Below are 144,179 nucleotides of genomic sequence, written 5' to 3' on the forward strand. Positions count from 1 at the left end.
GGACAGGTTCAGGGAGGGTACACATGCTCCTTGGGGACCTGGGTATGGAAACAGAACCATCAGCACCTGAAGGCCTCACCACTGTGGTGGCTTCTGTGACAATCTAATAAAAGCCAGCAGTACAACATTCTCTAACAGAGGGAAATGTTCTAAGGTGTAAACTTTAAAATGTATGATGTTCTGAGCTTAAACAGGCCGAGCACTTTGCCTTGTGTAGCACAGGATCATAAGTGTGAGGCTAAAAACGGAATACAAAGCTCAATAGTGGCCTCCTACAATAGATAGGGCAACTTTGCATGCCAGTTATCTATTGCTGCTGTGGTCTACAGCAAGATTTTGTTTTCTCTCACAGTTTTGTGAGTTGCCAGACTCAACTGGTCGTTTCTCCTCTGAATCTCTCGCATGCCTGTAAAAAATTACAGCACAGAGTCACCTGAAGGCTCAGCCAGCCTGGTCACTCAGATGGTGTGCTCACATGGTTGCATAATATTGATCATTAGCTTGGAGCTCCTATAGGGCCAGCTGCTCAAGGGCCAACAAGTTTCTCTATGTGGCTGAGTTTTAGCAGACCATAAGAAGCAGCAATCAGTCCCCAATATCCTGGGAACAGTTAATGCGCAAATACCACCCCCTCTGTATTCTGATCAAAACTGCCATACAGTGTGCCACAAATTCAAGGAGTAAAGACATGTCAAAAGGTCCCTGTATTAAAGGATTGGTCAACAGGGCAGCATTACCAGAGGTATGACCAGTAATTTGGTCTACAAGAGATCCTTAGATCACCAGAGCATGCACTCAAAAAGTAGTTCCCAGGAGCCTGAGTTTTGCGCCCTGACTCCATCTCTCTCTGCTTCCTGGCACACCCCTGTGATCCTTCCTCCACTCATACTCATACACCACAGGGCTTGTGCCAGAACCAAAGCCTGGATCATGTCATTTGATTTTGAAGCTCCTAAGCTATGAGGTACAAGAAAACTGTTCTCTTTGTAAGTTAGCTGCGTCAGATGCTTCATTGTAATAATGAAAGGTTAACTGAAGCACCTTCTTTAATTTTAATTCTCTGGAACTTGTGAATAGATTTGTCTTTCTTAGTCTCAACTCTGTGTCTTTGAACTCGAAACAAGTATTTTTTTTTTCCCAAAGTGCACTGGCAGCAATTCCCATGGCCAACAGGAAAGAACGATTGCTAATATTCTTCACTACAGATGCCTTACTGACATATGTGAGTTGTTGCTTTCCAGTAGTTGGGAAAATCTTACACTAAGCATCTCTTCTTCTTGTCCAGTCAATCCTCTTGGAAACCACAAGTGTCTATCTGCAAAGACCAGTGACCAGGACCAACACAATAGTCAGGCCCATAGCCCCTCACAGCCACATTAGAATTTTTCCACAAACTGTGGTTGTTGGGATTCTGCCAACATCAGCCCCACCATCCATAATGATCCAGTACCCAACAGCCTCTGCATCGCTAAATGTTTGTGGGGCTTGGAAATCAATATCTAATCACACTTAGCCAGGGCCCAATATTCTGTGCACTCAGCAGTGTATATTTCTGGTTTCGGGGTTTGTAAAAGTTAACATGAGCAGCACAACATTCGCTGGAATGAGCTGCATTAACAATATTACCACTGTGGTGCAAATCACTGTTAATGTCATTTATCGAGTCCTGGTTTTGTGAGGGACCCACTCTATGAGGAATTTTAAGGTGTTAAGGAAATAGAAGACACCCTTTTTATTATTAACCTAAGAAGCAATTACAACTCTTATTTCTCTCCTTTTTTCCCCTCATCCCATCACCAAGAATGTAACAGTTAGATTGCTTTTCAAAATCACCTTGTCAGCTTTAAAACCTTGTTCAGAATAATGGGTTATCAGCTACATCTAATATACTAGTAGGCAGTTGAGTTTCTTTGAGGAAAGAGAATATTGAGAATCCAAGCAAGCCCTTTGAAGTTGTTACAGAGATTGTTATAGAAACTGTTACAAGTGTGGTCAAGTCTCTACTGTCCTTTCTAAACCTCTGGACTGCTCAATCCACGCTGACTTCCCACCCACATCCCTGATGAAATGTTACAGAGACAGAAGTAACATTCCTTCCCTTTTTCATAAATCGGTGCTCATACCACTTTGGAAATAGCTTTGCTTAACAGTTCCTACAGGAGAGCTTCTCAAACATTATACTGCACACAGATCACCCAGGGATCCTGTTGAAAAGGTAGATTCCAATTTAGTAAGTCTCAGGTAGGTAACGCTAACACTGCTAATGCCTGGAACTACACTTTGATTGCAAAAATAAAGGTTGTGGGGGCTGGTGCTTAAACTGCCAACAGTGATGCCAGCATTCCATACAAACACCAGTTCTAGTGCTGACTACTCCACTTTCAATCCAGTTCCTCGCTAATGCACCTAGGAAGGCACATGCTTGGTCTCCTGCCACTCATACAGGAGACCTGGATAGAATTCCTGATGCCTGACTTCATCCTGGCCCAGGCCCTGGTGTTTGGGCCATTTGACTGAACCAGAGATGGAAGTGCTCGCTTTCTCTCTCTCTCACAAACACACACACACCCTTTTCCCACTTCAAATAAATAAATCTTAGAAAAATAATACGATAGATGTTATGGTTGGCTATGTTTTAAAACCTTCCCCCACACAATTTTCAAAGAAAGAAAACCAAAACCGTTAGCCCCAGATCCTTTCCGTATTCCTCTTCCCACTCACTGAGGCACTAGACGATACATGCCAATCAAGCTTCAGGAAAGCCTTGACAACCTCAGCATTCCCCCTCTGAACTTCAACTGTGACCTAAGGCTCTAAAACAGCAGCCCAGGTTACAAACACAGACAGACAGAAAGCTGAAAAGAACCACTTTGAAATTCATCACTGTTTCTGACATTAAAAAAAAAAAAAGATGATACTTGCTTCCTTATAGGAATCAAGAAATATTAAGGCACAGTTAGAACTAACCATTTTTCTAAATCACCTACATATTAGAAGCAATGAGACTTTTTGTTTGAATTATCTACATATATGCCCTAACTTTTCACATTATGGTTATATAGTTACTACTTTGTATTTTTCCTAGTCTTGCATATTCTTTACCCACATTCCATTTAGGTTATCCTGTCCCTTAAGATTTATGAAATTGGGCTTGGCGGCGTGGCCTAGTGGCTAAAGTCCTCGCCCTGAACACCCCAGGATCCCATATGGCCACCGGTTCTAATCCCGGCAGCTCCGCTTCCCATCCAGCTCCCTGCTTGTGGCCTGGGAAAGCAGTTGAGGATGGTCCAATGCTTTGGGACCCTGCACCCATGTGGGAGACCCGGAAGAGGTTCCTGGTTCCTGGCTTTGGATTGGCACAGCACCAGCCGTTGCGCTCGCTTAGGGAGTGAATCATCGGATGGAAGATCTTCCTCTCTGTCTCTCCTTTCTGTATATCTGACTTTATAATAAAAATAAATAAATCTTTCAAAAAAAAACCTTTATGAAATTGGCTTAACCTCCCGTTCCTTTCTCCATGGAAGGCCTGCACAACATCCTCATGTTCCTGCGGGAACTTCAGTTCTTACGGTCATTTCTATTTCGAGTGTACTGCCTCTACTGAGTTTTTATTGTGCTTCTCACTTGGAAGATGTTTGTATTTTCCTCCCAGATTCTCCCCAACCAAGTCTCATCCCCACCTTCATCTCAAACAAAGTGAAAGTAAACGTCATGTTTTAAAAGGCTTTCTGTGAAGGTACTAAGTATAGAATCACACAAACGTCAACTGCTTATTCCTATTCATCCATTTGAGAAGCAGAGACACAGAGAGAGGGAGAGTTCTCATCACTTAGTTCACTCCCTAAATGCCAGCAAAAGCCATGGCTGGGCCAGGCTGAAACCACAAGGCAAGAACTTAAGCTGAAGTCTCCCACATGGGTGATGGGACCTAACTATCTGAGTCATTGTGGCTGCCTCATGGGGTCCACATTAACAGGAAAAGAGCCAGAATTTGAAACCAGGCACTCAAAAGTAGAATGCTGGCTCCATACATGGTATCTGCATTGCCTCACACAACACCTAGTCTTACATCGCTATTCTTAAAAAGTCTGACAGAATCTTTTGCCATCTTCCAAGAACAGGAAAGGAAGACTGAGCCCAGAAAGATGAAGACAATTCACTCTTCCTCCGTCTCCTCTACCTTTTTCATCAGGGCTCCCAGCTGACTGGATGATGATGATGTGACCATGCACATTGAGGGAGGGTCTTTTTCACTTAGGCTATTGACTCACGCAACCAATCTCCTATGGACACCTCACGGTACACCTAGCCCAGCCCAAACATTCTAGTCTCAAGTAACATCACCTATTAAGCAGGAGAGGGACAGGCTCAACCCCTAAAGAAGCACTGGGACTAGATCACTGCTCTTCCAATCGTATGGGTTATCCCTTAATTCAGCTCAGCTGGAACCCACAAGCAACCATCACAACCAGGATTATAGTCTATGACCACTTTCTTCTGGATTGCCATTTTGCAAAGGCATGGTAACCTCACAACTGCAGTGACACAATCCTGGAGAGTCTTTGTCCAACTGTCTGGGCGTTGGAACCCAGCTTTACCCCTGAAGAAGTTGATACTCTCTCCAGCCCAAGCTGACCTTCTTCACATACTGTCTGAACATGACATGCTATGAAATATCTTTATACTCAAAGACATCCGCATTTTTTTTTCATTTTGAGTACACAAATATCATCCAGACTATCATTTGCAGATCCACAGCATTTTAAAATGCCACCTATTTTTGGCTTTTTTTTCCAGTGAATTAAGTATTTAAATTGTTTTGAAACGAGACAGAGAAGCAGTGGAGCCACCTGGACAGAGCAGTTCCTATTGTGTCAAGACCCACAGGAAATGAGCCTAAAATAAACAGGTCTGTACCTGGATCAGGCTCACACCAGTTTAGAATTTAAAGGCTAAACTAGATTGACCTACATAGTTCATTATATTTTCTTTATGGAACATCAGCATACTAAAGGACACACTCACAAGCCACCAGGCCTGGCTATATCAAACTATGTAAAAGAGTGTAAAAAGGAAGTGGTTACATTCAGGAAAATCTCCATTTATTTCCCAGAGGAACCAGAATATTCCCTCTTAACAGAATCCACCTACCTTTTCACTGAATGACCCTTATTATGTTGAATATGACTCAGAGACAAGGCCACTCCCCTCCCAGTGTGCATCTTTGCTTTCTTAACAGAACACTGACTGCCACGCTATTCTATATTCTCTAAATTGTACCTGAATTCCTTCCTAAAGCAAAGCCACATGGCTGCGTTCCATGCAGTCCTCACTATTCAGGAGCAGTTTCTCGTCTAACTGGCATTTGCCTCTATTTCCTTTTTCTTACCATTTTTACTTTCCTAATGAACAATGTTTTGATGCACTAAGGAATCAAAAGTACCACCGTAGAGAAATTACAACAGAAGGAGGTAGGATGAAATAGTGGAGAAAACTGTCTCCCAGTCATAAACCAGGAACTCACCTGTGGAAGATGACTTCATACAGCCACTGTACCTCCTTAGACTTCAGCTTCCTTCTCCATAAAATGAGGTCAAAATGCGGACTAAACTTTCAAAATAAGACTGTCACCAAATGTTCCTTGCCCACTCTAATGTTTTCATGTCTCTAAAACTGAGGAGCCCCATTCCTCTAAGAGCTCATTACCACTTGAGACCCCAAGTTCACTCTCCTTGGCTTCCAACCTAATCTATGTTCTCCTTTCTTGCCTGTTAAATTCTTCTTTTTTTACCAAAAGCCCAATGCTCAATTCTCTCTCAAAAATCAGAAGCAATAGACCTTCTATGGCTTCTATCTCCATAGTTCAGTTGGTCTCTTTCCCAGTGGCTCTATATTGCTTCATTTACAATGAAAGCAGCCCAGTGTTCAACTGACTTGGAAAACATAAATCAGATTCAGATAGCTCAGCACAGTTACAAGGAACCATTGTTTTTAGAGAAACACATGTTGGAAATGGATTGTTACCACAGCAGCATTACCAGATATAGTAATCAATATATAATTATACTTACCAGCTTGTCTGAAGCAGACTATATTTCTGTTTTTCCATGAAGTTAGAAGCCTTAATGGAAATCTTCTTAGAGTACATGATTTGCACAAATGTAACTTTTTATTTAGTTGACACATTAGCAAATAACTCAGTTTTTTTCACCAATTTCTTTGCCTTTGCCTATTATTCAATTAACTTGTGTTTGTTAACTAGAAATTATCTAAGAAGGTAGCTCTCCCCTTAACAGGGCTGAACTGAACCAAAAAGCCATGTGCTGATAAAAACCGGATTTTGCAGCTTGCATACACAAAGAGTTTTGGTGACCTTTATAGGCAAACTTCAGGTTTGTTTTCTCTGCTTCCACACTGACCAAGTCTAAACCTACCCATGACAAGTCTCAGGTCTGCCAAAACGACATTATTAGGACTGACCACAGCTGTAGCATCTTTCAAACTGCACTCAATAAATACTCTCATTTTATCTGCATCATTCCAGGAACTCTGAGCAGCCAGATTAACAGTTCTCTTTATTTTCTTTGCAGTCTCCTAGTGTCACATAAAAGAGAATCTTCCTCATGTTCATTCTGGGCATATACTCCAAAAACATTCCTTGAGCATTGACTGCATAGGAGGTCTTCAGAAAGTTTGTGGAATATGTGCATTATGAAAAGGCTTTGTGTGGGTTTCCAATTTGATGTACTGAAACAAATTTTCAATTCTAGTTTCCATAAACTTTCCAAAGTGCCCTCCTATGAAAAATGATTGTTCAAGGGTATTGTTCAAATGTGGTCTAGAGACCAACCTCACCAGTAGCATTGAGAAACTTGTTACAAATACGCATTTTCAGCTCTAACCCATGTGCACACAACCAGAAAACTCTAAGAGACCAGGCCCCTCCATTTGCTTGAACAAGGCTTCCAGGTGATTCAGACACATGCTAATGCTTGACCTTCACACAGGCCTTGGCCTCCACAGGTCCTGTGGGTCAGTGCAGCATCATGAGCTACGTAAACACTAATAAAAAAAAAAGAGCAAAAGCCAAGTGAGCCAACCAGTAGCACTCAAGGAAGGCCTCTGACTTAAAGCACAGCATTGTGAAAAGAAGACAAAACAAGCAAGGTTGGAACAGCCAAGCGCTCTAGCAGACACAGGGGTAGTATCCAGCACCCCTCTTGCCTCTCTAGGGAGTAGGGTACCTAGCAAGAGAATGACAACATTACAGTGGCCGCACCTAGTTCTTCTTCAGATCAAGTCAAGGCCCCTTCCATGTCTATGGCTCCCCACTCCCCATTCCTCAAGGAGATGACAACCAAGCCTAAAGTCAAACACTAAGAAAACCTTCAGGAATGTTTGAAGAACCTGACGCTGTTCTCTTTCCTTGAGGAAAAGTAGTGGTCAATGCATGTGTGTGGAAACTGAGAACTGCAAACGCTCTTTGCTTTGCTCAACAAGGCCCTTACAACATTAACATTTTACAGAGGAAAAAAAAATGCCATGAACATTTTCATCATTGTTTTACTTTGCTTTCAATTTCTTCAAAAAAAAAAAACACAACTTATTTACTAACATGAACTATACAGTTTCCTCCCTCCAACCAAAATTTTAACAACCAGGATCCAACATTTTCCAATTGCTCTCCCCCTATCCTTTCCACCCTTTTGTAATCAGTATTTCAATTCAGACTATTTTTTAAAAATTTTTCACGTATAAGAGAGAACATGTGCTATCTGCCTTTCTATGTCAAGCATATTTAACACAATGATTTCCAGTTTTATCTATTTTGCTACAAATGTCAAGATTTTATTTTTTTAGCCAAATAATATTTCTTTGTGTATATATCAAATTTTCTTCCTACATTTACCCATTGACAAACACTTAGTTTGATTCCATACCTTGAACCAACTATGAACGACACCTCAATGAAAATGGGAGTGCGGGTATCTTCCATACAATTTTATTTCCTTCAAATAAACACCCCCAGGAGCAGGATATCAAGGACGTACGGTAGATCTGCCTTAAGCTTTTTGAGGAACAGACATACTCTTCTCCATAATGACTGAACTAATTTGCTTTCCTACCAATAGTATGTAAGTATTATTTTTTCCTTTTGCTAATTGTCATTCTAACTGTAGTGAACTGATAGCTCGCTGAGATTTGCATTTGTCTCTCCCTAATGGCTAGTGATACTGGGCATTTTTTTTATTTGAATTTATTTTGAAAAATGTTGATTTTTCTTAATTCCTTACGAATTCTGCATGTTAACCCTTTGTCGAATGCATAAGTAGAAAATACTTTTGCCCATTCTGTTGGTTGTTCACTCTTTTTTGTTGGGCAAAAGCTTCTTATTTTGACATAATCCCATTTGTCTATTTTCACTTTTGTTGTTTGCACTTTTACAGTTATACAAAAAATCATTGCTTCAGTTAATTTCTTGAAGTGTTTTCCTGTTTTATTCTAGTAGTTTCATAGTTTCTGGTCTTAAATTTAGATCATTGATCCATTTTATAATGTTCATTTCTTTCATTTATTTGATATTCAGAGAGAGGAGAAGAGAGAGAAATTCTTAGTCACTGATTCACTCCCCAAATACCCACAGCAACTATAGCTGGACTATGTTGAATCCAGGAGCCAGGAACTCAGAATCTGAGACTCCCAAGTGGGTAACAAGGAGTCAATTATAAGCCATCATTTGCTACTGCACTGTGCTCTTGCAGGACACTGGGAATCAAAAACTGAGCCAGGACTCACATACAGGCCTTTCTACACAGGACATAGGTATTCAAGCAGCATCTTGACTGTTAGGCCAAATTCCTGACTCTTTGATGCATTTGAGTTGATTTTCAAAAAATGAGAGGTTTGGGGCAGGGAGAGGAGTTACATATCTTGTTTGAAACTTCTGAAAATGGATATCCAATTTTTGCAACATTATTATAGAGGCTGTTCTTACTCCAATGTATGCTTTTAGAACCTTTTTCAAAGGTCAATTGACTGTATACATGTGGATTTGTTGGGGTCCGTGCAGTGAATGTGCAGGACAGGAAGGTGTGAAGAGTATTGTTCCATTGCAGGCAGGGCCACAAGGAACTTCCCGCTGTATGGCAGGGCCCAGTGGATGTCTCTACAACCACCTGAATGCAGCTCCACCTTCCTTTGCATGGATACTGGACCACTTTGTGGAGGAATCCTAATCCATTCAGGCATTGTTTGCTGCTGTGGAGTTGGCCTTTTACTCAATGTGAGCTTGGAGGTTAATGTCAATAATAATGTCTTGCAAAAGGGCCTTCTATTATTTGTACTGTCTTAGCTGTCCCCATTGACTTAATGCTAATCAAGGGACCTATATTTGGGGTTTCATTCTTTCCTTGATCTTTAGGTTCTCCTTTTCTTTGTGATACATTTCTCCCCTTATGCTAATCAAAGGACCTGTATTTAGGGTTTCATTCTTTCCTTGATCTTTAGGTTCTCCTTTTCTTTGTGATACAAGATTAACTTATAGAATAAGAATTGTAGCAGGAAACTTCTATTGTTTTTAGGTGAAACAAGTGGCAGAATTATCCTTAGAAATACCCACTTGACGATGCTGTAAAAAGTCTGAGCCAGAGTTTGACTGTTTCTGTATAAATAAAGCGGACAGCTTTCCCGCATTGTCCATTATGATCATGAAATTGTAGTGGTCGATTTCTTTCCTCTTTACACCTCATCCACGCACCCTTCTCAAGTTCCGAACTCAACTGGAGCTGGACTCCAGCATGGATTTATTTCTGAGATCTCAATTCTATTCCCTTAGCCTATGAGTTTCGTTTTTATGCCTGTATCCTACTGTTTTCATTGCAAGAGCTCTGTAGTGTGTCTTGAAAGCTGGTGTAGCAATGCCTCTGGTTTTATTTGCTTTCTTCAATATTGCTTTAGTATTTAGGATCTGTGCTGCTTTGATATGAGTTAGGATTGTTTTGTCTAGTCACTGGAATTCTGATAAGGATTGCATTGAATCTGCAAATTGCTTTGGATAATATGGATTTTTATCTTCATTTTCTTTGAAAGTAGATTTACAGAGAGAAGAGACACAAAGAGAGAGAGATCTTCCGTCCACTAGTTCACTCCCCAAATGGCCACAACAGCTGGAACTAAGTTGATACAAATGTCAGGAGCTTCTTCCAGGTCTCCCACATGGGTGCAAAGGCCCAAGCACTTGGCCATCCTCTGCTGCTTTCCCAGTCCATAATCAGGGAGCTTAATGGAAACTATAGCAGCTGGGACACAAACTGGCACCCATATGGGATGCTGGAACTGCAAGCAGAGGATTAGCTTGATACGACACTTGTGCCAGCCTCTGGATAATATGGACATTTTAATATGTTAGTTCTTTCAATTCATAAACACGGGTGGTCTTCCCATTTTCGGCATGCCTTCCTCAACTATTTTTTCATTAGTAAATTTCACTGTAGAGGTCTTTCTTATCCTTAGTTAAATTTACTGTAAAGTGCTTTTAAGGCATTTAGAATGGAACTGCTCTGGTAATTTCTTTCTCAATGAATTAATTATTAGTATGTAAACGTGCTGCTGATTTTGCATGCTGTGATTTTATCTACTTTATTGGTTCTAACAGTCTCTTTGTGAAGTCTAAAGTCTAAATAGACTTATGTCATGTGTATACAGGGATAACTTGACTTCCTCTTTTCCTATCTATATGCCTTTTAGGACTTTATCTGGAGTAATGACTCTAACTGAAACTTCCAGTATATTGAGTAAGAACAGTGACAGCAGGCGTCCTTGTCTGGTTCCAGGTCTTAGAAGAAATGCATTCAGTTTTTCCCCATTCAACATGATGCTGATTATGAGTTTGCTATGCATAGCCTTTACCATACTGAAGGACGATACTTCTTTTATTCAATGGGTGCTGAGCTAAAATTTTCTTTTTTTTAAAGATTTATTTATTTTCATTGGAAAGTCAGATCTACAGATAAGGAGAGAAAGAGAAAAAGATCTTCCATCTGCTAGTTTATTCCACAGGTGATCACAACAACCAGAACTGAGCCAATCCGAACCCAGAGCCAGGAGCTTCTTCTGGCTCTCATAAATGGGTGCAGGGTCCCAAGGCCTTGGACCATCCCCTACTGCTAGAAGGCAAGTAGAGCAGCTAGGACAAGAACCAGAACCCATATGGGATCCTGACGCAGGCAAGGCAAAGACTTTAGCCAGTAGGCTACCGTGCCAGGCCCAGTTTTCTTATTTTGCTGGGTCCTTGTCTGGTTTTGGAGTTGAGGCAATACTAATCCTGCAGGACAAATTTGGAATGGTTCTCTCCTTTTCAATTTTTCTGAATAGTTTGAGTAACATTGGTGTTAGTCTTTCTTTAAATACTAGATAAAATTCAGAATGGGAGCCATTTGATCCTGGGATTTTCCTTCATTATGGATTAAACTTCAATGCCTATGTTTGTTAGATTCAGACTTTTCTGTCTTCCTGATGCAATTCTGATAAGTTGTATGTGTGTAAAACAACTTATTTTTTCCTAGGTTTTCTAATTTGTTGACATGTAGCTGTTTATATTAGCTTCTAGTGACTCTTTATATTCTGTAACATCAGTAGCAGTATCTTTTTAGTCTAATGAAAAGTATTGATTTTGCTTATCTTTTCAAAAATTCACTCCTTTACTTCACATTTTTTAATTTTCTATTTTATTTCGTTCTGCTCTGAATTTATTGTTTTTTTTTTTTTCTTCTACACACTTTGCATTTGGCTTTTCCTTGTTTTTCTAGGACCTAAAAAGTACTGGCAGATTGATTATTTGCTAACTTTGATGCAGGTATTTATTGCCATAAATTTCCCTCACAGTATTGTTTTTGCCATGTTCCATGTTAGTAATGCTGTGTTTCCATATTCATTAGATTCAAAGAATTTTTTAAATTTCCCTTTTTATTTCTTCAATGACTCACTGTTCGTTCAGGATCATGTCCTTTAACCACCATGTATAGGAATACTTCCTAGAGTTTGTTTTATCACTGATTCCTAGTTTTACTCTATTGTGGTTAGAAAAGATGTTGATGGTTTTTGATTTGTTGAGACTTGTTTGTGACCTAATCTACTGTCTATCCTAGAGAATGTCCCATGTTTTGATGAAAAAGGTATGTACTGTGCAGCTGTTAGATGGAGTATTCTACATGTTAAGTTGGTTTGGTCTACAGTATAATAGAGCTATAATTTCATTGTTGATTTTTTTTTTTACTAAATCTTCTGTTGATGATCACGGGGTACTGATGTTTCCCTCTCCCTTCAGATCTATTTTTTTTTATTTGATGCAAAAGCAGTAGATGCACGTACATTTACAGTCATCTTGCTGAACTGATCTAGTTCACTATATGTATATAGCAACCTTCTTTGTCTCTTTTTCAGTATTTGTCTTAAAGTCTGTTTTGATAGAAGCACAACTATCCCTTCTCACTTTTAGCTTGCATTTGAATGGCATACCCTTTCACACTTTTTGTCCAGGAGTGTTTCTTGTAGCAAATCCAAGGGTCTTTTTTCTTTTTATCCATCAAGCAAATCTGTATCATTTTTTTTAAGACTTATTTATTTATTTATTTATTTATTTATTTATTTATTTATTTGAAAGGAAGAGTGGCAGAGATAGAAGGAGTAACTTAAGGAGAGATTGTTCATTCAGTATTTTGCAAACTCAGGTTGGGTTAGGCCAAAGCCAGGAGCCCAGAATTCCTTCTTGGAAACTAGCAATCTGGTATGGGATGCCAGGATTTGAACCGGCCACTTAACTTGCTGTGCCACCAATGTCAGTCTTGGTCTGTATTATTTCATTGCAAGTTTTAATTTGTTCATATTCAGTTACAAAGATAAGTAATGTTTTGTTCTATAATTTTTTTAAAAATATCTTCTGTTTATTTTAAACATTCTTATTTTTCTAAAGGGTTGAGTTTTACATATTTTCATGATGACAGTTACTTTATTTCTATAAATAAAGCACCAGCAAGTGTCTTTTTGTGACCTGTTGGTGATGAATTCCTTCAGTTTTTGTGTGTCTTGGAAAGTCTTAATTTCATCACATTGGACGAAGTGTTCTTGGTTGGAAGTTTTTGTTTTGTTTTGTTTTTTACTATTTTAGATTAGAACTTGGGATATAACATTGCATTCCCTCTTGGCATAAAGTTTCTGCGGAAAAAGCTTTTGTTAATCTAACGTGGTTCCCTTCAAAGTAGCCTGGCATGTTTCTCTTACAAATTTTAGAATTCCCTCTTTGCACTGTACTTCTCTGAGTTGGACACTGATGTGTCATGGTTAGGATCTTTTCTGGCTTTCTCTATTTGAGGCCTTATCAGCCTTCTATACTTGGAGATCCATAGCTTTCCACAGATTGGGTTGCTTGTCAGCTATAATTTTATTGAATAGGTTTTCTATGCCTCTATTCCTCTCCTCTCTCTCAGGAAAGCTCAGAATTCAAATGTTTGTTCAATTAGTGGTGTATTAGTCAGGTTTTGCTTTGTTTTGTTTTGTTGTTTGATACTACAACTCAAACACCAGGAACTAATTTATGAAGGAAAATGTATTTTCACTCACAGTTTTAGAGGTTCATAGCCCAGGGCCAGGTGGTCTCACTGATCTGGCATCTGATGATGGTTGAGGTGGGACTTGGCAGTGCATACACAGAGAAGCAACTACGTGTTGAAGGAAGAAAAGAGAACAACAAACAAATAAAATTCAGCTTCAGGAACCAATAATCCAACAAGAACTTCTGAGGCTAAGCCCTCATGTTACCCAAGGTGTCCCTTTCAGGCCCACCTCCAAGACACCATATCTGGATCAAGCCCCTTCCCCTAATCCATCAGCTATTCACATCAATCATTATCTAATGCAAGTCTTTGTCTTACTAATGTAAGACTTTGCAGCTTAAACATCTGCATGAGTTTAAAAACAAATTAGGTTCAAATTACAGTAAATAGTGTCACAAAGGCCTCAGGATCTGTCTTCATTCTTTTTTTCTTTTTTTTGTCTGCTTATAATATTTCAAAAGGCCTATATTTAAGTTCAGATATTCTTTCTTCTGCTCAGTCTAGTCTGTTGTTAAAGCTATTTTTATTTGATTGATGGCCTTCATTTTTGAGGCTTATGTTTTATTATTTTTCCTTTTCTCTCTTGGTTGGATTTCACATTCATATCACATATCTATTTCCTAGTTTTCCTAACTATCTCTGGATTCCTCACCTCTTTGATCATCCTCACAGTCTCTGCCCTGTGGTTCTAAGGTGACAGCATATGGGCTCCTCCTCTGACTCAGTGACAATGAGTTCTCCTAGCAGCTCTTGGTACTAGACTCCAAGTCCAGGATGACTATGGATTCCTCCAGTAGCTGAGGCATCCTGTTTGCACTCTCCCGTGCTATAGGGATTCACCCTGGCCATAAAGAATGGGACTCACCTGCCAGGGGTCTTGGTTCCTCTTTCTAGGCTGCTGTCCCAGGTCTTTATGCCCTACCAAGTCACCATTATGCCCATGAATACTGAATTACTGTTTTCATAGCCTAGGCACACATCTCAAAAGGCAGTTACCCGCTGGCTGTGCTGGTTTTTCTCTTTTCAACCATCCTGGAAACCTCCCCAGCTGCACTTTCCTGTGACACAAGGAAAGGAGCATTGAAGACCTTTCAGAGGTGGTTCTCCATGCAGACACCTTGAGGGGATGCCCCACATAGATGCAACACATCACTCCTGAACAAAATCTACACCTCGGGAGTACTTTTCTATTCAGAATGTCACTCACCTTATGTTTGTCAACAATCCTTTGACCAAAATATCTTTCATTTCTTACTAAGAAAAACTCCAAAAGCCCCCAAGGGAGTGGCATGATGGGCTGAATAATGCCTTCTCCCACCAAATTCATCTGATAAAATTCTAACTCTCAGTGCCTTAGCTTGGGATCCTGTTTGGAGATAGACTGGCTGCAGAAGTAATCTATTGAGATGAAGTCTTACTTGAGTATGACTGGTGTCCTTGACAAGGGGATACAGAGCATACAGACTGATGGCTACCCAGGGCACTGGAGGCGAAGGGCTGGATCTGCTCCAGACACGGCATGTCCCCCAGGATTCAGCCCCGAACAGGAGGGGCCACAGGATCCAGTTATGTCACCGGCCTGGTGGGATTCTAGCCGACCAATGATATACCTGAACGGACATTCCTTATCTAATTAGGGCATAGACAGCCCCTGTGCCAGCCCATGTGTCTAGACGAGTATAAAACTCCTTAACACATATTTCAACCACCCCTTTTCGCTTCCTCCTTCCCTCCGCACTGCGCGAAGGGGGCCCAGGAGTAGATTTTCCAATAAAGCTTCCGTTACAACTATGAACAACTTGCTGATATTATTACACCAGCGTGCAGGCGGTCGGCGTTCATCATCTAAAACAGACATGAAACAGGAGCAATGCTCTGTGAAGATAAGGCAGACACTGGGGTGATGCTTCATTTCTTTTTAAGATTTACTTCTTTATTTTTTTGTGTTACAATTGCAGAATTGCAGGAGAAGAGATCGATAATATCCCATCTGCTGGTTCACTCCCCAAATGGCCACAAGGCTGCTCCAGGCTTAAGCCAGGAGACTAGAGTTTTTTAACTTGCTCTGCCACAATGCCAGCCACACTGGGTGATGTTTCTGCAACTCAAATAGCCCCTAAGGTTTCTGGGAACACCAGGAGGAACTACATGAAGAGGATGGAGCACATTCTCCCACACAGCCCTCAAGGAACCAAATTCCCTGACACTTTCTCTTTGTTCTCACAGCCTACAGTACTGTGACACAACACATCTCTGTTACTTCAGCCACCAGTTTAGAGTTCTGGGTGACCACAAGCTTAGCAAATGAATACACTCAGATACAAGTCAGCAGCAAGGACACCAAAAAGGGTCAGTGCCCCCCAGCTCTGCCACAGTGTCTCATGGGCTTCCTTTCACTAGCAGTGGTGCCCGGGATTGAACCCAAAGAAAACAGTAGAGCTAGCCAGCACATAGGGGTGAAATGTGCACCCCAGAATGAGGTGCATCTGAGTAGAAGAAAAGAGTGAAAGCTAAGGCTGCCACATGTCTGGAAAGACAAGTGAGAACCCCTTATTTCATGGGACTCCCACAAACACATCAGGGCTATTACCTAGTAGGAGGCACAATTCCCCCATCAACAAGAAAAGCAAAAGTCAATGAAACAACAAGTTTAATCTGAGCAAAATTTTCATTAAGAAAATGACCCATATACTTGGAGCTCTCTGCTGGGATTTTTGTGTTCATTTTGGGACTAGCGATCTGCTCTCACTTCCCATATCATTAAGGCAGAGTTGTCAACTGGAATCGCTTTGCGTCTGGAGGACACGGCTGTTTGGCAGGATTGCAGGGAGGATGGGAGGAAATGGGTTCTGAAAACATTAACAAGTGCAGTCAGCTATTTTGACCACCAGTCAAGTATAGCATATACAACTACTTCAAGATGAAAAATGAGAAGTCAAATGAGGAAAGGAAGAAACAGAGACAATAAAACTAAACGGTGATGTAAAAATATTGAGCCAGTCACATCTAATTTTCTGTTGACCTTAAATAATTGTATATTTCTGTGGATTCTGTTTTATATTGCAAGATCTTGTGATTTTAAGGAGTCTTTCAGAGCAGAAGCATGCAAAGGAGTACCAGAGACATACAGAGAGAAACAACACATTGGATGCAATAATTATATTGTCTATTATCTATATATATTTGCACATACATGCACAATTTATAGCTCCCCAAATCAACCTGTGATCATAGAGTGTTACGAAGACCCTAAGTATGTTATCTACAAAGAGGATAGAGATCCTGGCGGCTTCCAAGAAGATACCGTCAACAAATATTATGAAATATACAACATTTCTAGGTGCATATTAATTACATGGTTTTAAGGGCATTTTAAAGTATATTGGCATAATTACATATTTAATTTAACTAATTTAGAAATAAATATTGCAGGCATTTTTTTACAACCCAGAATAGACAATGCTTCATAGTAAATTCGGAATAACAGAAAAAAAAAGTTACGTCATTTTCTATGCTATTTTTTTAAAATCTCAATTTTTTTGGTATAAATTTCCTATCTTCTTATCCAACATCCAATCTAACAGTGGACATGACCATTTATAAGCATCTTGAGTTAGAGCAAACATTTTCTCCTTTCTGAACTTCATTCTCGTCCATACAATAACTCAAGCTTGTGATGAGAGTTAGGTGTGTAACAGATAATGGGAAGCATTCACAAAACACTGACAGCTCTTACTGCTTCACCACCTCCTTACTGCCTGTGATGTACAGTCATCCAGCCCTACCAGAAACATTTTTTTCTAAATTTTATAAGTGATGATGCTTACATAGTTAATTAGGGTGGGAGGGGTCAACAAGGATCGGGGGATAGTGGGTGAGACCCTTGCTTACACAGTTTCTTCTTCTTCCCATATATGGGGGAGAGAGGGATACAAGAGGAGAAACCACACTCAGCCTCCCAACCACTGCATTACCCTGGAGACTGGGGGACTGTCACCTGATGTCATCCCAAGTTCCCCATTGTGGAGCATTTTCTGAGGGTTCTGTTCTTGTGTTTTCAATGGTTCTGAGATACTGCTGATATCGCCAGTCCACAGATAAGGAGATCTTTCCAAGGTCTGTTGGCTGTCATAATCCACCTCTGAGTTTCCTTTGGCCCAGAAATCTGCTGTCAAGTTTCACTGGGGTAGTTGATCAATTTGTTCTGCTCTCCATCCTCAGCAAACCAATGGGTGCTTTGGCCCAGCCCAGCCCTGCCCAACACATGCTTGGCCCTCACATACCGTGGGGGAGCTGCAGCCCAGTCAGAGCAATCCCCAGTAACCCCCACTGGACCAGCTCCCCAGCTCTGGTATCCAGGAACATTTTGAACATGGACAAGGAAATCCCAATTCTTTGTCCAATTGGCTCCATTTTTTAAAATTCTTCATTGTTAGAAGGTCCACAAAAATTGTCTCCCTGTAGCCACCACCAAGTGTTCCCATTTGAGGCAGTATAGTCCTTCCACTAAGCATTCTCTGAGCCTTTAAAGTCTACTAAGAAGGAGCAAAGATTTGGTCTAGGAGAGAAGAGGCTTGTATCTTACATCCAAATGCCTACGTCAATACTCATTTCTACTCCTGACTCGGCCTTCCTGCCAGTGCAGAGCCTGAGAGGTGGTGGGGAGGGCTCAGGTGATTGCTGTTCTTGCCACCCATGGGGCAGATCTGGATTTGGTCTCCAGCTCCTGGTTTTGCTCCCTAGCCTGGAGCCACCGTGGGCATTTTTTGGAAGCCAAGCAACAGATGGAATCTCCACCTATCTTTCTGTATGTCTCTTCTCAAATCAGTTTGGATGAAAACCTTCCATTCCCTGATACCTGCCCTCATCTCCATAGCTTCTCTTTTCCAGGTTAGAGGTTTCAACTTCTTCATTATCCTGGCTAATGTCTGATTTTAAGATTCTGAACTGTGGTCTTCAGTTCCCTGCAAGCACACCTCCACTACTGGCCTTCATCTCCTTTCAGTGCAGTATTTGAAACTCATTATGAAATTAGAGTCTCCCCCAAATGCCCTGGCCTCCCTTTAGATGTGAATGAGCAAACATAAAGGGTCAAGAGAATAAATACCTTCTGATTTACTAGTCACACATGTTCTGTGTGATTTCAAAACTCCGCCATTGTATTACAAAAGCAGCTACAAACAACACATGGTTGAATGGGTGCACTGAACACCAACAAGACTTTTTCCCAAAAACAGAGGATAAGCTATATCTGGCCAACAGGTCATAATTTTCTGACCTCTGTTTTAGATTATATTTTCCTCCTAAAGGCAGTCTCCCAGATCCAGCGTTGCGGCATCTTGCATAAGGCTGCCACCTACAACACCAGCATCCCATGTTGGCACTGGTTCAAGACCTGGCTGCTCCACTTCCCATCCTGCTCCCTGTTAATGTGCCTAGGAAAGCAATGAAAGATGGTCTAAGTGTTTGAGCTCCTGCACACTCCTGGAAGATCCAGAAGAAACTCCAGACTCCTGGCTTCAGCCTGGTCCTACACCAATGATTGTGGCCATTTAGGAGGTGAACCAGAGGATAAAGGATCTGTTTCTTTGTCTCTTCCTCTATCTGGGTAACTTACTTTCACATTTACAAAATCTGGGCTCGGTGTGGTAGCCTAGTGGCTAAAGTCCTGGCCTTGTACTCACCAGGATCCCATATGGGAGCCGATTCAAATCCCAGTGGCCGAATGTTGCAGCTGCTTGGGAGTGAATCAGCGAATGGGAGATGTTCCTCTATGTCTCTCCTCTTCTCTGTATATTAGATTTTCCAATAAAAATAAATCTTTAAAACAGTTTTTACAAAATCTTGGTGGGGATGTGGGGGAGGCTCATCTCCTATTAGCTTTTTTTCAAGTCTTACACTGCTGTGTCCTTTGTCAGACTTACCACTAACATCTTAACTAAGACATCAGTGATCTGAGTGCTTCTCTGGACACAGAGGAACACAGAAGACAAGGCTAGCCACCTTCACTCTTGGGCTGTGCAGCGGACAGAAGAGGCTAGCATAACTGAGCTAGACACAGACAGATGTTGGTAAAAGTTTGGTCCAGATAAGCTGCACATCTGAACATCCCAAATTGTGAACTTCACCAAATGGTAAAGTTGGCCTTCCTGTATGTTACAAATCATTTTGATAGATTCAGCTCACCTTTATCTAATGAGCACAGTATGTCTACTCTTTGCCTTGTTTATAAATTATTTTCACCTTATTCATATGATGCTTGCTTCATCAGAGTATTTGCATGGGAGCAATTAATTAGCTGCTAATGAGACACAAAATGTCATGCAATTCCTTTCAACAGTAGTTCATAATTCCATCCTGTGTTTTTCTTTTATTTAGGTTCAGGAATGCCCTTAATTAAGATTTGCTATCAAATTCCGCCTTGATGACTCAGGCTTTATAACACCACCATCCCTTATCTTAGCATATGAGTGAAAACAACATGAGATTGTGAGTCAAAATGCAAATATTAGTCTCATTTCCGTTACTTCTTAATTTGAGAGCTTAAATAAGCTAATTAAGTTATCTCTGCTTCTGCCACTTCATGCATAAAATAGACGATACTTTCTCTGCTTCTCTCACAGGGTTAAGTGTTAGATATGGACATAGATTTGAGGTGTTTTCTCTCTATATAGCTAATTGCTCATTATATAGAAAGATATTCAAAATATTCCATTAACAAAAAAACTAGGTAGCCTGACAGCATTACCATTTAATCTCAGTTTTTCTGGAAGGAACCACCCCTAAGTCATCACCTCTGTGTGACAGAACTATGAATGAAATTTATTTTGTTCTTTTCTGCATATTTCTAATTTCTGCTTTCCACAATGAGTATTTATTTTATAACAATAAAATACATAATTTTAAAATAATTGCTTTTTAGATTACAAAATAACATGCTAATTCTATAACATGTGAAAAGCATGAAAGAGGGTTTTTAAAATCATGTTATTAGCATGCATAAACTGGGGCATTATTACAACCCATAAAAGGCAAGAGCTGCAGTGAGCTATCTCAAAGATTGGTTTCTTACATTCATGGCTTTGGTATTTGGTGAGTTTCCTAAAAATCAGATGAATGCATGAAGCAATGTTTGAAATCTAAATCTCCTTGGCAATTTAAATAAGGCATTGAAATCATCAGGATCATATAATTGGAGATGTGTGATGAAGTTCTATGCTGACTGACTCCTTAAAACGAACAGCAAAGGTACTAGGTTTTTAGAGGAGGAGTTAAGTTTAAGTGATTTGAAGCAAATACATTTAAATATTTAAAGAATCTAGTAAAAACCAGAGTAAATGAAACTTTTGAATCCTTTAGAGGAGAGGAAAGTAAATTAAGGGCCGACTTTGGAAAAGTCAGATCTGACACTCTGCACTGGAATTCACTCAGACGTCTTTCAGATTGTAGCTATTCCATCAGCGTCACTCTAAATCCACTCATAAACATTAAATATGGGCCAAAACACTAGGGCTAGTAGGACAGAATGTTAGGAACTCATGGACAGTGAAAACACGTTTTCTCCCCTTTATGTATTGCCAGGATGGGAAACAGCATGAAATTTATGATTGATTTTTTTTATGTAGCAAGTGCATTTGTCCCTAACCCTAAACCCACATATAAAAAGTCCCCAGACAGAATAACGTTAGTCACTAAAATAGACGGCATCCAGAATATTTTTAAGTGTCTTGTTAACAATATGTACTATTTGTAGGGCTTCTAAAAAATGTGTTTACTCATCTGAAACTCGACGTAACAGAGAGAAAAAAAGAGGCAAAGACCAAGAGAGACAGAGATTTGCCACCTGGTGGTCCACTCCCCAGATGCCTATAACAGCCATGGATAGGCCAACAGGCAGTCAGGAGCCAGGAACTCCATGCAGGTCTTCCATGTAGGTGGTAGGAACTCACGTCCTTGAGCCATCTTCTGCTGCTTCTCAAGTGCATGAGCTGGAAGCGGGCAGCTGAAGCTCAAAATAGCATTTGATGTGAGATGAGGTGTTCAAGCAGCAGCTTAGCCCATTGCATTACAATGCTGGCCTGTTTACTTACATATGTTTATTTATATTTGAAAAGTGGAGGGTAGCAGAGAAAGATAGGGGAGAGGAAAAGAGAGAGAGGATGAAAGAAAGGAAGCAAAGTATCTCCCATGCACTTGTTCATTCTTTAAATGCCAGCAATAACTGGAACTGGGCCAGCTCAAAGGCAGGATCCAAGAGCTCTGAGTCTACCATGTGAACGGCAGGGACCTAAATACTTGAGTCAGCACGTGCTATTCTCACGCACATTTGCAGGAAGTTGGATTAGAAACAGAGGTGAACTTTAAGTGCAAGAATTCTGATACAGAATATGTGCATCCCAGGTGGCAGCTGAACCTGTGGCACAACAACACTTTTTCCCTATTTTTAATTATTTTCAGTGCCAAAGGCTGTGAGACTAAAATAATTACCTAGGGGAAAATAGTTGCCAGTTGTGTGTCTGATAACAAACCTGTGTACACAGTGTGTAAACACTTGTAACTCAATAACAAACAGTTCAATTTTTAAGTTGGCAAAAGATCGGAATAACCATTTCTCTAAAGAGTAAAGACAAATCGTAGTAAGCACATGAAAAGATGCTTTCGTTGGTCAAAAAGTAAAGTATAAATCAAAGCAAGAATAAAACACCACTTCACACCCATTAGGATGGCTATTAGCAAGGCCATGGAAAATAAGATATTAGCAAAGTTATGGAAATGTTGGAACTACATTCTTAGCTGGTCAGAATGTATAGCTGTACACACTTTGGAAACCAGGCTGACAGTGCATCAAAAGGTTAAAACACAGTATTACCATACAACCTAGCAAGTCCACTCCTAGGTATATGCCTTACAGAAACAAAAGCATGGAAACAGCACTGTGACACAGCAGGTAAAGCCACCCTCTGCAGCACTGGCATATCATATGAAAAACAGTTCAAGTTCCAGTTGCTTCGCTTATGATCCAGCTCCATGTTGATACACCTGGTAAAGCTGCAGAAAATGGCCCTAGTGGTTGGGCTCCTGCCACCCACAGGGAAGACCTGGATGCAGCTCCTGGCTCCTGGCTTCAGCCTAGCCCAGCCCCTGCCACTGTTGTTACCATTTGGAGAGTGAATCAGCAGATGAAAGATCTCTCTCTCTCTCTCTCTCTCTCTGACTCTGACTCTCAACTAATAACTTTTAAAAATAAATAAACTCTAAAACTGAAAGAGTGTGTTCACACAAAAATTTGTACACCAAATTTATAGCATCATTACTATAACAGCCAAAAATATAAACAAGCCAAACATGCATCAAGTAATGAATAAATAAGATGTACAGCTAGTGATTTCCCATCAATGCTCTTACAAAATGAGCAGAATGAGCAGGTCATGGTGGGGAAGGACTCTCTGATGAAGCTTCTCTATGTGTTTTTCTGCTAAAGCTTAGGCTAGGTTTTTTTTTTTTCCTTTCACAACAGTCTCCTAATAAGCAGATATGATCATTGTCTGGCCCTCCAGGAAATAAACAAGCAAAATGCTTGTAGCACCCTGGCGAGCTGCTGTCCGCTTTTGCTCTCACCTGTCCGCTTAACTGGTCCACTTCCACCTCTCCATAGCCCCTGCTTTGATCATGTTTTGTCTTCAGGATGATACTGGTAAAGCCTCATCTCTCCCCCAAGCACAGTTCTTTGAAGAAATGCTCTGGGATCTTGATCCCACTGGTTTCAAGTTTCCATTGAAAGTTCTCCTCTTGTCCACACAATAGTTTTACCATCTCCCAAGAAGAAATTTTGTCCCATTCTAGTCTTTCAGTCAGAATTGGGTTAACTGCATTAAGGGAGCCGTCTGTGGTTTTGGCTATTTTTCTTGTGTTAATCACTGGTCATCTTCAACTAGGACATGAAGAGGATACATCTCCCTCTTCCCCCACAGATCAGTATGATTAGCCTTCTGTTTCTGAAGGTTTCAGCTCCAACATTATGTCATCCATTTTTTTAAATGACTCATCTGTTTTTAAATTTGCTGGATTTTTTATTTTTTTCACCCAAGCTACACCATAAATTTGATGTTTGTTCTTAAATTTTAGCAGCATTCATTTCGCTCTCAGAGGGGCTGTTCTACAAACTGACATCTTCCCAGTGTTTACACATGAGTGAAAATCAGTAGGAATTAATGGTGCAAAAACGCTGAAACTCATGTACAGTTTTTTCGTAATACATATTTTCCATGAACCTGTTGAAAATCCTTTGTGTCTTCTGCATTATTACTAACCTAACATTCCTTCAGCCTGCTTTAATGGCTTCCCCACATATCACAGCAGCCAAATCTACAGCCAGGCATTTATTAAAGTCCCTGCCATTTTCTGATTTATCTGTATGGATTTTAAATCTATTCCCTGACTTCCACACTCACCTGGACTGCCCTATTCAAGCGCTCATCATCCCAGGCCTAAAACAACACTATAGTGGCTTCTTCATATGTCTTCCTGATCCAATCTCACCCCTTTCCAGCAATGCTTCCATCAGGGCCCAAGGAGATCTTCCTAAAATTCAAAATAAATCACAATGGCTCCCACATAAGATCCTTTTATTTCCCCCCTTTTCCTTTGGATAAGATATAACTACTTAATATCATTTCAAAGACTTTGCAGGACAGGGTGTCTGCCTAACACCCCAGAGTTCTATTCTACTGCTGCCCCTCTGTTTCCTGACCTACATGCTATGCTCTCCTTATTGTCCTCAAACCCACCATGACACCTCAAACCTGCATCCTCCAACATGGCTCCTTCTTGGGATACACCTGCTGGAACATGGTCTTTTCATGGAAATACACTTTACACTTCCTCCATGTTGCCTTCTACTGATTTCTTCTTCAATATGTGAGAATCCATTCAAGGACTCACCCACTGAAACCTCACCCCGCTCTACCCCACTCTACAATATTGTGTCCTCTGAGCTCCTTTTTTCATGTTCTAGAGGCAACTGGGAGCAGATTTCCCACTTCTTGTTCCTCTGACCTTTGATTGGGCTGAGAGAGCCTTTAACGCAAGGGTGGGTTCTAATTCATTGTTACAAAGATCCTTACACTCAAATGCTTGTGAGTAAATGAAGCGGTGAGTGAACGAGTGAACTCTAATGAGGTCCCAATGTGAGAAACAGCACATACTGGTCAGTCTGGAAAAAGTATCTTGCTTGTAGCCTTGGTGGTGTTGAAAGATGGGAAAGGCAGTCCTTCTCTTAGGCTATTAAATGTTTTACACCAGAGCTTTTCTTCAGTGTTAAAAGCTAAATCAATTTCCAGGAAAATATTACTGCTCATGTGAAATACGTCACATGGGGAACAGTCCCCCTAATACTTTCCACACACAGGAAGGGGGAGATTGTACCCACCACACATGTGTGATGCTGTCATCTGGAACCCCATGTTCTCATGTCTCCCTAGGCCCACAATTTGGCCATGGATCAGTCCCTGCATAAAGTTGGCATGCTGTTTGCAGTTTAATGAGTCATCAACCTTTCATTACCTGATCAGGGCCAGCCCTGAGGCACAGCAGACGAGAAGGGACCTAGAGGGACCAGACCAGTCTGACCAGACTTGAAGGATGGTGCTCCATCTCCACAAGCGATCACCACTAGAAAAAGGACAAAGAGCTGAGACTACTCAGAAGATGGACAGCAGATCCTGGGAGCACCCATCATTAACGCCAAAAAGTGTCACTTAAGGAATGAGTGTGGAGAAATAATGAGATGGACACAGTGTCCTATGCTGGATCCCACAGGAGGACAAACGCAGAAGAGGTCAAGGTGCAGTCTCAAACCAGACCCAAAGGGTCATCCAAGAAAACTACAACCTCAGTTTCCTTGAGAAACAAAGCCCACAGGATAGCAATCATGTAGTGTTGATCCCATAACAGTAACAGCGGTGATCCTGATAGTAACAGGTAGAAGGTGTGCTGGGCTTAGGTTCCCTTAGAACCCCTTCCACATCTACTCCTGGTAAACAGATGCTGTTTTTCCTGTGCAAAGTCTCTTCCTATAGCTTGAGTAGAACTAACTTCATCCACCCCTGACTCCAGGGTAGGCACATGACCCACACCTGACTTCCCAAAGCTGTCTCAGTCTCCAAGGAAGTGAATTGTATGTTCTCTGTATGTGTGCCTGTCTGAAGAACGAGCCATACTTGATCCCTGACTCGTGAGGGCCCCCCAACATCCCTTTTAAAAGATGTCTGAATAGGGCTTCTGTCACCTGCAACTGAAGGGTCCCCCTTCACAGTAATCAATGTACATGCTCCTGTGAGCAGAAAGTACCTGGCAGATGCCTGAGGCTGGGCTGACAGTGTGGTAGGCATCTTCTCTGCACACTTTGCAATTCTCTATGTCATCAGCAAAGTACATGTTGAGACAGATTTTTGCTTCCAAAACAAAGTCCACATTTTCAGTCTCGGCTGTTCTCTCACTTTCTACTCCTTTTTGTTTTTTCATTTTTTTCATATCCACACTCATCTTTATGGAGAAGGGGAGAGGAGGGACTGGCTGGATGGCAATATTAAGACCCCTTGAAGACACCTGTACCCAGGATAATCCAAACTATTCCCTGCATGCCTCAGGTCTCCTGGACCAGAATTGCCTATAATCTAAGAACCCAACATAGGCCTGCTTCTCCCTTGGGATTCAGCTTCTCCCCTGAAATTAAAGCTGAAAATAGAGTTCTACTTGGCTCCACTCCCAGGAGAATCCTCACCACCCTGGCGGATTAGCATGGGGACATCCCCTGCTGTTTATTTGCCATGACAAAAAAAAAAGGCATGGAAAGCATTAGAAAGAAGAGTAGTTATTTAGCGGTAAATAGCACAGGAAGGTAGGAAATGTATGTTTTCATATATAGATGTGGCCTCTGTGTTCCCTAAGGAATCCTTTACCTTTGGTTTACTTATTTCCAAAAATGCACTGACATCTGAAGGTGAGGAACAAAGGACAATAAAATTAGGTGCTAAAACAAACAAGTCTCTCAGGAGATGCACTCAAATAAGAGAAAGCCGAAACCTGGGTGCCGCAGCTAGTTGCAAAAATCAGACTTTCCCTATTAAGGTCAATTAACAGAGAGAGGGAATCTCGAAGTTTGAGTCAAAACTTTTGATTTGCAGTTAAGTGATCACATCAACTTTTGAAGAAGATTCCAGACATCCCAGCATTTCTTCATTACAAAACCACGCACAAGGTCCGTGTTCCGGGCAGTTTTGAATCGCTTTTCTGCAAGGTACAAATGAACAGCCCGGACAAGGACTGTCAGAGATGTCATTTACAAACACAAGGAAAGTCAAGGAGGTGGTGGCCGAACTGGAGAGCATGTTTGATCCTCTCCCAATTTTCCACTACTGCAAAGCAGAGACCGACAGTAAATCCTTCTTTTTCTATTCCCCTGTTTCTTAAGAACTAGAAATCATATTTGGAATACATTCCTTTTTTTTCCTCCCTATTCCCTCCAAGGGCTGCATAACTTCGACATGCAGCTTGCGAAATGGAAGGAGAGAACAAGGGAAACCACATCCAGAAATAATCATCTCCCAGTCACTGTAATGGATTATAAATGTTAAAGGGGCCGCCAACTGAATTAGTGAGATGGTGTTTCATAAAAAGCATGTGTATCTAAGGGGCACTAACACTCTTCTCATTACACACAGGGACAGATGCAGAGATGGGCTCCCAGATTCAGCTGCATAACAGTACTTTTGCTTCATTTCTTCTTGAGCCACCAAACTTCACAATGTGAATAAAACTGTCGCCTTGTATTACTCACATAAACCAAGTTTTATTGCTAACTGGAGCACCACTGGAAACCAAGACACAAATGGAGCCAAACTTTCCACAATTGTTCAATCAATTTGTGAACTCTTTATTCTTTAAGTTTTTTTTTTTTTAACCAGAGTTGCCTATTTCTCAGGCAATAGGAAAAAAAAGAAGTCCCTAGGAGTACTTTGAAATTTGAAAATGGAATTCTTTATCTCACAGAAAGCATTCTTATGTTGCATAGATTCTGGTTTTAATTGGCTATATGGAAAGTGTATCTCAGTAACACGCTGGAGTTCACTTGCTCTGAGGGTTCAAAAAAGGATGGGCAAATTCTAGCAGGAAGAAAGCAGCCTAGGCATGGGGACCCTCTTGGCAGGGGTAATAATGCTTAACAACATGGAGGAGGGGTGGTGAGAATGGCTCCCCTTCAGCATCTTATTTCAGACTTCCCTCTGTTGTCCCTCTGGGAATGTTTACATTGATGGCTTGTAAGCACCACAGAACTCATGGCAGTCTTTTGATTGTTTTCAATCATTCTCCAAATTAAAATATTCCTTTAGCACAAAGGCTCAAAGTTTGTGATTTTTAAGAAACTGTTACATACATTCCCATACCCTGTACTACCTTCTACTGAACTTATAACAGCTACAAAGATGGAGAATGTGCTGGAAGACACTGGGTGTTTTTCACCCTTTGGAACATTTTAAAACAAGCACGCTTATATAACATGTATGCAATAACTCAGTAACAAAGAATATATACAAGAAAGAGTCAAGCATAAAAACTCGATGGTTCTACACTTTAAATATTGAGTGAGATAGATAGTATCTGTTAAAACTGTCATTTGATTCTCCACGCAATGTGAAAACCTAAGTTTCAGCCAGATTGACTTTTTGTCTCTTTACCTATGCACCTAGGCACTGTGTCCAGAGATGGGCCTCTAGAGCAAAGGCCCACAGAGTGAGTGACCCAGTCAGTCTTCCTGAATTCCCTACACACCAAGAGGAATGATCCCTTGACCCTGGAGCCTTCACAGGCTGCTGCCTTGTTTGTGAGCAGAGCGTGCCATCAAGTGGTGACAGTGAGAATTGGCCTTGACATCCCAGCACACCTTCCTCTGCTGCCCACTTTTGGCGGCTTTCGCAGCAGCCAAGGACCCTCTAAAAGCACCAACCCTTCCCTTGAAGTACTTGTTCCTGCTTCTCTTTTCTCTGTCCCACTCTCCCCTTTGATTTTTCTACTTTCTTTTGTATTAAATCTTTTCTTTCCCTCTCCTCCTTGCCTTCCAGAGCCTTCCATGGTAGTACTTAGTGGCTGTGAGAGCAGGATATGCCTCAGACATCCATCCCCGTACCCCCAAGCTTGAAGAGAGGATCTAGGCTCTGATTCAAGGAATTCAAATGATACAGTTTCAACAGTCTAGTCACCTTTAGTGACCAATACCACGGCAAAGAGCCTGGGAGGTAATAATGAACCAGAAGCCAAGAGACCCAGGCTCCACTGGCTTTGGCTCTGTCCCCTGATGCAGAGAAAAAAATTCGGACACAATCATGGCTCCACGAGAATCAAGAGGCAAGAAGACAAAGAGGACTCCTAGACCTCCTCAAAAAGCAGATGGCTTTCCTGCTCCTCGCCAAGATCCCCCCAAATCACATGATCCAAGACATAAAAACAATCCTCTCTGTGCAAATACAAGCTGGACACCCTGAACACTGTTTCATCCTGTCATGTCCCTATTCGGAACTCCTATTATGATTTTTTAAACATTCTTCAAAGGTATACTGCCTTCAAAATTCAAAAAGCTTTAAACTGATTCTCTCTCTTCCCCCCCACCCCACACGTCTCAATCTAATCAAGAGTCTCTACTCCAGCCTCCTGGGGCATCCCTCAACAAAACCATCTTTTTCTTGCCTCATGTGCTCTTGCATTTGCTGTTTCCAAGCCCAGAGTAAGACTGAGCCAAAGTCCTTAGCCTTTATGCCAGTCTGGGTGCCTGACCGTTCTTATTTTTTGTGAAACTGAAACTCTACAAAGCAAAGCACCTGGGGAGACATACATGGAGGGCACTTTCATATCCATATAATACATATATGTTAATACAACTGTGATTTACAGAGCTATTAATCTTCCTAGGCAGGGATGGGGTGAGGGTAGAGAAGGTGAAGTGTTCATAAACCACCAGGGAAGAAGTCAAGTGGCTTGTGCTGCTGCCAGAATGCAGAGATGGAATTACGGCCTCATAAGTCAACATTTGCCAGCTCTTTCCATTCTCTGATGGATACATTGGAGACTTCACTTCTTGCCCCAGTTCCCTCTATACCCAGTTGCAAGGAAAAGCCCCCTATCTCCTGACCTCTCCTGACAAACTTATCTGAGCTGTGTCACTTTAGACAGATGCAAGGGTTCTCCATAGTCCTCCAGTCCACTTTTGCATTGTGGCAGAAAAAGCTCTCCTCCACAGCAGCAGCTAGAGGCCAGAAAGCACCCACTGGCAGGTCTGACGATGCTGCACACTCCCAGGAGCAATAACATGTCATGCTCAGAGTGTCCACAGATAAGGAGACAATCAGATACCACTCAAGTAATTGCACAGATTGAATGCCCACTGTTGATCTTTGTGTTAAAAATCTAGAACAGCATAGCTCTAAGTGTCACCCATAAATCTACCACAGCAGGAGCATTTAAAGATGTGGATTCCTAGGCTACGTTCTGTGCCTGTACAAAAAGAATCCTGTCAACAGAGCCTTGGCACATGGATGGCTAATAAGTAATTGAAGACATTCTTCTCCATTTCACATTTCAAAATTTCTCTTCTATGTGTTCATTATATTTTCCCACATTGTGATAAATACAGTTTGTATTTCAGATAGGGTCTATGTTGTACAAAATGATGGAAGAGTTATATGTGTCAAAGGCTCTGATTCATGCATCCTCCTCTACCCTCATACCTGCTACCCCAAATCTTTAACCTACACTCTTATGGCTACATGGTGTATTAGGGCACTCCACTTCTGCCTCCTGGGACTCACTCCAATATCTCAGTTGGGCTTATTTTGTCATGTGAGCTCAGAGACCTTCTAGACCTTTCCCTCCAGGCTCCTGTCCAAGAAAATATATCTGATCTGGATTTTGCAATTTCTCAGGATTTTACAATATATTAGGTGACAACTGACCAATTTGATATACTGCCTAGTCCTTGCTTAAGGATAAATGTAGGTTTCTTCTCTCTTTTTTAAAAAGATTTATTTATTTTTATTGGAAAGTTACACTTGCAGAGAAGGAAAGACAGAGAAAAAGATCTTCCATCTGCTGGTTCACTCTCCAAGTGACCACAATGGCCAAACTGAGCTGAACCCAAGCCAGGAGCCAGGAGCTTCTTCAGGCTTTCCCACATGGGTTCAAGGTCCCAAGGCTTTGGGTCATCCTCCACTGCTTTCCCAGGCCACAGCAAGTAGCTGGATAGAAGGTGGAGTAGCCAGGACCTGAACCACTGCCCACTGCCCAGCGCATGTAAGGCAAGGACTTTAGACACTAGGTTACCATGCCAGGTCTTCTTCTTCCTCTTTAGCAAAGTTAAGAGACATATTCTGGGACAGACTTGGTCCCTGATTCTACATGATTTTGTTTTAAATGGGTTAACGATCTCTCAGTCATCTCCAAAGAGGAGAGTTTAAAGACACTCTGGAAACAAAAATGTAGCAGATAAAACAAACACTTTGTTAGTATTATGCATCATCTCAAGACCAACCCGGATTCATGGGAAATACAGTATTACTGGTTTTCGTCCTCCTGGAAGCAAATGAAAAAAGTCAGATTAAGGTGCTTGCAGCCAAGTGCACATGGTGAAACTGGCCAGGGCTCCCAAGACTGCGTTCTGTATCCTGCAGCATTCTCATGGCTCTGTCCAGCCACAGCACATGGACACCACCTATTGAGCACAATTTGGAGACTCCTCAAATTATAGAAAGTAAGCAGCTCCAAAGAAGTGACAGGGGTACAAGGCAGCAATGGAGCCAGACCTTCAGCTTCTGACTCTCCTTCCAGGATATAACAGGCCCTTGTGTTCGCTGTGTCCCAATTTAGTGTAAGGTGTCTCTTGCAAGGGTCTTTATGGCCCTCTGGGAATACCCCCTTGTCTGCCTTCATGCCTTGATGTCTGCTATTCTCCTTATCTGTGCCTATAACCTGGATAGCTATCACCAGGAGCCTACTTCTTTAGTCTATAAAAAATATCCCATATTCATAGATATTCCAGGAGTAAAATCCACATCGGATGCTATCCTGGCTCTCATTCATGTTTAACGGGGCTTTATGTCATGTTGAATTTTGGCTGCCTGTGCTCTGATGAAACTTACATAAATGGATATCTAGTCCAACTAGAACGGAGTCTCCTTCCCGCTAAGCTAGGTTCTCGTGTGGATGATAGGAGGATGGCAAGAGAGCTTAAAAGTCACAACCAACTCCTCCAGGTTGGTGGATAAGAATCCCAAGAAGCCATGTCATCATGTATTCAACGAGCTTTCCTGAAGACTCACATTTCAAAAAGATTGAGTTCAAGCCTCTGTCTTTTAGACTCCATGAGAACACTGAAGTGGGCCCTATGAATGACCCTTGTACATGAACTCCTGGCATATGATTCTTTTCAAGCCTTAGATTCCCTTGAATTTGGGGGAAATAAAGCTAATTGAAACACAGTGCATATGTCCCTCAGCCTGAGCCAGTGAAACGCCTCTAAGGGCTAGGCAATGCTGTCAAGTAAAATGATGCACAATAACAACAGTGGCCATGTGCAACTGGCCTAATGAATTTGAAAACCAAATCTGAGAACATTTGGTGGCTTGATTAATTTGCTTTGCCTATCAGCCATCTGTTGTTGTCTCCAGGAGCCCTGGAAGGGGAGCCCTTTTCACTTCTGCTGACTTAGGCCAGCTGTAAACTGCTTCTATAGGGAGTAAAGAGTGGGGTCTGCCATAGAACAAAGGTCCCTGATCCTCTGATACCACCAAGTGGCTGGGAAAGCAAGTTTTATATGATCAGCCCCGTCCCTTAGGCTTCCAAACTAGTCTTCATTCTCTGCTTCTGCTTAAAACTCCTGTAAAATTCACAGGCCTTTCTTGTTTGATATCTTCCCATGCTGGTGACAGCAAAGAAGAGTGAGGTCACCTGGTGACAAGCAGGCAGTTATTTCTTTGCAGCTGAAAAATACCTTACACCACATTGCTGTGCAGGATGCCAGGTGAGTTTGGGATTGCTCTCTGACCCACGTAGAAGAAATACTCCTCATCTTGGCCTTGTCTGGTTGCCCCCAATCCACACAGTTCACTTGTCTCATTCATTCTGTGATGAAAACGTAAGGGGAGTTTAGCATTTGATGGGAAGTGTGCTAATAATTAAAAATTCAGAATGTAAACGAACTTAGGAGTTTGTAGGCTAGAGGGGAGAAAGAAATAATTAAAACAGTGGTGCAAGTATTAGGATAAATATTTATATGGTTAAAGAGTAGAACAGAGTACTTGTGACAAAGCGTTGTAGGTGTCCACCAAATCCATTACAGCCTTCTTCCCTAACAATCAAACTTCAGTTGGGCAAATTGCTAGCTTCACTCCACATCCACTCCCTGACCACAAACTCCCTCCCTGTGGTCATGCAATGAAATTCTTTGTATTGGGAACACAAATGAGGGGGTCCTTACAAGTCTCAGCCTGACAACCTTGCACACATCCTCCACCACTCTCTGACCCCTACTAAGGAGCTGGATCATGAAACCCTGAAAACTACACTTCAACTGTATCAAAGAAGCCAGTGTCCTAAGAGGTACAGGGAAGCAAGGCAGAGGAGGCAGAGCATGGGGCCCACAGCCCAGTCTGGACTGTTTGGAGATTGAAGATAAAGGTTTGTGTTTCCTGAGCCACTGCATTGTCAGATCTCTATGTTAGGCAGTTCAGCTTTCACTCCAACAAATATAACACAGTGTGATACACTTGCAGTGCCGAAGCACTGTGCAATGTGAATATACCCATATACACATATGCCCTTGGCTAAGTCAATTTTCCACTTTCCCCATTTTGTTTCATTTTGTCTGCTTATAAATATACTAGTGTGAGTGTTTTCCATGAACTCTTAGTGAGAAAGTTAACAAGCATAAATACATGAGTATGTGTTTCCATTAAAAAAGAACATGCTCTTCAATATCCTTGGTACAGTTATTAAAATCTGGACAAGTAATATTGACGCCCAGCTACTATGTGATCTAAAGGTCTTATTCAATTTCCACAAGTTGCTCTCCTGATACCTTTTTTAGCAAAAGCAGAAAAGAGATATCTATAAGACAATATATCTACAATATAATTCCTCAAGAATACAACCAAAACTGAAATGCCTTCTTGTCTCTCTCTTTATCTGGAACAATTCCTTAGGTTTCCTCTTTGTCTTATTCAACCTTACCATCTGAGGGAATGCAATCCAGTTGTTATTGCTTGTATCTCAACTTAGCTTTGTGTTACAGTTCTCAACATGAGAGATTTTTGACAGACATCTCAAAAGCAGTGCTGTCTTCTCACTGTTTCTTATCTCGTAGCACACAATTTCCATCAGTCCATGATTACGTGGTCAAGGTGCCAGAGCTCTTCTCTATAGTTTTCCTGCATAATAAAAAGGGTCCCACGAAGAGAAAATGAAAGGAGGAAGAAGCCATGGCTTCCAAGCACCTATGGATACCGCGGGGTTAGGAGATTGGCAAATCCCAGCCACCTTGAAGGCCTAAATGAGAGTAGTTCTCCACGTCTGTGGTGCTGCCCTTGGAGTCAACCTTCCTTTTCCATGAAGGGTTTTATATACTTGCAACTAAACTGTCCATGAGCCCACTTCTTGCCTGAAAGTTTGAGGATTTCTATACATTTCCTTTTCTCATTCTGTCTCTTGCCCTTCTCAGGGCAAGCCACCAGCATTTTTGCTCATATAACATTCTCAAAAACATCGTAAATCTCCCCGGTCCATTACAGCTATCCACTTCATGAAACAGGAGGGTCTTGATTGGCTCTTTCTTGGATAACCTCACCTCTGTACCTGGTTTCTGCTTACTTGGCTTTGAGAGAGTAATTTTCTTTTTTTAAAGATTTATTTTTATTTTTATTACAAAGTCAGATATACTGAGAGGAGGAGAGACAGAGAGGAAGTGGAGCTACCGGGATTAGAACCAGCAGCCATATGGGATCAAGGCGAGGACCTTAGCCACTAGGCCACGCTGCCGAGCCCCCATTGCTTACTTGGCTTTGGACAGGGATCCCTAGATTACATCCTAGAGCCAAGAGTTCCCTGAATGATTTACAGATCCTTCTGAGGCACCAGCAATCTTCTGTGCAGCCACAGTCTGAGTTTTTTCTTCAGATAAACTTTCTTGGCAAGAATTCTCCCAATATTACTGGCTTTTGCTATATAAGAATACTTCAAAACGTTTGTGGGAAATGAAATTAAAAGATAAAATTTTAGTTCAGAAAAAAACTGAAATTTGTTCTTATTTTCTTCATAACTTGCATTCTGCACAACTTTTTAAAAATTATTTGAGATGCAAAAAGAGAGACAGAGAGATCATTCCTACTTGCTAGCTCACACCCCCCCAACTGGCCATAATGGCACCTGGCTGAAGTCAAAGCTATGAGTCCCGAACTCAATTCAGATCCCCCACGAGGGTAGCAGGAATGCAATTAGTTGACCCATCACTGCTGCCTCCTAGAATTCGCACGAAGAAGCAGAAATCAGAAGCAGAGCCAGGTATCAAAGCTACTTGAACTAGTGAATGAGAATAATCTCTCTCTTTCTCTCTTCCTCTCAAATAAGTAAACAAAAATTTAGACAAACAAAAGTAAACAATTCAGGACCAATCATGCCCTAGGTCCCTTTTGTCCAAGTTGCCACCTGGAAATTGCACTCAGTAAAGTTGGCTTAGGTATACTATTAAAGGAAAGACTATCACATCAATGAAGAGCCAGGATGGATACAAAGTGGGTGTATGTAACTCTGTGATCATTTGTCCTGATCATTCCCTGGGGACCAACAGGAGTGAACTCTTTCCTGACACAGACACATAAAGCAACAAAACTGTCTGACTAAAATGCATGAGCCAGGAAAAAAGAACAAGGCAAAGCCAGAAATCTTTTGAGCCAATATTTGACACTGTCATTTCAGCACTCGGCAAACTGCAGATGGTGGTGAGGAGGCACATGTGCTGCATGTTAAAGTCTGTGACTCTTACCACAGTTTTTGGATTGTCCCTGTAAATCATCCAGAAAGTCTCACACATAACAAAGATCTGTTTTAAAGGCCACAGGGGTGTGGCTAAAAATTTCTAATTGGACTGAAACAGCAAAACCATCACCTGAGAAAATGTCAAAATAGCGAGGCAATTACAGTAGTCTCGGGGGGGGGGGGCAGTCAGAGAGGCCATATTATCAACTTGCCAGGAACAGACAGAGGTAATGTCCCGTGCAGTGGGGTCTGCCTCACCACAGACCAGCCAACTCTGGCAAAAACTGCACGTCTGGTGTGCAATGGAAGCTTCTACATCAGAAACACACCATGCACAGTCAGCGAGGCTGGATGCACTACCATTTCTGCAGAAATGATGAAGCAAGGTGGCAACAGCAGCTTGGAAAATGCAGCTTTCAGGAACAGAATCTATTCCAGCTGATCTGATCACAGAACAGGCTCTTTGTGATGGACATGAATGACCCAACTATCTGATGGGTGGACACAACTGGATTATTCAGTTTGCAGCTCCAGAAAGGGATGGCTTTAGTGTGTCAGCCTCAGTCTCCCATGTGGCAGATCACAGGGCAACCCTCTGAAGCCAGGGTGGTGGCTTCCGATTCAGTCCCTTTTGCTGCAGCTTGGTCTCCCAAGATTGTCCCTGGGGCTGGGTGGCAGCTCTTAGCCAGTAGACACCATCAGCTGTTAACATAGCTGAATCATCTGTGAAGCAGGCCAGGGTGAGAGGCAAACTTCAGTGAATCAGGGATTCCACTGCTCCAGGCAATGACATGGAGGATTAGGAGATAACAGCTCGTGCTTTGTGAAAAACTCTGCACTCTTTAAGTATATCACTTCCAATGGACAAGAGCACCTTGCCAGATAGAACCACTCATTTTGTTTTGTTGAGTCCAAGTTGACCCATGCCAAACTGAGTTTATCCACTCCAAGAGTCACAGCACCCATTGGTATAAATTTAGCCTCAACAAGAGTTTACAGCAGGATATATATATATATATATATATATATATATATATATATATATATATAAAAGAGTTCTTGATGTCCGAGCTTTGGAGCTATCATATTGAGAAATGAACCCTCCTTGTACTTAAGTCATCATTATGTCCTTGGTGAAAGCTGAGACTTCCCTTTTTCCCTCTGGACTTATATTATGTTTCTCTTGGACCTGCTGGACAGTACATGTGTTAGCCCGTGAACAGAAAAAAGTCCCCCTGACATTTCAGGGCAATCGCAGCACAGGCATATCAAACACCATGGCCAATTAACACTTTCTGCAGTGGAAACTACAGCAGAAGTAAATTGGACTGGCCCAGAAGCCCCACTCAGCAGGTCATGCCGGTTTCTCTTTCCCTACTTCCAACTGAGTCCCAGTTGAAACAGACAGGGGTTAAATGCTAACAAAGGAGACTAGGCTGTGGTGTGTTGGCTGGAGTGGTAGGAAGGAAGTTTAACCCTCAGCTTTTTTGTTTCAAGCACCAGCACTACTTCCTTGTGTGTATACTTTCTGGTGTCCACTGAGCACCAGGGCTCAAGGGCCTCCTTTTTTCCTGCCCTTGTGCTGACACATCACTGCTCCACAGGGCCTTTAGGGGTCCCTGGACCTAATGCTTGCTCCCTTGCTCACCACACTGAGCTGAGGCAGAGACCAAGCCATGACTGCAGTTTCTGCGTTACCGGGCAAGGCTGTGCACTCACCTTTCCTTCAGGGCAGCCTCCAGCTCATGACTTTACCAACGTTGTCAGTTCATCTAAAACCAATGTTTTTGCTTCATCTGAAGCTCTAAATAAGTATCAAGAATCTTAGTGTGGACACCTAAGTGTGTGATATTGGGGACTCCTGGCTCAGAAGACAAAGCTGTGTGGCCTTCCCACTGGGGCTGTGGAGGTACAGGCCCATTGTCATGACAACATCCTATCCCCTGCTCATCAGGAAGCAAGAATGAACAATTACACGCTGTTCAGGTGCCTCATTTGGTTCTACTTTGTGCAGCTCCACCTGAAAGTGGCAGATCGACTCATGTGTTAACAAGTAGGATAGTCGAAACTCAGCCTCCATCCCCACCTTCCATTCTGTCTACTGGGACAAGAACATTCCCTCCTACAGCTCCAGGAGTTCTTTCATCACTCTGAATCTCGCCTGTAGAATCCCATCCTTCTGGGCCTTGCACAGTAGCCTAGCAGCTAAAGTCCTCACCTTGTACACGCTGGGATCCCATATGGGCACCAGTTTGTGTCCTGGTGGTCCCACTTCCCATCCAGCTCCCTGCTTGTGGCCTGGGAAAGCAGTCAAGGATGGCACAAGGCCTTGGGACCCTGTGCCCACGTGGGAGACCCGGAAGAGACTCTGGGCTCCTGGCTTCAGATCGGCTCAGCTCCAGCCATTGCAGACACTTGGGAAGTGAATCAGTGGATGGAAGATCTTCCTCTCTGTCTCTCCTCCTCTCTGTATAGCTGACTTTCCAATTAAAAAAAAATATATAATAAATTAAAAAAAAAAAAAAAAGAATTCCATCCTTCTTCCACAAAACCATGGCTCCATCAGCATCCCATCCCTGTTACCAAAACTGTTGGGGCTCCAGCTGGATTTTACACTGCTGTTAGGAGCTATTAATTTAAGTCTATTATGGTTTTCGGAGTGCTTTCAGAAAGCACAAGACTCTTGGAGCAAAGGAAAGATACTCCATTGCTCATAGCACATAGCATGGAAACCTGTGTATGCAAGGGTATTGCATTCCAGGAGCAAAACAATGATTCTCAAGAACCTGTTGCTTCCATAACAAGCAGTAAGCAAGCTGCTCTGTCTCAGCAGGAGACATCCCCTTGTCCTTCAAAGCTGCTCATCGCAAACACAACCCAGAGAAAAACCCCAGCTAAAGGGAAATCACAACACATTCTTGGCCTGACCAGCGAGACACACAGAAGCATAAGAAATCTATGGAGAAATTTTCCCCAACTACAACCAACCCTCCAGCAGTGGAAAAGTAATTTTATAAGACCTGCACGACAGTACTTTCTGACCTTCAATAAAACATTAAACCCTTGTTTATATATTGTCTGAGTGTGTGGTCATTTTCTACAAAAAAAAAATCTGTTTTTAATTTTTTCCTAATATTTGTCACCCTTTTAAATTTCCTGGATTGGCTCTTGAGCTTTTTAACTAGCCTCAAATCCTCAAATCCTTTAGGGTGCAGAAATGGCCTCAAGTCCTTTAGGGTGCAGCAAAGAGATTTTTGTCTGAGTTGCTCACCACTGTAATGCCAGCACTTAGAACAGTGTCTAGCACATGGAAGACACTCAATAAACACAGAACAGATGGACGGATTCTGATTTCCGATTCAGTACAGATCCCACAGAACCCGGCTCATTCTGTTGCCTTGGCATTCACCTGCTTTGTGGACAGTGGGCACAGCACCTGCCAGCCAACATGACAAACATAATCTCTAAATTTTGTCTCCTGAAATTAAAACTCAATTGAGGTTTGTATGTCTGATATTCCATGCTGCCACTTACTCCCTCTGTGAAATCCAGGAGGCTGTTAAAGCACTCGGTGCCTCAGTCACCCCAAACCCCTGTCATCTGAAATGCTCAGAATTCCCTAGAAAAATGGCACCCATCTCCCTTGCTGTCCCTGGGATCATACAACATTAGATATATACCAAGAGCATTTCCAGTCTCATAATAGCATTCCTTCTGGAGAGAAGTTGGAGAGTGGAGAAGAACTGCTGGGGTCTCGCCTTTTTTTGTGGAGAAATTCTGAAGATTCCCTCTGCAAATTCTTTGCAGTATCTCAGCTTCTCATTAATGAAAAATGAAAACATTACTTTGACCATTTTCCCAAACTCACCACTCATCCAGGGAAATGCTGCTAACATTACATACACAGCATACTTGTGGTGATGATTCAACAGCCTACACGGTTAATTCTCAAAGTGGAGGTTCCTGAACCCGAACCTACTGAAGTACAGAGTTAGGTTATCCTTCCCCATCTATGTTGCACCTGACACTTGGTTAGCTCACAAACCTTTATGTTTCACTTAACCATTCCAGGCTCATTCCTCTCCTGAACTACCCCAGCTAAGCTGAAGAATCCTCTGTCCTTGCTGGTGGGTGGGAGTAGATCCCGATCCAAAACCCAACTGTGAGTGCTGTCTTTAACCACTGTTCTCCAGGAAGTGTGCAGTTTGACTAAACGCTACCCCCATGTTTGTTTGTTTTTTCTGTCCTCCATCTTTTGTCAAGACAGTCTTCTCAATTGCTCCTCTGATGTGTAGGTAATTTGTGTATGTGATTTGCTAGTTGGTGGTGGGCACAAAGTCTAAAAAGATACGAAACACTGGAGGTTATTTGATTTTGATCAGCTTTGGGCTCACATCATCCGGGTAGCACTCCACAAGTTAGTTTTGAAGGAGCCCATGTTTTCAAAGGGAACATGAAGTTAACTGAAACAAAACCTCCAGGTACTGAGTGTATCCAGGATGTCAGGCACTACATTATGTATTTTACATGCATTATCTTTTGATTTTTTTATCTTTTAAGTAAATACTCCTGATTTGTTCCACATGATTTTGCAACATGCAAGGCCCATTGTATCTTTCTCTTTGGAATCAAATAACAGCAAAGACATTTTATAAAAAACAGAACTTAATAACTAACTTTTCAGCAAACTCAGAATGCCTCAGTTCCAATCAAGTGAATGACGCAAGTTGTGGGAAAACAGGGTTAATTTCACTGCAGGTTTAAAGAACGTGGAAATAAACTTTTAAATAGTGGTCTATCTGTGCTTGGAGAAAGAAAGGGTCTTGGTTCATACCTAACTGAACAGGCTCACTGATGAATTCTGAAACTCCTAGACAAGTTTTTAAAGTAATTTAACGTAGCATTTTATGGTTGCTTTTGTAGTTTCAATTTCGCGATGGATATCGAGGGATGCATATGCCTTCTGATCCCTTAGATTTAATCAGACTTCTCGCTGGCTTGCTTAATGGTTTATGGTACCTTTGATGATTTGCAGCCAACCTAGCACTTTTAATAATTTACTGTAAAAGCATTTAATTTTTAATGGACAAGAATGGTTTAGAGGTAACTTTCGCATTGATAAGTGTTCTCCTAAAGGGTGGGAAAAAGAAACAGTATATTTAAATTCCAAACATTTATTGAAAAGCATGTGTCTTTTATTACCAAAATCAAATGCATAATTAAAGAACATACCTAATCCAAAATTATTGTTCATGCTTTATTTAACCATAAGATAGCACAGCTTTCATGATGCTATCATAAGAATATTTTTGCAAGTTCTCCTTTTTTCTTTTCTTCTATACTGTTTTCAATTCTTTATCACTATAAAAAGCATATCTGCCCCTATTGTCTTACATCCTGCTCATCTAGAAAAGCCCACCAAAAGAATGATCCTGTAATATCTGGTACATAAAAGAGCTATAATTTTATATTTGTTTTCCTTCAAAGTTTTTTCTAAGAGCTACGCACAATGTGCATACCTAGGAAAGATTTCACAACCAGTCTTAAAAATATCAAAGTTTCCATGTGTGAAGAAAAATGGGAAGATGCCAGGATAAATGTTTTTTTAAGACTTGATGGAGGACAAAACATGCCTTGCCTTCAGAGGCACATAAAAAAAAGTGCTGCAATTGCCAAATAATCCCTTTTTCAGATACACCATATGTAAAAATAAGAATGCTTCATTGAACTGCTTTCTCAGGAATCCACTAACCATCTCCAGCCCTGGAAACTTATCTCCTCAGCTCACATTCCATGGCCGACTGTCCCCAGGCTTACCCTGAAATGGACTTCAGGGAGCAGTAGTGCGGTCAAGGGGCCAGGCCTGTGCGCTCTGTTTCTGGAACACCTTTGGAATTCAGACGTCAGAGTTGTTGCTTGAGAATGTGAAACTTGCTCTCTCTGTTTTGGCTTTCAGGGAGTCTTGATTCTCAACCGTGCTGCAGAGATTTGGCTCCCACCATCCCTGGGACTTAGCAGAGAAGCCTGTACCCTGTCAAGATGGGGTCATGTCAAGATGAAAGCCGGAGGATACACTCTTCTTTCCCAGGCTTGGTTTTCTGGAGGGGGGTGGGAGGGAGCATGCAGGTGCAAGACTTCCCTGATTAACAAGGACTTTATCTGCTGCTCACCATCTTTTGGCTTCCTGGCAGGGTTACATTTAAAAATTCTTTTCTCTACTAACCAGATTCTCATCTCCACCCCAACTCACGCACAGAAACGTGTCAGCTTAGGCAGCTGTCCACTGAGTTTAGGAAGCTGGGGCTGCTCCTTAGCAGACAAGTTCCAGAGCACATGCACTGAGTGACCCTCACTAATCCCATCTATACATGTCTCTTTGTCTTCTCCATCTCTATATCTCACATCTCCAATATTGACTTCTGGAGGAAGATAACCCATAGAGATTAACCAGCAATTCACAGATTTTTTTTTCCTTCTTTTACTTGAAGAAACTTCTAGCTAGATAATTTGTCCAAGGTTACACAGAAGCTTAGAATTAGAAATCAAACAGCCCCTCGCCCCCACTCCCCAATTAAGTCAAGTGCTTTCCCTCTTGGAGTATATAGCCACATCACCTTCATCCCTCTGGCTTCATCTTCTTCCACAACCACTACACCACCCCTTTTGCTTTAGCTTCATACCTTCCTATGGTGCCAAGGGTACTTAATGTGTGTCTCCAACTCTTGTGATAGCTTTCATGGTTAAGAAAACCATGTTCCACATCCAAATGATGAATTTGAAACCAGGCTCTACTCCTAACTCTAGCATCCTGCTGGTGCAGACTCAGGGAGGAAGCAGTGATGGTTCAAGTAACTGGGCGGGCCTCCCACCACCTCTGTGCAACGATAGCTAGAGTTCCCAGTTCTCAGTTTGAGCCCTAGCTGGGAATCCATGCAGGCATTTCTGGAATGAACCAGCAGATAAGGACTTCAACCTAAATAAATAAATAAATAAATAAATAAATAAATAAATAAAGGTGGGGACTAGAAAAGGGAGGGAAAAATAATGTGTATTCCTGATTGCAAACTAACCACCATTGTGCCTCAACTCTTCAGTTCTTTCTGCTCTTTCAGCCAAGTCAACTGGAATCTTCTTCATATTCTGGTAATACTACAGCAAGGGCTGGCCTACTGTCCTACCAGACAGTCCAGTCTCTAAAAGAGAAACAAATTAAGTTTCTGAAACATAATAATTCCTCATCATATCCTTAGAAGGTTGCAGCTTTTGTGGGCCATCTTCAAAAGAGAAATGGGGAATGTACAAACAGATGTGATAAATGCTGCTTTCTAGCTAAGGACCCCACCTTGGCCTGTGTCCTCTAGTTTATGCCAATGAAACACACACACAAATGATTTATAATGTTTAAAAAATTTAAGCATAATCACAAAAACTTTCAGTGTCATAAAGATGCCAGAAATATAACACAGTCAAACTGCAATCCTATACATTTATAATGCTACATTTTGAATGAAAAGTAAAAAGCTCTATAAATTCCATTTCCCCTAGCCACTGCAAAAACGAAAAACTATGAGTTGTGGACTGATGGTGAAAAAAAAGATAAGACAATGTCTTTGTTATATATGGCTGCTAGGATATTTCATACGTACCAGTTAGTTATGTCCTATCAGGAGCGAAAAGGCCAAACAATAGTCAACCCTGTGTTTTTTTTAATTGCGTAAATTTTATTTTTGATAATTTTTACATGTTTTATTAGAGTGATAAGATTCAATGGCTAGAGGAAAGTGGGTGAGACCACTGTTTTCACATTCTCTTTTTTCCTTCCTGTATCTGGGGGAGGGGATAAGCCACACCCAGCCTCCAAACCATTCCAGGGTCCCCACAGAGCTTGTGGAGCAAACTCTGAGGGTCCTGCTCAAGTGGTTTTGATACTTCAACAGTTCTGAACTACTGCTGATCTTGCCACTCCAAGCACAATGAAATCTCTCCAGACACCACTGGCTGACACAGTCCACCTTAGAGTCTCTGTTTCCCCAGGTATTCACTGCCAACTCTTTGCTGGGGTAGTTGATTGATTTGTTCTGTCCTCCATCCTGTTACAGTATCAGGTGTCCTCTGCAGGCTCAGTGTACTGCCATATCCTCCATGTGCACCTGAATATGCTCTGTCTAAGCCAATGAGGAGGCCCAGCTCAGACACATGCGTTCCACGGTCAGAACATGAAACCTGCAGTTTTTTTCATGGTTGGAATTCTTAGTCCAGCAATTCAGTTGGGGGGATTCCCAAAGAAACCTCATCTAAGGTGATCCCAGACCTGATTGTTGTGTGTGTGCATGCCAATACAGGGTCTGGTGTAGTCTGTCACCCAGATCAGCCTACATACACAATGTTAGTTGCAGTTGCTGAGTCAGTTGTCTCCAGCCCTGTCGTCTACGCAAAATAATGGGTATTGCAGTCCAGCCCTATCATGCCCACTGCACACTAGGCCCCCATGCAAACCAGTGGGAGTTGTAGCCTAGTCGGAGCAACCCGCAATAACCACCACCAGGCCCGCCCCCTACCCTGGTTCCTGTGCTTGCCAATAAGTACAGCAGACTGGTCCTGTCTGTCCCACATCCCATTCAGCCCTCAAACATGTCAATGAGCCATTGAAGCCTAGTTTAAACCAACCAGCCCCACTATACAGCCTCTAGTTGGTGGGTGACACTGGTGGGTGACACTCTCTGTCTAGCCTTGCCTGTTCCAGTCCTGGTTCTCATGTTCACCAGTTGGAATGGCAACCCAAGAGGGAGGTACCCATTGTTTCCTTAGTGGGCTCACTCTCACTCCTGGATCTTGCACTTTCCAGGTAGTTTAGTTCAACAGAGTTTTCCCCCTGTGCCTGCATCTGCTAGCAACCAACTCTCACCCTCTCTGGCTTATGCATGTACCAGTAGGACAATCAGCCCAGCCTGGGGGATGGGGCAGGCCATGCCAGGTAAGTGCCAAGCACCCAATGGCATGTGTGAGATCTGGGTCTTGGAGTGGCTTGAATGGGGTAACCTGGGAAACTCTCCTATTGGGTCATAGCTCCCACTGATGAACACGTGGCCCAGGCCTGGGTGCTGGGCAGGCTGGACAGGGTAACTCCATTCATTGGCAAGTATGTGAATTGGTTTTGGAAAGGGGCAGACCAGACAGGGACAAGCAAACCCCGCTCACAAGTGCAGAAACCAGGATGGAGTGTAGGTCATGACAGGCTAGGCTGTCATATCTACTGGTTTCCATGAGGTAGGAATGAGGGCAGACTAAGCAGGGCCAGGTTGCAGCACCCACCAGCTACAGTTAGGACTGGGGGCCATCTGGGACAGGCCAGGCTACAGCATTCAAAGGCAAGGCCAAAGACAGGGGAGGAATTATGCCGAGCTAGATCAGAGCAACCACTGGCACATATGAGATCTGTGGCTGGGATCAGGCCTGGTTGAGGAGCAAAGGCTACCCTGGCTAGGTAGTAAGTCCCATTGGTGAGCACAGGGGCTGGAGTGGAGGGCTGTGATCTGATCTGAAAATAGCTGCAGTCTCCCTCAGCACAGGTGTGGACTGGGTCTGGGGTGTGCCAGACTGGGCTAGACTCCAACACCCACTAGTGATCATGAAAACCAGGCTGGGCTAGGTCTCTGCCCATGCTGAGCCATGCGTGAGCTGTATCTGGGTGTGGACTATTCTTGGCTGGACTGAGGTACCCAACAGTAAGAACCAGAATGGGTCAGGGCCAATCAGGAAAGATTACCATTCCTGCTAGGACAGGAGGTGGACTAAGTAGGGCAGGCCCATGGACTCACCAGTGTACACAAGATCTGTCATCTGTTCTGACGGAGGAGCTTGGGGAACTCCTCTGTCGGGACACAGTCCCTACAGGTGAGCACAAGAAGCAAGAAAGGGAGCAGCCCAGACCAGGCCAGGTAATGGTATCCACAGGCTCACCTTTGGCTCTGGTCTGGAGCGAGCCAGGCTGGGCTAGTTTATATCACCCACTAGCAAATCTGAGAGCCAGAAATGGTGTGTGGGTAATGCCGGATCGGGCTGCAATACCAGCCAATGCACATTAGGGTCAGGACTGGGGGCCGGCTGGGATGGCTAGGCTGTAGTCCCCAACAGCGTGAGCTGAAACTGGGGGCAAGCCAGGCTGGGCCAAGCTACAGCAATCACTAGCAAATGACAAGGTGAGGCAGGCCATGCCAGACTGGGCCACAGTGCCCAACCAGCACACGTGAGATGGGGTGGGAGGGAGCAGCCAAACCCAGTCGGAGGGCTGCAGGGAGCTCCCCTGCTGGGCCACTATTCCCACTGGTGAGAATGAGAGCTGGGATGGGGGCAGACCAGGCCGGGCAGGGTTATATCACCTGTTGGCCTGCATGTAAGCTGGATCAGAACCTTGTATTGTTGACAGCCTAAATGATTAACCATTTCCCATGAAAGTGCATCTCAATCCAATTACAAACATGGAAATTAGTCACTACAGGAGGGAAAGTCCTTCACTCAAAAGAGGTCATTCATTAATTACATACCAACACACTAGAAAGATAATCTTTTCTGCTTAATCTCTCAGGCTTTATTCCTTCCTTCCTTCCTTCAACAGGTATTTGTTGAAACCCTACAAGGAGCCGGGGAAAACTGGTAAGGCCCTGATCATAAAAACACATTCTTGAAAGTAACAGAGATGGAAGATTAGATGGGGGAAATGGGAAAGTTAATAAGCAAGTTCATGCTCTGAACATTAACATACTTGTATACCCCCGCCCCAATAAATGAATAAATAAATGAGAGGGGGATACGAGGCAACAGGACAAAGTTGCACCTGCATTCTGAGGCAGTGAAGAAACCCTCACAGAACCAGCAGCAGAGCAGGGCTTGAAGTGTGAATAGGCAGGAGTCCACACAAGGCTTCCAAAGAAAACCACAGCTAGAGGTCTGGCGCCATGGCTCCTCTGGTTAATTCTCCCCTTCCACACACCGGGATCCCATATGGGCACCCATTCATGTCCTGGCTGTTCCACTTCCCATCCAGATCCCTGCTTGTGGCCAGGTAACAGGTGGAGGATGGCCCAAACCCTTGAAACCCTGCTCCCACGTGGGAAACCTGGAAGAAGCTCCTGGCTCCTGGCTTCGAATTGGCTCAGCTCTAGCCATTGCAGGTATTTGAGGAGTGAACCACTGGACAGAAGAACTTTCTGTCTGTGTCTCCTTCTCTCTGTAAATCTGTGTTTCCAATAAAAACAAATAAACCTTCAAAAAGGAAGGAAGGAAGGCTCTGGCTTGGAAGCACAAAAAGAGAGGTCCACTTTCTGAATAGCTCCATTAGGCCAGCATTTCCAGGTGTATTTATAGACAAAACACTGGACTCTACAAAGTGAAACAGTTTTCTTTACAGCACAGCTTTTATACTTCACAACATTGATGCCAACCAAATACATGAAACAATCCCTGCAAGGTTCATGATCCTGGCTCTTCTGGAGACACAGACTTGAGCGGAACCAGTGCATGTTCTAAATCAGGAAAACAAGACACACAACACAGCCAACACTTTACTTCAGGAAGGCCCATCTTTTCTTGAGCAGCTGAGGTCTAATTCTCCACGTATGTGTCTTACGGTTGCATTTGTGGCCCATATTCGTATACCTCACATTTGGTTTAGACAAAGTTAAGAAAAGTTGAGAAGAGATAACCACACACTCCACTGGAACTCCACTGGAGTCCCTCCTGAGAAAATACAGCAGGCAAATCTTCACATGTATTGTCATCTTTAAAAAAGATTCATTTATGGATTTGAAAGGCAGAGTTGCAGAAAAGAAGTGGGGTGAGAGACAGAGAGAGAGATTTTACCTCTGATGGTTCACTGCCCAAATGACTGCAAAGCGAAAAAGGGGAGCCTGGAACTCCATCGGGTATCCCTCACAGGTGGCAAGGGTCCAAGTACCTGGGCCATCTTTTACTGCTTTCCCAAAAGCATTAGCAGGAAGCTTGACAGGAAGTGAAATGGCCAGGACTTGCCCTGGCACCAATATGGGATGCTGGCATCACATGCTGTGGCTTAACCCTCTACACAACACATGTGTGATTATTAGCATCAATCCTACAGTCATTTGCATGCCACTAAGACTGCTATTGTCTTACAGGAATCAGGCAAGCACATGCCACCCTTTGGCTTGGCTTGGTTTTCAGTGCAGTGAGACCAGAAAACCCGGAGGGAGATGCTCTTTGTATAATGATCAGTAAAGAGACAGATCATCAGTGCTGTACTTCACACCCACTTAATTTTAGTGAAATGAGAAGTGCTGAATTGGGCCTGTTCTCTTTTTTGTGGAAAAAAAAAGTATAATCGAAGTATATTGTAAAGAGCAGTAAATATTAATAAAAGGTAAAGGGGTGCAGGGAAGCAGGTCCTTAGTAATACAAGATGAATAACCCTATCAGTCCCTATTCCTGGGGGACAGAACTTCAGAAGCTCCAGCTAAAAAGGACCCAGACCTACTCTGTGACACCATTTAAGCCATGAACTACATGAGTGATAGGGCGGGAAAGATCTATTCCATTGATGGGGGGAGATGTATATCTATGGCTTCCATTGTGGGGATGAATCCCATTTTAATAAAGGAAGTTTCCCTAAAGGGTTTTTAACAAGTACCTGGGGGATAGGGAGCTGAACAGCCCAAATTTCTGCTGATAACTTTCCCTCCGTTCCAGCACAAACTTAGCCCTTTTTCTACTTCAAGAAAATACAAGTGGCTCCCTCTCCAGATGCCCGTGTTTGCACCATGCTCACAAAGCTTCTCCCTTTTGTTTGCTGATAGTAAAATTAGCAGCAGCGAGAAGTCTGTTCTCAGAGTTCGGGAAACTTGGCTGCAGCTGTAAGCACAAGCAGTCGGTGCTGGCCAACTCCCATTTTGTGGGCCATAAAATGTTGGATGCCGTAGCTCCGGTTCTTTGGTCAGTGGCCATCATCTGCACATGTCACCCACCCACAAAATCACCTCAGCCAGGGTTGTTCAGAGGCACACCCAAGTGAGGGGGGCTCAGGGAGCAGTGGAGGGAAGGGAGGTGATGTAATAGGATCACAAGATCACAGGGACAGGAGTTGGTCCCTTGGGACCAGTTTGCTTCGGTGAAGTAAGAACAACATACATTCTCGAGTGTGACAATAATCTGGGAATTTCCAAACTCCAGATCTGATTGGATTTGGGTTAGGTTGGGGTGGGTGGGGATGAGCGAAGCAATTCCAAACTCAGGGCTGCTCAGCAGGCCTGCTGCTCCCTTCAGTGCCAGAAAGAAAGGCGAGATGGGTGAAGCCCATTTTCTCCAGCATTCCGAGCCGTGCTCTCCTCCCTCGCAGCTGCATCCACTTTCTCCCCCTCCCACCCACAGGCACGTACTCTCACTAACTCTAGAAGATCACAGCAATAATAACCAGGGCTGAGGTCACTGCCAGGCTCTCTCACTCAGCCAGCCAGCCCTGTTGAGCATTTACCCAAACTGTCTCCAGGGGCAGAAGTGGCCAACTGGTGAGGTGCCACCTGGGCATCCCATATCAGAGAGCCTGAGTACAAATTCCAGCTCCACTCCCAATTCCAGCTTCCTGCTAATGCATATCCTGGCGTGCCATAATAGTAGTGTTGGCTCAAGTGCTTGGGTCTCTGCCACCACACAGGAGACCTGGATTGAGTTCACTGCTTCTAGTTTTTGCCTGCCTCAGCCTCAGCTGTTGCCAGGCATTTAGTGGTGTGAACCAGTGGATAGGAAATTGATCTGTCTCTTGCTCCCTCCTCATTTCCCTCTCTTTTTCCATGTATCCTCTGCCTTTTAAGTACATAAAATTTAAAACAACTTTTAAAATAATTAAGAAAAAGAAAACTTCTCCAAATGACCCATTCAGAAACTGGGCCACAAATCAGCAAGGACACAGCACTGCATACCTGCCCTGCACCACACACATTTATGTGTCCGATATCACCCGGCATCACCCCCTTCTACTCCAGCTCCTTTCATAATTCGCTCCTCAAGAGGCTTCCCAGCACAATGGCCTGTGTCCTCTGTTTGGATATTTCTCAATGGCAAGGGGTCACATGACACAGAGCACCTGGGACTTTCTTTGCTAGGATATAGTTAGAAGTGTTTCAGAACAACCCCGACTTCTCAGTTAGCAAAAGTTTCCTTCTTGTAATTCAAGGGAGATATCACATGACAGATTTTACATTCAAAAAAACTTTATAAATTTTTAAATCTCAGTCTTTCAAAATGAGCCATAAATGGGTCAAATGATCCCGAATAGTGCGATGAATGTGATATGAATTCTTTATACTTATGGAAATGGCAGCTTCCTTATTGGTCACATGAGTCATGTAACATGTAATTCCCCATCTCAGGTTATTAATAATAGATATGCAGTTATCAAATTGTCCTAATGAACACTTCTAAAATACTTTCTGTCACTGGAAGCAAATATTTTATGACAGACGGATATGCTTGTAGGACTGAACTAGGAATGTCCCATTATTGCTACTTCTAATTTAGTGTAAATACTGTCAAAAACTGGCAGAGAGCAATGAAGCTAATTACCAAAATAATCTATGCTTAAATTTGGAATGATGCACCAGAGTCTTATTTTTAGTAGCTCCAAAATAAATACTCCTGACCGATCTCTATATGGTTCATTATACAAAGAGGATATTTTGGATTGTGTTCCCAAGAAAGATGACCCTAGTATCATGCAGAGAAGAGCAAATCTGCCAACTCAATAGGAAAAAAAAAGGAACTTTTCTGCTCCAAAGGCAACGAATCACTCTACACTGGGCCAAGGGACTGACTCACTCTTAGTGCTGCAGGAAGAAATGAGGTGAGCCAGTGTCCCCACAGAAAAATAAAAGGTGTGAAGTCTTTAGGAAAGAAGCCCAGGTCGAAAGGAGGTTAAGATCCTTTAGGGACCAAGCCATCTGGTCTTTAAATTCTCGGGACGGTGCTTTGTATCTGCTGTGAGCCTAACACTGGAAACAGGAGCACCTCCAAGTGCCAAAGAGAAGCTTTCACCTGCCAGGGGAGAAGGGGACTCTTACAGCTCCCCAAGTTGGCACTGCTTGTGATGGATACATGGAAAATAGCTGGGAATTGTGCCTTCAGCTGCCTCTGGGGAAGAAAGATCTAGAATGTGTTTTGTTTTGTTTTACCATCAAAGCTCCCACATAAGCCACGTACAGAAAAAATATCACACAAGAGCACCTGCTTGCAAAAACACAAAGACTCAGATGGCATCGCTCAAAGTGCTGTCTCGCAGCATCACCAGGTCCCCCTTGGCATTTTTAGAGAGAGACAGAAAGGCTTGACCAACACAGAAGACCTAAATCACCCTCTGGTCTCAGGCCAGAACTTAAATTTTTTTATGAGCAAGGGAATTAATTCTCCTTTGCGTCATAATTGGGGTTGGGAAAGGAAGAGTCCAGATTCACCCTTATGTTCCATCTATCTGGCTGCACTGGCCATCTCAGATTTCTGGCACTCCTTGTGCTCAGATACACTTAGTCACACGGTAACCAGTGAAGTTCACATTGAGGGAAGCTTGAGGCAATGATGTAAACACAGCAGCCTGAAGTTTATGAAAACCTGTTACTGGTCTCCATCAGGGTCTGGAGGATGAGGCATGGCCGGAAGTGGTACACACTGCACAGTGCATTGCTCTCCGGGTTGGAAGCTTTTAATTGATAGGACTCTTCCTATCAATGAATCAAAGAGAAAGTTCTGCTAAATCCCATCATCCGAGACCCACCATCCTGCTCTAACAGATTGTTGTCCCAAGAGCAGGTAGGCCTGTTCTCACACTCATCACCTTTATCTATCTTCTTTTTATTGCAGGTCCTCCTGACCTCTTATATGCACCAATTTATAACATAGATATTTGATGAGGATCACTTATGAACACTCATTTAGGTTGTTTAACCTCAATTAGGACAGAAACCTTTAGTCAAGATGAGTCTCCCTACAGAATCAAGAGATTGCCAGAAAACTTCTTTAATTAAATTTATACCCGAAGTCAATATAGGTTTTAGAAGTGCCCCTCCAAAGACAATAGTAACAATTGCTTTTGGACAACCTTAGGAAATAGAAACACATCTCTTCTAGGCTGGATTCCTGGCTGAATTGTGGATACATCCTTTTGTGATCCCATGAGATCAGTGTTGAGGGGAGGTAAGCCCCTCCTCCATGCTGTGGTTCAGTCACTACAGTCAAGGTGATGGAGATGCCCCCTGGGTGTGAGGCACTCACAGGGGCAGGAAGGTAGATGGTCCTGCCAGTGACGAGGTGCCCGTGGGTTAAGGCGGGGATGGTCTGAATGAGGCGAAGATGCAGCTGTTGCAGACATAGAGTTCTTAACAACAGTGCCTAGAACCACAGCAGCATGGCCCCTGGCCAAGAAGAAAGAAACCCACACTAGCAAGTCACTCACAAGCATGCTTCAGAGTATCCATCTTTCTGTGGATATGAAATGAGTAGGTTTCACGTTCTTCCTTGATATAAGTGTAGAAGCTCCTCCTTTCCTCTCCCTCTCCTCCTTCCATATCTCTCCACCAACTATTTTTCCCAAAAATTATTACTACTGCAAATTCATTTTCTTCACAGTTACAAACTTTACAGTCCAATACAGGATGATATCATGACATAGAGAATAAAGGAAAACGGAAAGCCGACTATTATTCAGGAGTAGACACAGGCTGTAAACAGTAGTTCCCACTTACGGTGTTAATCTCACTTTAAGAGATTACTTTTTTGTGTTCTGTGTATTGTCACAGATTAGAGAGAACATAGATTTGTCTTTTTTGGAACTGGCTTATTTCACTAAGCAAAATCATTTCTAGATAGATCCATTTAGCCGCAAAATACAGGAATTTGTTCTTTTTTATGACTGAATAGTATTCCCTAATATATATGTGCTACCTTTTCTCAATCCAGTCATCAATGCATGGAAAGCCAGGTTGGTTCGATTTCTTAGGTATTGTAAATTCCACTGCTATAAACATGGGAAAGCAGAAAATGTTCTCCTTTGCAGACTTCATTTTCCTGGGCTATGTTCCCAGAGTTGGATGACTGAATCATAATAATAAGTACTCACTTTATAGACATGGAAGAGTCTCTGAGAGGAGGTTCACACTAGTGATGATATTCATTCTTTTTGTGTATTTTAATTGTGCTTACTCAGCAAGTGATGAACAAATATGATTAATCAGCATTTCTATCTCACTCAGTATTTGTTTTAAAAATGTCCTTCAAAGGAAATGGCATTAAGACACCACCTACAATGCCAGCAACCCATATGAATTCAAATCAGGGCTGTTCTACTTCAAATCCAGCAACCTGCTAATGTGTCTGCAGAAGCAGCAGAAGACAGTACTAGTGTGCACTTGCCATGCACATGGCAGTCTGAGATGGAGTTTGAGGTTTCAGGCTTCAACCTATCCTAGGCCTGACCACTGTAGCCATTTGGGAATTGAATCAACAGATGGGAGAATTCTTTCTCTCCTCCTCTCTCCATAACTCTACTTTTTGCATGAAAAATGTTTTTAAAAAATGATTTGCATGTCTCATATTCAAGTTCCTGGTTTCAATCCATAACTCTAGTCCCTGACCTCAGCCTTCCTCCAAAGCAGACTTGGAGAGGCAGTAGTGCTGGCTCAAGCAATTGGGTTCCTGCCATGTACATGGGGACCTGGGTTGAGTTCCCTGGCACAGCCTCAGTCGTTGTGGAACCTCAGGGGACGAACCAGTAGATGAGAGTTCACTTACTCTCTCTGTCTCTCCTTCCCTTGCTCTCTCTCTTTCCCACTATGCCTCATTCCCTACCAAATAAGGAAATATTCTGTAGAGAATATTTAGATAATATAGAGAAGATAAACTATATTAATTCAATTTCGAAAGTTTCCTTGTTAAAAAATAAATTCCCTTGCTCAGATCAGAAGGACAAGATGGCTGCTTGCTTACTTTAAAACTAGCAAAAGCAAGATTGATTAAAAAGAGAGAGAGAAAGATCCTAGAAAAGGTCTTGGTTTCTATTACCTATGTTTGTGTAAAAGCTATGTGCAGTTTTAACTAAACATCTGGTCTTTGTTCCTCAAGTACAAAATTCTGAGTTTTCTTGACTCTTTGGCAAGAGGCACCAAAACCCCCTGCCAGGACAGTAAAAATCACACATTTTTCCTGCAAAGGGGAAAAATGTCAATAAAATGAACCATTAAAAACCATAAAAGTTCAAGTTGGAAAGCTGTGCGCTGCAGTCAGCTTCCTAGTCAACCTTGCACAGTTGCTTTAAAGTTTCTAGAAAACACCATCACGGCTTATTGTTGGACAAAACTAATAGTGATGGCAAGTTCCCTGCCCACCCCACTCTAGTTCTCTAAACATACCCCTTAGATAAAGGGCCTTACCAGTTAGACAGCTTCTGGAATAAATCATGTGAGTTAAATTTTATAAATATTTAATGTTTATTCTTGTGTCGTACAAGTTGATTCTTTTAGTTACTTCAAGTGAAATGGAATTTCAACTACTTTTACTACGTTGATCTTTTTTCCCATTGACCCAAGTGTCTTTTGAGGGCCTTGCACACTAATCTTTCATAGTTAAAAAGCAGAGAAGTAACAATGGCCCTACTATCCAATCAGGACAAGCTCATTATAACAAGCCTAGCATAACTCTTGAAACAATGACACTCCCATACATTTTTAAATAACAATTTTATCCAATTTGCATATGATGTTTTCTTTCTCTTTCCCATGCTTTATGCAGAAATGAATACAGAGTAATACCACCCTCTACCTCTAAAGAAGGCTTAAATGAGTCAACAAATGGTTGCAAAATGCTTTGCAAACATGAAATGCAAAACAAGAAGCTAGTGCCCATAACTTATTCTATATAACACAACAACTGGATTATGCTCAGATGGAAAAGAAGAAATAAACATTGCAAGAAGGCAAGGAGCCTAGAAGTAAACTTCAAGCTTGAGTGTTTGGGGTTGGGCTCAACAACCAGGCCCTCTGAATACCAAAATTCAGCCCCTCTTTAGCTCCCCCTTCTACGTGAAGGTGTAACTAGAATTTTGCAGCTCCTGGCCCCAATACAGCCATGTTTAAAATATTTTATTGTAAGTACAATTTTACTGTAGAGAGACTACAGCCTTAAAAAGTCCTAAACCAAACCTCAAGCCAGCTCAGATTGGTGGGAATTATTTGTCAACCATGCTAATGACTGGCCAGAAGCGAGGGTGCAGCTACTACACACAGAAGAATAATAAGCAATCAGAGAGCCCTTTTCTACTGAGGTCGGCCTGGGAGGAGACTCTGAAGCATCGTCAGGAAGCTGTGCTCTTCCTTCTCACACCCTCCCTGGTGTCTAGACACTACTGATGTCCATCAACACAAAGACTTCCTGTGAATTTATCAACTGAATTTTATCAACCCACATGTTCAACTACAACAGAATAAACCTAAACTCACACCCAGATTACTTATACCTGCGTCTCAAACTGGGAAAGCCTTAAACATGAGTCACCAACAGGACAATGTCGACTGGATTGCAGAGCTATTCACAAAGTTAAGCTCTAACGACAAGTCAATGTTAGTGAAAAGGAAACTCTGGACAACGGTCACAACAAGGAAAAATAAGAAATAATTTGAATTGTAAGTGAAACTCCCAACACTCATGAAAAGTTTATCCCTTTGTTTAGAAATGAAACTTCTGGGCATCGGTGTGAAAATCACTATGATATGCCCATGCAAGATCTTGCCCTCCTAGAGTTTGCAGAGCAGGGGAGGGAAAAGACCAAGCCAGAGTGACAAGAAGTGGGCTTAGCAGAGAAGAGTTGTCTGCCTATCGGGGTGGGAGTCAGCTCCTCACAACACATGAAACTCCACGGAGGCCCAACCATGACAAGCACAAAAGAGAGAGGCAAGTGAATGAGTTCAGCCAGTGCAGGGGGAAAACCACGGGCACGGGGCTGGGGGCAAGACAAAGTCCACCCATTCAAAGGAGCAGAAAGAAGTCAGTCAAAAATCAGAGTGCTGATCGGGATTATTGAGGGTTAACACCAGAACAATGAGCAGAACAGGTCACAAGGAGTGGGGCTGAAAGATGCTGGAAAATGGGGGACCACTGAAAGGCGACAGAGGCAAGTTCTACATGTATTTGCATTTTATAAAACTTCCCCTGAGTGTGCTGTGGAGAAGGAATTGGGTAGGACCAAGAAAATGGTCTATGCAAGAGAAATTGAATTAGAGTATCAGCAATGGAGATGGAGAGACGTTAACAGATTTAAGAGCTACTTAGGAGTGAAGAGATCAAGCTTGATAGTAACTAAGCTCTTAGGTTAAAATTCTGGTTCTGCCACATATGGATAAAGTAACTTAATTTTCCTTTCTGCATCCTACCTTCCCTTTTTGTAGAGTAGAAACATTAGTACACCAGCTTCCTGGATTTGCAGGAGAGACCCGTGGGGCTAATTTACAAAGTGCTAGGAACAGTTCCCATTACTTCCCAATTATGATTGAGTATTAAACTAGAAACAACCCAAATCACCACAGAATAGGATGCGGAAGAAAAGAGAAGAAAATAGTCAAGGATCTTCTGAAGGATTAGGTAAGCGGATGGATGATAGTAGCCATTCCAGTTATAGTTACTGACTGAGCTTCAAATTCGGTGAGTTTGTGGAAAAAGGTGCGTAAGCATTTCTGCTTTACTGGAGACGCAATTTTAGGCTTTGTTTGTAGGAGGTCTTGGAGGGGCCTCTCCTCCTCCATGGTCAAGTGCACTTCCCCTTGCCTCTTTCTGATCCTGTGCTCCGCTGCCAGCAGTGGCTAAGGGGGGGCTTCAATGGTGTTCAGTGGTGTTCACCACTGTTGAGTTTTAGTGGGAAGTCCACAGCATAAATATCCAAGAAATCAACCACACAGCTTTGCACTGGCAGTTCCTTGAACGCTTCAGGGTGAATTCATACTATGTGTATCAAGAATGTTCTTTATCTGTGAGTGTCTGTACTAATAAGGTAGCTCCAGCTACACTCAAAACTTTGGAAACCTAACTAGAGGAGGTGGAGGGGCCATCAGTCACATCGGCTATTCAAGATGCCCACCAGAATCAGAACTCTGACTGGCACGCCCACACCCCAAACAGCCACACTGGAAACCTGTGAACTGCTGAAGTCTTCTATTATTTGAAAGTGACAACTAGACACAAAGCTAGACACTCTAGGAGTCCATGGCTAATGCCTTCTGCTTTTTTTCTGGAGTGTGAACTTGGCCAACAAAACTTGCCCCTCTTCTCGATTTCTCAAAAGTTGGGATCTACTGACCACAAAACAAAGGAAATTCCATCAGCAGTTTGCAACAGAACAATTTGGAAGAGAAATGCATTCGATCCTTAGGGAAATTAAACCTAAATAATCCAATAATAGCAATATAAAATTAATGCTGGACTATGAATTGAATTCATTGCCTCCTGCTATGGGGATTCTTGGCTACCACAAATCAAGGCAAATAAAGTTGATGAAGTTAAAGCCCTCAGCAGAGGCCCAGTGTGATGAGCAGGCACCACCAGAATTTATCCACTGTTGGCTTTCAATATTTTGCTTCTGCCTTCTCACACCAGGGCACTTCAAAGGGCAGGCATTTGGCACAGTGGTTAAGACACCACTTGGGGTTTCCACATCTATAAAAGGGCCCCCTGCTACTTTGCTGCTGATCAAGCTTCCTACTAATACTCTCTCTGAGAGGCAGCTGAGAGGCTCAAGTGCAAGGACCCTACCTCTTAAAGTGAGCGAATCAGATGCAGTTCTCGGCTCTTGGCTTCTGCCTGGTCAAGCTCAGGCTATTGTGGGTATTTGGGAGATTGGATATAATGATGGGAGGCCCATATCTATCTGTGTGTGTGTGTGTGTATTGGGGAAGGAGAAGGGAGGGAAGGACTACCTTCCAGTCTCCCATTGCCCTATTTCTCTGCTTTCCAAATAAATAAAGGAAAATTAAGTATTCTCTTCATGTAGATGTTGGAAATTTTAAAACCAAACAAACAAAAAAAAACAGAGTTAAAAAGAAACTTGTGAGAAATGAACGTAAAGATGTTTATTTTGATGCAAAAAATTCTTATTGAAATCCATACATATAGATCCAAAAGGTTCATGGAAATGCACATTGTGGGGAGAAAAATTATACATGAATTTCAAAAAAACTACACCAAAATAAACTTTTTAAATTCCATTTTCCATGAGCTTTTTGAAGTACTCTAGTATTATGCACAGTAAGCTGATGAGAGTGGCATGATGCCAGATACAAAGGTAAAATTTTCTCATTTGTTTTTTAAAAATTCACCGCTAAGTACCTGCTCAGTGGAAGTTGGGATGTTGGCAAGCCATAGAAGACCTTTTTCCCTCGAGGAGACTGAAGGGAACTAGTCATGATGGCTGCAACCTGGACAGACCAGTGCAAATGCAGGCCTTTAAGAAAACAAGAGGGAGGGCCTGGCACTGTGGCCTAGCGGCTGAAGTCCTTGCCTTGAAAGTGCCCAGATCCCATAACAAGGGAGAGAACGAAAGGTACATGAAAAGTGTTTATTATTTAAAAACTATGCATGAACATCAAACCTTCACAGCAAAATAAATTGATCTCTTAACTGCATTTTCCAGACTTTCTGAAGTATCCACATACCCTTTAGTTATTTTTAAAGATACTTGTTTTAGCATTTCAACAAATAATGTATTTATTTCTGTCAATTCTTTTTTTTTAAACTGCTTTAATGTTGGTAGGCCTGTGGCAATGTGAGTTTATCTCAATAATATGGATCCTGGGAGCACCAAAAGAGCAAGTGTGTGAGTTATCAAGCCTCTGTGAGGGTTCTTGAGGACACTGAGGAGTTGATAGGACGCCTGGTCAATTAGAGTGCAGATTTTGCCAAATTAAGACCCAAGGGCCAAATACGAAAGACCTTGATTGCCTGCAGTCTCTCTGGAGAGGGCCAGTTTGTCAAAGTGTCTGTGGGCTATTCAGCGTTCTGCCTGTCCTTCACATTCCAGCTGACATTGACTCCTAAAACACTCTAATGACCAAGCAGCATTTGACCAAAAAAACCTTAATGCATGGCATTTTATTGGGGTGTTACGTGATGTATAATGCTTTTCACATTCTTAATTTTGTTTGACATTTTGAAAATACTATGCCTAACTCTTTTGTGTGAATTTAAAAAAAAATAGCGTGAACTCTGTCTCACTTCCTTCAAAAACTGACACAGATGTCAAAAACAAAATACATTTGTTGAAGCTCAAAGAAATGAGGCATCCTGTTTGTTTGGAATCTTAATTACTGTCACCCGAACTTCCCTAATTAGAAGCTCTTTCATGGTGAGGAAAATTATTTTCATCATTTATGAATTTGCAAACAAAAACATTTCCACCTTTCCGGAATGAATAGCTTGCATTCCTCGTATGTATTCTTTAGTTACACACTCTAATTAATAGTCATACTTAAAACCTGAATGAGTGATTTCACTGGTAAAGGAAACGTTGTTTTGATTTTAGATAGTATAAAAACCCAAGTTCCCTACCCGTAGGCATTGGGCACATAAACTTAATTTCAAGCTGGACAACATGAAAATTATTTCATCAAAACAATTCATTTTATTGATTTTAGCCATTTCAGGTTTGTTGACCTCAAATATCTTTTGCACAGATGAACTCAGAGAAAACTACAGCAAATATTCCAGGGTAAGTTTTTTTAAATCTACTGAACACAGTTAGCATTGGTTCTATTTGTCCTAAGTCTGATTTTATTTTATTTTATTTTATTTTTTGTAAAAAGAGAAAAGTATGTTAGTCTGTGCTTCACCTGTGAATGCCAGCCTTTGTACAACAGCGTATTGATGTTAACTTGTATTGGTTGGCACAAAAGCTGAGAGCCTGGCCTCGCCAGAAACAGTTCATAGACGCTATGACCCATTCAATTATGATGCCTGGCAAGCATAAGGTGCAATGATGATTTTCTTTTACGCAGAACTCATACTCCTAGTTACAGAAGCAAGATCTGGATGCATTTAGCTGGACATAGGAGGCCTCTCAAACTACAAACAAAAAAATACCTTCACAATTTGTAACTAGTAATTCTAAGCTGGGAAATTTGTGGCAAATTCACATCCAAGTAAAATGTTAAGCTCCAGAGGATGGAATTGCAAGTTAGTTTTACTTTATTCTTTATGCGTGTATGTATTTCCAAATTGGCTGAAATTAGTGTGTATTACTCATTCTACTCAAGTTACAAAGGGAGAGAAATAATTTAAAAATCTTTCTATACAGACTTTCATGATAAAACTAAATCTAATTAAATATTCACTGCTTATATTTTCCATGGCTCCTATAAAGTTGATATATTTGTGCTGCAGCAACCCAAAAACGAATTGGTTCTTTACTAAACATGTAGTTTATATTCTAATAAAAATACAATTGGTTTCTTGAGGAATGCTTTTGGAATGTGAAAGGGTGAAAAAGAAATTCAATGGGGATTCCTCCAACCCCAGCACCTACCTAGCTGGCATCTGTTTGCGTACCTCATTTCCATGTGCACTTTGGAGAGTAAATAGGAATGAAACAACAGACATGGAATAGGAGTGAATGCTTTCTTTAAAATCAAAATGTAAAAATATATAAAATATTGTATAACAACATGAATCAAAAAAACTGAAAGGGAATAACTGCAGTAAACCAAACTTTTTTTTGCCTCATTTCAATACTTCATTATGTTCCTGCTGCTCAAACATATTGCTCTATTCACTATATATATTTTATTAATATTTCATAGTTGTCTTGCAATAGTCTAGGGACAGAGAAACTAGATTGCTTTAAGAAACTTAATACAAATTATTTATTAAAAAAATTGCACATAAGAACACAAACTTTTGTTTATGGCTGTAACAATTCTATGAGATTAAAGTCTGAAGTCAAATTCATCTGGGGCTTAAATCTATCGCTTATCGCAAGAATAAATTATCTTAATGGTCAATTCTAATTATAGCCTAGGGAATGCCTGAGAGGGGTAAAGGAAAGAAACCTCCATCTGGAAGAGCTAAAAGATCGGGGGCCAAAAGATGCCATCAAGATGAACAGTCCCACAGTCAACAAAATGCCACATGGAGCAGCCAACTTGCCTTTGAGATTCGGAAGAACCATGCATGAAGAAAGGCGGCCTGGGTCAGTGGCCAGTCTGCCTCTGAGATTTGGGAGAAACATGGAGGCGAGCAGCTGGAGACGAGTCCCCAACCTGCCCCAGAGGTTTGGGAGAATGACTGCAGCTGGAAGCAGCCCCCAGAGGGCTCTGCTTCAACAGTCCAGGCAGTCCCCATCTGCCCAGGAGGTGCTTCACTCCATGACCGGCCAGCACCAAGAGGCCCAGGAACCCCACACACCCAAGGTACCAACACCTAAACACCAGGCAGGGTACACGGGCAATTCTAGAGAGCTCTGCCGGAAAATGGACTGCATTTTCTTAGAAGGAGAAAGACAAAGACACAGGGAAATAAAAGCTTGTTGACAGAGAGTTACAGGGGTCCAGGTTTAAACAACCTGGCTACCTAATGGGATGGCTTCCCCTAAGCCATCATTGGGCATCAATCCCATGACCCTACCAACCATATACCAGGCCCAGAAATGGCAGGACTGGATATTTAAGCCCACGACATGTTGTCTGGTATTAAGCCTCTCTAACAAGCCCTCAAGGACAAAGAACTTGGGTTTCAAACGCAATTTTCTTCATCAGCTTTCAGTCAAAGTTGTTTTTCTTTTTCATAAATCAATCCTTTTAGAATCACCCTTGGTCTTCATTTTAGTACTATTAATTACCATGTACAAATCAGAGTGCAGGTGACTACAGGAGATTTTAAAGTTAATAAGCCATTTTCTGAGAGTACAGATGTGTATGTATTAACCTTTTGTGATCTAAAGTGAAATATGATGAAGCAAGAATGGTGGCAGCTTTATCACCTCATAGGAGAGGCCTTCTCAGAACATTCTGGGTACTTACTCCCATCTAACTGGCTGTATATATCGGCCTAATTCCTTTATTAGAACTTCATTTTTACAAAACCTCATCATTTTTGTTGACTGCCACGGAGTAAGCCTTCAGCAGTGGCCAGAATGAACGAACTGACGGGAGAGGCACTGGCACAGCCTTACTGAGGATCCCTGTGTGAGAACTGTGATGCACGATGCACTGGGTGTTGGAAGGCAGCTCTACTTTGAACGTTCAGAGGGGCGGGAGGAAAGAGGTCACTTTTTAGGCAAAGGAGGGTGGGGTGGGGCAATACAAGCAAACATAAGCCAGAGACAACTGAGGTCCAGTGTACAAGGACACAAAGTCTGGGAAGACAGGAGGAGGGAAAGCTGGAAGGTGGAGGAAGCACAGATATCCATAGCCCGAGATCAGGACTGAGGCCCCCTGATACTTCCACTGAAGTCCCTCCATAGTACACAGAGTTAGCTTCTGGCTATGAATTTTGGATGTTGGGAGACAGGGAGAGGTGAGGGAGACAGGACAGTCAGCAGTAAGTTCTCAAGCCTGAATGTCCATCCAGAGTTCAGCATCCCACCCCCACCCTGCTCATTTCCAGTGCAATACTGTTCATCTGATTTATAAACAGAAAAACCACTTCCCATGAATGGTGGCTGAGTCGGATTTAAGGGCTTTAGCGGACTACTATTCTGATGAGTGAGCATGTGTTTTGCTGCTTACATTTTAGGAGACTGGAATTCAAGAAAACATAGGATGCTGAGCTGCAGGAAGGAAAAAAAATCTGAAACCTGTCCCTGAAGATAATAAGAAATGGTGACCTGTGCCCTACCAACAGCTCTGCAGCGATAGCACCGAGGAGGACAGAGGCTCCTGTTCGACGGGCTGTGCATCGCTGAGAGCAATCTTTTCTTGAGTAGCACTAGCATCTTCAGAGTTATTAAAAACAGCCTGGGAAACATGTGTAATGCATAATTGAAGTCATTTTTATCTTAATAAAAAGAACATTGCAAATACTTTAAAAGGCTCTAATAACAGCAAGGGGGAGATAGAAATCACATCATTACCTTATGTAAAAATCATGGGCACAGTTACACTTACAAAAAAAATACTAAGAGATCATTAGTATTTCATATAATATGATGAAAATTAAATGAGCACAATAATAACATGGGTTGACAGGTGAACCAGGATAACCAATCATTTGGTAAACAGCTTTTTTACTTAGACTTTCACTGTTAATGGATTTATGATGGATTGGAACTTAAAACCTAACAATCTTTCTGTTTAATATTATAAAATAGGAGAAATGCTTGGATTTCTGGGAGGTAAAAGTAAAAGAAGAAGGAGATCATTAGTTACCTCTTTGAGTGTCTCCTCTGCCTGTGTCCACATCTCTTCTCCTCACTTAACATACATTTCAAGTTTCAGGTTTTCAAGAGAAATTGGGCCACGAACAATGTATAGACTCAGGACACCAAAACACCAGTGCATAGTGAACCGACTTAAGTGCTAAGAATATGAAGTCCTTCATCAATGAGAAAATAACAGTGACTGGTCCAAGTGCTTGGGCTCCTGTCACCCACATGGGATATCAGGATGGAGTTCTGGGGCTCCTGGCTTCAGCCCTGTCTTGCCTTGGCCTTAAGACCATTTGGGAATTGAACCATCAGATGGAAAATTTCTCTCTCTCTCTCTCTCCTCCTCCTCCTCCTCCTCCATCCCTCTGTCTCTCTCCCTCCTTTTCACCCTTTCTAACTCCTTCTCTCTCAATTAGACTTAAAAATTACATTTAATGGTTTGGGAAAGGATGAAAAGAAATCTTCCCCAAACCCTGGTAGAAATGTGACCAGATGCCATGAATTTCACTTTGGTCACAGGTAATGTCAGATCTTTGTCCTCTTAAGTCAAAACACACATCATGTCTACTCCATTGTAATCAACACTGCAACTACATTCTCCATTCACTCTTCTCCCACTTCTCCCACATTTTCTGTACCTGAGTTAGGATGCTACCTGCTCTCTGCCATCTACACTCACCTCATCTGAGCTCCTTGTGGACAGGAATGAAGATTCATTGCCACCACCTGCTCCTGCCTCACTTACCTGCCTCCTCTCAACCCGGTTGCTGTTTTTTAGATGTCCCTGGGTTGGAAAGGATTTGGGGTGACAGCTCAGGTGTAGGACAGTTCTCACCATATTGGATGAACTCACTTTCAAGACCCAGACAAGGGCAGCACCCACCATGACCAGGCCCTCTCCCTGTGATCTCCCATGTCATTGTCCACTCCCAGGCTGGCTTTGACCCTCAGCCCTGAGCCATGATCACCCACATACCCAGCTCTCTTCCAGGGTTCCCTTGAGCAGGACGTGAAGCAGATCTGGCAGATGTCATTCCCTAGCAGCCTATACTCCACCCTCCATGCCAGGGTACCATCCTAATCCAGCTCCTCTATCCTGCTGCCTGCCTTTTTCCCTGAGCCCCCATTGCCCAACCCTGTCCTCTTTTGCTTTGGCCCTTGTTTCTCCAGACCACATGGAATACCTTTCCCAGGTGAGGAGACTCAGTGACCCTGACACCTGAATGTGGAGAGAGGCAGTTACAGCAGCATAATGCCTCTCCCCAAAGAAGTTCTCCACAGACCCAAATCCCGCCCTTTTATCATTTCTAAGGGACCAGCAGAGCCAGTTTCTAGCCACTTCCTTCAAAACACCAGCAAGTAATGGTCTGGCTTTGAAATTTTACGCCAATCAGACATGGGGGTTCTGGTTAAAGCTTTCTTTTGAACACCTTTGATACAAAGATGGATCTTGCCCTGTGAGCAACAGTCATAGCTGCTAAAGCGCATCTCTGAACACAACACTTCGGTACATTCCTCTGGAGACAATCCTTCTTGAAGGACTGTGCAATCCCAGGAAGCGAATCAAGAGCAAAGATTATTCCCAAAATCATTTCAAGTTAATGTCTGACTCAATGTAGAGGTGACTGCATTTCTCTGATTGGCCACTGAAGGGATGAGATCATAATGTTCAAACAATAGGGATCACTCAGAATGACAGAGCCTGCACCTCCTCCAAACCCTGGCTTTTTAGGACAAAGTGGTGACCGTCCTGCCCACGGTGCTTTCTAGCAGCAGATCCCCCTCAAATACACCACACTCCACCTCTTCCCCCGTCTCCCAGCACTTCCCTTCCCCCAAGGAAGTTTTCTGGTTCTGACCCAGATTCCAGCCAGGCCTTGAAGAAGAGCACAGTGTGTGTTTTCAAGGGAAAGACTGGGATCCAAATCAACTTGTACTGCAACGTTTACGCAAAAGGCAACATCACATCACCCTAGGTCCACATTTCCTAAACTGCTCTGTGACAGTGAGCCTTGAGAAATACAGAAAGGACCAAAAGATGGACTAATTTCTCAGAGCAAAGTCGAAAGGTCAGTATTCAAGTAACTGACCAACAAAATGAAACAGGCATGAAAGGGGAGAGCAGAGGCCTCCACGTTGTGTGTCCATATTGCTTTTTTTCCCCCCTAAGGAGTTCCTGGGGAATGTTATACCACCTCTTCCTTTGGAAGTCATCATACTATTGGTGGAAAACACCAAACTTCATGTATTTCAGAAAACACAGCTTTCATACTTCTCCACCTCTGCTTATGTTAATTCATTCAGTCTAAAAGCCTCTTTTCTACCAACTAAAATCCCTTGTTCAACCAACCCAAAGTCCTTCAAAGACATGGGTAAAATTTGGATGCAACTGTATCTAACAGAAACCCTTAATAATATTGTTTTTATCAAGAGAGAAATTGTTTAACCGCCCATAAAAACATCTGGCAGGAGCAGTTGTAAGCAGGTGTGGGAGTTCCCACTGTTCCTCCATCTGACCACCTTGCACCCAAGTCCCCTTCCAGGCCATCACAGCCTTCTCCAGGCAAATAGCAAGGGGGCTTTTGTAAAGGAGCCCCTTTAAAAGAGCATCATCTAGGGGCCCGGCGCTGTGGCCTGGCGGCTAAAGTCCTCGCCTTGAACGTGCCAGGATCCCATATGGGCACCAGTTCTAATCCCGGCAGCTCTACTTCCCATCCAGCTCCCTGCTTGTGGCCTGGGAAAGCAGTCGAGGACAGCCCAAAGCCTTGGGACCCTGCACCTGCGTGGGAGACCTGGAAGAAGTCCCTGGCTCCTGGCTTTGGATCGACACAGCACCAGTCGTTGCAGTCACTTGAGGAGTGAATCATTGGACGGAAGATCTGTTCTTCTCTCTGTATAATATCTGACTTTGCAATAAAAATTTTAAAAAATCTTAAAAAAAGAAAGAGCACCATCTAGCTACCCTCTTCTCTTTCATACAAGTGGCTGCCACATTCTGCAAATGAGCCCTTCCATGGGGACATTGCTGCAAACACCACTGCTATGAAAAACAGAGCATGCACGTTGGGTGAACAGCCAGAAGGTCTGCCCAGTCACAAGTCACTTTCCTGTCACATAAATTATGTAACACATTGGAATTGTTTTATTTTTCCTTAAAACTTTTTTTTTCCTTGAAAAGTAGACTGACAAAAAAAAAAAGACAAATATCTTCTGCCAAGCTGGGCCCGATCAAAGCTAGCATCTGGGAACTCCATTTGGGTCACCCATGTGAGTTCAGAGACCCAAGTCTTTTTTTTTTTTTTTTTTTAAAGATTTATTCATTTTATTACAGCCAGATATACACAGAGGAGAGACAGAGAGGAAGATCTTCCGTCCGATGATTCACTCCCCAAGTGAGCCGCAACGGGCCGATGCGCGCCGATCCGAAGCCGGGAACCTGGAACCTCTTCCGGGTATCCCACGCGGGTGCAGGGTCCCAATGCATTGGGCCGTCCTCAACTGCTTTCCCAGGCCACAAGCAGGGAGCTGGATGGGAAGTGGAGCTGCCGGGATTAGAACCGGCGCCCATATGGGATCCCGGGGCTTTCAAGGCGAGGACTTTAGCCGCTAGGCCACGCCGCCGGGCCCAGAGACCCAAGTCTTATACCACCTACTGCTTCTTTCCCTCAGAAGTTAGCAGAGAGCTAGGCCAGAGGTGGGGCAGCCAGCACTAGAGCAGGTGCTCTAAGATGCCACAATTTGTAAGCAGTGGCTTACTATGCAGTATCACGATGCCCACCCCTAAATCCTCCATATATGAAAATTTTGCATAGAGTTACATTTTTTTGTTTGTGTGTGTGTGTGTGTGTGTTTTAGGAACAAGGGACAGAAGGAAGGGAGGGTGGGAAGTCGGGGGAGGAAGCATAGCAGAGTGGAAGGGGAGGGGAGTGGGGAAGAAAACAACAAATTGTTGAGAGCTTGAATTTGGCTGGTCCTTACGTTCCATTTAATTCATCAGGAGATGCCGACCTTATCAGCAATGAGTACCTATAATGGGTAAGTGTATCACAGAACAAAAGCAGAACCAAAAGTCGTTGACTTTCTCCCCTGTAGCAAAGCACCAGTGTTGATGAAATGCACCTGTCCATGTCTTCGTCAAGGGCAGAGCATCACTGGCCCTGGGAGGCTATGAAAGGCCCTGGAATCCACAGTCAAAGGCGGTCCATGGGTAAATTTCTGCCTGGATACAGTGATACTGCACTCCAAGGGTAAATCATAGCCTGTTACAGAGCTCATTCAGGACAGAGTACAGAGCAGCAGAAGAATAAAAGTAAATCAGAAGTGAGATGCGCCTGGCCACTGGCAGGGGTCCTGTCCCTCCCATCAGACAGGTGAGTGTGGCTAAATGCAGTCACCTTGTCTTGTGGAGTCAGGTTTGAGTGATAGCAGCAGTATCTGGTAGGCACTTGCCTCTCTTTGTTAGAGCCAGTGTTTCTTTGTACTGATGAAGCACCTCTGAAATCCTGACCTGTTTGTCACATGCCTTGTGTTTCATTCCCTGTGAAGGGCGTTAAAATGAGGGGAGGATTGATTGAATTTGAACTGTAATGCTGCATCAAGGTGGAGGAATCCACCAGGGGGGAGGGGAGGGGGAGGGGGAGGGGGATTCCCAGAGCCTATGAAACTGTCATATAATGCTAAATATTAATTAAAAATAAAAAAAAATAAAAAAAATAAAAAAAAAATGAGGGGAGGAGACAGGCGTTTGGCACGGTGGTTCGGACGCCTGCATCCCATGTCAGAGTGTCCTGGTTCAAGTCCTGGCTCTTCCCCTGATCCTAGCTGCGTGCTGACACACACTCTCAGAGGTAACAGGCAATGACTCTACTCCTTGGGTCACCTGCTGCTAATGTGAGACACCTAGATTGAGTTCCTGACTCTTGGCTTCAACGTGGCCCAGTCCTCAACTGTTGTGGTCATTTGGGGAGTGGATGAGTGAATATCTTTCTCTGCCTTCTTGAATATTGTTTTCAAAAATACATTTTAAACATTGGGGAGATTTCCCTTTCCTTTTTTCATAGTTTTATTGTGCCAAAATACACATAACAAATTTTGCCATCTTAGTCATTTTTTTTCTCAAAGATTTCTTTATTTTACTTGAAATTCAGAGTTACAGAGAGAGATCTTCTACCCATTGAATTATTCCCCAAATGACGACCACTGGAGCTGAGCTGTTCCAAAGCCAGGAGCTTCCTCCAGGCCTCCCACGTGGCTGCAGGAGCCCAAAGCCTTGGACTACCTGTCCTTCGCTGCTTTCCCTGGTTATCATCAGGGGACTAGATCAGAAAGTAAAGCAGTTGGGCGCGAACTGGCACCTGTATGGAATGCCAGTGCTACAGGCAGAGGATTAGCCTAATAAGCCATTGTACCAGCCCCCATTTTGACTATCTTTAAGTGTACAATTCAATGGTATTAAGTACATGTAACTTACCTTTGTACATGCCCTAGCACTGTGCACTAATTATACTCACACTATTACTATGTGCATAACCACAGAAAGCTTTAGCATGGTTTGTGGCCACCAAAAATAACAAACCTTGGGAACAATAACAGTGATGGGGTTTGGAGGTACTCTGTATCTTACCAACTGATCCTGTTCAGAAATGGCATATTCTTACCACAACAATACACTTTTCCTACATTTTCCTGAAGCTTCTTTGAAATGGGGCAATTATTCCTGACTTTTTCTTCCTGCACTCTTGTCCATCTCAATGGCTAATGGCCTACCGCATTCACTTGAGCCAGACATAGGGCTTCTTAGGAAATAACTTGTGAGCAGTCAGATCTGGGGGACACTGATTTCACTACAGTTACAGAAATGATGGTTTAATTGTCCTGGAACATGGAGCGTGGTCAGCAGTTGTCCCTACACTATCCTGTAGCACCTTGCTTTGAATGTCACAACCCCATGACATTCTTCTTAATCGCCCATCTTTGCTGTGATTTTCATCTGCTTCCCTGGTCACTCTGTAGTACAATCAACAAAATGAGATGTCTTATAATGGATACAAAGAGTAACTAGTCAAACAGAGGCCCAAGGAGAAGATAACAATGTAACTTGTGGGACTGGCACTGCGGTGCCACCCATGATACCAGCATCCCATATTAGAACAACTGCTCAAGTCCCAGCTGTTCCATTTCCAATCCAGCTCCCTGCTAATGTGCCTGGGAAGGCACCAGAAAATGATTTAAATACTTGGGCCCTGCCACTCAGGTGGGAGACCTGCCTGGAGTTCCAGGCCCCTAGTGCTGGCCTAGCCCAGCCCCCTGCCCTTGTGGTCATTGGAGGAGTATACTAGCAGATGAAAGATCCCTTTCTCTCTGTCCCTCTGTCTCTTGTCATTCTGCCTTTCAAATAAAACAAACCTTTAAAAGAAAATAGTGACTTGTAAAATAGATCATGACATTTTCCTCTCTTAATATAATACTTAGGAAATTGTAAGCTTTATATCCCATTAGTCCCTTCCTAAAATCAGGAACTAAAGTATGAAAGGAACCAAACAGGAAAACCATTATTAGAATCAGGAGTGGAATTAAATTATAACTAGATTAATGTCAAATTAATATTCTCTATGAAGAAGTAAAAAACATATTAGTTTAATCCTGAAGAAAAAAATATCTCAACATTTATTTATATCTTGCAAGATTTCTAGGCACTGGGAGATTGTTGTTAATAAAACATAAAACCATTTTTTTCTCTTTCTTAAAATATGCACCAATGGTAATTAACTACAGCTATGCACCAGCATAATTTGTAAGCCAGTTTTAAAATGTCATGCAGCTTCCCCCTAATAATTTAAAGCTCAGAATTATAATCAACTTTGCAAAATTACTTTTCACCACTAGAGGGCAAAAAATGCTCCACATTTGTACAGATTGAATTTTTAAACCCTTAGCTATACACAATAGCCTTCACCAACCACTCCCACACCTAAAAGTTTTCAAGATCTTGTTTTCTTCTGTATAACAAAGAATAGCCCTTAAGACTTAGTTAATAACTTTAAAAACTCATTTTAAATTTTAAACTAATGTACAATCTCAATGTGACATTTAAGAGAGGGCAATAATAGACTTAGGTCTAGCCTGAGCTAAAGGTCACCTATTAGCATTAGACTCAATAAGTTATCAAGGAAAGGCAGGATACATAAAACAGCGCCCAACTGCTTACAGGAAAATATCTACAATGAAATGCAAAAGTCGTATTTATTATAGAATCAAAGCAAGACACTGAAGCCACAAGGCTGTCACATCTACAGAATTTGCATTTGAATCTTCCCTTTGTATATGTTCTGCTTGCTTTTACAACACAAACCCACAGTGGGTCTAATAGTGGGGAAAATGGTCTTAGTTTCTTCTTAATGTATCTTTGTGACCTAATTAACTTTCACTTCTGTCCAATGAAGCCATTCTCATTTCAGTAACTAAAGCATTACTTTCTGTGATTAGAAACCACAACCTCTTCACTTTTCCACTCTTGTTAATTAAAACACATCATGGCAAATTACACCCGTTTAGATTTCAGTCGAAGGAGGTGACATTTTAACTACTGCCCCTTCGACCTTCTCCTTCTGCCAATCTCAGCCATGCCCTATATCACACGACAGCAAAGGGAGGTGGCGGTCGGCTGATGGAGCACTGGAGCCGGCAGGTGGCCAGGGGCTATCCATCACCACAAGCAGATGCCGTCTCTGAGGCATGAGGCTCTCACCTGCTGATCAAACCTGATCTAGTTTGTACACGTAGGGTGCTGACTTAACCCCCCATGCTCCATCACAGATGAAGTCCTGTTTAACTTAAGCAAATCTCTCCTGACTTCTCAGTGCTGAGTGGGCACTGCTCACTCAGAAATGTGGGGCAAGGGCACAGGAAGCTGGAGGGGGGAGACAATCGAGGGGTACCACTTCCTGTGGATTAGTGAAAACAGGGCACTGTTTTTAATAAGCAAGACTAGTCACAGGTGGACGTTTTTATTATTACCTACCAGTGGAAGGTGCAAACTGGTGAATTTGAAAAGACGCATCTATAGTTACCCAGGAGCAGATCTGACTAACATCACCCAGAGTCAGGTATGCAAGGATAGTCTATGCAAGACAGATATCCAGACACTTCTGCAGAGAATGTGAACTTTTACAATTGAGTTCTAAAGCCTTCTAATTCTTTGTCTATCAAAGAAAAATGCATACAAAGCTCTAAATACAGCCATAGACTGAGTTTGGTGCATGCACATAAATAAAGCTCTCGCTCTTGCTCTTTTATGTCATAGTACAAGTATCACACCATTATGACCTCTTTTAGGCTTAAATACTTCCTGAAAAACTTGTGTGTTAGGGCTTCAACCTATGAAATTGCTGTGCATATCAGCAGAGGACGTAGTTCAGTTCACAGCACAGTTTTATGCCCTTTCTCCCAGTGTAGATACTGACAGAGACCCTTTTCACTCTCAGAAGTGTCCCAGTTCCATGAGTTATCAGCTCAAGTCCCAAACTTATCCACACCTAATTGTGATTCCTCAGAAGCTTGGTTCAGCTTGTTTAGGATCCCTTCCATTTGCTTCTAAGCATCTACCAAATGTAGTTACATGACTTGTGTCAGTTACAAATGGTCTTTGAATGCCAATTTATTTAGAGGCCAGGGAGAAATAACTGACTTAAAAATGGGTACCAGAAGGGAAACTGTGCAGAGATTAGTCATCCACCCCCATGTCTATTGTAGCTTAATTAACAAAAGCTAAGATAAGGAATCAATCCAGATGTCCACCAGCTGAGGATCGGGTAAAGAAAATGTGGTATACAAATGCTACTAGATACATCACAAGTCATAAGTCATAAGTCATAAGAATTAAATCCTGGGCCCAGCGGCGTGGCCTAGCGGCTAAAGTCCTCGCCTTGAACGCCCCAGGATCCCATATGGGCGCCGGTTCTAATCCCGGCAGCTCCACTTCCCATCCAGCTCCCTGCTTGTGGCCTGGGAAAGCAGTTGAGGATGGCCCAAAGCATTGGGACCTGCACCGCGTGGAAGACCTGGAAGAGGTTCCAGGTTCCCGGCATCGGATCGGCGTGCACGGGCCCGTTACGGCTCACTTGGGGAGTGAATCATCGGATGGAAGATCTTCCTCTCTGTCTCCTCCTCTCTGTATATCCGGCTTTCCAATAATAATAAAATCTTAAAAAAAAAAAAGAATTAAATCCTGTATTTTGCAACAAAATTGATGCAATTGGAGACCATTTTGTTTAGCGAAATAACCCAGTCCGAAAAAAGTAAACATCACGTTTTCTCTGATATGTAGTGGTTAATATACAGAAGACAAAAATATATACAAAAACAAAATGAACATCGTTATTTCTAAGATTTATTGATTTTTGCTTAAAAGAGTTACAGAAAGAGAGAGTGAAGAAGACACAGAGGGATCTTCCATCTACTGGTTCACTTCCCAAATGGTCACAATGGCCAGAGCTGTGCTGGTCTGAAGCTGGGGGCCAGAGGCTTGCTCTGGTCTTCTATGTGAGTGTAGGGGCTCAAGGAGCCCAAGGTATTAGGCCAAGGTCCTATTGCTTCCCCAGGCCATTGGCACGAAGCTAGATTGGAACTGAAGCAGCCAGGACTAGACCCAGCATCCATACGGAATGTCAGCACCACAGGCAGAGTATTAGCTTACTATGCTACCATGCCAGCTCCCAGAATGGACATTCTTGAGTAGTGCATTAAATATGTGATTACAGAGTGGAGTAAAATTACGTATCTGTAAAAATTAAAGAGAAAAGAAAGAAATGGGGGAAAGAAGGAGGAAACACATTACAGATATCTTCTTAGATTTGTACCTATGAAATAAATGAGATCTATTTATATTAACAAAAATGTTTAAAAAAGATTTATTATCTAGCATTAATTTTCCAACATATAAACTTGGTTGGAATTCTTAGCAATGCAGAGGGATGGAGAAATCCTGTTCCAGTTGTGATACAACTTCCAGGTCCTTTCCAAGTGAGGTTTGCCACGCGGGCCATCAGCTGCTGTGCAGACTGCCTCAGCCGTGAAGAGCGGCCTACCCCATCTGGCATGACTTCCCACTGCAACAGTGTTAAGGGCAACTAGACCCACCTGGGATCACTGGGGTCAGAGGATCAGCCCAGGCCTTGTGAAGTTCTCAACACAGAGCTCTGCTCCCTCTGCTGGGGCACTGCTTCCCTTCCTTGCCTTCCATGGGTGCTGACTGCTATAAAACCACCTTGCATTCCGAACTCTGTCTCCTCATCTGCTTCCAGGAACCCAACCTGCAGCAAACAGGCAGAGCAGTTCAGACTCAGATGTTACCAAAAGAACATGATGAAACATCACTCTCCTTCCACTCAATATCAGTTGCCAAGCCCAAAGTTAAACCATGTGGCCAGGTTCATGTGCATATGTCCAAAAATTACATGTGCGTGATTTATAAGAAAAAGACAATTTTCTTCCCTTTGTTACCCAAATGGTAGCATCACCTGATAGCTGTTCTGTAGATTGATTACTTTTCCTGTAAGAAATATCCTGGAGGTTTCAAGTTACTACATTAAAAAGTAACATAAATGCCAACATTTATGGGATGTAGTCAAAGCAGTTCTAAGAGGGCAGTGCAGAGCAATAAATGTCTATATTAAAAATGAACAAAGACCCCACAACAGTTTAAAATCATTCATCAAGGATTACAAAAAGGAGAACAAAATAAATTCGGAGAAAGTCCTGGTGGCTGATCTAGCTAATCCTCCACCTGCTAGCAGTGAGATACCATATGGTTCACGTCCCAGCTGCTTCACTTTCCATCCCACTTTGTTTACGGGCTGGGAAAACAGCAGAGGATAGTTCAAGTCCCTGGAAATCTGTGCCCACTTAGGAGTCGTGGAAGAAGCTTCTGGCTCCTGGCTCCTGGCTTCAATTGGCTCAGCTCCTGCTGTTGCGCAGTCCAGTGCAGTAGGTACAGAGGCCACCATGGTGAGGTAAGATGAGGCGAGGTCTTTGAGGGCCGGGCAGGTGCAGGTCCAGCTGTCCACCTGTCTCATGCGTATGGAGGAGCAGAGCCGCGATGGGGTGCTACCCCGGAATCCCACAACCCCAGCATGGCGCAGGCCACCACTCATCTTCCTTGGTGCTGGTGAGAGACTGGGGACGTCGGCACTTCAAAAAGGTCAGTCACCCCAGCCACCTTTCCCCCCACCCCATGACCTGCGCTCTGCCGCCGCCCAGTACTACAGCCCCAACCTTCCTTCAACCCATCACGGCCGCCAGAGCGTGCCCTGGCCGCGCGCCTAAGCAGAAGGTGGAGCCGGGGTGGGGAAAAGACCACTTCCTCTTCCGATTGGGCTTTCTCTCCCGTTCTTGGCTTCCGCTGCGAGGCTATTCGTCCCAGTCCCGTACTGTTGAGCTTCCCGTCTTCGCAGACCCCCACCCCAGATCTTCTCTCGCCGCTCCCCGCCTACCACCCGCCCCCCCCCGCCCACACACACAGAAGGATGCATGACCCAGTGCCATGGTCACAGTCACCGTCACAGGCACCCAACACCTCACCCCGCGGCCTGTCCGCGGTGCCTCTCTCTTTCTCTCCCTTTCCCGCACCTGCCCGCACGCTCCCGGGGGCCGCAGGTGCGGACGACGGTGAAATTCCACGCCCCGCGGAGACCCGCCAGCTCTGGGGAAGGGACAGGGAGGCGCGGTCCGGTGGCTGCGCTCCCAGGCTAATGACCCAGGTGCGTCGGGATCCACGGGAGGCGCGGCACCAGCTCCAGGGACCTGCAGTCCAAGCCTTCTGCACTTCTTGGGATTCCCGCTGGGCCAGGGGAGCAAGGCCCGGCCAGGGGTTGCAGTGTTCCCTAACCAGGCTGCCCCCGCCCCCGCCCCCGTCCCCGGCTCTGCCTGCACCCCGGAGCCTCCAGGTTGAGGAAGAGTTCTTGTCCAGGGTTCCCTGGAGCCTTAGATGCTCCAAGTTTCACAGCAACCAGAGGCTTCAAATGGACTTGGGTTTTTACGTTTTGTTATTTCTCTCTCTCTCTCTCTCTCTCTCTCAATAAAAGTCTTGAATTTCAACCGAGGAGCCCACCTGAAGGGACCCCAGGCTGCCCTCATGGCGCTCATACTCAAACACCTACCACCTGGTGGACCTGTCTCCTTCGAAACTGATGCCTTGAAGTTAAACTGTTGCAAGGGTGGGCAACGTGAGGATACCCCTGCCACCTCCAAACCTTGTCCCGTCCTTTTCCAGGTTACGCCTTTTTAGCCACAAAGCATGGAGGTGGCTCACGGCGGGCCCTGCTGCTGCAGGGAGCTCGAGGGAGCAGACCTACTGTCAGACACCTTTTATTCAAACCAAGTGCACACGCCGCTTCGAAGGCTTACCCGCGCCACAGCCTCTGATGACAGGTAAGGAGGTTTCCACACAGGAGTGTGTTTTCATTGTTCTGGGGCTGTTCTGCTGATCCCAGCATAGGGCCCTTAACGTGTTGGCAACCTGAGAATTCAGGTCCTGGGTATCTGAAAGGGCAATGTCAGATTTGCTGCATTCTGGAAATTACTATTTTAATCAAATACGGTTTGTTTTAGAGTTTGTATCATCCTCTAATACGCTCAGGTCAAAAGGCCTCCCACTCTGGCTCATAACTGCTCTCTAAGCTGACTGATGCATGAACGTTGGTTACACAGCAGGATCGCGACCGCCTCCTACGTGCAGAGTAACTGGAGTCATCTGCCCTGCTCCAGGTGCTTTTGGGGCAGTAACTGTTTTAATCCTCACGCACATACTGTTATCCCATTCGTTTGTAAATATGAAGGCATGAACACATTCAGGAACTTGCCAAGATCTTGGGTCCAGCTTTTTTCTGTACTGTACCTATCTGAATTCAGGGACTTGGGGTGCTCAGCAGAAGCGGATGGGGAGAGTCTCAAGCCATCTGGACAGTGGGAAAATTACCTGTGGTTTTTAATTTCACTTGTTCAACTTTCTCTTCTTAAGAGTTCTTTAGGAAACTGAACAGACTAGGCAGGCATGCAGCACCAGTTTAAACATTAGAGATGGTACATCACCACTACATAGGCCTGCTACTCCCTTTTTTTAAATATACCTGATTGATACACAGTTTATCAGAAATTTTTTTCCCTCCTAGTAATGTCTTCCTGTTAACTCTGTTTCTTCCCTCACACACCGGACAAAATAATAACTCACCACCACCCTGCAAGCAGCGCTTCAAACACTGGGAGATTCTTTTGGCCCACGAGTTCTCTTAGCCAAACCAACCACTGGTTCTCCCAGACGCTGCTCTTCTTTCTTCTTACACGGAGGCATGTATCATCGTTGTAGATGTCTGTGATTCTACTCCAGCTTATAAACATCCTCTCCATATTGAAAAAGAAAGAAAGAGGCGTGACCATTTGGTACAGCAGTTAAGATGTTGCTTGAGACCCTGTATCCCAGTACAACCTGTATTCAAACTTCCTTTTTTTTTTTTTTTGCTTATGCACATCCTGGGAGTCATGGGTTAGGGTTCAAGTCCTTGGGTCCCTTCCACTCATATGGGAAACCTGGATTGAGTTTTCAGCTCCTGGTTTGGACAAAGCTCAGCCTTAACTGTTGCAAGGTATTTGGGGAGTGAACTAGCAGATGGAAGATGTCTCTCTCTCTCTCTCTTTCTTTCTGCTTTTCAAATAAATAAAGCAAATTTTAAAAATTTTCTCCATAATTATGGAACATACATCCTTTACACAGAACTCAGAAACCCATAAAGACAAACTCCATTTTTCCAAACAGAAAAACAAATGTGAAATTAAAGAATAAAGTAGAAAAGTTCTGTACTTCATTTATACAGCAGTTATAACCATGACATTAACATCTCAGTGCAGGGCCTGGCGGCGTGGCCTAGCGGCTAAAGTCCTCGCCTTGAAAGCCCCGGGATCCCATATGGGCGCCGGTTCTAATCCCGGCAGCTCCACTTCCCATCCAGCTCCCTGCTTGTGGCCTGGGAAAGCAGTTGAGGACGGCCCAATGCATTGGGACACTGCACCCGCGTGGGAGACCCGGAAGAGGTTCCAGGTTCCCGGCATCGGATCGGCGCACATCGGCCCGTTGCGGCTCACTTGGGGAGTGAAACATCGGATGGAAGATCTTCCTCTCTGTCTCTCCTCCTCTCTGTATATCTGGCTGTAATAAAATGAATAAATCTTTAAAAAAAAAAATCTCAGTGCATACCCTGTTTATTTTTATTTGAAAGGTACAGAAAGTTCCCATCTGCTGGTTCCTTCCTTAGATGCCAACAGTAAGCAGACTTGGACCAGGCCACTCCAGGAACTCAAACCAGTTCTCTCGTGCAGTTGGGAGGCATTCAGCCACTTGAGCCACCACCTGTTGCTTCCTAAGATGTGCATGAGCAGGAAGCTGGGCTTGGGAACAGAACCAGAACTCGAACCCATGTACTTCCGCATGGGACACAGGGATCCGAACTAGCAGCTCAACTACTTGCCAAATACCTGTCCTTCATAAAAAAGGCATATTGGGGGAAAAGGACTCAAATTTTTTAGACGTCTAAGTCATTCTTCACTGCTGCTACTCCAGATTCAAAGAGACCTGAGTAAGGGTTTAAGACTGCCAGATCTGAGTGGATGCACCGTGCTTCCGGAAAACACTCATCATAGGCTGAAAAGCAGGCCCCTATGGAGTAGTTAGTAAACAGCTCTGAAGTCCTTTTACTGGCATAACATTGAAGACAAACACCTTTAATAACTGCTTTGCATTAACTGACCATAAAATTAAATTCAACGGTTGGTCCTTTATAAGAAGGTATTGTCTAGACCAGTATCTGGGCACACCCATTTTCCTGGTTCCTATGAACTGAACTGCTTCCCTTTCATAGTCTGCAGACTGAGAAGGCCAGGAGGATCCTGTGTGCTCAGAACCCTTCCTCCTGGAGGCCTCCTCTGAAAGGATCCTGGCAGCTTCAAGAAAGCTTTCTTCTGAGCTGCTGGGGAAAGTAGCCTCAGGACCACGCAGGTGCCTCCGCCCTGTTGTGGCTGAGGCTGACCTCTTCCGGTCACATTCAGGGTCCTGGCTCCCAACTTGAACCACAAGATGTCTCAGAAACAAACAAAATGAAAAGCCCCTGAATTTTAGGGATTACCCTTGGTAATGGTAAGGATGGGCATAAATCCTAGCATACACTAACTGTCAGCAGTAAACACAGATGCCCTTATGTTGCTGTCCCGCAGTGATGGACTTGGTGCACAGAGCCTATAATAACATGCGTGGACTCTGACTTTATACAAGAGGGTCATATGGGATAAGGGAGGAAATATTGAGCTTATCAACCAAACCCATCAACTGTTTCTATACTTTTGTTTGGAACTTCCTTTTGTTTTGTATATCCCACCAAGTGTTCTTCACATGCTGTCCACTCAACTGTTCTCATACAAATGACATCCATTTAATTATACAAATGCTACACACTCAGCTGTACTCAAATGTCATTCAATCAGTTATACAAAAGGTAACCATTCAGTTGTTCTCATACAAAGGATATCCAGTCAGTCACACAAATGGCATCCATCCAGTTGTTATCATATAAATATTTTCCAATCAATTGTAATCCTGTGCTTGCTGACCTTCTAGGGTCCCTTACAGGGATACCCTTCTAAAAGTGATGATGGATCTTGAACTAAGTGATTTTTTTTTCCAAAAGATTTATTTACCTATTTGAAAGACAGAGTTACACAGAGGGAGAGATTTGAGAGCTAGAGCTCTTCCATCCACTGGTTCACTCCCCAGATGACCACAATGAGCCCAGGGCTTCTTCCAGGTTTCCCATGTGGGTAGCAAGGGTCTAAGTACTGGGGCCATCTTCCACTTCTTTTCCCAGGACATTAGCAGGGAGCTGCCCTGGAAATCAGCACCCAAATGGGATGCCTGCATTGCAGGCAGCAGTTTTTATACGCTAGGACACAGTGCCAGCTCCAACTTAGTGATTTTTAACTAATGCAAAATTATTTCCTCACATCAGCCTACTTCTTTTCGGGGAGGGGGGTGGATTCGCAACAGGTGATATGGTCTAGCTCCATGTTGACCCAGGATCAGCCTGGAGACAGGACACATCAAAATCACTGTGACTGCCTTTAACGATGTTCTAGCCCTCTGTGTCTGAGGTGGAGTAAAAGGAAGAGTATTGTTTTAGAAGTTTTTCATCTTCTTTTGAGAACTCCTGGGCCAGTGGAAATCACTGAAAACAGTAAGAAAGCCAGGATTACAGTTCTGGTTTACCTACTAAGAAGGAGCTAATTTTATATTTTAATTATTTATTTCCCTACATTCTGGAGCAAATATAATAGCCACTATTTCAAAGATGCCTACTTGATCTCCTTTGAAAATGTTAAGGCAAACAGGCAATGCGACTTCATATTTTCTTCCACTGAAAATGTCCCAGGAGCCAGGACCACTGTGCAAAGCCTCCCAACTCCTATCCCCTTTCTGCACTGGCGGACTTCTTACCTCTGGCCATCTGCAGCCCATCAGACAGCCACATGAATCAAGGAAGGAAGCAGCTACAGAACTGTGTGAGATTCCACTGAGGTTCCGATTCAGTTTCTGCAATCACTTGTACAGCCCTCTTGCTCTTGAACGTTTTGCTTTCAATATTAGTTCTCTGCACAGTAGGAAGTGAGGATTATGTCTGTTCTGAACTTTCTTTAATCATAGCTTACTGTAATTACTGGCCAGATTTAGCCCCCACATGTGGGGTTGGATGCACAAAATTCTGTGTAATGACTACAAAATGAAGCATTGGAGCATCCAAAGGGCATGTATCTTTCTCAAAAACAAGTAAACTCTTAACTGTCTAAGGCCACAAACTGTAGCACTTAGATTTCATTGTTAACCACCTTGCTATGTAGGTATGCTTTTTTAAGCTTTAAAAATGTTGCATCCTAGAACTTGTATTTTTATTTTAACTGGTTGCTCTACCATGCCAGGAGTATTGAAGCAGAGGGATGGGGTGAGGAGAAACGAGATCCTAAAATCAAAGAGAAGCAAGATGTATTGATGCACTGCCTTTTATTTTAAATGGTTTCTCATGACTTCTCGGCCTTAGGTGGGTGCCAGCCCAAATGATTGATGAGCGTTTTCTACTGGCTCATCATCTGGGACAATGTAATATGTGGGGTCAGATGTGGAGAAATTGACTCATTTATGATTTAAATGTAACTTTTACACATTTAAATATTAAAGCTTAGGTCATCATTAATCAAATGAATTTAAATATTTTTAATTTGTCATGTCCCTCAAACTATGTCTGTTGATCATAATCATAGAGCTGTTGATGACCTAGAGGCCTGAGGGCTGAGGACAGCCCCCCTGACCTAGCACCCCCCAATCATTAGTGCAGATGCCAGCAGAAGAAGACAGCGGAGGCTAACTGGTCTCTGCCACCCTATCCAGCTCCACTGTCACACAGGGGCGAAGCAACCACAGACTAGAGATGGCTGCTGTGTTGATATCCAGGGCTACATTTCAATAGAATTTGATTTACCAAAAACAGGTGGTAGGCTGGATCCAGCCAATGGACCGCAGTTTGCCTACCTTCAGTCTAGTGACTTCATGAGATAATCCATTATATTTCTAAGATAGTCCCAAGTATTACTTCCCCATTCTTTCCATTCAGCAGTCATTGCAGGGGGCTTACGTTAAGCCAAGCTTGGTACAAAGAAAACAGTGCTTCTACAATTCCTGCCTCCTCTTTCTCCATATTCCTGGCTAGCTCCCCTGTTTGCACCATGGGGTGCCAATGACTGACAAGGTCCCTGCTTGCCTCATGCTTCACGTCCTACCAGAGTTCTTGTCTACTGAGCCCCCAAGTCCCAGCCTCCATGCAGACTCCGCTGGTACAGGCCTGCATTCAGCTCTGCCTCACAGCCGTGAAGATCTAAGTTCCACTCCAATCTTTACTCCAGGCTTTATGTAAACTCCCCAGTTTCATCTACTTTCTCAGTTTGAGGACAGATGTGGCACTTTAAAGTGTTGACATGTCCTCTCCTGTCCCCCCAGTGTGCCTTCTTACACTTGAATGAATGCCTACTCATCCTTTAGAACTCCTGTTGTAGTTCCCTCAAAAATTCTTTCTCCCAAAGCAATTCCTGTGCCTTGTGCAAAGTGCTTCTTTGGCATACTGCCAATCCAGGACTCCTTAAGTCCAAGGTCAGGTTTTGAGTGGATTCAAATGTGAAAGGAGGACCTCAGAGAGCTGGATTACTTCTGATTCACCTGTAATATGATAGGGTCAGCTTTTGAGGGTCCCTGATATTCTCCTAGATTCTTTCCCAGCTAGTTTCTGTATCCCTCACCCTTGAAGCAAAAATATAAATTTGCCAGAACTGGTACCTCCCTAAGGGCAAAATCTGTGCTTGTTTCTCTCACTGGCTTATCAACAACTTTTTTTTTCTTCCAGCAGTTGAAAACTTGATCCAAACAACTGGACAGTGGAAGTCATAAAATCCTGCCTATTGAGGAGGCTGTTCTTTTGCTAAATATCTTCTTAAGTGTGTGCAAGTGTGTGTGTGCACCCTTACACAGATTCCATTCCTGTATCCTGGAAGCAGATCCATCTCTTTGGCCTTGTTCATTCACTCATGCACACATTCATTCAGTGGACACTCATGGAGCAATTTCTGGCAGGGCAGTATAGTACAACAGTGAACACGACAGAACCCCAGGCCTACGTTGGGAAGCAGCAGAGCTCGTCATCTCTGCATTCAGTTTCCCACACGAAGCCTGCTCCAGAACACTCTGGCACTGTTGTCGGGGATAGGTAACTGTTGAATAGGACATGTATCTTAAACCTTAGCATGCGTGAGTCACACGCAGTCACCTTGTGGAACAGGTGACTGGGCTCCATCCCCCAGCGCCGTTGTGCAGTAGGTTCTGGGGTGGAGTCTGAGAATGTGAATTTCCAAAAAGCACTCTGGAGATGCTTATTCTCCTAAGATGGGGACCACATTTAAGAATCGTTCATATAAGAGTTCTGGATAGACCTTAGGAATAAGAGTCCCATTACAATATTAGTTCCACTGCTTTACCATACTCTCCAATTTTGAAAATCAAAAGACAGTCTGTATCCATTTAACTTAAAGTGTGCAGCTCAGCGGCCTAAGCCTGGAGGTAAGGGATGATGGTACCAGAGTATACGGTTTCTTTTTGAGATGATAAAAATGGTCTCCAGTTGACCAGAGTGATGGCTGCACAAAACATAAAAGCCACTGAATTGCACACTTTAAATGGATGAATTAAGTAATAAGTGGCTTATATCTCAATAAAGCTGTTTTTGTAAATACAACTATTTAAAAAAAAAAGGAAGAAAGAAGATGCATTGGTCCCAGAGTTTAGCCTCATTCCTTCAGCAGGCCCATGCAGCCTAACTAATCAGTACGTAGTACGGTCTACCCAACACAGAGAACTCAACATCCTTAACATGTGACCCACAGGTACTCAGGAAACCACCCAAGTTGTTAATTGTTGCTGAGGCTGTTTCACGGTCTTTCCTCTTTCCCAGGTATCAGGAATTAAGGGAATCACTGCCACAGTGCCGGCTGCCATGGGGCGCGGAGAGGGAGTATGGCGGCATAATGCCCATCTCACTCCCCGAGGAGCACAGGCCAAAGTGTGAACCTCCCTGTTTCATGGGCAAAGGACATCAGCACTACGGGTTCGGTGGAGGAACCTGGTCACGGTAACTGAGATGTCTTTATTACTTTATTTCTTCTGTCAATCTTTTATTCCTTTAAATCTGCTTCCAGACTTAATCAGTGCATAATTTATAAAAAGAAACAGAAAAACCCCAGCTATATAATTTCTAATTATGAAATCAGTAAAAAAAATTATGAAATTTTTATCACAAATTTTGATTGATTCCTACTAAATGGAAATATTCCTTAGGGTATGCTGGGGGACTGGGTGAGGTGAGAGAGCCGTTAGGATGTTTCTGTCCCAAGGAAAGGGTTGGGCTAATTGGGATCAGCATCGTGTCACAACAAAATATCTAAGACAAGCTCCTTATGAAGCAGAAACGTTTATTTTAGCCCAATGTGTGGAAGATTGGAGTCTAGGACTGGGCAGGCCTCACTGGTCCAAGAACAGCAATGATAGAGCATGGGCAGAGGAGGCGAGGCGAGGAGGATGACCAGCCCCAGCTTTGCTCCTACAGCCCATGCCTTCCAGGGACGTGCCTCCAGCGACTTCAGGGCCTCTTGCCAGGCCCCTCTCCTTAAGCTTGTCACCCTCTTCATGCCCTCACTGTGACCCTGAGGATTAAACACTTGTGTTTGTCGGGGAGCCACATCCTACTGAGATGTTCTTGGTTTGTGCCCTGTGGATTTGTAATGTATTCATCAGTTTTGACTGAAGTCATGCCAGTCTGTTGAGCATTGTTTTTAACTCTTAAGGTGTTTCTATCCATTGTGATTTGTGCAACTTAAAGTCACTCTTAATAAGTTTATTTGAAGTACATGTTAAAATTGAAAATGGGGGTTAGGGAATCTAAGCAGTAAGTTAATCATACTAACAGTAGCAAGTTCACGCAGCAGAGTCCATCAAACCCTGGCCTGCCGCCTGCTTCCTGCCATTTACTACTGTAACAAATTAATATTACATTGCATTAAGTTTAGTTTCAAGATTCCTCCATACATTGCTAACTGTAATCTAACTTGATGTGTTCCCGGACTGTAACCTACTCTTACTACAAGTAGTGGAGGCCTCGGCCAGTCACAAGCAGCCAGCTGTTCAAGTCCTGTTCTAAGACAGATGCAAGCTCTATCATCATTGGTGGCTCTCTGTCCCGCTTCTGTCATTGGCACTGACTTTTCACTGGCTGTGAGTAAACTGCCCACGTGATTGGCTGGCGCACCCGGAGCTCTTTGTGGTGCACAGCGGAAGAATCACACAGTCAAGAACTGAACAGCAGTTCCTTCTCTGCTTCCTCCACCCTTTGCTTCCTGCCTTCCTTCTCACACACTGAAACTCAGCAGATAAGCAGTTGTGTTCATATATTGTCTCTTATTATCTTCCACCACCACCTTAACTTAAACAATGTTCAAATTAATGTTTGTTTTTGTTTTTTTTCAGGAAGTTTCCTATGGAACACGTCTGTCACTTGAGACGGCACAAGAGAGGCGACTTCTCTGCAAATGACTCTCTGCAAGTCTGCATTATGTTTTCTCCTTATGTGAGATTAAGTAACATCTTTATGTGGAAAAGAGTATGAGAGGAATCCACAATGTAAAGAAGCAGATTCTTGTTTTTTTTTTTTTCTCCTGGAAAGAATAGTAATCATGAATTCTGGAAACTGAGTCAAAAATAAGATAAAAGCAAGTAAACCTAAAAAGCAACAAAAGAAAATGGTTGGTAGGATTTAGAAGAGTTCAGAAAAATAGGGGAGGAAATGAAGTGCAGTGTTGAGAGCGTCTCCTACAGGCCCTCTTGGTCTACCACCACCCTCCCTCAGACCTACTTAATCCAAAAAAGGAGCATGCCCCATTTCTCAAGGCGTCCTCACAGGAAGTGCCACAGTGGCACTTCCTACCAGAATTTGGCATTTTTGTGAACTAGAACTCAGTGAAATGACTCCCTTTGTCTCTTTTGCGGGTAGAGTGGTAAAGAATAATTGGTAATTTACCCTTTGCTGAAAGGTATTCTTTTCCAAAATATTAAATTGTTTTATTCACTGAAGTAATTTGTCATGTGTAAATCAAATGCATACTTTTTTACAGATAAAAATCAAATACAGCACTAATATAACAATAAAAATATCCCTTCTTTTGGTAGGAATTGTTTCAGGTATGACATTAATATAAGGCTCAGCCACCAGAGGGAGCCAAAAAGAAAATCTGTGGTTGGCTGGACTTCATTCCTTTGAGATTAATGAAGCTTGCAAAATATTTACAGAGCGAGACAATAAATACAATGGGCTGGTTTGGCTCCAGGGTGTGTTAAATACAATTTTTGTCCTGACTTGATGTATTCTAGACGGTAACCAATCTAGTGATTCTGGGTCCCTTGGATCTCCCCAATTCCACAGTCAGCAGGAAGGTGGGGCAAGCTCTCTCTCAGGGCCAAGCCCACAAAGGTAGAATATAGATAAAGAAGTTTGTAACCCTTGATAGTTCCTATGAATTGTGTGTTGGTGACATACTGTGGAGTAATGAAGTTAGCTGACTCACCTCCCTAGTACATATACTCTAACATGGAAAAACATCAGAAAATATCAAGCAGTATACTTAATTCCACTGACTGATACTATCAAGTTGAGTGTTTTATATCGCTTGTCTGAAGTCGCTGCGTGTTACTTGTGCAGGATCAAAGGGTTGAAATCAGGTGTGTGTGGATGTCTCTCCCTCCAAGGACTGTGCCCCTGGACTGCAGTATTGTTCCTTGGCATTCAGGGTTCAGAGGAGATGGGAAAATACATGACTCTGGAAACTGGTTCAGAAAGCTCACTGCCTCCAGGGCCTGGATGGGGTTTATTCTGCCCACTCTGTTGACTGGGAAACACGTGAGAGAGCAGCCGTCCTGAGCAGGCGGATGGAGCACACCTAGTCCTTCTCCTCTCAGGTCACACTGAAGTCATTTTAGGTCACTGAACTGAAGCAAGTGTGTGATCAGGCTCCTTCCGGGCACTGTGGCTACTGCCTGATTGTGAGTGAAGGTGAAAACCAGAGACCTCTTCTCATCAGAAATAGGCCCCACCCCAGGACCTTCACTGCAATCGAGAGGTGCAAGATGATAGGAAGCAGGACTGCAGTTAGAATAAGCAGACTGGAAAAAAATCACCAACAGTGTGAACAAGCCAGATCTCTCTGTCTTGTCAATATTCAGGGTTCCAGAAAGTTTAACAACATTATCTGTCACTTTTATTTATTGGAAAGAGAAAGAAAAAGCACTCTCATCTGTTGATTCACTCCCTAAATGTCTACAATGGCCAGGGCTGGGCGGGAGTGAAAGCCGAGAGCCGAAAACTCAACCCAGGTCTCCCAAAAGGATGGCCAAGAATTCAATCACTTTAATTATCACCAGTGCCTCCCAGAGTGTACATCAGCAGGAGACATATCTAGGTATCAGGTTCAGGGACTCCTTTGTAGGGTTCAAGTGTCTTAGCCACTGGGTTCAACACCTGACTCAACAGTATAATCTTAATGACATGGTGGTTTGAAATAGAATACATCTTCATAAAAGAAGTTTCCAATAGGATTACAAACTTTAAAACCCTTAATGCGAATTGGGATTTCGTTTCTGTTTTTATTCTAGGATTCCCAAACCACCTAGTTCAGCAGTAAGGTAAGTATACAGCATGTATTTTACTTTTTATTTTTACACTAGCATTCCATATGTGTGGAATGATGTGTAAAGTTGAGTGGGACTTCATGGAACCCATGAACAGTTAGGGGGAAAGGTTAGTGCCAGTTTTGATTTCTATTTCTCCCCAGTCATATCTTCTGCTAATCTTTTAAAAATAAATAAACTCTTGTGGTATAATATAAAATTACTAAGACAGAGTTCTCACATAACCAAGCTCCCTTGTTATCAGCATCTTACATGTAGTTTTCATCTGTTACAATTAATGAACTAACTAAAGTCCATCTGCTATTCAGATGTCCTCGGTTATTTCCTGGCATCCTGTCTCTATTCCAGGAGCCCACAGCACTCCTGGTCATCGTTGTCACTGTCTGCTGAGGTTTCTCTTAGTTGTGGCCATTTCTTGGTCTTTCCTTGCCGTGGCAACCTGGAGTGTTTTTGAGGATTATGAGTTGGCTGGGTTTTGCTTGATGTTTTTCTTAGAACTGCATTGAGGCATCAGGCATCTAGCACTCTGCCCCCTTTCCCGGGAACAGCACCTCCACGAACTGTCTGCCGCTCTTCTGTGTGGCACTCTATTCTAGGCCGACTGCTCACTGAGTCCGTCACTGATTTCCCTCACAGACAGGTGTTGTGTGCCGCGGTGTTCTGCTGATACTCCAGACCCACTTTGTAGGAGCTCTCAGCTTCTCCTTGACTTTTCACCACTTGGGGGTAGGGGTTTGGTGGAGTTTCCTTTCCACCATTTTCTTGCTGTCTGCCTCATACTGTGTATCTCCCACCCCACCTCCAGAATTGCATAAGTCCATCTGTGTCTCCCACCTGAGTGGCAAGAACCCAGGCACCTGCTGCCTTCCAGGGTGCACACGATCAAGGCAGTTGGAATCTGAAATATACAGCCAAGATGCGAATGAACCAGGCACTCCAGTATGGGATGTGTGTGCCCCAAGTGTTTAACTGCTGTGCCCTGCACCTACCCCCCAAATTTCCATTTTTCATAAAGATACCAGCTATATTGGATCAGGGTCTACTCCAGTATGACCCAATAGTAAAAATTACATCTACAATGACTGTATATCCACATAAGGTCACAATACGAAGTTAGAGCTTTAACATATGTGGGAGGGAAACAATTCAGCCCATAATATTTTTCTTGATTATTTTTTTCTACTTAACTTCATAATTGTAAATGGCATTTCTGTATTCCATGGACCTGCTGAGCTTGATTTTTCTCTAGTTGAGATGGCTCCCTTGTGGCTTTGCTTTTTTAACTTCTGATTTTCTAAATGATAATAGAATTTCATCTCCCTGGTCTTTCCAGCTAGTTTATTGTTTTTCCTTCCTTCAGCTTACTGCTTATTTCTGGTTTTTTGATTTTGAAACAGGACATTGTACATAAACAAGTGGTATATTTCTGTTGATTGACTGCTTACAGAGGCATGGCCTGGGTGGAAACTTCAACCTGAGATGGCTAGGGATCAGTTTGCAATACTATTTTTTCTGTCATCCCACAACAGTTCCATTGACTATACTCCTGGCATCCAGAAGCAAGAATTTAAAGCAATTAGTAATTCTTCCTGTTCCATTATAAAAACACAAAACTCACACATTTTTATAAGTGTTATGAGTTACTGACAATTAGATACATTTTAAAACTCGAGTTTAGACTTTATGTGTCCAGCAAAACTACCGTGTCCTGTGTTTTATGGGATACTCTGCACCAGAATGGAAACTCCATGAGCACAGGAGGCCCTGTTCATCGTCAGAAACCCAAGCGTTAGAAACAGCATTTGTTGCCAAGAAAGGTTCTGATAAATGTTACATGATTAATTTTTAAAATCACATTTCTTTCTCTGTTGTTGTACTTATCTTGTTTTCCAAATTAAATCTTAGAGAAATCTGCTCACCCTATCCAATTGAGCACCCCTACCATACACACATCTCTCGCGGGGCCTTGTTCCCCACCTTCACATCGCCCAAGGACCTCTACACTGGCATTAGAGCCTGCAGCCAACGGCCATTTCCCCCCACCGTGCCAACCAAGACCTATGAAACAACCCCTGTTTTGAAGACAAGAGGTAAGATGTGCTTTGAAATTGGAGCTGTATTAATTCTTAGTGACAGAGCTCACTCAGTAAAATCAAAGAAAAGTGAGGAATGCAAAGAACCTGTGTGACACACTGGTAGCTTACAGTAGTTCTCCACAGCAGCCACGTTGGACAGTCAGCTGCAGCCCCCGCTGGGTCAAAGCAGACCCAGTCGCTCCTGTCCCATCCACTCCGACATGCAGCTTACCACGTTGGAATCGGAAACCAAAGCCTTGCAGAATCGCCATTCTACCTGTATATATATTCTTTCTTTCCTGTACTTGTCTTAGGGTTTAGCTTTTTAAAATCCTACCTGGATTTAGGTGGTGAGCACAGAGACCATGTCTGGCTCAGCCCATAGGATCTGGATGTGACAGAGCGAGTACAGCAGTGGTCGCTAAGACTGGAATACCCCATTGGAATAAACTCAGGAAGTAATGGAGCAACATGTTCAGGTGTCTTACCACCCGGAGCATCCTCTCCCAGTCACAACTCCACCATGATGGGTGGCTTTGGTTGGGAGAACAGTAGTTCCCTCCCTCTGGGCATTCAGTCTACCCACTGGACACTTGGACACTGCAGACCATATGCAAGTGTGAGAACAGAAGAGATCTCTGGACAAAGACTGAAGAACTTTGAGGGAGGAGGTAGATGTTTGGAGAGACAACTGAGACAGATAAGACAGGCGGTAGGCTGAGGAGGTAGGTGAGACTCGAGAATTCTACTAAAATTAACTCTGTACATGACTATTTAGACCAAAATCCAAAGACAGGATACTAGCATCATCAGTATTGACACTACCTTATGAGCAGATGATAACATTTTGGGAAGCTGGAGTTGGATGGTTAAGGGCTTGGACTCTGCAGCAGACTGCATGTGTAGAATTCTGACTGTGCCAACTTCTCTGCCCCTGGTTCTCCATCTGTAAAAAAAGAGTATTCGCACTGAGTTCATAGGTAACAGTTAGCAGTTATTGTTTTGCTTTTCCATGACCTCTCAGACGGGTCAGCATGGATAAAACTAATGAACACTGGATCAGGCTGACTCTTTAGGGTTGGGTGCCATGCTTGGTTATATGTGGGGAGTTGCAGGAGGAGGGTACTGTGTATAAGGATTACAAGACAGGATACCTAAACAGTGGAATGATCTTGTCAGGCAAGTTATCAAAGTAACTTAACTAATTAATTAAATAATTTCTGAAATTATTTTAAGTATATACAGCCAAAGAAAATCACAGAACTGAGTGTTGGATTCACAGGATAAGGGACTAAAGAAACAAGTGTCCTCATTCACAAAAGTGGGAATAAGACCCAATCTCACAGGCAGGCTACAAAATGCATAGCACACTCAGTACAATGACTGGCAAGAAGACATGCCAGTAAATGCCGCCTTTGACCTCACGATGCATGAGCATCCCTCAGCTTGAAATGTGGGATTGGAGGAAGCCAGGCTAGCTATGGTAAATCTAACCAAACTGCAAACTCAAATCGTTTTTTGGTGAGTGCTGACTTCATTTTGGAAAACTTTTAATGTTCGACAGAAAAAAAAACAGGGCATAAAGAAATCAATCTTCAAGCCTCTAAGAAAGCAGTGACAGAATCCAATTAGGGTTATTAATTACTCAGAAGGGAAAAGGACTGAAGCCCCTTACTCCTGGGAGCACTGGGGCTGGAGGCTCCTCCTCACGCTGCATACGGCTTCGAGGGCTCAGGGCACAGGTGGGCTGCAGGTCAGATGTAATCAAAGCAGGGATTGATGCCAACCTTCACCTCCACATTGAATGCACGTATTTCTAAGGACCACTTATTGACCATAAACCGCACTAATGGACTGTTCTTACATAGTCAGGATAACAGTGCTTTGCCTGAAATTTCCAGGTAACCCCTACAGATACGAGCTGCTTGACTATCCCACGGACTCAAAGAAGGCAGCGCTGACTTGGCCAGGTCAGGCCGTCTATTATGACGTGAGTACCTTTGTAAATGTGCATTTAGAAGATGTGCAGTCTGGAAAATATTTTTGCCCAGTAAGTTTATAAAAAGTCCAGATATATTGCTTTTGTTTTCTATCTTAATGAAAAATTTGAGATATTGACCATGATACACATTTTTCAATACCCTAACCTGATTTCATTAAATCTTGGCACTTATGGAACATTTTTAGTTATTTCAAAACAAAACAGGGGCCACCACTGTGGCACAGCAAACTAAGCTGTCTCCAACCCACGCTGAGCTGCTATTAGAGTCCCAGTGGCTACTCCACTTCTGACTTAGCTCCCTGAAGATGCATCTGGGAAAACAACTGAAGATGGCCCACGTGCCTGAGCCTCTGCCATCCATATGGGAGACTCAGATGGGCTTCCAGTCCCCTGGCTTAGACCTGGCACAGCCCAGGCTGTTGTGGCAACTTGAGAGGTGAACTAACTGATGGAAGGTATCTCCCCCACCCGTCCAATTAACTTAAAAAGAAAAAAAAAAGCAATAGCAATAAGAGAACAGATTCCCACCCCCAGAAAGATGGAGGGAAGAACTGTTTCATGCACTCTGTGTTTCCCCTGATCTTACCATTAGGGTTCAAAATGCATCAAATAAAACCAAAAACGCAAAGACTAAATGGGAGATTTTCAGAAAGATTTACAATCTGTTACAGTTCCAGTATGCATTTGTGTCAACTCTAAAATGCAGCAGCCACCACACTAACCACTTTACATATTCCATATCACTCTACTGTTAAAATAATCTCGGTCATGATCACCATTTCCATCTTAAAGCTAAGGAAACAGAAGGTAGAAAGAGTTTTGTGATGTCATGACCCCAGTACTCAGGTCTCGGAGATTGATCTCTACTCTGTACATTTAATGCAACATGAAAAAAGGAGGTTTTTAACATGAAGGAAACTATCCAGACATTTTAACATAACCACAGTTAACACTTACAATGAGAGGCATTGCCAAGTGTTTCCCATATATCACTTCCTTGCATCCAGTAATCCTGTGAGACAGGCCAGTAATAATTGTGGAAGGCTGTAAACATTTAGGTTTTATGTGGAAAACTGTTGCAACAGTGTGGTCACTGCACAGTCCAACAACCAAGTATACGGTGCACAATTTCCTGTTAGTGTTATAAAGCTGTACATCACGGGGAATCCTGAAAAAGGCAGCTGCTTCACCGGATCTGTCACTGTTCTCAGTGAAACGTGGAGGGTTATTCTGGAGCTCCTTCCATCGTGACACTTCAGCTCCTAGTGTCCTCCTGCTGCTTTCCCTGTGTCACACTCCCCACGCAGCCACCCCAAAGAGCTCCCCTTCTCCCGGTGTGAATCCTGCCGCCTTTGCTGAGTTATACAGACCCGGCAGCATCAGGCTCTGCTCCCTCCCTGCCCCCTTGAGGCTCACAGGAGAGATCTGGAAAAGAGGAAAGGCCATCATTTAGAAGGCAAGATTGCTCCAGCAGAAATGGCTTCTCCCTTTTCTAATCTCTACCACACTTAGTGTAATGAGGAACATTTTATGTATATTTCCCATCTCATCAACTCAACCATAAGTTTGATTTTTAAAAATGTAAAATGTGTTTATTTGCTTAAAAGCCTGAGTAAATGAGAATGGCGAAGGAGACATACAGGGAAGCAGGGAGGGAGAAAGGAAGAGAGGAGACAGAATCCTCCATTCACTGATTCACTCTCTAAATAGCTGCAAAGATCGGGGCTGGTCCAGGCCAGAGCCAGGAACCTGTAACTCCATCCTCATCTCCCACAGGGATGGCAAAGGTCCAAGGACTTGGGCCATCTGCCACTGCTTTCCAAGACACACTGGCAGGGAGCTGGATCAGAAGGGCAGCAGCTGGGACTCAGTCAGCACTCCAATGTGGAGAGAGAGTAATTCAAGCAGTGGATTAACGTGCTGAGTCACAACCCCAGCTCCACAAGCTGTTATCCCCCACACTGTTTTGCATACATGCTTTCTGACCCATTTATTTGATCATTTTTCTCCAAGTGATTAATCCCACTTTATTAACCTGTTTGAATTGCTCTTGGCTTTCACTCTGTCATTCTGGCTCTTCCCTAATCCTAAGGAAATTTTGCATTTTCTTGGACAAAGAAATAAAAATGACATGGATAGTGAACTTGACAGGAAACCTTATTTGTTATTTTTAAATCTTTAAGATCGTATCGGGTCCCCCCCCCATTTTTCTGACTTTGATCATTCTCACCACTAAATGAAGCGATGATCAAACTCCATCTGTAATGCTCCATTTTGTTGGTTTTTTTTTAAAGATTTATCTATTTTATTACAAAGTCAGATATACACAGGGGAGGAGAGACAGGAAGATCTTCCGTCAGATGATTCGCTCCCCAAGTGAGCCGCAACGGCCGGTGCACGCCGATCCGAAGCCGGGAACCTGGAACCTCCTCCGGGTCTCCCGTGTGGGTGCAGGGTCCCAATGCACTGGGCCGTCCTCCACTGCTTTCCCAGGCCAGAAGCAGGGAGCTGGATGGGAAGTGGAGCTGCTGGGATTAGAACCGGTGCCTATATGGGATCCCGGGGCGTTCAAGGCGAGGACTTTAGCCGCTAGGGCACGCCACCGGGCCCGTTGCTCCATTTTGTTAAGGAGCTTTTTCTTTTTTTCCTTTAACATAGTGTCTGCTTTACCTACCGCTAGAGCAATGGTCCTCAACTTCAGCAGCACATAGCACAGGCTGGGGTACTTTCAGAAACCCCAGTCCCCAGGCGGCACCCTACTTCTATGAAATCAATCCCGAGGGCAGGACCCACAAATGACTTTTTATTCTAGGCCAAGGTCTTTTCTTCCTCCTCCTCACCCCAGGAGTGTGGAACAGCTGGTCTACAGGCCATATAAGGCCTATAAAATCATTTAGTCTGACCCTGCTAAGGCAACCACAGGGAGGACTTGAAATTCATTCAGTCTACAGTGGGCTAATTTTTAAGTTGATAATTTTATGCGGCTTGTGAACAGTGAGATAAAGATCCAAATGGCCTTTAGCAAAGAAGGGAAGAATCCCCAGCCCTGCTAGCTCTAGCAAAAGAGGAAGAACACCAACAACCTGGCAAGTAGTTCCAAAAACATGTCTCCTCACTACAAAACAAATTCTGGGAACCCTATTTGAACACTTGTCACCCAAGCCAATGGGGGATATATATATAACATGTTATATATGTTAAATATTATATATTATAATGTACATGGGTGTTTGTGTAAATGGGTGGGCACTGTGCTGCAGTGGATTAAGCCACTGCCTGGGGCACCAACTGCCCATATTGGAGTATCTGGAGTCGAGTGCCAGCTCCTCCACTTCTGATCCAGCTCCCTGCTAATACACTAGGGAGGCAGAAAATGATGACCCAGAGACTTGGATTCCTGCTACCTACATGAGATAGAGAGAGGTCCTAGCTATGGCTTTGGACTGGCTCAGCCTTAACTGCTATGGGCATGTGGAGAGTGAACCTGCAGATGGAGAATCTTTCTCCCTGTTCCCTCCTTTCTCTGTCACTCTACCATTCAGTAAACAAAAAAAACTGAGCCAAGATGTGGCTGGATTTTACCAGAGTAAACCCCATTGGGCCCTCATCCTTTCCCACAACATGTGTAGGAAGTGCCTTCAGGACTTAGTATGTCTTTACACCTCTTCCCATGAGACTCAATGCTGCCCTGCCTTTGTCTCTTGGCCAGGCCCTGGTTCCCCTCCAGTCATCACTTACTGTCACTCCAGCCAGGGCCTCACCTGCTGCCACCCTCTCCCCTAGGGAAGTCTTCTCTCTGACCATTTCCAGCCATGACCGTGCCAGTTCAGTCATTCTTTCTCCTTTTTCAGTTGGCAAAGATTCCTAGGTATTAATATTTGATTCTTCTGGGCTGTTTATGCCATCATTTGCTCAAGATGCTCAAGAATTCTGTCCTTGCAACAGCAAGATTCCTTCAGAACCGTGGGTCAGGCCTTCGCTTTTACAAGAGTCTTTAGGAATCAATCTAGTTTGTACTCATCTTTTGAGTAAGATGAAGTAATCACAGAGGCCATGTGCCATGAACTCCCCAACCTCCAACTCTCTGAAATGTTTTTACCAGAACCACACTTTCACAGAGCAGCTGAGCCCTCTAAGCAGCACAATGTCCATTAAACTCACTCAAGACACTCACATCCCTCTGTAAGGGATCAAAGGCACTACCCCTCCCTCCCCGGGCCATCCGCCCACTTTTCCACCTGAAGCCCTCCCAAATGCACACATTCCTAGAGATACATGCTCAGTCCTGGGACAGTTCTCTCATTCTACCATAGCACCCTTACTCCATGCTCATCCTCAGAGGGCCATGGTGCATTTGGGAGCACACAGGCAGCCAACTGCTTTAGAAAACCATCCTCTTCTCAAATAAGTGAAGGCCCACAGTGCACTTCTCCATTGCCCCGACCTGTTCTGTCTCAGCCAGGGATACAGAATGGAAAACAGACCCATACCGTCTCTTGGCCCACCTTACTCTTCAACTCATACCCAACATGTCCACACTCCTGTCTGGGGCCTCTGCCCCTCTCTGTTCCACAATCACACTTGCTTTTCTGCTTTCCACTCTCCTCCCCAGGTCTTGACTTGGTGCAAAAAAAGCCAAACAAACAAACACCACTTCAGACATCCACACCCACACCCATCTAGGAGTGCCAGTTTAAGTCTTAGCAACTGCTTTGGGTCCAGTCCAGCTCCCTGTCAATACTGGGATACTGGGAAGCAACAGATGATGGCTCAAGTACTTGAGTTCCTGCCGCTGAGCTAGGTGACCCAGAAGGGAGCTCCTGGCTCCTGGCTTTGGCCTGGCCCAGCCTCAGCTGATGCAGGCATTTAGAAGAACTAAGTTGCTGTTAAAGAAACTGTCTCCCCAAATGCTAATTTCCCCATTTCCAAAGAGTATCTCATTTTTCATCATTCAAGGCAAATGCCATCATTCAGGCTACAACCAAAAAAATAATAATAATAATAATAAAGTGCTTTTTTAATTCTGTTTAATGTACTAAACCTTATTTCCTGTGGTTTTAGTATCAATCTGTAGAGTGTGATGCTTACCACAGAATCCTCATAAGCTTGCATATATTGTTACATGTAATAAACATTTGGAGAGACAGAGAGAGCCAGAAAGAGAATATTTAATATAGTACTATCCTGCTGAGAAAATATCCTAAATCCAAAGCTACTGGCAAAACTCTGCAGACTGGCTTGTCTACCTAGAAACTAACACAGCAAGAATGGAGTGTCCTTCCTGCCTTACACTCATCTTCTACACCAGACACGAACCCTGGCCTGTCAAGGGTATCTAAGAATAAATGACAGCCAGCATTCCTCCGCACTGTCCCCTCAGACTGATCCCTCCTTCTCACAAGGAACCTGCTGTGCTCAACACTCACAAATGATTCCTGGCTCCTTAACCCCTTGCGAGACACCAGAAACTACAGTAAAATTTCACTCTCTTCTCTTCCTCATGCCTCTGACTACACCTCTGCAGACCACTGCTATTAGTTTGTCAGTATAATCAGAAAGATTAATCCAACCCTTTACAGCAATGTAAAAAAAAAAAAAAGCCTTATTTCCAAGTCAGCTAGCTAGGAAAATGAAAAAGATAAGAGAACAAAGAGGGCTTTCTTTACCCTGAATAAGTAAGTCATAGATTTAGAATTTTTTTGTTGTTGTTGTTAAAGGATTTCTTTGAAAGGCTGAAGGTCAGAGAGGAAGGAACACAGAACAGTAGCTTTCATCCTCTGGTTTACTCCCCAAATGCATGCAACAGCCAGCACTTGGCCAGGTCATGGCAGGACCAGAAAATCCTGGATCTCCAACATGGTTGTCAGGAACACAAGTGTTTGAGCCATCATCTACTGCTTCCCAGGGACATTAGGAGGGATAGGATTGAAAGAACAGAGTAGCCAGGATTCAAATCAGGCTATCCTAACATAGGATGCAGGCATTCCAGGCAGCCACTTGGTACCACAACACCCCTACTGTCATATGTCTGTGTGTCTTTGACTGTATATATTCTCAGTGTGTTCCCAGCTTCATGGGGTTGTTACAAGCAGGAGTATCCTTGGGGCCAGGGACTTGAGAAGACCCAACTTCACCTTCCTCTGGCCGCAGTCCTCACAGCATGGCCAGGAATTAATGAGGCAAAAGGAAACATACATCTATAAAGTCCATGCTTCCCCATCTCGCACTCTGGACGAGTGTACTCTGGATCTTGGGCCTTGGAATTCCCTGACCAGATGACCTTGACTCCAGTCCCAGAGCCTCCCTGCGTTCTTCCCCTCAAGTCCATCTTCCCATGGCCAACTACTGGCAACCACGTTACATCTCTAGGCCAAAGGGGGCAGGAGTAAGCTCTTGGCTGGCAGTAAGGAGGATGGGTGGAGGCAGCAAGAAGGAGGTGGTAAGGGGTGCTGAGGCAGGCACCAGCGGCTGCATCTTCCCGAGCCACATGTCCCAGTGCAGAGAGTAGTCCAAAAAGTCTCTATTTGAACCTGGTCTACCAGGTTGCTAGGAAGATACTTTGTTAGAGTAGGAGAAAACAACATAGTGACAGTTGCTGTTGCTATGTAACAACTTTGCTTGGCTTATAAATGGAACATGAACTTCCATTTGTACAGTAGCCCTGTACTCTATAAATGTTAAGTATGGGCCTATGAGAGCAACAGGGAGCAATAACGTTCCAGAAATGTTCCAGAAGTCCTAGTTCCATATTTTCCACCACCCTCATAGGTTTTTGTTCCCTACATCTCTGCATATCATGTGAGATCCAGCCCCTGGGGTCTGACCTAACAACATGGGCTCTGTCTCCTCCTTCCCTCTCTACACGCAGACCCGCTTCCCCATTCAGCTAGATCAATCTCTGTTTCTCCTCCACTTCCAACTGTATTAAGCCTCTCTCTCTCTCTCTCTCTCTCTCTCTCTCTCTCTCTCTCTATATATATATATATATATATATATATATATATATATATATATTTACAGATTTACAGAGAAAGGAAGATACGGAGAGAAAAGATCTTCCATCCGTTGGTTCACTCCCCAAGTGGCCACAATGGCCAGAGCTGAACTGATCTGAAGCTAGAAGCCAGGAGCTTCTTTTAGGTCTCCCACATGGGTACAGTGTACCACGGCTCTGGGCCATCCTCTACTGCTTTTCCAGGCCACAGGCAGGGAGCCTGATTAGGAAGTGAAGCAGCCAGGACACAAGCCAGTGCCCAGATGGGATCCCAGCAGTTACAAAGGGAGGGTTTAGCCACTAGACCACCATGCCAGACCCATTCAGCCTCTTATAACAGTTTACTTCCATTCACTTTTGTTCATGCCTTCCCTCCCCTGCTTGCTAATATACTTGAGGATGGCAGTACTGGTTTCTTAATCCTTCTTCCACACCATCACTGTGCACAGATGGGTGTTTGCCAAACAGTTGTTGAATGCCATCAGTCTGAGAAAAGGCACATTTGTTTAAGATTTATTTTTATTTCAAAGTCAGATATATAGAGAGGAGGAGAGACAGAGAGAAAGATCTTCCATCCAATGATTAACTCCCCAAGTGACCACAATGGCCAGTGCTGCGCCAATCTGAAGCCAGGAGCCAGAAACTTCCTCCAGGTCTCCAGAATGGGTGCAGGGTCCCAAGTCTTTGGGCCATCCTTGACTGCTTTCCCAGCCACAAGCAGGGAGTTGGATGGGAAGTGGGGCTGCCAGGATTAGAACTGGCACCTATATGGGATCCTGGTGTGTGCAAGGCGAGGACTTTAGCCGCTAGGCCACCATGCTGGGCCCAAGGCACATTTTTCTAAGGAACCAGAAAGACTGTAATGAAATTCATTGATGTTCACCTTAACACTTCTTTTGAAAATGCAAAACTAAATAGTTATGTCTCAAGAATGGAAATTTTGAGTGACTTCACCTTCATCAGACATTCAAAAAAGCCATAAAGTGGTTGTATGTTAGGCAAGGAAGGAAGAGTAGGGAGAGTCGTACAATTTTGGCTAAACTGAGCCCAGAGAGTGCATGAGGATCGAGAGGCATTTCTGACAATATGTTATCAGAGTTCCTGCTGAGGAGGAGACGCTGACTACCTCAGCATTCCTTTGATAAGATGTGTTTAAGCCTGTGTACAGATCCAGAATATTAGTAAGCAGTGAAGGGGGCAGCGGAAGAAAGATGGTGTCTGACTTGTGCCTGGAACTTCCTGTTGGCCCTTTTCTTTTGTGGCAGTGAGTCATCTGTTGATACTACTAGGTGGCATTAACAACAACTGTCTTCCTGTTCATATTTTAGCTTCCTAAATGTGTTGAGAAAACCAAGCCAGTATTCTACCCGAAACCTCCTAAGACCCTCGCTCCTAACACAACTTTGAGTTCCTGGGACCCAATCTATCCCGCCAAAGAAGCCAACATACAAAGAAACCTTGAAAGGAACCACTGGCTCACTTCGTACACTCACGACTTCACAGGTACAAAGTCACAAAACTGCAGGTAGAAGCTATCACAAAATCAAGAACTTTGGCAAATGCTTCCATCTTAGAGTAGTGAAGGTGGGTGGTCAGTTCAGTGGGCAGGTGGGAGACTCATTTTCATTTAATTGGCTTTAATGATATGTGTCTTAGAAAGGTAGTGGGTAAGTTTTCATATAAAAGATAATTCAAGCCCCATTTTTTTTCATGTACTCTGACAAAATAACAAGACAATGTTTCCATTAAGGTCTGGGGCCCATGGACCCCCTTGAACTGGATGATTACCATGAGAAGGAGGTAGCAGAGTTAACTGGGCAGACAGGATTTGACCCAGAGCCTGTAAGTAGTTATAGTCACCTCACAGTTCTTTAGGGGTTGGGCTCCTGCATCTTTTACCTGCTTTTTATTTGTATCATGAATATTAGTGGATCACACTAAAGCTGGCAAAGGGAAACTTTAATTCATATTTAAAGCTGGATCTACACTGATCTGAATTGATCAAAATACCCTCATCCACTAACTGGGGAAAAAAATCAAGGTTTCTTTCCCTCTTCATCAAGCTATGTTTTAATATACATTTTCTACTCTGCCAGCTGTAGCTGTTTTCTACTATGCAACCTGTGCAGTTGCTAAAATGACTTACAAAAATGTTGATTTATGGAGTAGAACGTAGCTGCTTGCTGAAGGAGGCTGTTGGTGAGTTCTGCGGCCCTCCGCCTCTCTGCCCAGCTTGGTCGTGACTGCTGCTTCTGAGGCAGAGGCTTGCTCACAGCAGTCTCACGACAGCCACTGAGAGGTGGCTGAGTTTGCAGTCCAAGCCGGCAAACTCTTCACAGGAAGCAACAGAGACTTCTCAACTGGTGATGTGCAAAAGATGGCCTGTGAGAACTCATCACAAGGCCTTCAATGACAGAAAGTGTCATCTCGCAAGGTAGTTGTGGAAATGAGAGTTCATATATTTTATATATATATATATATATATATATACACACACATATACATCTGTATGTATGTTGCTCTATTTCAAACCTAAATTTTATCCTCTACAATTGCAAATTTTAGAAGAAAACTTAATATTTTCAAAGAAGTAAATTTTTGAAAGGCACATATAAAACAACTGTAAAATGTTTCCACTATAAACCTTTTTTAGACTGAGTTGAGTATATTCATTCTATACAAGCCTCAGCAATTCATAAAGTGCTAAAAAAGTCGTAGGACCAAAGATGATCCTGTAGGCTGTGCCTTCTCTGCTCAATCACTGAACGCTTGTAATTGTTCCTAGCTTTCACTTGCAATGAACACTGTAGTGTTCGAGATGCCCACGTCCTCTGACCCTTCAGGGGAGCTCAGCAATGCTCCACATCCCCACATGCAGCCCCATTAGAGCCCCACACAGCTCAGGCCCTCAGCAAGCAGCTTACCAGAAATACACGGTTACACCAAGGATGCTCGCCAAGTATGTTACCCCCAAAACGATTGTGCAAGTAAATAACTACTTAAATATCTATTAATAACAAGATAAAATGTACTAAAAATAGTTTAAAGGAGGTTTCAGTGAATCCGGCTTATGACAAATAAATGACAGACTCTGGGATAGCATATTTTAATGCGAACAAATATATATTCATCAAATATTTCGTAGTAAACTAAGAGAAAGGTACTAAAAACTGCTCAAAGGAATAGTTCCGAGTTTAAGATAAGCCCTATTCGCCCTGTTTTTTTATTGAATGACAAACATGTAAAGGGCTGAGAACTTTTCTTCATAATATTTACTCAAGCATGATTAACTTACAGGAGATTTTTAGCAGCTCAGTAGGGAAATTCTTCAAACTGTGACCAGATTAGGTTCCAAAAGATATTCTTAAATCTAATTTTAAGTCCAAGCTACAGTTATTTTACCACCATTCTCATTCCTATCATTCTGTCAATTCCATCATCACCATAAATACATTCTTCTAGTTTATCATAAAAATTTTCAGCTGAAATAATTTTACAGTTAACAGCCAAATACCTAGACTCTACCATTGACATTTTACTGTACTTGTTTTAACACATAACCTGTCCATCTTATCAAGCCATCTAACTATCCATCAATAACATACTGCAATATTTTTATGTACTCCAAACTGTGGAGTTTACCTCTAACCACTAAACATACGTATCATTACCCAGAATTCAGCATTTGCTTACGGGTTTTTTTCTTTTAAAATGAAATAGCCATTCAGTAAAATTGCACAGATCTTAAGTATGCATTCCCTGAATTTGACAAATGCAAATATCCATGTAATCTTAAAACCTTATCATTCCAGAAAGTTCCTTCATATTCCCTTCCAGTCATCCCTTTCTTTTTTCTCCTCTCACCTGACATGCTATCTATTAATAACACTTGGAGTTTTTTTAATTTATTTATTTTTTATTAGAACTTCAGACAAAGAAAAACAGAGAGAGGTCTTTCATCCACTGGTCACTTCTCAAATAGCTGCAATGGCCAGAGCTGAGCCTATCTGAAGCCAACAGATAGGAGCTTCTTTTTGGTTTCCCATGTGGAAGCAGCATCCCAAGGCTTTGGACCATGCTCCATTGCTTTCCCAGGCCATAAAGAGGGAGCCAGACAGGAAGTGGAGCAGCCAGAACACAAACTGGCATCCATATGGGATGCCAGTGCTTGTGGCAGGAGGAATAGCCAACTGAGCCATCACATAGACCCCTAATAATAATACTTCAAATACACAACTTCTGCAGTTGCAAGACATGATTGAATTCCTAACATTTAAGACACGTCTCAGAGAGAAGCTCAGGGACACATCAGAAAGCAGCCTAAGTGCTGGCACCACAACTCAATTAAAAGGCTCACTACAGACCTTCCTTCCCAGTCACAATCTGGGAAAGTCAGGCACAGGAATTTCATCCTCTGCAAAGAATCCCAATTCATTCAGAACCCTTGCCTTGGCCTCACACAAAGACTTCATGCCTGCTAATGCTGTCTGTGGGTGATGGGCAGTTTTGTTGTGATCCTTGTGTATCTTGGAAAGCTACAAAGTGCAGTGTTCCCACATAGATGTTTCTCTTCAAATGAAAAACATGTTATTTCCATATTATGTGTAACTGGTAAAGGAGAAAAAAACATTTATTTAGACCCATATTTCAATGCTTCAAATAGTTACCAAAGAACACTGCAAGGTGCACACAACATCCATCTAATGGTAACTCCAACAGTGAAAATGGATAGTATGACTTTTGACATGCCATTGTGCAGCATCTTTATGATGTCAAACTTACTCATTGATTTTCTTCTCTTCATTCAACCACTACAGCAAGAAAAATCCCATCCTGCCTTAAAACCTGCCAGGCCTTTGGAAGGACGAATTGCCAGGCTGCTTCAAAAACGACGACTTCTGGAGCCTACTGTGCAGCAAACACCAACTTCCTGTCCAGACTGCACCCCTACGGTTCTGTGTACTTTTCACACCTTTGTCCCTAGTACTGCAGAAGTGATGGCACTTCGTGATAATTCACTGGCTGGAGTGACCCACAGAAACCAGGACACTGAAGAGAAGATTAAGGAAGAACAAAGCTTGTTGTCTACCTATCCACTGCCGTCTTATTACCCCACAAAAGATCTGACAGCTGCTTATAACATAAAACCATATCCAAAAATCACAGATACTAAAAAGACAGAGGATTTGTACCGGAGACAGCTATCTTTAAAACCCCAAGCCGTGCCTTACTATAAAGCTAATAATTACATTGACTACGAAGACATAAAACCAACCTTCTATGACAAGTACTCTATGTGTCTAAACCCTTACGGCTTCAGGAACCCTAGTATTCTGCAGAAGCTTCCACCTATGGAGGACGTTTCTTTAGAGCGTATTTTAAGGAAACCAGAAGAACAGTCGTGCTTGAACCTGGAGAGCGGTGAAGGAACGAAGCCTATTCTGGGTTGGATTCCCAGAGCAGGAGTGGCCAAACCACAGAGCAGTCTGCTGGAGCTGCAGAATTCTTTCTCAAAAACTCGTGCCCAGAAGCGGTTCCTTAAGTCAATTCTGCAAGACCACAAAGACCTCAGGGACAAAGAGCACTCGGGAAAGAGACATCAGTTTTACGGTTATAATTCCCATTATTTCTATAATTGAGATATCTGTTTTTCTCTTCAAAACCCAGCTTCTTACAAGAAAAAAAAAAATCACAATTTCCTATGTGTTTCTGAATTCTTTTTGCTGGATTAAGCAAATGCCTTTGTTAATTAGGATTATGGTTCAGGAATTTATGTTAGGATCTAATCAGAAGAACACAGAAAACACAATGTTCTGATTTCTTGAAAAGTTAACAATTTGGCAACGAAATATTAGAGCCAGAAAAATAGTCTTTCATCTCATCTTCAAATTGGACTCCAAGGAAATTTCTCCAAAATCATAAGCAACATGTACAACAAAGTTTACATCATCCATTGTTTTACAAAAAATGAAAACTTGAAAAGAAAAAGTTCAGTCAATGACACATGACTATTGAAACTATGGTACCTTAATAAAATATGTAAATACTGTCCCTTTTGTGGCTATTTTCGCAAAGTAGTATTAAGTAGAAAAGACAGAACTGAAATAGGCAGTCAACTGAGAGATGGACAGCTCTATGAACTTTTTAAGATTTAATCTTATTTTTATTAGAAAAGCAGATTTACAGAGAGGAGAGACAACAGATCTTCTAGCCACTGATTACTCTCCAAATGCCCACAGTGGCCAAACCTGAGCCAATCCAAGGCCAGGAGCCTCTTCCAGGTCTCTCACAAGGGTACAGGGGTGCAAGGTTTTAGACCATCCTCCACTGCTTTCTCAGGCCACAAACAGGTAGATAGATGGGAAGTGGAGCAGCCAGGACAAAAAATGGCTACCATATGGGATGCCGGGAATGCCAGGCAGAATATTAGCCGGTTGAGCTGTTATGCCAGCCTCAGACTATAACCTTAGTAAACATGGAGACCCTGTTCCTCTTTGGGCTGGGAAACATTTGTTCTGCCAAGGGCCATTAGAGTATTTGTAATCTCACTTTTGGGCCATACAAAATTATCTGTTTAAAATTTAGCTAGCTCTAGATTTAGTGAGCTTTCAGTTCTACCTGTGGTTGCCCAGGCAGAACCAGACATAACCCATTCCTGCTCTGTGTAAACACATAGACAAAATGACAGTGGAAAAGATGAAAGCCAAAATGCTTGCATGCACACATTCCAGTTTGGATATGTTTCCTTCAACATTCTGAAAGAGAAAAGCAACTATTCCTTGTATGTAACAAAATTACTTTATTGTGAAGACATGCAAATGACTTTAATTAGTAACTGATAAGTTCTGATTGTGGCAAGAAGAGTTGGTTAACCTATTCTAGAGTCCCCTGATAACAACTTCTGGAAGGTGCTCACCACAAATTTAGCTAACTCCTTCCCATATGCAAGTCAATTCAGTATGCCAACAGGGATTGTTTTTGAAACAGTTTATTGGGAGGCTTAAGTGTTTAATAAAAATTCTGGTTTCATTTTATGACAAATATGTCATTTGGTTACACGTCGTTAAAACCTATTCTGAGTTGGGCCCGGCGGCGTGGCCTAGCGGCTAAAGTCCTCACCTTGAATGCCCTGGGATCCTATATGGGCGCCAGTTCTAATCCCGGCAGCTCCACTTCCCATCCAGCTCCCTGCCTGTGGCCTGGGAAAGCAGTTGAGGATGGCCCAAAGCTTTGGGACCCTGCACCCACACGGGAGACCCGGAAGATGTTCCTGGTTCCCAGCTTCGGATCGGCGCACACCGGCCTGTTGCGGCTCACTTGGGGAGTGAATCATCGGATGGAAGATCTTCCTCTCTGTCTCTCCTCCTCTGTGTATATCTGGCTGTAATAAAATGAATAAATCTTAAAAAAAAAAAAACTATTCTGAGTTAAAATTACAGAATTTTGTTTTCAGCTGTATTCTAGATAGCACTGGTTACATTAGGTATTGTGCAAAGCAAAAACGTACATGGCGAAATACTGGCGAGAACTGAAAGGCAACAAAGTCGCCTCCATGCCTTCATCACTGCAATTTCTATAGCCTTTAACAGGTAATGGAATTGGGAATGTCCAACATGAGAGGTACACATTTTTTACCACAGACCCTGTCATTGAGTTGGAATTCCAAAGATACAAACTTTGGGAGATACAACTCGGAAGTACAGGAATTGGCAGTTTTAACTGCACATATTCACCTGGGTTGTTCACTGTCCTGCTCCCTACATCAAGTGGTGCCACGTTTTCTTCATACAGTGTCATAGTCATATTTTCCAACTCCTGGGTTTTTTAAATATTTGTTTTATTTTTATTGGAAAGAGGAGGAGAGATACAGAGGAAGATCTTCTGTCCACTGACTCACTCCCCAAGTGGCTGCAACAGCCAGAGCTGAGCTGATCTGAAGCCAGGAGCCAGGAACTTCTTCCAATTCACCCATGTGGGTGCAGAGTCCCAAACTTTGGGGCGTCCTCGACTGCTTTCCCAGGCTACAAGCAGGAAGATGGATGGGAAACAAGGCCAGCAGGCTTAGAACCGGTGCCTATATGGGATCCCAGCGCATGCAAGACAAGGACTTTAGCCACCAGGATACCGCGTCAGGCCCCCTTTCAACTCTTGTAAAAGGGAAGCATCCTAACTGCCAACTGACAGCACTAAGGGATCTGACCTTTTCTGATGGTAGAGAACATATATACTCCTTTAAGAGGTAACAGTGAAAAAATGTTCAGGTATTCTCATTAAAAAAAAAAAAACTCAGTTCTGAACTATATTAAGGAAGGATTCATAGATCTAAAAATCCATGCATCTAATTTCTCTTCCTCATAAAAATACACGTTAAAACTATAGTAGAGTCCAGCACTGTACCTTAGTAGCTAAATTCTCACCTTACAACTGCCAGTAACCCATATGGCCCAGCTACTCCACTTCCCATACAGCTCTCTGCTTGTGGCCTGGGGAAGCAGCAGGGGACAGCCCAAAGCCTTGGGACCCTGCACCCACGTGGGAGACCCAGATGAAGCTCCAAACACCTGGCTTTAGATTGGCTCAGCTCTGGCCATTGCGACCACTTGGGGAGTGAATCAACAGATGGAAGATCTTTCTGTCTCTCTCTAAATCTGCCTTTCTGATAAAAAAAAATGTGTATATATATATATATATATATATATATATATATATATATATATATAGTTATTGCTGGTTATTGCACTTTTGTTTTATCCTGCAAATGAGAGCATGAATGAGGTAGGTTGGTAGGAACTTTCATGAACATTTTGGAAAGAAAATGAATAAAAGGCAAATACCCTAATTGACGATGTTAAAGCCCCAAACTGTCAGTGAGTAGAACCTTCAAAACGGTGGCAGGAACTTTGAAGGCTGAGAATGATGGAAGAGTTGGAGTGGATTTGGGGAAGAGGGTGGATAAATTATGAGACATCAGGGAAAGCAGAGACACCTCCCTCCCTGGAGCTTCTCTACAACCAATATCCTCACCCTACACTGTAGCACTGAACAATTGCCCTCACTCTTGACAAGCGTCTGGAAGATTGTTTTCTGAAGAAAACAGAACTTCTAGTGTAGAGAACAGCAGGCTTAGCTGGGGCACGGGGACTGTTCTGAAGCTGGGGATAAGCGATTCACCACAGTCCCAGGGTTAAGGGAACCTACCAGGAAGTAGGAATAGCGTAGAGTCCTGTCACTCCCAGACCCCAGGGAAAGGGGAGTTACAGTACTGCTCACAAGCTGAGCTCACTCAGAAGCCACAGCCCTTAGAGGTCAGTGTCTCAAAAAACGAAAGAGCTCTAGATGAGCCATAACAGAATCAACTACACTGTGATCTGATAGTTGGGCACTTTGTAAAGCACATGGAAAATGAAAGGATAAGAGGTAGTTTACATCTCAACAGAAGCTCCAAGTTTCAAACACTTTGGCACCAATCCCTGAAGAACTGAGGGTCCTGGCAATGCAACCATGTCAATGAAGTGTTTTTAACATTATTAACTAAGTAAAACCAGGTGCTCTTTGAATATCTTTTCTTCTAATTAGGAAACCAGGGGCTGGCACTGTGGTGCAGTATGATTTAAGCCACCACCTGCGGTGCTGGCATCCTGTGTCAGCACTGATCCCAGTCCTGGCTGCTCCATTTTTGATCCAGCCCCCTGTTTGTTAATTCACCTGAGTAAGCAGAAGAGATGGTCCAAGTGTCTGGGCCAGTGCCACCCACACAGGAGATTCAGATGGAATGCCAGGTTCCTGGTTTCAGTCTGGCCTGATCCTAGGCCTTGCTACCACCTGGGGAGTGAACCAGCAGATGGAAGATACCTCTCACGCTCCCTCTCCATCCCTTTTTCTTTTCCCTCTCCCATCTGTGACTACACCGTTCAATAATTTAAATAACATCATCTTTACAAAACTAAATATACTTAAGAAACAAAATTAAACTATAAAGAGCTAAATCAGACACGAAGCGATAGACTAGCAGCTAAAGTCCTCGCCTTGAACACACCCAGATCCCCGTATGGGTGCCAGTTCTAATCCCGGTGGCTCATTTTCCATCCAGCTCCCTGCTTGTGGCCTAGAAAGCAGTTGAGGCCAGCCCAATGCCTTGGACCCTGCACCTGCATGGGAGACCCAGAAGAAGCTCCTGGTTCCTGGCTTCGGATTGGCTCAGATTTATTTATTTTCGTTGCAATGGCAGCTTTACAGAGAGAAGGAAATACAGAGAGGAAGATCTTCAATCCGCTGGTTCATGCCCCAAGTGGCTGCAATAGCCACAGCTGGGTCAATCCATTACCAGGAGCCAGGAGCCTCTTCCGGATCTCCTACATGGGTGCAGGATGACAAGACTTTGGGTCATCCTCGACTGCTTTCCCAGGCCACAAGCAGGGAACTGCATGGGAAGTGGAACAGCCAGGATTAGAATTGGTGCCCATATGAGATTCCAGTGCGTACAAGGTGAGGACTTTAGCTGCTAAGCTACCATGCCAGGTCCTATTTCTCCTCACTTCTAAGAGATATTCTACTATAGGAAGAATATGACAGTTACTTACTTTTTTTTTTAAGATTTGTTTTCTTGGGAAAGGCAGATTTACAGAGAAGAGGAAAAAGAGGAAAAACCTTCCATCTACTGGTTCACTCACCAAATGACCACAATGGCCGGAGCTGAGTTGATTTGAACCCATGAGCTTCTGGGTCTCCCACATGGATGCAAGGTCCCAAGGGCTTTGGACAATCCTCCCATTTTTCTAAGCCACAAGCAGGGAGCAGGAAGGGAAGTGAAGAGGCCAGAACATATGATTCTGGTCCTTGAATGGGGAGAACCCAACTATCAGTCTAACAGTCAACTCTTTGCATGCCAGTGGTGTTCTCATTTTACATTTAAGTTATGGGGCTTTTCTTTCCTATTTTAGTCTACAGCCACCTGAATGCAGCTCCACCTTCCTTTGCATGGACACCAGATCACCCTGTGGAAGAATTCTAATCCATTCAGGCATTGTTTGCTGCTGTGGAGTTGGCTTTTTACTCAATGTGAGCCTGGAGGTTAATGTCAATAATAACTTTTTTTTTAAAGATTTATTTATTTTTATTACAAAGTCAGATATACAGAGAGAAGGAGAGACAGAGAGGAAGATCTTCCATCCGATGATTCACTCCCCAAGTTAGCCCCAACAAGCCGGTGCCTATCCGAAGCTGGGAACCAGGAACATCTTCCGGGTCTCCCACGCGGGTGCAGGGTCCCAAAGCTTTGGGCCGTCCTCCACTGCTTTTCCAGGCCACAGGCAGGGAGCTGGATGGGAAGTGGAGCTGCCGGGATTAGAAGCAGTGCCCATATGGGATCCTGGGGCATCTAAGGTGAGGACTTTAGCCACTAGGCCATGCCGCCGGGCCCAATAATAAGTTTTTTAAAAAAAGATTTATTTCTTTTTATTGGAAAGTCAGATATACAGAGAGGAAGAGAGACAGAGAGGAAGATCTTCCGCCTGATGGTTCACCCCCAAGTGAGCGCAATGGCCGGTGCTGCGCCTATCCAAAGTCAGGAGCCAGGAACTTCTTTCCGGGTCTCCCACACAGGTCTGGGGTCCCAATGCTCTGGGCCATCCTCAAATGCTTTCCCAGGTCACAAGCAGGGAGCTGGATGGGAAGCGGAGCTGCCGGGATTAGAATTGGCGCCATATGGCAACCCAGCATGTTCAATGCGAGGACTTTAGCAGCTAGGTCATGGCGCCCAGCGCAATAATAACATCTTGCAAAAAGGGCCTTTTACTAGTCATGCTGTCTCGGCTGTCCCCATCGACCTTATGCTAATCAAGGGATCTGTGTTTAGGGTCTCATTCTTTCCTTGATCTTTAGGTTCTCCTTTGTGATATACTTCATCCCTTAACTGATTCAAGACTGAGTTGTAGAATAAGAATTATAGTAGGAGCTTCTAGAGTTTTTAGGTGAAACAAATGGCAGAATTATTCTTGGATACACCCACTTGACCATGACCTCAAAAGTCTGTGCCAGAGTTTGTTAAGTTTTTTCTGTATAAATAAAAGGGACAACTTCCTTGCATTTGTCCATTATGATCATAAAATTGTAGTGGTCCATTTCTTTCCTCTTTACATCTAATCCACACACCCTAATATAGGAGGGGAAACAGGTGGTAGAACACATACGCTGTGGACAACAGGTATGAGGGGCTCATTAATCTAGTCTCCTTTTATATATGCTGAAATTTCTGCCCCAAAAGCTAAAAACTGAGCCATGAACATCCACGCTTGGCTTGACAATTTACAAGTCATATAACCAGTGAGTCACATACTTCTTAATTTAACCTTACTAGAAAGGGAAAAGAGGGAGGGAATGGAGAAGAAACAGAGATCTTTTACCCATTGGTTTGGGTTCCTACGAACAGACAGGGTTAAGCCAGGCTAAAAGCAGAAGCTCAGGACTCAGTTTGGATTGATCTTCCACACAGAGCAGAGGGACCCAAGTACCAGTCTGAAGCTCACTCCCATTATTTTCAACAACAAGCCTATCCACAATGTCCTAAGGCTTTTTTTTTTTTTTTTTTTAAAGGCACACTCCCTACAGTGCCAGCAATCCACACCGGTGCCAGCTTCTGGCCTGGCAGTTCCACTTCTGCTCTAGCTCCTGGCCAACAGCCTTGGGAAAGGAAGCAAAAGATGCCCCTAGTGCTTGGGCCCTGCCACTGCCTGGGGAGACCCGGAAGAAGCCCAACCATTGGGCTATTTAGGGAATCAAACATCAGATGGAAGAGCTCTCGCTCTCCGTAATGTTTTCAAATAAATTGTTTTTTTTTTTTTTTTGAGAAATTTCAGCTCTCTATTGTCTTCCTTGTGGGAATAAATGTAAAGGGAAATCCACCTATTGACATGCTTAGTTGATTTACTGGGCCATCTATTTGACCCACAGCAGAACTCTGACACCCCGCCGTCAAGTGCTTTATGACAAACACTAGTAATACTTGATACTACAAACCCTAGGGATTCTCCTAGAACAGCTGTCCATTGTAGGGCCATGTTTTCTCCAGAGGATGGGCATGGCTGGCAGTAACAGGAAATGGTTTCATAAGAATTGTGCACTGAACATGCACAAATTTTTTTTATTTCCTAAATGATACAATGTCATAACTTACATAACATTGCATAAAGTATCGTGAGTAATCTGGACAGGACACAATGCACACTTAGGTAATGCCTATCCCATTTCTGTTTCCGCATCGGCAGAGAGATGTGCTCCAACCAGTCTGCCTTCCGGTACCCAGGAGGGTGGAAGAAATGGAGCAAAAACCGATATGCCGGGCACGACGCAAAGCTCTGGGACACTCTCCTCCCGTCTATCGTTGACACTGAGGTTGGGAGAAAGGACTCGAAATTCCGCCCAGGTGTCCTTACTGAGAGAAAGGGGTCAGGACCATAAGTCCGGTTCCTCCACCGGATTAGGGGGCGTGGGTAGGGGAATGGCGGGAGAAGGCGACTCCAAGACGGAAGGCGAACAAGGTCAGGAGTTCGCGCCGGCTGACACCCGTAACTCCTGCCGCGCCGTGGGGCGGGTGCGCAGGTCTGGGTCAAAGTCGCCAGCTGACCGAAGGCAATAACAGGACACGTGCGGACACGGTCAAGTGAGGACCAGACTCGAACGTCACTCGCCTTAGCCGTTTCCACCCTGCGCCCCAGAGCTTTTACCTCAGGAAAACATGGCCCCAAGATCCAGGCGGAGACTCCGCAGGCGCCCGGAGGCGCAGGGTGACGTCAGCGCCGCCCGGCCCCACCTCGAAGCCGGCCCAGAGCCCGGCCTCCAGAGGAAGGGCATGCGCGGGGGACAGCCTACCCTGCTGGCCGGCATGCGCGCTGGAGCCGACGCCGGAGGACCTATGAGGAGCGGCTACGTCACGGCGCGCTGGCCGCCCCGGCCGCACGGCGGGCCGCGCGGGGGCGGAGCGAGTGCGGTTGCACCAACGCCGGTACTTAGACGCAGGCCGGCGTGTCCTTGGGCTAAGAGCGGGACGTCCAGCTTCTCAGGGCCGACCTTTCGGGCGCGGAGGACGACCAGCGCAGTAAGCGCGGGGCATGGGAGCCTCAGGAGGGCAGCTGGAAGAGCTGTGGGAGAGTTGTGCACCTGGGTGGGGAGCGCGCCGTGAAGAGAGCGCAGGCCCGGGGCCCGGCCCTTCTGCCTGGGATCCTCACGGGCCGGCCGGGGCTGGGAGGGAGAAGCCGGGACGAGGCCAAGCCAGCGCCCTGGAGGTCACGGCGTGGGGTGGAGCGGGTCAAGGACCGGTGGCGGCTTGAATGGAGGTCTGACGCTGATGCGGCCTTCCCGCCCTCGGTACTAAGGAGATAATTGGCAGGGTTTCGGAAGGCCGGAGCGCACCCCCTTCACTTCCCGTCTGCCGAGAGCTGAACTGCTTCTGCTGCAGCGCGGAAGGGGTCTGCTCTTTCCTTAACCGCGCGGGGTGTTCCTCAAAGAGGGGTTGCTTGAGGCTCCGTGGAGCTGGAACTGACCTGCCTGGGGTGCCCTCGTGGTCGCCCTTGGGCATCTTTAGGCGCAGAAACAAGAAGATAACCGTGTTCGCTCAGCTACAGCAAGGCACAGCCTGTGTAATTTAAGCTGCACAGGTGACGCACACGGGCCGAGGGAAACAGGGCCTGTTTTTACTTAGACTCAAGTGTACTACACAGGATCACACCAAACTTCCAACCAGGTGAAATGTTGGTGCTTTGGGTTTTAAGGTCATCCCAGTTGAGGTTAGTGTGACCTCGTGACCTTGACCCCGTGTTTCGAAACTGGGTTATTGAACGAGGCTTTTACTTGGCTTTGCATGGACTTCCAACATGTGTGCACACGGAAATGAGCTTTTCCATCAGTTCTCTTAAGAGCTGTATTCAGTGTTGGAAGGGTACTGAGCATGTGCTAAGGGAAGCAATCGGTCCTAGCTCTGAAGGTTGAAGGTTGGCCATGGAGTAGATAATAGGGATCATGGGTTTCCCGTGTCCTTGTTTCTTAAGGGGAAAAACTTAAACTTGGGTCTTTCGTTTTTTTCAGAACTTCAACAATGGGTGATGTCGAGAAAGGCAAGAAGATTTTTGTTCAGAAGTGTGCCCAGTGTCACACTGTGGAAAGAGGAGGCAAGCACAAGACCGGACCCAATCTCCATGGTTTGTTTGGGCGGAAGACCGGGCAAGCGGCCGGCTTCTCTTACACAGATGCCAACAAGAACAAAGGTGAGAGGGGGGCTGCGGTTCCGTACCACAGCACCAGTTGCAAGAATATAGCCTGTAGCCAACTCCTGTCATCGGGAGAGCGAAGTCTTTAACCTGCATCCCCTCTTCCGCAGGCATCACCTGGGGGGAGGACACTCTGATGGAGTACCTGGAGAATCCCAAGAAGTACATCCCGGGCACCAAGATGATCTTCGCCGGCATTAAGAAGAAGAATGAGAGGGCAGACCTGATAGCTTATCTCAAAAAAGCCACTAACGAGTAATGCTTGGCCACTGCCTTATTTATTACAAAACAGAAATGTCTCGTGACTTTTTTAATGTCCACCATAATTTAATTCTCCTATACCAGAATTCAGATCATGAACGGCTGACAGAATATTTTTGTTCGGCAGTCCTGATTTTAAACAAGATTGCTTTATGTGGTTAAATAAAAAGCAATTGGGTTTGTTGAGATGTGGGTGGTAATTTCCAGTTCAGTCAATGTTCTCCCCGTTTTCCCCTTTTAAAAGGATAGGATTGGACTAGACTCATGTTCTACTTTTCACAAAAATCTCAAAACCCGTTAGGAGGTTGGGTTTATACTTAAATACCAGGAAAAGCACTCAGAACCAAGTAGGACTCAACCCACCTTCTGGTTTGTGTTCTTTACCTGCTAAAAGCAAGAGAGCCAAAGGTGGACAAAAGTATCTGCTTTGTATTTCTGCTCTTACCTGTGTCGACCTAATAAAAAAAATTCCCTGTATCTAAACTGCTGCCTTACTGAAAGGCAGGTTAGTGTGGTTGCTGTTGAATATTTACCGCTTCTCAGATTTGATTAATGGTCTTTAAGATCAGGTGCTTGGAAAAGTAGCATGACCAGAGTAACAAGTGAAACGTGACTTTTGGATTCTTTACCACCTTAGACTAACTTAGAGTTGAAGATTGTCTAGAAGCAGCTACTTGGAAACGTTACATTGGGGAACTGCTGTACATCAGTCTTTAGTAAATGGTGCTTTTGCCAACTCATTGGAGGGACTGAGGTGCAGGACATAGGCCATCAGCACAAAATTTTAACTTATGTCGTCACAAGACTTCATTAAAAAAACAATTATAGACTCTAAAATTTGACTGTGTTTGCTTTTATGAATGATGCCAAAATTTTAATGGTTAAAAGTGCAGTCGTCCTAAATAGCAATGCATCAGCATGACTAATTGTGAAATTAATTTGTATTGACTTGGTCATAGAGGACAGCCGGAACTACAACACTTCTCCAATTCACCCCTGGCATTTCTTGGTCACAAAGAAAAACCGCCCTGTTGGTGCCAAATGAGGGTGGAGTGCTGGTGCTCCCTTAGGTGCTAGCACATGGCAAGATATGGAGTTACTCTGGGTGGGATTTGCCCTTAACAGTTTTTGGAAATTGTCTGGAGATTGTGCGTTTGAATTAAGCCAGAAAGCTTGGCGGGGAGCATCTGTGCTAGTGGAGGTAAGGGCTATGTCCTTGTGGGTCAGTGAGGACTGTGGGAGCGGGCCTGAGGCCTGGCAGAGTGCTTACTGATAGGAATCTTCCTTTTCATTCATAGAAAAAAATGTCTGGAAGTATACTCAGAATCACTTCAGAAAGCTTACTGTAATTCAGATTTGACATCTTAGTCTGAGTTACAGTCAGGAGTTAGAAAACATCCTGGGGTTAGTGTTTGGCATGATGGTTAAGTAGCCACTTGGGGTATTATCTCGCTTCCATAAACTGCCCTGGGCTTGAGTTTTAATTCCGACTTCCTGTAAGCCTGCACCCTGAGAAACAATAGATTGTGGCCCAAATAACTAGGTTCTTGCCACCCATGTGGGATGCCCAGATGGACTTCCACGTGGCTGGCCCAGCCCCAGGCGTTATAAGCTTCAGTTTTATCTCTGCCTCCTACAGTTAAGGCCAATATGGGCACAGATGGGAACCTGCCGTTAGATCCAAGCATTGTACCTCTGTTGATTATAATGGACAGGATTTAATTATTTTATTGGAAAGGCAGATGTACAGAGGAGGAGAGACAGAGAGGAAGGTCTTCCGTCTGATGATTCACTCCCCAAGTGAGCTCAACAGCCAGTGCTGCACCAATCCGAAGCCAGGAGCCAGGAACTTCTTTCCCAGTCTCCCACACGGGTGCAGGGTCCCAAGGCTTTGGGCTATCCTCGACTGCTGTCCGAGGCCACAGCAGGGAGCTGGATGGGGAGTGGAGCTGCCAGGATTAGAGCCGGCGCCCATATGGGATCCTGGGCGTTCAAGGCGAGGACCTTAACCATTACGCTATCGCGCCGGGCCCAGGACCGTGTAATTCAAAGGAAGGGGTGCTCCTAGCTGTTGGACATGAGAAAGCTAGTGCCATGGCCCATGTCTTTATTCCGAGTGCTTTGTTGTAGGTGGATAGCAAAGTGAGAACCATGTGTACTTATCAGGAATTCTTCAGGTGACACTGACATTCTGGGTGTTGTCTAGAGCAGCACTCCCCAGTGGAACTTGCTGTGGTGGTACATACCTGGCTTACAGACAAGTGTGTCCTTGGAATGTGCTCCTGGATGCATTACAGTGCTCATTGGGTTTTGTTTGTTTTGTTTGTAAGATTTATTGGAAAGGCAGATTTACAGAGAAAAGGAGGCACAGAAAAATTATTCGCTGGTTCACTCTCCAAGCAGCTGCAACCAGTGGAACTGATCCAGTCTGAAGCCAGGATCCGGGAGCCTCGTCCAGGTCTCCTGAGTGGGTGCAGAGTCTCAAGGCCTCCTTTGCTTTCCCAGGTCACAAGCAGGGAGCCAGATGAGAAGTGGAACAGCTGGAACCCAAACCAGCACCCACATGGGATCCCAGTGCTTGCAAGGGGAGGATCAGCCAGTTGAGCCGTCACACCAGGCCTAGCAGTGCTCATTGCCATTCCTTCTGATGAGCTCACCACTGTGATTAGACTGTTTCTGCATCCCTCTGGCAGGTGGGTAGTTACAGGCAGGTAGCACTCTAGTGATAGCTAGCAATGTCTTGTGTCTCCCTTTCCCTGTAGTTCTTTTTTTTTTTTTTTAAGATTATTTTTTTAATTGGAAAAGCAGATGTACAGAGAGGAGGAGAGACAGAGAGGAAGATCATCTGTCCGTTGTTTCACACTCCCCAAGCAGCTGCAACGGCCGGTGCTTCGAGATCAGGAGCCAGGAGCCTCCTCCGGGTTTTCCACTGAGTGCAGGGTCCCAAGGCTTTCGGGTTGTCCTCCACTGCTTTCCCAGGCCACAAGCAGAGAGCTGGATGGGCAGTGGAGCCACCAGGATTAGAACTAGCACCCATATGAGATCTTCGTGCATGCAAGGCGACGACTTTAGCCACTAGGCCATTGCACTGGGCCCTCCCTACACTTCTAAATCTTTTACTGGCTGCCTCATTTTCATTATGCCATAAGTTACAAGGAACGTGATGGTATCTGTGTGGCTGTCAACCCCGCCAGCCCTCCACGACTGGCTAGTCTGGCAGGTTAGGCTGTCAGACTTGGACAAAATTAAGCTAATGCCAGAATGGAGAATCCTTTTTTTTTTTTTAATTGTTATTATGGATCCCTTCATCATCTCAGAATAGTCTGGAAACCAGGTGAGATGTTGCTGAGCAAGGAAGATGTCTAGTTTACGCAGGTAAGACCTCCTGATCATACAAATACATTTACTTCCTGGTGACCAGGGAGTGTGTCTCCCTAATGAATTAGGTTTTATTCTCAAAGAGTAAATTAATGACCAGGTTGTTGTGAAGAACTTTGCTGGGGGGCTTCCCCTTCCTATCACCAGCAAATAAAATACAGCCCTCACTGAGATGTGGCAGCTGACCAATTAGTTTGTTTTTTTTTTTTTTTTAGAAATGTCCTGGCCAAAAATACAAATTGATTTAATGGCTACAACTGTGGTAAAAATTTTAATTTGTGGGCCCAGCATGGTAGCCTAGTGGCTAAAGTCCTTGCCTTGCACACGCCGGGATTCTGTCTGGGCACTGGTTCTAATCCCGCCAGCCCCGCTTCCCATCCAGCTCCCTGCTTGCGGCCTGGGAAAGCAGTCGAGGACTGCCCAAAGCCTTGGGACCCTGCAGCTGCGTAGGAGACTTCAGATCAGCACAGCACCGGCCATTGTGGTCACTTGGGGAGTGAATCATCGGACAGAAGAAATCCCTCCTCTGTACATCTGACTTTGCAATAAAAATAAATCTTTTAAAAAGTGTCTTCACCGAAACAGGATAATCACGCTCTCTTCAAACATTTAAAAAAAAATGTTTTTAATTTGCAAAAAACCCCTGGAGATTGCATACAGTGCAGCTGCACCGTCTTGCTGATGAGTGGTGGCAGTGGAGCAGACAGAACTTGAACTGGTGTCCATCTAGAATGCTGGTACTGCAGGGAGAGGCCACATTGCCAGCCCCAACCTAAAATGCTTGCTGGCTGTCACTTCACAGAAAAAATTTCTGAGCCCTTAATGCTTTGTTTTGCCAACCTAGTACACCTCATTTTTTGCCATTTGTAGAGTAGGAATAGTGTCTATTCCAGAAGAGTCATCAGCTGACATGGGAAAGTCATTACCAGTGGGAAACTGAAAGATACATTTTTAGCATTTTGTATCTGTCAAATCTAATTGTTCTTGTCCTATCTCTTGACACTGGACTGTGACATCTGACACCCTAGAATGTGCTTACCATCTCTCCCTTGTCTGTAGTTTCATGTTCACCTGAAATAAAACAGGCGTCATAAAAGTAAAACTGCTGGACCTGGTGCAGTGACTGAATGTTTAAACCCTTCCTCGCCTTGCAAGCACCTGGTCCGGTATGGGCACCAGTTTGTGTCCCGGCTGCTGCACGTCCCATCCAGCTCCCTGCTCGTGGCCTGCGAAAGCAGCGGAGGATGCCCCAGGGTCTTGGCATCCTGCACTCAATATGAGAGACCTGGAAAAGACTCCTGGCTTCAGATCGGCTCAGTTCTGTTTAGGCTTTTGGGGAGGGAACCAGCAAATGATAGATCTTTGTCTCCATAAATCTGATCTGCTTTTTCAAAAACAGTAAGTCTTAAAAAAAAGAGAGAAGCTGCTGCAATTGGTCATACAAATGCTAGGCCCATGTGCAGATTGTTTTGTAGTTAGCAGGTACATTCACATCTGTTCAACCTCATCACTTTATGAAGGTTTATGGGACAGGCTCAGGGAGAAGGCTACTGCCTGAGGTCACTCAGATGCCGTGGCCCCGTACTGCTCTCCCTGCACGTTTAGGTCTTTATCACATTCCCTAGGCACCTCACTTGGCTCCAGGCACCTTTTAACCACAAACAAGACAGTGAGTGCCATTTTTAGCTCTTCCAAGTACTTTTCCATCATTCAAAATTGACACCTGTCATTCCTCCAGGGCTGCCACTACTCCGAAATTAGAAATCCCATAGTCCATTTTGTTTCACATCTCATTCTGACCTATATCACGTTAGGTCTTCAAGATCCCCAGCCCTGCCTTAATGCCTCAGGCCTCTGTTCTCCCGCCTCTCAGAATACCCTGTCTCTTTGTCATCTGTGTTTCTCCCTTGTAGCATCTGCTCTGCAAACACCCAACCTGGGAACAGCTCAGTTTCATCCACTTCCATACCAGATGGGCACATTGTCAAGGAATCCCACATTTCTGCTGTCAGTGCCCTTGAACCCCTAGCCCTGATTGAGCAGAACTGGCAGAAGCCCTGTGCAGCTGCTGTCCTCTGTCTCTTCCCCAGTCCTGTGGTCACTGCACGTGCTCGCCATGCCCTGCTGCCTGCCCCCTCACGGCCACCCCTACCTCCAGGCAGATGGCCTGCCGCCCATTCATTCTCTACTGCCTGACTACAAGGCAAGCCTTTGTTGTCTCCCCACCTTACACTCCATCAACAGAGGCTGCCAGATGTCAGACGCTCCTGCACAGTCCATCCTACACATTCCCAGTCCCATTGACCTCTTCTTCACCCGGAGAAACTGGAAGAGCTACATGGTTGCTTTCTTTTTGGTAACGAAGCTTCCAAGGGTATGAATAGGCTGGCTGCATGAACCTCAGAAATTATAGTTTTGGTTATCCAGTTTAACTTTAGTGAGATTAGAGCTGTCTCGATCTGAGGTGTTTGTAGTGCATCCAAAGCAGGAAGTTGACAAATCTACATTTAGAATGAGTGGGGGGAATTAGGTTTTTCTAGGTTACCTGTACTGAGCTGGTACATCCCAGATGGTCAGAATAATGACAGTTTTTCATTCTCTTTATTGATAAATGTTGGAGGAAGGTGGCCCAAGGTTGTGAGCCCCCTCCCAACTGAGCTACAACCTCTTGGGGTGGCATGAACCGTAAGTAAGAGAAGGCACTTGACACATCACCTGGCAGCCAATTCACACTCAGCTGTTAGCTGTTTTTGAGCCAGATGGAAGAACAATTTGACAAATGATTCAACTGTGAAACAGGCTGCATGAACAGGGGGTGTTCACTGAGTTCCTGCAAGTGAAGTGAGCCTGACAGAAGTGCCTGGAGTTAGTCATGTCCATGATTCGGGGCCATAGTTCTCACAGCTCACCTGTCAGTGGTGAGATCCTTGAGTCCAACCTCCACCAGCTCTATTTCCCTGAACAGCTTTTGTTAGGGGACCAGGGACCAAGTGTTACAGTGCAAGGGGTTCAGGTAAAGCTGGCACCCCCATATCAGATTACTGCATTAAATCCTGTATTCTCTGCTTCTGATCCAACTCCCTGCTAATGCAACTGAAAAGTAGCATAAGATGGCCCAGGTACTTAGGCTCCAGCCACTCCTGTGGGAGCCATTCAGTGGGACAGTGAAGTAATGGACAGAATCCCTCTCTCTCCCTTACCCTCTATCACTTTGTCTTTCAAATAAATATACAACTATTTTAACAAAAGGTGAAGGGCACCTCATTTCCATACATTTTCATTCTCTAAAAATCTCATTTTTCCAGTAGCCTGAAAGTGACCCAGCTTTTAGTTTACTGTGCGAATGCCAGCCCTCGCCATCTTCCGAACCTTAAAGCCACAAAGGAGACAAGTGGAGACGTGAAGCTGTGCTTTTAGACACATGTTAGAATGGATGATGTTTGGGGGGCTGGCAGTAACCCTCTTCTCTCCCACTCTCAGAAGGGTTTATCTAGAGGTTCAATCCAAGTACTCACAGACTGCTGTGGAGGCCCTTACCTGGAAAACTAGTGCTGCTATACCCTGTGTCTGACCACAGCACACTGCTCACTGCACTGTTCAGTCGTTAGGTTGTCAGGAATGATTGATCCTGGAGCATGAGCACCTCATGTAATTCCTCAATGGGTTGTATAGGATCAAACAAAAACAAAAACATCTTGCTGTGCTAAGCAAGCAAAACACTGCATGCTGAATGCCTGAGTTACAGATGGGAAGGGATCTGTGGGAGAAAGTTTTAACTGGTGGATCTCCCGAATCAGCTGAGTTATTACAAGGTGTTACAAGAATCAATGCTTAATGGAAACTGACAAGGCTGCCCATTTGACCCCCTCCTGACCCGCTAGTTCCCAAGACGACGTCATGTGGGAGGGTTTGGGATATAACCACCAAGGTGAGGCAAACATTCAGATACTCTACTAAAATAAAATGTAGACTGTGTATGCCATGGTGTTTCTCTAGATGTCCTGCCAGCTTTGTGTGAACAGGATTTGGTTCCTGAGTTGTGTAAACATTTAAACCCAAGTTGTAAGTTGGTGATGTGAAAAGGGTATGTGGTGTTATCTGTCAGCCGTCTTGGACTAGTGTCCCACTGAAGAGGGAGGGCCTGTTCTGTGGATGGCAAAAGAAGACGACGGAATGGAACCCAGTCACATATTAGATATGTGATAACGTTGCCATTTTAGCCTGATCTTTAATTAACTTCCTCCTGACTTAAAGCAATGTTATTTCACTTTACATGCAGTTGATTTTAATCCTAACTGGTAACACCTACAACTAAAGAGGTTCCACCTTTTTCTCCAAATGGAGATAGGTGATATCTACACCCATGATGAGCACACACATGCCGGCAACTTCATATCATCAATAGTTCTGTTGCATCCATTGGGAATGGGTCCAAAGACCATTAGGAGATGCCTGAGCCCTCAGATCATACTGAACTCCAGATTCTAAATGCAAGTGCTGCAATATGCTGAAACAGCTAAGAAGTGACTCAGGAATGGGTAGCAGGCACATTGATGTGCTAGACAAATGGATGACTCACCCCAGGTGTCTTAGAGCAGAAAGGCGCACGATTTCATCATGTGATGCAGGCGGGTGCACAATGTAAAGCTTATGTTGTTTATTTCTGGAATTTACCACATTCTCTGAGTACATGCAGACTCAGGTTGACTGAATACCACTGAAAGCTGAGAGCAACAGCATGGATAAGGGAACAGCAAACCTGTCTTCAGCTTCATAAACTCAACTGCCATTCAGACATCTTGTTGCCGGTGTCCCCGTAGACACTGGAGGGTCAAAGTACGCCTGTGCCTCAGATACCTGGAATCCAAGAATGGAATCTGATATGACAAAAGGGACTTTATAACATGATCAGGTGAGGCATCTCGCAATGAAAGTTTGCCCGGGATTATTTAAGTGGACCTGATACAGTTACAGTGGCCCTAATAAACCAGAGGGGCAGACAGGGCAGAGTACAAGAAGGCCACATGACTAAGAAGGCAGAGACTGAAGTGATGCAGTCACAGCCAAGGCACCAGCAACCTCTGGACCCTGGATGAGGCAAGAAAAGGAGTCCCCTTGGCAGTCTCCTGAAAGAGCCAGCTTCACTGGCATCCTGATTTTACCTCAGAGAGGCTGGCTTTAGGCTTTTTTTTTTTTTTTTTTCAAGATCTATTTATTTCGAAGAGAGGACGAGAGCCAGGGAAGCTAGAAGGAGAGATATCTTCCATCCTGATTCACACATCAAATAGCCACAATGACCAAGGCTGAGCTAGGCCAAAGATAGGAGCCCAGAGTTTCTTCTGGTTATTCCACATGAGTACAGGGTCCAAGCTCTTGGGTCATATTCCACCGCTTTCCCAGGTGCCTTAGCAGGAAGCTACAAGAGAAGTGGAGCATCTAGGACATGAACCAACATACTTCTAGGATGTGGACATTACATGTGAAGACTTACTCTGCTATGCCACAACGCCAGCCTCCAATTCAAACTTCTGATCTTAAGGCTGGTATGGTGATGGAGTCGGACCGTCCTCCACCTGCAAGCTTCAGCATCAATGCCCTTATGGGTATTAGTTCTAGTCCCAACTCTCCACTTCCCGTCCTGCTCCCTGTTTATGAGCTGGAAAGGCAACAGAGGATGGCCCAAGTCCCAGTGCACCTGTACCGACATGGAAGACCCAGAAGAAGCTCCTGGCTCCCAGCTCCTGATCAGCTCAGGTCTGACCTTCGCAGCCATTTGAAGAATGAACCAATAGTGCCAATACTTTGTGTGTTTCTAACCTTTTCTGTCAAATCTGCTTTTCAAATAAAAATAAATCCTAAAAAAATTTTAAAATTAACTTCTGGCTTCTAGGATTGTAAGAGAATCAACTCTACTACAATGTGTTACAATGGCCACAGGAGCATTCTATCTGCAGTTGGAAATTAACAAAGGTACCAAAACCTAACAAATGCCAAAACCCAGTTCTGTCATATTTTCTGTATTAGTAACCTTATCCAAATCAAAACTTTAGCCATCCGTTCTAGATTATTCCACTCCACCATCCTTGACTCATCCCTGAATCTTTTCAGTCCTGTACATTAACTGTCTTTTCTGTGAGCGCCTACCTCCCATCTGTGTGGTATTGCCGTGGCCCAGAGGTGCTAGCAAGGCCAATATCCGGAGAGAGTTTGGGTTGTCACCTCGGCGGAGGGAGCACTGTGGGACACCACTCTAATGAGTACAAGCCAGGGGTGCTTCTCTATTTCCTCAGGGCACAGGACACCCCAGCAACAAAGAGTTAAATGGCCCCAAAGATCAACAGAACCCGGGCAGAAACCTTGCTCCCACGTCATAATGGGGTCACTTGACTTTTTTAACTGCACTCCAGTAACGCTTGTTAGAAATGTCAGTACTCTGTTATTTCTTTTTAAAGATTTTATTGGAAAGGCAGGTCATATTTATGGAGAGAAGGAGAGACAGAAAGATCTTCTATGCGCTGGTTCCCTCCCCAAATGGTCATAATGTCTGGAGCTCAGCTGATCCAAAGCCAGGAACAGAAGCTTTCTTTGGGTCTCCCACGCGGGTGCAGGGTCCCACGGCTTTGGGCTGTCCTCTACTGCTTTCCCAGGCCACAAGCAGGGAGGTGGGTGGGAAGTGGAGCAGCTGGGACATGTACCAGTGCCCATATGGGATCCCAGTGCATGCAAGGGGAGGATTTAGCCAATGAAGCCCTCGTGCACATGCCCAAAATCCATTTTGTTATTAATCAAACATCAGCCTTTGTCCAATAGTGCCAATACCCAGATTGTCTATGCCTCTTTTGGAGTTTTTCAGCTGTGTCAGTCATTTCCTTTATCTTGATGCATCCTGTGACAGGAACAATTAGAACACCTCCCTGTGATACGTTTCTCCAGAAAGGTTCTCACTTTCTTCGGCCAGACGGTTAAAGGGAACTGGTCACCTGCATCCAGGTAGAGACTGAACTGTCTGGAGACTGGGCTAAAAGCTTGTTTTCTACCTCTGGTTTAATAACACTTTGGTTTTTTTTTTTTGGAAGGTGGCAAGACACATAGAGAGGTCTTCCATCCACTGGTTCACTCCTCAAATGGTTGCAACCGCCAGCACTGGACCAACTTGAAGCCAGGAGCCAGGAACTCCACCCAGGTCTCCCAGATGTGGCATCGGCCCCTACCACTTGAGACATCTTCTGCTGCTTTCACAGGTACATCATCAGGGAGCCAAACAGCAGTGCAATACCCAGCGTTCCAATATGGGATGCAGCATCACAAGCAATAGCCAATCTTACTACATCTAAAACAGGTCCCTAATATCACTCTTAAAGTGTAGCCTTTTGGAAGTCCAGCAGAACCAGGGGTGTTGACTGGACTTGTCCAAGGTGAGTCTTGAACTCTGTCCTTATCTGACCAGCACAAGACTGACAGGACCACTCTGCTGGGCTTCTCACCCTTCTGCTGAGTTCAGCTGGAAAATCTGGCAGTGTCCTGAGGGCAGGCTGGAAGGCAGAGGCTTATCTGCCTCCGCAACCTGGATCACCCACCCTCTAGCCTTGGGTCTTGGTTCTTGGGTCTCCAAGATTCTGAAAAAGTTTCCTGTGGTGTCTCTAGCTTTGATTCTGATTCCTAAATTTTGATCTACACCCAGAACTGGCAGTTGACTAAGGAAGAATTCCATTATGACCACTTGGGGGAGGCTGGCATTGTGGTATAGTGGGCAGAGGTACCGCCCGCAATGCCAGCATCCCATTCAGATACTGTTTTGTACCCAGGCTACTCGACTTATGATTCAGCTTCCTGCTAATTTGTCTGGGAAAACAGTGTAAGATGGCCCAAGTGTTCAGGCCCCCGCCACCCACCTGGGAGACCCAGCTGAAGCTCCTGGGCCATCTAGGGTGTGAATTAGTGGATAGGCAATCTCTGTCTCTTCTGTCTTTGTAACTATGCTTTTTGAATAAATGAAATAAATCTTTAAAAAGAAAAGGGGGAAAAAAAAAAGAACACTTGGGACAGCTGCATCCCATATCAGGGACTTGGGTTCAAGGCTGGGATCCACTTCCAACTTCACTTTCTTGCTAACGCACACCCTCGGAGGCAGCAGGGGTGATGCAGGTCCTTGGGTCCCTGTCACCAACTTGAGAGTCCTGGATTGCATTCTCAGCTCCCAGGTACTGGGACAGAAGAGAGGCAAAGCTGCACATGGGAAAGATAGCTCTCTCAAAATAAATACATATTTTAAAACTGGTTTTAAAACAATCATTCAGCAGTTTTGTGCATACACGAGGTGTGGGGCCAGGTGGCAATGATTTCATCAGCAAATTAAGCTGAGGGAAGTTATATTTTTCATTAGAAGTTGTAGAATGTGGACAGCAGTTAATTGGAATTAAAAAGCTTAAAAATATTTACGCCTTTTTTTCTATTACTCTACTTTCAAATGAATTAATCTTAAATTTCAAAAAAAAAAAAAAAAAAAAAAAACAACCAGGGACCTGGTGTGGTAGCCTTGTGGGTAAAGTCCTTGCCTTGCACATACTGGGGTTCCATATGGGTGCCGGTTCTAATCCCGGCAGCTCCACTTCCCATCCAGCTCCCTGCTTGTGGCCTGGGAAGGCAGTCAAGGACGGCCCAAAGCCTTGGGACCCTGCACTCACGTGGCAGATCCAGAAGAGGCTCCTGGCTTCAGATCAGCTCAGCTCCAGCCGTTGCAGTCACTTAGGAAGTGAATTAGCGGACAGAATCAGTCTCTCCTTCTCTCTGTATATCTGAATTTCCAATAAGAAAATAAATTTTAAAGAAATCTTAAAAAAAAAAAAAAAAAAAAAAAACTTTTGGAAAATGCAGGGTGCACAGTGTTTGGTCTCATACTGGACACAAGAGGGCGCTAAACTCCACTAAGCTCCTCACCCAGCTGTGCAGCTGGTGCATATACAATCACGCATCTAAATGACAGGGTCTCTTCTGAGAAATGCATCGTTCGTCCATTTCATCGCTGCACGACACCGGGGCATGTGCGTCCACGATCCCAGATGTGCGTCCACGATCCCAGATGGCGCGATTCACCACACAGTCTAACTGTAACCTGTTCCTAGGCTACACACCTGCACAGAGGGTCATGGGACTGAACGTGCAAACCTCTGGAATGCAGCAGCAAATATGTGCACATCTGAGCGCAACAGGGAACTTTAAAAAAAAAAAAGAATAGAAAGGGCCTCTTCTCAATGGTGCACCTGTGCAGGACACTGAGCAAGACTGGAGCTCACAAGCCTGGAATTTGTTCCGAGTGAGTCATAATGAATGCCAAGGCCACAGCTGCACCTGACTGTGGACCCTGTGAGCACCGCATGCAGAAACTGCTCCAATTTTATAGATCGTACCATCCTTCCTGCAACAATAAATTAGCCTTTGCTGACCATGACCTTTTAGACATACAAACATTTCAATTTTTTAAACTTTCTGATTAGCTTAAAGTACAAACATGGTAGATCTGGACATTTTCTTTTTCATATCCTCATTCTACAAACTCAGGTCTATTTTCTAAATTTTTCAATTAAAATCTGTTTTTATTCTGCAAGACACACACACACAGGTGGACCTACTCAGGGCTAGGGTCTCAGCGCCTTCCACCTCTGCATCTTGTCTGCTGGGAACTCTCCAGCGTAGCAGTGTGCAGAGCTGGCGACATGGCATGGCCCACTGGAAGATGTGCCTGTGCTACCTGCAGTCTAACCTTTCACATCTGTAGCGTGAATGCACCATGAAATAACAATAAAAAGCAGAAGACATGGAACAGGCACTGTGACACAGCAAGTTAGAAGTTGCTATCTGTGGTGCCAGCATCCCATACAGGCCCCGGTTCAAGTGCCAGCTGCTCCACTTCCAATCCAGCACCCTGCTGATGCACACGGAAAAGCAGGAGCGAGATGGCTCAAACACTCGGGGCCCTGTCACCCACATGGAGACCTGAGCAAAACTCCCGATGTCAGCCTGGCCCAGCCAGCAGATGGACGCTTTCTCTTGCTCTCTGTAACTTTCAAATCAATCAATCATTTTTTTTTTTTAAACCAGAATAGACACTCAAACCAGGATAATAAACCATGCCTATCATCATGGCCAAGTGTTAGGTACCTCACATATCTGTATGCTGCACAGCTGGTAGGCAGGAGCTTTTGACACTGGTTGCACTCACTTTTTTTCAAGATTTATTTTATTTTTTATTGAAAAGTCAGAATGAAGAACCTAAGTGTTTTCTGCTTTTGTGGTTTCTGCCTCACTTGCTTGGCTGGGGGCTGTGTCAACTCCAGGCCTGACAGCCTACGTGACAGCCAGCAGGACACCTGGCAGGTCACTGCAGGCAGAGCACTCCTCAGGAAGGAGGCCCCTGTGTTAGATAGGACTCACTCACAGCCCTCTAGCCCACCAGTTTGCACTATCTGCAAGTGGCTTGCTTCACACCCACCAATAGAAGCCTGCCAAATTGTTCTTTTTAAAACAGATAACAGTTAAACTGACTAATCATGATTGTATAATTATATGGAACTGGCCTGAAATGTATAAGAACCCTGTGCTATTCAACCTCACTCTTTTTTTTCTACCCCTGGTGTTTTGGCTGCAGCCTTGGCTGCAGCCACGCTTCCCCCGTCAGCCCTGCTAGGCTGGGATGGCAGCACTGGGGTGGCGGTAGGGAGCCTAGGTTAGTTTGAATAAACTGCCTTTATGTGTTAGCACTGACTGTCAGACTGGATGATTTCCTGAGGATCGCAAAATCTGGGCACAACAAGATATACAGAGAGGAGGAGAGACAAAGAGGAGGATCTTCCATCCATTGATTCACTCCCCAAGTGGCCACAATGGTCAGAGCTGAGCTGAGCCTAGCCGAGCCTATCTGAAGCCAGGAGCCTCTTCCAAGTCTCCCATGCAGGTACAGGGTCCCAAGAGCTGTCCTCAACTGCTTTCCTAGGGCATGAGCAGGGAGCTGGATGGGAAGTGGAGTAGCTAGGACACAGACTGGTACCCATATGGGATCCTAGCCCATGTAAGTGAGGATTTGGCCACTAGGCCGGGCTTTTTTCTTTCTTTCTTTCTTTTTTTTTCTTCAAGAGGGAGAGCTCCCATCTGTTTCGCTTTCCAAGTGTCTGCAATAGCTAGGACTGGATCAGTCTGAACCAAAGCTGGTGAACTCAATGCAGGTCTCCTATGTGAGTGGCTGGAAGCCAAGTCCTGGACCATCCCTGCTGTCAGGGGCAACTCCCAGGCAACTCCGATTAGCATCTTATCTGCTAGTCTAAATGGCCATCCCTGAGGGTACTCATGTTTGTAAAACAATTACAATATCCGTCAGGCCTGGGAGAACAGAAGAAGATACTGCAGCCAAGTAGGCGGGACTGAGGGAGTGGGGAACTCGGGGACCCCCTCCCAACTCCTCCAACCCCACTGCACTCTCTCTGTCCTGGCTGCAGGCCTCTGATGCTGTCCACCCCAGGGCCTGGTCCCATGCTCAGAGAGCCAACTTTGACCACCTCGTGACTTCACGTGGGAATCTGTGTCCGCAGAGTGCTCCAGAACAGAACAACCTATATAATGTAAGTGAAAGCATCCTACGCACCTGGTGGCAGTCCTAGTTCTTGCTTTGAGAGGGTTGCAGGACAAGGGAATCTGAGCATGGGAGAAAAGCCGGACAAGAGGCGGGAAGGAGCTGGGGAGGTTGGAGTCAAGGTTCTGCTGTGCGTCTGAGGTGGAGGCGGCTGGTAAGGGGGCAGCGATGGGAGCGGCTGGAAAGGCTGTCCGGTGTTGGATGCCTGGGAAGCGTGGGAGGAAGATGCCAGGTCAGGACCGGCTGGCACGGAGGGACCCCGGCACGCAGGGCACTGCTGGGGAGGAGCGTGAGAAGGAGGACAGGAGACCGCCTGAGGAAGTCAGTAAGCAAACGCGGGAAAGGATACTGCAGGAGGATGTGGCGTGGAGGGTTTGTGAAATAGTGTGGTTTCCAGTTCCGCCGGAAGCGGAGCGAGGACTGAGCTGTTCCTTGAAAGGAGCCATTGTTTCAGGGCTGGGGTGGCGCCACAGGTGCTTAGGAACCTCTCAGTCACATGGGTGACACAGCTCCCAGCTTTGTCCCAGCATCGGCTGTTGTGGGCGTTTGGAGAGTGGCAATTCGCTTTCCATCTCTTTTTCTCTCTCTTCCCTCCTGCTTTTCGTCTGGGGAAAAGAACAGTAAAATCCAATGAAAAGATCAATGTATTCTGATGAAAAAAAAAAAAAGGAAATCCATGGCTCTTTTGAAGCTTCCTGTACGCAGGGATTTCAGGATAAACTGGCCTTTGAGTTTCATTGTCCACAAACTGCAGTGAGCCAGCTGAACTCTATACTAGGACCCAGAACCTCTGATGCAAATTGAGTGTCGCATTACACCCCGACTCCAGCAGGTGGCGACAGCAGCACAGACTCCTGCCCCGCTCGCCCCTGGCTGCCGCTGGCACATGCCCACCCTGGTTTCTCAGCGCTGATGCGAGATGAAGTCAGTCAGCTGCCTTCTGGTCTTAGCTAAGACCTGAAAGTCCCAAAGCTCCTGGTTTCAGGGACACTGCTTGTCAAGCACTGGACACCTGCAGGTCCTGCTATCTCTAGGTTTAATAAACCGCAGGTAGAAAATATTTGAGCAGTGAAAGTGCATTGCGCTGGGTATGTGCAGCCGTTGCTCCCTGAGCATTGCAGTCTGACAGCTCTGCATGCAGCCCTGACGTTGGTCTCGGTACTGTCGGTGAAATCTAGAGATGGTTTAAAGAATATAGGAAGATGGTGTGGGTTCTGTGCAAATATTGTGGCTTGTCTGCAGGGCACTGGACCACCTGTGGTGGGACTGGAGGTCCTGGACCCACCCCCTCATGCAGGGGGTGATTGCAATTACAAGTGGGGTTTTCATGGCTCAGCATTTCCCTGGGGGACACAAAGCCCAAAAAGATATCCAGGATAAAGCAGATTTTACCAGTTCTGTGTCCTTTTATTTCTTGCAAGTGTTTTTGTCTGGACCTTTCATTGGCCTGAAAGTCACAATGGGTTAGAAAAAGTCACCCTGACCACCAATTTAATGGTCAACTCACAACAGCCCACACGACACACGGTAGCTTCCAGCCACGCAGAACACCCAGGGGTACCCCGTTCTCACAGGAGCCGACTGCAGAAGGCAAAGTCCAGGCACCGAACTAGGAAAGGCTGTCGGGAAGACCAGATGCATCCTTAAAATTATTCATCAAGGGCCTGGCACAGTAGCCTAGTGGTTGAAGTCCTGGCCAGGATTCCATATGGTCGCCAGTTCTAATCCCAGTGGTCCCACTTCCCATCCAGCTCCCTGCTTGTGGCCTGGGAAAGCAGTTGAGGATGGCCCAAAGCCTTGGAACCCTGCACCCTCATGGGAGAACTGGAAGAGATTCCGGACTCCTGGTTTTGGGTTGGCTCAGCACTGGCTGTTTCGGCCGCTTGAGGAGTGAATCAGCGGATGGAAGATCTTCCTCTCTGTCTCATCTCCTCTCTGTATCTGACTTTCCAATAAAAATAAAATAAATCTTTTTTTAAAAATTACACATCAAAAGGGATTTGATTATTTAAAAGGAAGCATGTTATTATTCGTCTCTTAATTCTTTTTTAAAAAGATTTATTTATTTTCATGGGAAGGATACATTTACAGAGAGAAAGAGTGACAGAAACATATTCCATCCACTAGTTCACTCTCCAAATGGCTCGAACCAAGCCAATCTGAAGCCAGGAGCTTTTTCCGGGTCTCCCACGCAGGTGCAAGGTCCCAAGGCTTCCTTCCCTCCTTCCTTCCTTTCCTTCCTTCCTTCCTTCCTTCCTTCCTTCCTTCCTTCCTTCCTTCCTTCCGTCTGTCCTTTTCTTTTTTTACAGGCATGGGCTCTGCAGTTAGAGTAGCTGTGTTGCATAAAGCTTTCACAAGGACAGCCTTTCTTCCTGTAACAATGGAACAATCCACTTACTCCTTCACCCAGGTCAGTGGGTTATTGACACTCAGATCTGACACAGTGACTGGGGTATGTTAGCTGCTGCCCAGGAAATATATGTGGTTGCCACATTCAGAAGGCACTGATATTGTCTCAATCAAAGTAACACAAAGTTCTGTATGAAAGAGCTTCCTGTGTACCATGTGTTAGTCCAAGTACTTTGCAAATATTAACCCACCCAATCTTCCTGTCAACCCACTTTATAGAATAAAGTGCAGCCACTCGTTCAAGGTCACACAGCTCAGACTCTACTTGGTTCATTGCCATATATATCCTTGTACGGGGGCAGGGCCTGGGGCCTGCAGCAGGTACTCAAACGTTGGTTCATTTTGGTCGTCCCGCCCTATTCTAACACCTCTCTCCAGAGTACCTGGGGTTTGATGCCTGGTGTTGGCCACTGTTCCAGACCTGGGGGAAAAAGTTGATGGCTCAAATAACGGTCCTTGTCACCCAGGTAGGAGACCTGGATTGAGTTCCTGGCTCCCAGCTCCCAGTTTTAGCATGGCTCAGCTCTAGCTACTGTGGGCATTTGGGGAAGAGAACCAGAATCAATAAATAGACTCTCTCTTCTCCAATAAGCAGTTTTTGACAACATTTATGTATTTATTATGTGAAGGCAGACTTGAGGGGCTAGCTGAGGAGAGAGAGAGATGTTGTAATAGCTGGGGCTGGGCCGGGTTAAATCCAGAAGCCGGGAAGTACTTCTGGGTCTTCCCTGTGAGCAATGACTGAATCCCAGCTACACCACTTCCGATCCAGCTTCCTTCTAACGCATCCAGGGAAAGTGGCAGCAACTGGCCTGAGTGCTTGGCCACCTATCACCCACATGAGAGATGTTTTATTCTCATTGTTGTTATACAAGTGGCAGGACAGAAGCCAAGGGAACGCAAGGCAAGTACGTCAACGAGTGATGGCAATGCACAGGAGGCTGGCGACGCTGCAGAGGGCTCACAGGGACTCCGTGGCAGGGAAGTGGCACGCAGGGAGGCAAGGCGTGTTCCTAAATGCAGACAGCCAGCAAGCCCACAAGCCCACACTGCTTCTATCCAGCATACTTCTGTCCCCCAAGCATTCACACTGAACAGATCATCCAGGAATCCCATCTATGTCCCAGGCAGACAGAGATCTTCCACCCACCGTTTCACCTCCTCGATTGCCTGCAATAGCCAGGGGTGGGCCAAGTTGAAGCCAGGAGCTTAGAATACCTTCAGGGACTCCCATCTGGGTGCGCAGGGACCCAGCTACTTGAATTATCACCTGCTGCCTCCCAGTGCACACATTACCAAGAAGCAGAGGCTGGACTTGAACTCGGGCACTCCAGGGCAGAAGGTAGACATCCAAGGACTGCCTTACCCACTGTGCCAAACGCTTGCCCTGCTTTCTGCTTCTAATGAATACTTGCTTATATAGATTATATATTACTATTATAGATAATAGATGTGCTTATATATGAGCAAACATTGTATTTGATAACAATTGTAATTTGGATTTCTTATTACATCTGTTGTAAGCTGCTTGGGGGAAGATTCACATCCTGAGTAATAAAACTCACCAAACAACATTGTATAGGAATCAGAATAGACTATGAAAAAAATTATTATTATTATTATTATTATTATTATTATTATTTGGACTATGAAAATTTGAAGTTGGTAGGAAACCTGTATAAAGTGGCTGTGCTCTGATGGTCTTTTAAAAGAATATTTTTTAAAGATTTATTTATTATTTTTATTGGAGAGGCAAATTTACAGTAAGAGAGGAGAGACAGAAATATCTTCCATCCACTGATTCATTCCCCAATTGACCGCAACAACCAGAACTGAGTCAATCCGGAGCCAGGCACTTCCTCCTCAGGGTCTCCCAAACAGGGTCCCAAGGCTTTGGGCCGTCCTCGACTGCTTTCCCAGGCCACAAGCAGGGAGCTGGATGGGAAGCAGAGCAGCCGGGACACAAACCAGTGCCTAGATGGGATTCTGGTGCATGCAAGGCGAGGACTTTAGCCACTACTCTACCGCGCCAGGCTCACAGACTATGGGATTGTTACACCTGCAATCGCACATGGTGTTTGTCGTTTTCCCTGCACAGAGTTTCCTGTAAAAATCCCATGCTGCTTATCTTTTAAGAAAATCTGCTGCATCCTGGTCTCCAAGAGTCAGAGCCAGGTCCTGTTTTCTTAGCTTATACTTTCTGTCCCGAGGAAAAGCAGTGTCCCTCCCTCTGCTGGAGCCAGGGGTGGAGGCTTGGCAGCCAAGCGTGGTGACAGGCCTGCTGCACGTCCCTGCAGCTCTGGCACCCTGGGTCCAGTGGGTGATGAAGATGCATACCTGCGGAGTGGCACCAATCACAGCAGAGTCGTGCCTGAAGGACACAGTCCTAGCGAGCTGTTGGCCATTCAGCCTCTGGAATCCAGAAGCTTCTGTCTCCTTTCATAAGGAGCAACAGCGATGACGCCGGCGGGGAAAGGTCTGTCCCTGGGAGTGGAATCTTCTCCAGTTTTGACAGATCACAGAACAGAGGGGCAAGGGGGATGTGGCACCTTCAGCCCATTTGCTCACCCACTAAGGCAAGATCGGCATCGAAAATGAAAACAGAAATGTCCCGTAATATGTTCTTTCATTACTAGTGTTTGAACAGAGGGAAATGTGGGTTGACAGCTTCATTTGGGGAGAAGGGGGTCCCTCTCTGAAGTTGCCATAGATTTCCCCTCCCCTGACCTGGAAATGCTGAATCCGGGACTAAGAATTATGCTCCCTAGCATAGTAGCTTGTCGTGTTTTGTTCTCACAGGCCATCATATCTTATGTAAAATAGGATGATTAATATAGCGGAGGGAATTCAAGCCTGTGTGGTGCAGCCCCACTGCCCGCTTCTGCAGCACCCCATGTGAGCACCAGCACAGCCCTGGCTGCTCCACTTCTGGTCCAGCTCCCTTCAGATGTACCTGGAAAGGCAGAGGAACTTGGCCCAAGTACCCTGGAGCCCTAGCACCCCGCTTCCCCTCATGTTGGAGGACACAGACGGAGTTTCAGGACTCCTGGTTTCCTCTTGGCCTGGCCATGTCTGTTGCTACCATTTGGGGCGTGAATCAACAGACGGAAGATCTGCATGTGTGTGTGTGTGGGGGGGGCACCTCCTAAAGCCACTCACAGATCCTTCTCCCCTGCTGTAGCCCATGACGCCTGGCATTGAGCACATCCTGCTTTTTTTAAAATTAATTAATTTTTATTGGAAAGACAGATATACAGAGTAGAGGAGAGACAGAGAGGAAGATCTTCGATCGGATAATGCACTCCCAAGTGGCAACGGCTGGAGTTGAGCTGATCTGAAGCCAGGATCCAGGAATTTTTTCCGGGTCTCCCACACGGGTGCAGGGTCCCAAGACCTACTTTCCCACTCACAAGTAGAGAGCTGGATGGGAAGCGAGCCCACTGGGATTAAAACCAGTGTCCATATAGGATCCTGGTGTGTGCAAGGTGAGGACTTAAGCCACTAGGCTACTGCACCAGGCCCAAGAGTACAGCCTGCTTCAAACCCCATCCTTCCTCCCCCTGGCTTTTTATCTTTCTGCTTCCCTGGTCTCTCCAGTTGTCCCACTGGTTTCCTCTTTTTCACTCCCAGCACTAGCTAGCATTTCTCGTTTTGCCTCTGTTTCCCCCTCATGCCTGGAATCTCTCATCGGCTCCCTTATCTCCCCCGTCTCACTGATTGGTTCTGTCTTAAATGGATGAGTGACCTGTCAATCTCTGACTGACACTCTGCTCTCATCCATCCCAAGCTCCAAGCCCTCTGCTACTTCAGCTCTCAGACACCCAAGGCCTTGGGTCCGAGGTTGAGCCGCAGCAGAGAACACAGTGAGCCACCCATGTGATGTGGACGCTCCGAAGATGGGCTAAGTGCTTGGATCCCCGCCACCCTCGTGGGTGACTTGTGGGAGCTCTGGGCTCTTGGCTTCGAACTGGACCGGCCTGCCCTGGCTGTAGCAGTCATTCGGGGAGTGAGCAGAGGATAGAAGATGGCTCCGTCTCCCCCCCGCTGTCCTTGTTTTCCTGCCTTTTAAATACATGCATACATGCATACATATATACCTTGCTCTGTTTTAAAAAGTAGAAATTTGTCAATGCAGGTGTTTCGCATGGTGGTTCAGCCAGCAACCCACGTCAGAGCGCATGGGTTTCACGTCCAGCTCTGGCTTGGGAATCCAGCTTCAGGCACGTGCCCAGCAGGTGACACCTCAGATGGTTGGGTCCCGGACACCCACCAGAGAGACTGGATTGAGTTCCTGACTCAGTTGGTTGTAAGCATTTGGGGAGTGGATTCTCAGATGGAAACTCTCTCTCTCTCTCCCCCTCAAATAAAAATAATATATATGTACATTTGTTTCTAAAAAAGAAATGTCCCATACAAAATCACACATGAAGAAATGTCTGATACACTTGGGAAACACAGACCTGTCTGTCAAATCAAATTGGAAGACACACCTGTGGTGAGAAGGCCAGCTTGCAGGTCTGTGAAGGCATCTCCTAGGCCACCTGTCAGAGGCCGCCCGAGTCCTCACTGCACGGGAAAGTACTTGAACTTCGAAGACGAGTGATTGGTTCATCACCTCACTCAGTCACACTATGGCTGTGTGCTCCCTTTGTCTCCTTCAACAAAATGGCCTTCTCTGGGGATCACCGTCCTGCGAAACACCCCAAACCTTTAGGGGTGTTTCCTCAGGAAAAGGAAGGTGACCGTGCCCTTAAGGGGGGGGGGTGAAAATAGAAAACTGGCACCCAGGATGGCAGTTCTTTTCAGCTAGTGTTACTTGCTGCCACAAGGTGGAGCTATTGAATTCTGAGTTAACATTTTAGAGAACTACTTCTGTTTCAGTTTTTAAAATTCACCCATCCATTTTTTCGAAAGACAAGGTGTCAGAGAGGAATATATAGAGAGAATCATCTGTCAATTTCACTACCTAAATGACTGCAATAGCCAGGAATGTGCCAGGAACTCCATCTGGGTTTCCCATATGGTTGACAGAGGCCCAGGTTCCTGGGCCACCACCTGCAGCCTCCTGGGTAGACATCAGCAGACAGCTGGTTCAGAGTGGAAGATGGGGATCGAACCCAGACATTCTGATATGTGATGGAGGCTTCCCAGGCAGTGCAGGTGTTGCTGAAGCAGGTGGGGGAGGGGTACGCATGAACCTGGGCTCTCCAACACGGTGCATTCTGGAGCGCATTTCGACTTCTCTTATAGGATCGCTGTCTTCTCTCTCCACCTGAGTCATTCCCATCAGCAAACAGACATGCTGCCACCCTCCCATGGGCGGGCAGCAGAGCCCCTCTCCGACCTGCGGTCAGAGCCCCTCTCGGCCTGCGATCAGCGCCCTCCCATGGGCGGGCAGCAGAGCCCTCCCTCGGCCTGCGGCCTGCGATCTCCTCCACTCAGCCCATTTCTCGAGGCACAACAGGGTCCGGCCGCTGACCAGCCTCACTGTAGATAGCAGGTGCTGCTCTCTCATTTCCAGTCCTAGCAGGCTCTTAGGGCCATTTTGTCCCCTACAAGACACATGTGGCTGGGCACAGTGGCCAACGGCCGGATCTCATCATGTTGATGGAATGGCCATGGCTGGCCACACACTCCTTCCTGCTCATTCATACTTCCTCCATCCCCCCCACCTTACCTCTGACCGCCCCGGCCTCTTCCTCATCTTGCCTGCCACCTGCTCACCTTTATACTAACTCTCTGCTTTGGGATGAGGCTCCGGACACCAGCTCTTGGCACACCCACTCCCCCTGGGTGGCCTCACACAACTGTGTGAATTTCTGTATCCCACCTACATGGTGATTCCCAAATTCAAATTCATTCTCACCCCTACCTCTTCCCTTCACCCCACCCCGCCACATCTTTCTGCCACCTGTATGGCATCTCTAAACAGGCATCGCAAACATCACCGAGCAGCCCAGCTCCCACCTTCCCCTCCAGCCGAGTTCTTTTCAGATCTCACCCACATCAGTATGTTATGTTGCTTTGGACCTCGTTTCCCAGGCCTCAGGCAGCTGGGACTATCTTTGGTTTTTCTCTCAGGTCCTGTCACTCCGTTCAATCCCACAGCTGCCCCCACCAGCCCCAATTGCTGTCTCACCATCTCCACCATCATGTATCCACAGTGCAGCGGACTAAAATTGGGCCAGTCCCCTGGTTCCTACCCTTGCCAGCCACTTGTACACGGCAAGCACAGCACCTTCTTAACAAAGCATGAGAACGAGTCATTCCCCCATTCAGCACATGCCGCTGATTATGAAATGACACGGGCTGGTTGGGCCGTGCCGATTTCCTCCTGACCTCTCCTTCCTTTCAGCCCTTCCAGGTGCTCCATGAACCACTCTGCTGGGCCTTCAGCCACTGTGAATCTTCCTGGTTCACACATGGCCGCATGAAGGAGGCCATGCTACCTTCAATAACACATGCACCTGTCACAGTCTGACATGCACCAATACGTGCACCAATATACCTGTTTGTGGCTTGCTTTCTTCTGCTGCAGATACAAGCTTCAGGAGCACCTGGCTCTGGTAAGAGAGCTGTATCCCTAGCAGCCAGCCCAGCAGTCATTAGGTACACATTGCATGCACGAACAGAAGAGCTAGCCGTGTCACGTGGAGGCAGCAGCCAGGCTGGGCCAGGCCAAAGCCAGGAACCCAATGACTTAAACAGCCCCCACTGCCTTCAGGGTCTGCACTGGCAGGAAGCTGGGGTTGGGAGCCAATACCCCAGTGCAGGCATCGTAGTGAGGTTTTCAACTCTAGGTCAAATTCCTGTCCTAGGAAGGATCTCAGAGTACATAGAGTCAGATGATACTGTATCATGATGATGCTCTTACCTTGAGTTCCTTTCCTCACCCTGCACTGCTACTCCTCTTTCCAACCACAGTTACGACTCAGTTCTATTCGGAGAAATGGAAGGCATGGGCTGCCCTGCTGAGTGCTGTCTGCCACAGTGGCCATGACACTGCCTCACAGAGAAGTCACACCTTACACAGAGCACCTGTGCTTGAGCCCTGGTATGCACTTGGCACCGCCACCAGCCCACAGACTCCGGAGGAATGAGGAGACTGGCTGTGGCTGACCAAGCCGCCGCTCAAGGGCAGGTGGAAGCTTCATCAGCATTTTCTTTGGCAGTCACTACTAGCTTCCACCCGGAATCCTGCACAGAAATCCCCCTCCTTCCTCTCCTTTGTCACCTATCCCACTGTTCCAGGCAGCCACTAATTGATGTAACTGGTGACTGACAGTCTGCTCTCTGCATGGAGGCATCTCACCATGCACCAGGCAGCCCCTGCCTGCAGATGCGTGGCTTCCTGCCACATCAGACGCACAACCCTGCCTCCCTGGGCAATGACTGACAGCTCAATCACCGAGTGCTCTGCGCTGCGCTGCTGGCTGTTTTCCAGCTTCTGCTCAGCAGGGCCCCTGTGGTAGGAGCAGATACCGGCTGTTGCCCACACCTCTTACTCCACTCCGAGGACACAGAAGACCTCCAGCGGAGGCTGCCAGCCTCTCTTGAAGGCCTGCACAGGCAAGTCCCTGCTTGACAATTCTGGCTGATGGAAAACAGAGCCAATTTCTGGCCCCAGCATATCCATGTGGCAGTGACTTCTGTGATGCAGCAGAGTAGAGAAGGAGCTGGAGAAAGGGGGGGTCCTTCATCCTCTTCACACACTCCAGTGTGAGGGACCTTTTCTCCAGAGATGACGCAAGGACTGGAAAGGAGGAACAATGTGGTTGCGATTTAAGATTCTGCGTACAATGCCAGCATCCCGTTTCAGAGTACTGGTTCAATTCCTGGCTGCTCCACTTCCAATCCAGGTGCCCGCTAATGTCACTGGGAAAACAACGGAAGATGACCCAAGTGCTCGGGTGTCTGCCACCCCTGTGGGAGACCCAGTTGGAGTGCCAGGCTCCTGATTCTGGCCCAGTTCTAGCCATTGTGGCAATTTGGGGTGTGACCAAATCCCCTCCTCACCTTTATAACATAGGTGTGGTCCACAGAATAATGAAATTCTAGCTTGTCCTCCCCTAACATGTCAACATCATAGCCCCCAGAGCCCGGGCAGACACTACCTTCCACGGCCCACACTTTGGCAGTGTGGTTGGGTTGAGGACCTTGAGATGGTAGGGTTCCCCATTGACCATGTGGGCTAAGTAGCATCAGCAGGGGTCAGAACAAGGGAGGAGCCTACTCAGGGAATACAATGTGAGGAGAACCCCAGCACTGGTCAGACGCTGGACCAGCAGTGAAAACGCTGCCTGGGATGCCCACAGCCCAGTGCCCAGAGCCCAGCCTCCTGCTAGCACACAGCAGTGATGTTCCAAGTCCTTAGGTTTTTTCTCATCCACGTGGAAGACCCAGCCTGAGCGCCTGGCTCCTGGTGTCAGCCTGGCTTTTCCTTGCCTATTACAGGCAACTGGGGAGTAAATTGGCTTTTCAAATATATTTTCTAAAAATTAAAAAATAAGAAGATCCCCCCACCAACCATTGCTGGCTTTGAGGAGGGAAGCAGACCTCTGGTCAGTGCCAGCAGGTGACCATCAAGCTGGAGAGGAGCCCTGTGGTCCTGCCGCCATGCTGGATTCATTCCCAGGGGGACTCAGTGTGGACCTGTGACACCCGGGACTGCGAAATAACAATCTAGGTCTTCCATCATTTGTTAGAGCAGCAGTGGGGGCTTTTCTAGTTGGCATCCTTGTCTCATTTTATAGTCAAGAGAACTGCAACCTATTTCTTTTCTCTAAGCAGGGTCCATAGTTGATCCTCTCCGACTTCAAAGCCCTTCCTTCCCCTGTAACCTATTTCTACCTCTTTTAAATTTTATAACTAATGTCCTTGCTGGAATCGTCCATATTTAATTGTCACAACAACTACTTTAGAAAGAATTACTAATGAGATGCTTCTGAATATCTTGTCACATGTAATTTGTTGTTAGAGAAAAGACAGTATCGGTTGAACCTTGGGTGGAGAGTTAAAACCGGGAAAAACAGAATATGTTAACTTCCCCTGCAGGAACACTTTCATCTAAGGGAGCTAAAACACCCATCACTGTTTATCTCATTTGATCATTTGGTTCAATTTACCCTTTGTACGTCTAAAAAAACATTTGTCACACAATTTGAACAATTTTATCAAATACCAAGAAATTATAAAATAAGTTCACAAAGAAACAGAATTTTATAGCCACAAGAAGCATTACAATTTATTTTTTAAATTTTTATTTGTTTGAAAGAGATAAAGGAGAGATGATGAGAGAGAGTTATCTTCTATCCACTGGTTTACTCCCCAAATGACCTCAATGACTGGGGCCTGGCCAGGCCAAGGCCAGGAGCCTTGAGTTCCTAATAAGTGCCTCACAGCCTTCTTCTGATGGCTTTCCAAGTGCTTCAGCAGGGAGCTGGATTGAAAGTGGAGCAGCCAGGACATATTTGAACTGGTGCTCATATAGGATGCTGGTATTGCAAGCAGCAGTTTAACCTGGTGTGCTACAACACCAAACCCATAGAAGAGTTACAATGTAAAAGGCTCGGCATCCAAGGGCTGCTGAGAATACCCGCAAACCAGAAGTGTCATCAGTTGCTTGGGGTGGGGTAGGTACTTGGTGTTATGGTTAACATGACCTTATGACACCTGCAAGCTGCATCCCAGTGCCTGGGTTCAAGCCCTGGCTCTGATTCTGTGCTAATGTGAACCCCAAGAGGCTGCAGGTGATTCAGGTCCTTGGGTCTCTGTCACCCACATGAGAGAACCACGCAGACTTGAACCAGCAAGTGGAACTTTTTCTCCCTCCTTTCCTCCCTCATCACCTTTCAAATTAAAGAAGTGAATAAATAGAAGCTAAATAAATAAATTTCTATTGAGAATAGAAAAAAAACTTTAGCAGTTTAGTACAATATTAAAGACACACTTGTCCTGTTATCCAGAAAATGTACTCAAAGATATTGACCCAAAAGCAAAGATTTTGGATCCATGGAAATGTGTGGTTTTAAATGTCCTGTTTGCTTTACTCACAGTCACACAGTAATCCAAATGTCCACCAACAGGTACGTGTGCCATGTGTGTCCAAAGGAAGGCTATTCTTTATTGTTTTTGAATCAATCTTTACACGATTTATTTATCTGGGCCCTGCGCAATGGCTCAGTGGCTAAATCCTCGCCTTGCATCTGCTGGGATCCCATATGGGTGCCAGTTTGTGTCCCACCTACTTCAGTTCCCATCCAGCTCCCTGCTGTGGCCTGGGAAGGCAGTGGAGGACGGCCCAAAGCCTTGGGACCCTGCACCCATGTGGAGACCTGGAAGAAGCTCCTGACTCCTGGCCTCGGATTGGCTCAGCTCTGGCCATTGTGACTGCTTTGTCTCTTTTTCTCTGTAAATTCCAACAAAAGCAAATTAAAAAAAATTTTTTTAAAGCTTTATTTATTTTTTATTACGAAGTCAGATATACAGAGAGGAGGCAAGACAGAGAGGCAGATCTCTAGACAGCCTTTTCTTGCCATCTAGACAGTTTCTTAGCTAAACGTGCCTTCCTGAGGTCACCCGGGCCATGCTATCTCTTCACTTCTTTTTCTTTCCTTGATAGGACTTGGTCGTACCTAAGAACAGTTCTGCTTGTGTTTCTTCTCTCCATTCCTCCTCCTCAGGAATGAGATTCTCCTGCAGGCGCTGAACAGCGGCTGTCTAGTGAGCTCCTGCTCACCAAATGGCCTTCTGTTTCTAAGTCACTTTTCCCAGATTGCCTAAAGAGTACACCCTCCTGGGACAGACATCCTGCCTCCTCCTGACTGGCTCCGTTTTTCCTACAAGTAAACGCACAGATGCTTGGTGGTATACCTCAGTGTCTGTGGGTTTGTCCCTAAAAGATGAATTTGCTCTTGGAGTACAGAGCAGGCACACCTGAGGCCCATGTCCCCCACTCTTAGGGACACTGACTGGGAGTGGTCATGACCTTCACAACATTCCAAGAAACGTCCTCTGCCTCCTTTTAAAGGAAAAAGCAGAGAAAGATTGTGATAGAAGCATCTCCAAAAGTAAGGGGAAGCCAAGGAAACATCTCAACAGCTCTTGCTCGGCGCTGTTGTGCTGGGTGGAACCTTTCCGCTGTGTTGCAGACAGTCACCACACGGTGGCGCCCTGCTCCCGCTCTCCTCTCCAGTGAGGCCGAGTCCAGTGTCCATCCGTGAGGAACAAGAACCAGCTCAGACCCGCTGAGGTGCTTCTTTATGTGAATCCCACACTCAGCACCTCAGCAGCATTAACTCACAAAAGGCGGTTTTTTTTCCCTCAGGGAAATTAAGGAAATACAGACTTCCTGTAGGAGTCCAATATTCAGACGTGAAAGTCAGCTGCAGGAATCGGAGCTCTCATCCAGCATCCGAGGCTGTTGGGGGCTGCTGTGACTGTAAGCCTGAGGCTCCGTAACTCATGATCAAGGGCTCACAGTTGCAGGAGCTGAGAAGTCCACAGGGCAAGTTCCAGGAAGGGCCTTCTTGCTACCTTACCCCATGGCAGCAGGGAAGAGGATGGCAGGGGGCAAGAGGGGGTAACAGCTGTAACAGCTCCCCCTGAGGAAGACTAACCGCTGCCCACAGCAGCAATAGCCAACCCTCCCAGTAATGCGTGAGCTACAGGTCACTTCTGGTCACCCTGGTCCCTGAAAGCTACTCCCCAGGGTTCGTTTCCTGCCTCATGGGGGAGAGGGACAGTGTTCTGGCCAAACTATGTGAAGCCACAAAACGTGGTCATCACCAAAGTGAAAAAAAAAAAAACAAGAATCATGCAACATGCCAATTTCATACTTGTGTAGTCGCATTGTTTCTGTGCGACATATCCTGGGAGCCAGGTGCCATAAATGTGGGATCCTGGGTCTGTTGAGTGTGGGCCACCCCGGATTGACCTGGTGGGTCCTGCTGCAAGGGTTGGATCTTTGCCTTTACTTTTAGCAGGCATGGTCTCGTGTCCTAGTAAACGCTAGCTTCCCTTGCAGGCGGTCTGCATTAAATTTTCTCTCTTTGAAAAGATTTATTTTATTTTTGTTTGAAAGGCAGAATTACAGAGAGAAGGGACAGAGAAATGCATTTTCCATCTGCTGGTTCTCTCTTCAAATGGCCACAATAGCTGGAGCTGGGCCAATCTGAAGCCAGGAGCCAGGACCCTCTTCTAGGTCTCCCACATGGGTGCAGGGGCCCAAGGGACTTGAGCCATCCTCGACTGCTTTCCCAGGCCATTGACAGGGAGCTGGATCAGAAGCAGAGCACTGGGACTTGAACTGGGATGTTGACATGTTGTAGGTGAAGGTTTAGCGTGCCACATCGAGGCACTGGCCCCTGCATCAGGCTTACAAGGAGGTTTGACCGAGTCAACTAGCATCCTTCTTCCCCTTCTCTTCCTCCTCCTCCTCGCTCTCCCTCATCTTTGTCTTCTCTCTTTCTTATGGTTTCCCAGGGAAAGTGAGAGAAAGGCCAGTTGCTAAGCTTGTCCTTGCTCTGGGGAGCAGGTTTCCAGTCCTGGTGCTTCAAGCACAGTGCAGGGCTTCTCCCAAGCACCCGTACAGCCTGCCTCTGGCCCACAGAGCGAGCACAAGCAGGGCCCACACTAACTCCCCTCAGGCAGCCTCTGGTCTTCCACACCTGTTTTTGGCGTCCTGTTTTGCAGTGTGATATAGCTCACTGTCAAGTACATTTCCATGACTGGGCTATCTTTCCACGTGGTTCTTAGTTTTTCTAACAGCGTGAGTCTTTCAAGCAACTCTCAGTAGTGAAGTTTCCCTTTTCTGTGCCGTTGACAAGTTTTTATTATTTTTTATAAGATTTATTTATTTATTTTGCAAAGTCAGATATACAGAGAGGAGGAGAGACACAGAGGAAGATCTTCCGTCCAAGGATTCACTCCCCAGGTGACTACAACAGCTGGTGCTGTGCTGATCTGAAGCCAGGAGCCAGGAACTTCTTCCAGGTCTCCCATGTGGGTGCAGTATCCCAAGGCTTTGAGCCATCCTGAATGCTTTTTCAGGCCACAGGCAGGGAGCTAGATGGGAAGTGGAGCTGCCAGGATTAGAACCGGTGCCCATATGGGATCCCAACGCATTCAAGGCGAGGAGTTTAGCCACTAGGCCACCACGCCGGGTCTGATGAGTATTTATTAACCAGTGGCGTTAGAGTGATGGGACAGTGGGAATGCGCAAGTCCAAATGCGAATCAAAGGTTGTTGGAAGCCCACCAGCAGCTTGCTGCATGCTGAGCATGAAAAAGGGGACTCAGTGCCCACTGAAATTGAAATCCTCGACACCCCGAACATGAAGGAGTCACCTTGCCTTTCCTAGCTAAATAGAAATGGCTCATAAACAAGAACATAAAAACAGTTCTCTTCCTAATGGTGTTCTGGAACACATTTCCAACAAACATTGTGTTCTCCTCAGTGCATGAATAAATAAATAATAGCAATAAACCGTGTCTGCCACAATATATGCGTGATCGTAGAGCAGAGAGGGGAAGTGGATGGCACATCTCATTAGCAACATGGAAGGGTCTTGATGAGGGGGTGGGGGTGGAGCCAGGTCACAAGACGGCCAGGGGCTTTGTCCAGAGGGGGGCCGCCATGTCCAGCAGTGGACTTGCATATGCACAAGACAAAAGGCTGGGGAGTGAGGAGTGTGTGGGCACCAGCTATGGCCTGATAGGA

The 144,179-nt window shown here is 44.6% G+C and overlaps 3 protein-coding genes and 1 long non-coding RNA gene across 7 annotated transcripts; 3 read left to right on the forward strand and 1 right to left on the reverse strand.

The window, feature by feature from the left end:
• Positions 1 to 13,623: 13,623 nt before the first annotated feature.
• Positions 13,624 to 111,384, reverse strand: LOC131482730 (uncharacterized). The gene is made up of 3 exons (XR_009247252.1): positions 111,251 to 111,384; positions 89,359 to 89,479; positions 13,624 to 13,715 (listed from the first exon to the last, which is right to left on the reverse strand). It is a non-coding gene; the product is annotated as an uncharacterized LOC131482730 (long non-coding RNA).
• NPVF (neuropeptide VF precursor) lies at positions 51,971 to 62,794 on the forward strand. Of its 3 annotated transcripts, none has more exons than XM_058678010.1 (4): positions 51,971 to 52,195; positions 59,408 to 59,442; positions 60,743 to 61,138; positions 62,463 to 62,794. In XM_058678010.1, the coding sequence occupies exons 1-4, from the start codon at positions 52,192 to 52,194 to the stop codon at positions 62,493 to 62,495; spliced, it is 468 nt and encodes a 155-aa protein (XP_058533993.1). In that variant the 5' UTR covers positions 51,971 to 52,191; the 3' UTR covers positions 62,496 to 62,794. The 3 variants fall into 3 exon arrangements, with proteins under 3 accessions (XP_058533993.1, XP_058533992.1, XP_004582612.2); XM_058678009.1 differs by having other exon boundaries at positions 59,369 to 59,442; positions 62,463 to 62,755; XM_004582555.2 differs by lacking the exon at positions 51,971 to 52,195 and having other exon boundaries at positions 59,326 to 59,442; positions 62,463 to 62,786.
• On the forward strand, positions 74,698 to 103,391 carry SPMIP4 (sperm microtubule inner protein 4). 2 transcript variants are annotated; one of them, XM_058678008.1, is made up of 10 exons: positions 74,698 to 74,849; positions 75,362 to 75,519; positions 82,677 to 82,853; positions 84,245 to 84,316; positions 86,423 to 86,452; positions 88,364 to 88,548; positions 90,435 to 90,523; positions 98,858 to 99,032; positions 99,280 to 99,371; positions 102,347 to 103,391. In XM_058678008.1, exons 2-10 carry the CDS (start codon positions 75,386 to 75,388, stop codon positions 103,166 to 103,168), a joined length of 1,776 nt encoding a protein of 591 aa, XP_058533991.1. In that variant the 5' UTR covers positions 74,698 to 74,849; positions 75,362 to 75,385; the 3' UTR covers positions 103,169 to 103,391. The 2 variants fall into 2 exon arrangements, with proteins under 2 accessions (XP_058533991.1, XP_058533990.1); XM_058678007.1 differs by lacking the exons at positions 74,698 to 74,849; positions 75,362 to 75,519 and having other exon boundaries at positions 82,776 to 82,853; positions 84,245 to 84,344.
• Positions 111,385 to 111,479: 95 nt separating the features above from the next.
• On the forward strand, positions 111,480 to 113,236 carry LOC101519014 (cytochrome c, somatic). Its single transcript, XM_004582433.3, has 3 exons — positions 111,480 to 111,621; positions 112,608 to 112,786; positions 112,900 to 113,236. Exons 2-3 carry the CDS (start codon positions 112,618 to 112,620, stop codon positions 113,046 to 113,048), a joined length of 318 nt encoding a protein of 105 aa, XP_004582490.1. The 5' UTR covers positions 111,480 to 111,621; positions 112,608 to 112,617; the 3' UTR covers positions 113,049 to 113,236.
• Positions 113,237 to 144,179: the final 30,943 nt, after the last annotated feature.

Source organism: Ochotona princeps, chromosome 20 (genome assembly GCF_030435755.1).
Source record: "Ochotona princeps isolate mOchPri1 chromosome 20, mOchPri1.hap1, whole genome shotgun sequence".
NCBI classification, from domain to species: Eukaryota; Metazoa; Chordata; class Mammalia; order Lagomorpha; family Ochotonidae; genus Ochotona; species Ochotona princeps.

Coding starts and splice junctions, on each gene's coding strand:
- LOC101519014 (XM_004582433.3), top strand. CDS start 112,618: ATGGGTGATGTCGAGAAAGGCAAGAAGATTTTTGTTCAGAAGTGTGCC. Junction 112,787..112,899: donor AGATGCCAACAAGAACAAAG/GTGAGAGGGGGG, acceptor CCTCTTCCGCAG/GCATCACCTGGGGGGAGGAC.
- SPMIP4 (XM_058678008.1), top strand. CDS start 75,386: ATGGAGGTGGCTCACGGCGGGCCCTGCTGCTGCAGGGAGCTCGAGGGA. Junction 75,520..82,676: donor GCCACAGCCTCTGATGACAG/GTAAGGAGGTTT, acceptor CCTCTTTCCCAG/GTATCAGGAATTAAGGGAAT. Junction 99,033..99,279: donor GTACACTCACGACTTCACAG/GTACAAAGTCAC, acceptor GTTTCCATTAAG/GTCTGGGGCCCATGGACCCC.
- NPVF (XM_004582555.2), top strand. CDS start 59,326: ATGAAAATTATTTCATCAAAACAATTCATTTTATTGATTTTAGCCATT. Junction 59,443..60,742: donor ACTACAGCAAATATTCCAGG/GTAAGTTTTTTT, acceptor TTCTAATTATAG/CCTAGGGAATGCCTGAGAGG. Junction 61,139..62,462: donor AGGAACCCCACACACCCAAG/GTACCAACACCT, acceptor CTTACATTTTAG/GAGACTGGAATTCAAGAAAA.